This window comes from Paroedura picta, chromosome 2, assembly GCF_049243985.1.
Source record: "Paroedura picta isolate Pp20150507F chromosome 2, Ppicta_v3.0, whole genome shotgun sequence".
NCBI lineage: Eukaryota > Metazoa > Chordata > Lepidosauria > Squamata > Gekkonidae > Paroedura > Paroedura picta.
In genome coordinates this window covers 16,055,070-16,199,248 of record NC_135370.1, presented here as the reverse complement: position 1 = coordinate 16,199,248, position 144,179 = coordinate 16,055,070, and positions in this window count along the sequence as shown.

Here is a 144,179-nt window from a genome sequence, read left to right as displayed (position 1 = left end):
GTTGGGAAAGGCCATGGGATGTAGAAATATTTTTTTCACATTTTACTTCCTTGTAAAAACAGGAAAATCAATAGGGATTTTCGTACGGATATGTACCCAGTGAACGGTTCGTTTAGCTTTATATATTGTTCCGGGTGGGCGTTGTATTGGTTTTTCGGATGTGTTAGACCTGTAAGTGAAGAATTTAAATGGTTGGGAAAGGCCATGGGATGTAGAAATATTTTTTTCACATTTTATTTCCTTGTAAAAACAGGTAAATCAATAGGGATTTTCGTACGGATAAGTGCCCAGTTAACGGTTCGTTTAGCTTTATATATTGTTCCGGGTGGGCGTTGTTTTGGTTTTTCGGAAGTGTTAGACCTGTAAGAGAAAAATTTAAATGGTTGGGAAAGGCCATGGGATGTAGAAATGTTTTTTTCACATTTTATTTCCTTGTAAAAACAGGAAAATCGATAGGGATTTTCGTACGGATAAGTACCCAGTGAACGGTTCGTTTAGCTTTATATATTGTTCCGGGTGGGCGTTGTATTGGTTTTTCGGAAGTGTTAGACCTGTAAGAGAAAAATTTAAATGGTTGGGAAAGGCCATGAGATATAGAAATATTTTTTTCACATTTTATTTCCGTTTAAAAACAGGTAAATCAATAGTGATTTTCGTACGGATAAGTACCCAGTGAACGGTTCGTTTAGCTTTATATATTGTTCCGGGTGGGCGTTGTATTGGTTTTTCGGAAGTGTTAGACCTGTAAGAGAAAAATATAAAAGGTTGGGAAAGGCCATGGTATGTAGAAATATTTTTTTCACATTTTATTTCCTTGTAAATACAGGTAAAACGATAGGGATTATCGTACGGATAAGTGCCCAGTTAACGGTTCGTTTAGCTTTATATATTGTTCCGGGTGGGCGTTGTTTTGGTTTTTCGGAAGTGTTAGACGTGTAAGAGAAAAATTTCAATGGTTGGGAAAGGCCATGGGATGTAGAAATATTTTTTTCACATTTTACTTCCTTGTAAAAACAGGAAAATCGATAGGGATTTTCGTACGGATAAGTAGCTAGTGAACGGTTCCTTTATCTTTATATATTCTTCGGGGTGGCGTTGTATTGGATTTTCGGAAGTGTTAGACCTGTAAGAGAAAAATTTAAATGGTTGGGAAAGGCCATGGGATGTAGAAATATTTTTTTCACATTTACTTTTTGTAAAAACAGGTAAATCAATAGGGTTTTTCGTACGGATAAGTACCCGGTGAACGGTTCGTTTAGCTTTATATATTGTTCCGGGTGGGCGTTGTTTTGGTTTTTCGGAAGTGTTAGACCTGTAAGAGAAAAATTTAAATGGTTGGAAAAGGCCATGGGATGTAGAAATATTTTTTTCACATTTTACTTCCTTGTAAAAACAGGAAAATCGATAGGGATTTTCGTACGGATAAGTACCCAGTGAACGGTTCGTTTATCTTAATATATTCTTCCGGGTGGGCGTTGTATTGGTTTTTCTGAAGTGTTAGACCTGTAAGAGAAAAATTTAAATGTTTGGGAAAGGCCATGGGATGTAGAAATATTTTTTTCACATTTACTTTTTGTAAAAACAGGTAAATCAATAGGGTTTTTCGTATGGATAAGTACCCAGTGAACCGTTCGTTTAGCTTTATATATTGTTCCGGGTGGGCGTTGTATTGGTTTTTTGGAAGTGTTAGACCTGTAAGAGAAAAATCTAAATGGTTGGGAAAGGCCTTGGGATATAGAATTATTTTTTTCACATTTTACTTCCTTGTAAAAACAGGAAAATCAATAGGGATTTTCGTACGGATATGTACCCAGTGAACGATTCATTAAGCTTTATATATTGTTCCGGGTCGGCGTTGTATTGGTTTATCGCAAGTGTTAGACCTGTAAGAGAAAAATTTAAATGGTTGGGAAAGGCCATGGGATGTAGAAATATTTTTTTCACATTTTATTTCCTTTTAAAAACAGGTAAATCGATAGGGATTTTCGTACGGATAAGTACCCAGTGAACGGTTCGTTTAGCTTTATATATTGTTCCGGGTGGGCGTTGTATTGTTTTTTCGGAAGTGTTAGACCTGTAAGAGAAAAATTTAAATGGTTGGGAAAGGCCATGGGATGTAGAAATATTTTTTCACATTTTACTTCCTTGTAAAAACAGGAAAATCGATAGGGATTTTCATACGGATAAGTACCCAGTGAACGGTTCGTTTATCTTTATATATTCTTCCGGGTGGGCGTTGTATTGGTTTTTCAGAAGTGTTAGACCTGTAAGAGAAAAATTTAAATGGTTGGGAAAGGCCATGGGATGTAGAAATATTTTTTTCACATTTACTTCCTTGTAAAAACAGGAAAATCAATAGGGTTTTTCGTACGGATAAGTACCCAGAGAACGGTTCGTTTAGCTTTATATATTGTTCCGGGTGGGCGTTGTATTGGTTTTTCGGAAGTGTTAGACCTGTAAGAGAAAAATTTAAATGGTTGGGAAAGGCCATGGGATGTAGAAATATTTTTTTCACATTTTATTTCCTTTTAAAAACAGGTAAATCAATAGGGATTTTCGTACGGATAAGTACCCAGTGAACGGTTCGTTTAGCTTTATATATTGTTCCGGGTGGGCGTGGTATTGGTTTTTCGGAAGTGTTAGACCTGTAAGAGAAAAATTTAAATGGTTGGGAAAGGCCATGGGATGTAGAAATATTTTTTTCACATTTTACTTCCTTGTAAAAACAGGAAAATCTATAGGGATTTTCGTACGGATATGTACCCAGTGAACGGTTCGTTTAGCTTTATATATTGTTCCGGGTGGGCGTTGTATTGGTTTTTCGGATGTGTTAGACCTGTATGAGAAGAATTTAAATGGTTGGGAAAGGCCATGGGATGTAGAAATATTTTTTTCACATTTTATTTCCTTGTAAAAACAGGTAAATCAATAGGGTTTTTCGTACGGATAAGTGCCCAGTGAACGGTTCGTTTAGCTTTATATATTGTTCCGGGTGGGCGTTGTATTGGTTTTTCGGAAGTGTTAGACCTGTAAGAGAAAAATTTAAATGGTTGAGAAAGGCCATGGGATGTAGAAATATTTTTTTCACATTTTATTTCCTTGTAAAAACAGGAAAATCGATAGGGATTTTCGTACGGATAAGTACCCAGTGAACGGTTCGTTTAGCTTTATATATTGTTCCGGGTGGGCGTTGTATTGGTTTTTCGGAAGTGTTAGACCTGTAAGAGAAAAATTGAAATGGTTGGGAAAGGCCATGAGATATAGAAATATTTTTTTCACATTTTAGTTCCGTTTAAAAACAGGTAAATCAATAGGGTTTTTCGTACGTATAAGTACCCAGTGAACGGTTCGTTTAGCTTTATATATTGTTCCGGGTGGGCGTTGTATTGGTTTTTCGGAAGTGTTAGACATGTAAGAGAAAAATTTAAATGGTTGGGAAAGGGCATGGGATGTAGAAATATTTTTTTCACATTTTATTTCCTTTTAAAAACAGGTAAATCAATAGGGATTTTCGTACGGATAAGTACCCAGTGAACGGTTCGTTTAGCTTTATATATTGTTCCGGGTGGGCGTTGTATTGGTTTTTCGGAAGTGTTAGACATGTAAGAGAAAAATTTAAATGGTTGGGAAAGGCCATGGGATGTAGAAATATTTTTTTCACATTTTATTTCCTTGTAAAAACAGGTAAATCAATAGGGTTTTTCGTACGGATAAGTGCCCAGTGAACGGTTCGTTTAGCTTTATATATTGTTCCGGGTGGGCGTTGTTTTGGTTTTTCGGAAGTGTTAGACCTGTAAGAGAAAAATTTAAATGGTTGGGAAAGGCCATGGGATGTAGAAATATTTTTTTCACATTTTATTTCCTTGTAAAAACAAGAAAATCGATAGGGATTTTCGTACGGATAAGTACCCAGTGAACGGTTCGTTTAGCTTTATATATTGTTCCGGGTGGGCGTTGTATTGGTTTTTCAGAAGTGTTAGACCTGTAAGAGAAAAATTTAAATGGTTGGGAAAGGCCATGAGATATAGAAATATTTTTTTCACATTTTAGTTCCGTTTAAAAACAGGTAAATCAATAGTGATTTTCGTACGGATAAGTACCCAGTGAACGGTTCGTTTAGCTTTATATATTGTTCCGGGTGGGCGTTGTATTGGTTTTTCGGAAGTGTTAGACCTGTAAGAGAAAAATTTAAATGGTTGGGAAAGGCCATGGGATGTAGAAATATTTTTTTCACATTTTACTTCCTTGTAAAAACAGGAAAATCGATAGGGATTTTCGGACGGATAAGTACCTAGTGAACGGTTCGTTTATCTTTATATATTCTTCCGGGTGGGCGTTGTATTGGATTTTCGGAAGTGTTAGACCTGTAAGAGAAAAATTTAAATGGTTGGGAAAGGCCATGGGATGTAGAAATATTTTTTTCACATTTTATTTCCTTTTTAAAACAGGAAAATCAATAGGGATTTTCGTACGGATAAGTACCCAGTGAACGGTTCGTTTAGCTTTATATATTGTTCCGGGTGGGCGTGGTATTGGTTTTTCGGAAGTGTTAGACCTGTAAGAGAAAAATTTAAATGGTTGGGAAAGGCCATGGGATGTAGAAATATTTTTTTCACATTTTACTTCCTTGTAAAAACAGGAAAATCAATAGGGATTTTCGTACGGATATGTACCCAGTGAACGGTTCATTTAGCTTTGTATATTGTTCCGGGTGGGCGTTGTATTGGTTTTTCGGATGTGTTTGACCTGTAAGAGAAGAATTTAAATGGTTGGGAAAGGCCATGGGATGTAGAAATATTTTTTTCACATTTTACTTCCTTGTAAAAACAGGAAAATCGATAGGGATTTTCGTACGGATAAGTAGCTAGTGAACGGTTCGTTTATCTTTATATATTCTTCCGGGTGGGCGTTGTATTGGATTTTCGGAAGTGTTAGACCTGTAAGAGAAAAATTTAAATGGTTGGGAAAGGCCATGGGATGTAGAAATATTTTTTTCACATTTACTTCCTTGTAAAAACAGGTAAATCAATAGGGTTTTTCGTACGGATAAGTACCCAGTGAACGGTTCGTTTAGCTTTATATATTGTTCCGGGTGGGCGTTGTATTGGTTTTTCGGAAGTGTTAGACCTGTAAGAGAAAAATTTAAATGGATGGGAAAGGCCATGGGATGTAGAAATATTTTTTTCACATTTTATTTCCTTTTAAAAACAGGAAAATCAATAGGGATTTTCGTACGGATAAGTACCCAGTGAACGGTTCGTTTAGCTTTATATATTGTTCCGGGTGGGCGTGGTATTGGTTTTTCGGAAGTGTTAGACCTGTAAGAGAAAAATTTAAATGGTTGGGAAAGGCCATGGGATGTAGAAATATTTTTTTCACATTTTACTTCCTTGTAAAAACAGGAAAATCAATAGGGATTTTCGTACGGATATGTACCCAGTGAACGGTTCATTTAGCTTCATATATTGTTCCGGGTGGGCGTTGTATTGGTTTTTCGGATGTGTTTGACCTGTAAGAGAAGAATTTAAATGGTTGGGAAAGGCCATGGGATGTAGAAATATTTTTTTCACAATTTATTTCCTTGTAAAAACAGGTAAATCAATAGGGTTTTTCGTACGGATAAGTGCCCAATGAACGTTCGTTTAGCTTTATATATTGTTCCGGGTGGGCATTGTTTTGGTTTTTCGGAAGTGTTAGACCTGCAAGAGAAAAATTTAAATGGTTGGGAAAGGCCATGGGATGTAGAAATATTTTTTTCACATTTTATTTCCTTGTAAAAACAGGTAAATCAGTAGGGTTTTTCGTACGGATAAGTGCCCAGTGAACGGTTCGTTTAGCTTTATATATTGTTCCGGGTGGGCGTTGTTTTGGTTTTTCAGAAGTGTTAGACCTGTAAGAGAAAAATTTAAATGGTTGGGAAAGGCCATGGGATGTAGAAATATTTTTTTCACATTTTATTTCCTTGTAAAAACGGGTAAATCAATAGGGTTTTTCGTACGGATAAGTGCCCAGTGAACGGTTCGTTTAGCTTTATATATTGTTCTGGGTGGGCGTTGTATTGGTTTTTCGGATGTGTTTGACCTGTAAGAGAAGAATTTAAATGGTTGGGAAAGGCCATGGGATGTAGAAATATTTTTTTCACATTTTATTTCCTTGTAAAAACAGGTAAATCAATAGGGTTTTTCCTACGGATAAGTGCCCAATGAACGTTCGTTTAGCTTTATATATTGTTCCGGGTGGGCATTGTTTTGGTTTTTCGGAAGTGTTAGACCTGCAAGAGAAAAATTTAAATGGTTGGGAAAGGCCATGGGATGTAGAAATATTTTTTTCACATTTTATTTCCTTGTAAAAACAGGTAAATCAATAGGGTTTTTCGTACGGATAAGTGCCCAGTGAACGGTTCGTTTAGCTTTATATATTGTTCCGGGTGGGCGTTGTTTTGGTTTTTCAGAAGTGTTAGACCTGTAAGAGAAAAATTTAAATGGTTGGGAAAGGCCATGGGATGTAGAAATATTTTTTTCACATTTTATTTCCTTGTAAAAACAGGTAAATCAATAGGGTTTTTCGTACGGATAAGTGCCCAGTGAACGGTTCGTTTAGCTTTATATATTGTTCTGGGTGGGCGTTGTTTTGGTTTTTCGGAAGTGTTAGACCTGTAAGAGAAAAATTTAAATGGTTGGGAAAGGCCATGGGATGTAGAAATATTTTTTTCACATTTTATTTCCTTGTAAAAACAGGAAAATCGATAGGGATTTTCGTACGGATAAGTACAAAGTGAACGGTTCGTTTAGCTTTATATATTGTTCCGGGTGGGCGTTGTATTGGTTTTTCGGAAGTGTTAGACCTGTAAGAGAAAAATTTAAATGGTTGGGAAAGGCCATGAGATATAGAAATATTTTTTTCACATTTTAGTTCCGTTTAAAAACAGGTAAATCAATAGGGTTTTTCGTACGTATAAGTACCCAGTGAACGGTTCGTTTAGCTTTATATATTGTTCCGGGTGGGCGTTGTATTGGTTTTTCGGAAGTGTTAGACCTGTAAGAGAAAAATTTAAATGGTTGGGAAAGGCCATGGGATGTAGAAATATTTTTTTCACATTTTATTTCCTTTTAAAAACAGGTAAATCAATAGGGATTTTCGTACGGATAAGTACCCAGTGAACGGTTCGTTTAGCTTTATATATTGTTCCGGGTGGGCGTTGTATTGGTTTTTCGGATGTGTTAGACCTGTAAGAGAAGAATTTAAATGGTTGGGAATGGCCATGGGATGTAGAAATATTTTTTTCACATTTTATTTCCTTGTAAAAACAGGTAAATCAATAGGGTTTTTCGTACGGATAAGTGCCCAGTGAACGGTTCGTTTAGCTTTATATATTGTTCCGGGTGGGCGTTGTATTGGTTTTTCGGAAGTGTTAGACCTGTAAGAGAAACATTTAAATGGTTGGGAAAGGCCATGGGATGTAGAAATATTTTTTTCACATTTTATTTCCTTGTAAAAACAGGTAAATCAATAGGGTTTTTCGTACGGATAAGTGCCCAGTGAACGGTTCGTTTAGCTTTATATATTGTTCCGGGTGGGCGTTGTTTTGGTTTTTCGGAAGTGTTAGACCTGTAAGAGAAAAATTTAAATGGTTGGGAAAGGCCATGGGATGTAGAAATATTTTTTTCACATTTTATTTCCTTGTAAAAACAAGAAAATCGATAGGGATTTTCGTACGGATAAGTACCCAGTGAACGGTTCGTTTAGCTTTATATATTGTTCCGGGTGGGCGTTGTATTGGTTTTTCAGAAGTGTTAGACCTGTAAGAGAAAAATTTAAATGGTTGGGAAAGGCCATGAGATATAGAAATATTTTTTTCACAATTTAGTTCCGTTTAAAAACAGGTAAATCAATAGTGATTTTCGTACGGATAAGTACCCAGTGAACGGTTCGTTTAGCTTTATATATTGTTCCGGGTGGGCGTTGTATTGGTTTTTCGGAAGTGTTAGACCTGTAAGAGAAAAATTTAAATGGTTGGGAAAGGCCATGGGATGTAGAAATATTTTTTTCACATTTTACTTCCTTGTAAAAACAGGAAAATCGATAGGGATTTTCGGACGGATAAGTACCTAGTGAACGGTTCGTTTATCTTTATATATTCTTCCGGTTGGGCGTTGTATTGGATTTTCGGAAGTGTTAGACCTGTAAGAGAAAAATTTAAATGGTTGGGAAAGGCCATGGGATGTAGAAATATTTTTTTCACATTTACTTCCTTGTAAAAACAGGTAAATCAATAGGGTTTTTCGTACGGATAAGTACCCAGTGAACGGTTTGTTGAGCTTTATATATTGTTCCGGGTGGGCGTTGTATTGGTTTTTCGGAAGTGTTAGACCTGTAAGAGAAAAATTTAAATGGATGGGAAAGGCCATGGGATGTAGAAATATTTTTTTCACATTTTATTTCCTTTTTAAAACAGGAAAATCAATAGGGATTTTCGTACGGATAAGTACCCAGTGAACGGTTCGTTTAGCTTTATATATTGTTCCGGGTGGGCGTGGTATTGGTTTTTCGGAAGTGTTAGACCTGTAAGAGAAAAATTTAAATGGTTGGGAAAGGCCATGGGATGTAGAAATATTTTTTTCACATTTTACTTCCTTGTAAAAACAGGAAAATCAATAGGGATTTTCGTACGGATATGTACCCAGTGAACGGTTCATTTAGCTTTATATATTGTTCCGGGTGGGCGTTGTATTGGTTTTTCGGATGTGTTTGACCTGTAAGAGAAGAATTTAAATGGTTGGGAAAGGCCATGGGATGTAGAAATATTTTTTTCACATTTTACTTCCTTGTAAAAACAGGAAAATCGATAGGGATTTTCGTACGGATAAGTAGCTAGTGAACGGTTCGTTTATCTTTATATATTCTTCCGGGTGGGCGTTGTATTGGATTTTCGGAAGTGTTAGACCTGTAAGAGAAAAATTTAAATGGTTGGGAAAGGCCATGGGATGTAGAAATATTTTTTTCACATTTACTTCCTTGTAAAAACAGGTAAATCAATAGGGTTTTTCGTACGGATAAGTACCCAGTGAACGGTTCGTTTAGCTTTATATATTGTTCCGGGTGGGCGTTGTATTGGTTTTTCGGAAGTGTTAGACCTGTAAGAGAAAAATTTAAATGGATGGGAAAGGCCATGGGATGTAGAAATATTTTTTTCACATTTTATTTCCTTTTAAAAACAGGAAAATCAATAGGGATTTTCGTACGGATAAGTACCCAGTGAACGGTTCGTTTAGCTTTATATATTGTTCCGGGTGGGCGTGGTATTGGTTTTTCGGAAGTGTTAGACCTGTAAGAGAAAAATTTAAATGGTTGGGAAAGGCCATGGGATGTAGAAATATTTTTTTCACATTTTACTTCCTTGTAAAAACAGGAAAATCAATAAGGATTTTCGTACGGATATGTACCCAGTGAACGGTTCATTTAGCTTTATATATTGTTCCGGGTGGGCGTTGTATTGGTTTTTCGGATGTGTTTGACCTGTAAGAGAAGAATTTAAATGGTTGGGAAAGGCCATGGGATGTAGAAATATTTTTTTCACATTTTATTTCCTTGTAAAAACAGGTAAATCAATAGGGTTTTTCGTACGGATAAGTGCCCAATGAACGTTCGTTTAGCTTTATATATTGTTCCGGGTGGGCATTGTTTTGGTTTTTCGGAAGTGTTAGACCTGCAAGAGAAAAATTTAAATGGTTGGGAAAGGCCATGGGATGTAGAAATATTTTTTTCACATTTTATTTCCTTGTAAAAACAGGTAAATCAATAGGGTTTTTCGTACGGATAAGTGCCCAGTGAACGGTTCGTTTAGCTTTATATATTGTTCCGGGTGGGCGTTGTTTTGGTTTTTCAGAAGTGTTAGACCTGTAAGAGAAAAATTTAAATGGTTGGGAAAGGCCATGGGATGTAGAAATATTTTTTTCACATTTTATTTCCTTGTAAAAACAGGTAAATCAATAGGGTTTTTCGTACGGATAAGTGCCCAGTGAACGGTTCGTTTAGCTTTATATATTGTTCTGGGTGGGCGTTGTTTTGGTTTTTCGGAAGTGTTAGACCTGTAAGAGAAAAATTTAAATGGTTGGGAAAGGCCATGGGATGTAGAAATATTTTTTTCACATTTTATTTCCTTGTAAAAACAGGAAAATCGATAGGGATTTTTGTACGGATAAGTACAAAGTGAACGGTTCGTTTAGCTTTATATATTGTTCCGGGTGGGCGTTGTATTGGTTTTTCAGAAGTGTTAGACTTGTAAGAGAAAAATTTAAATGGTTGGGAAAGGCCATGAGATATAGAAATATTTTTTTCACATTTTATTTCCGTTTAAAAACAGGTAAATCAATAGTGATTTTCGTACGGATAAGTACCCAGTGAACGGTTCGTTTAGCTTTATATATTCTTCCGGGTGGGCGTTGTATTGGTTTTTCGGAAGTGTTAGACCTGTAAGAGAAAAATTTAAATGGTTGGGAAAGGCCATGGGATGTAGAAATATTTTTTTCACATTTACTTCCTTGTAAAAACAGGTAAATCAAAAGGGTTTTTCGTACGGATAAGTACCCAGTGAACGGTTCGTTTAGCTTTATATATTGTTCCGGGTGGGCGTTGTATTGGTTTTTCGGAAGTGTTAGACCTGTAAGAGAAAAATTTAAATGGATGGGAAAGGCCATGGGATGTAGAAATATTTTTTTCACATTTTATTTCCTTTTAAAAACAGGAAAATCAATAGGGATTTTCGTACGGATAAGTACCCAGTGAACGGTTCGTTTATCTTTATATATTCTTCCGGGTGGGCGTTGTATTCGATTTTCGGAAGTGTTAGACTTGTAAGAGAAAAATTTAAATGGTTGGGAAAGGCCATGGGATGTAGAAATATTTTTTTCACATTTACTTCCTTGTAAAAACAGGTAAATCAATAGGGTTTTTCGTACGGATAAGTACCCAGTGAACGGTTCGTTTAGCTTTATATATTGTTCCGGGTGGGCGTTGTATTGGTTTTTCGGAAGTGTTAGACCTGTAAGAGAAAAATTTAAATGGTTGGGAAAGGCCATGGGATGTAGAAATATTTTTTTCACATTTTATTTCCTTTTAAAAACAGGTAAATCAATAGGGATTTTCGTACGGATAAGTACCCAGTGAACGGTTCGTTTAGCTTTATATATTGTTCCGGGTGGGCGTGGTACTGGTTTTTCGGAAGTGTTAGACCTGTAAGAGAAAAATTTAAATGGTTGGGAAAGGCCATGGGATGTAGAAATATTTTTTTCACATTTTATTTCCTTGTAAAAACAGGTAAATCAATAGGGTTTTTCGTACGGATAAGTGCCCAGTGAACGGTTCGTTTAGCTTTATATATTGTTCCGGGTGGGCGTTGTATTGGTTTTTCGGAAGTGTTAGACCTGTAAGAGAAAAATTTAAATGGTTGGGAAAGGCCATGGGATGTAGAAATATTTTTTTCACATTTTATTTCCTTGTAAAAACAGGTAAATCAATAGGGTTTTTCGTACGGATAAGTGCCCAGTGAACGGTTCGTTTAGCTTTATATATTGTTCCGGGTGGGCGTTGTTTTGGTTTTTCGGAAGTGTTAGACCTGTAAGAGAAAAATTTAAATGGTTGGGAAAGGCCATGGGATGTAGAAATATTTTTTTCACATTTTATTTCCTTGTAAAAACAAGAAAATCGATAGGGATTTTCGTACGGATAAGTACCCAGTGAACGGTTCGTTTAGCTTTATATATTGTTCCGGGTGGGCGTTGTATTGGTTTTTCGGAAGTGTTAGACCTGTAAGAAAAAAATTTAAATGGTTGGGAAAGGCCATGAGATATAGAAATATTTTTTTCACATTTTAGTTCCGTTTAAAAACAGGTAAATCAATAGTGATTTTCGTACGGATAAGTACCCAGTGAACGGTTCGTTTAGCTTTATATATTGTTCCGGGTGGGCGTTGTATTGGTTTTTCGGAAGTGTTAGACCTGTAAGAGAAAAATTTAAATGGTTGGGAAAGGCCATGGGATGTAGAAATATTTTTTTCACATTTTACTTCCTTGTAAAAACAGGAAAATCGATCGGGATTTTCGGACGGATAAGTACCTAGTGAACGGTTCGTTTATCTTTATATATTCTTCCGGGTGGGCGTTGTATTGGATTTTCGGAAGTGTTAGACCTGTAAGAGAAAAATTTAAATGGATGGGAAAGGCCATGGGATGTAGAAATATTTTTTTCACATTTTATTTCCTTTTAAAAACAGGTAAATCAATAGGGATTTTCGTACGGATAAGTACCCAGTGAACGGTTCGTTTAGCTTTATATATTGTTCCGGGTGGGCGTTGTTTTGGTTTTTCGGAAGTGTTAGACCTGTAAGAGAAAAATTTAAATGGTTGGGAAAGGCCATGGTATGTAGAAATATTTTTTTCACATTTTATTTCCTTGTAAATACAGGTAAAACGATAGGGATTTTCGTACGGATAAGTGCCCAGTTAACGGTTCGTTTAGCTTTATATATTGTTCCGGGTGGGCGTTGTTTTGGTTTTTCGGAAGTGTTAGACCTGTAAGAGAAAAATTTCAATGGTTGGGAAAGGCCATGGGATGTAGAAATATTTTTTTCACATTTTACTTCCTTGTAAAAACAGGAAAATCGATAGGGATTTTCGTACGGATAAGTAGCTAGTGAACGGTTCGTTTATCTTTATATATTCTTCCGGGTGGGCGTTGTATTCGATTTTCGGAAGTGTTAGACTTGTAAGAGAAAAATTTAAATGGTTGGGAAAGGCCATGGGATGTAGAAATATTTTTTCACATTTACTTCCTTGTAAAAACAGGTAAATCAATAGGGTTTTTCGTACGGATAAGTACCCAGTGAACGGTTCGTTTAGCTTTATATATTGTTCCGGGTGGGCGTTGTATTGGTTTTTCGGAAGTGTTAGACCTGTAAGAGAAAAATTTAAATGGTTGGGAAAGGCCATGGGATGTAGAAATATTTTTTTCACATTTTATTTCCTTTTAAAAACAGGTAAATCAATAGGGATTTTCGTAAGGATAAGTAACCAGTGAACGGTTCGTTTAGCTTTATATATTGTTCCGGGTGGGCGTGGTATTGGTTTTTCGGAAGTGTTAGACCTGTAAGAGAAAAATTTAAATGGTTGGGAAAGGCCATGGGATGTAGAAATATTTTTTTCACATTTTACTTCCTTGTAAAAACAGGAAAATCAATAGGGATTTTCGTACGGATATGTACCCAGTGAACGGTTCGTTTAGCTTTATATATTGTTCCGGGTGGGCGTTGTATTGGTTTTTCGGAAGTGTTAGACCTGTAAGAGAAAAATTTAAATGGTTGGGAAAGGCCATGAGATATAGAAATATTTTTTTCACATTTTAGTTCCGTTTAAAAACAGGTAAATCAATAGTGATTTTCGTACGGATAAGTACCCAGTGAACGGTTCGTTTAGCTTTATATATTGTTCCGGGTGGGCGTTGTATTGGTTTTTCGGAAGAGTTAGACCTGTAAGAGAAAAATTTAAATGGTTGGGAAAGGCCATGGGATGTAGAAATATTTTTTCACATTTTACTTCCTTGTAAAAACAGGAAAATCAATAGGGATTTTCGTACGGATATGTACCCAGTGAACGGTTCGTTTAGCTTTATATATTGTTCCGGGTGGGCGTTGTATTGGTTTTTCGGAAGCGTTAGACCTGTAAGAGAAGAATTTAAATGGTTGGGAAAGGCCATGGGATGTAGAAATATTTTTTTCACATTTTATTTCCTTGTAAAAACAGGTAAATCAATAGGGTTTTTCGTACGGATAAGTGCCCAGTGAACGGTTCGTTTACCTTTATATATTGTTCCGGGTGGGCGTTGTTTTGGTTTTTCGGAAGTGTTAGACCTGTAAGAGAAAAATTTAAATGGTTGGGAAAGGCCATGGGATGTAGAAATATTTTTTTCACATTTTATTTCCTTGTAAAAACAGGAAAATCGATAGGGATTTTCGTACGGATAAGTACCCAGTGAACGGTTCGTTTAGCTTTATATATTGTTCCGGGTGGGCGTTGTATTGGTTTTTCGGAAGTGTTAGACCTGCAAGAGAAAAATTTAAATGGTTGGGATAGGCCATGAGATATAGAAATATTTTTTTCACATTTTAGTTCCGTTTAAAAACAGGTAAATCAATAGGGTTTTTCGTACGGATAAGTACCCAGTGAACGGTTCGTTTAGCTTTATATATTGTTCTGGGTGGGCGTTGTATTGGTTTTTCGGAAGTGTTAGACCTGTAAGAGAAAAATTTAAATGGTTGGGAAAGGCCATGGGATGTAGAAATATTTTTTTCACATTTTATTTCCTTTTAAAAACAGGTAAATCAATAAGGATTTTCGTACGGATAAGTACCCAGTGAACGGTTCGTTTAGCTTTATATATTGTTCCGGGTGGGCGTTGTATTGGTTTTTCGGATGTGTTAGACCTGTAAGAGAAGAATTTAAATGGTTGGGAAAGGCCATGGGATGTAGAAATATTTTTTTCACATTTTATTTCCTTGTAAAAACAGGTAAATCAATAGGGTTTTTCGTACGGATAAGTGCCCAGTGAACGGTTCGTTTAGCTTTATATATTGTTCCGGGTGGGCATTGTATTGGTTTTTCGGAAGTGTTAGACCTGTAAGAGAAAAATTTAAATGGTTGGGAAAGGCCATGGGATGTAGAAATATTTTTTCACATTTTATTATCTTGTAAAAACAGGTAAATCAATAGTGTTTTTCGTACGGATAAGTGCCCAGTGAACGGTTCGTTTAGCTTTATATATTGTTCCGGGTGGGCGTTGTATTGGTTTTTCGGATGTGTTAGACCTGTAAGAGAAGAATTTAAATGGTTGGGAAAGGCCATGGGATGTAGAAATATTTTTTTCACATTTTATTTCCTTGTAAAAACAGGTAAATCAATAGGGTTTTTCGTACGGATAAGTGCCCAGTGAACGGTTCGTTTAGCTTTATATATTGTTCCGGGTGGGCGTTGTTTTGGTTTTTCAGAAGTGTTAGACCTGTAAGAGAAAAATTTAAATGGTTGGGAAAGGCCATGGGATGTAGAAATATTTTTTTCACATTTTATTTCCTTGTAAAAACAGGTAAATCAATAGGGTTTTTCGTACGGATAAGTGCCCAGTGAACGGTTCGTTTAGCTTTATATATTGTTCCGGGTGGGCGTTGTATTGGTTTTTCGGAAGTGTTAGACCTGTAAGAGAAAAATTTAAATGGTTGGGAAAGGCCATGGGATGTAGAAATATTTTTTTCACATTTTACTTCCTTCTAAAAACAGGAAAATCAATAGGGTTTTTCGTACGGATAAGTACCTAGTGAACGGTTCGTTTATCTTTATATATTCTTCTGGGTGGGCGTTGTATTGGATTTTCGGAAGTGTTAGACCTGTAAGAGAAAAATTTAAACGGTTGGGAAAGGCCATGGGATGTAGAAATATTTTTTTCACATTTTACTTCCTTGTAAAAACAGGAAAATCAATAGGGTTTTTCGTACGGATATGTACCCAGTGAACGTTTCGTTTTGTTTTATATATTGTTCCGGGTGGGCGTTGTATTGGTTTTTCGGATGTGTTAGACCTGTAAGAGAAGAATTTAAACGGTTGGGAAAGGCCATGGGATGTAGAAATATTTTTTTCACATTTTATTTCCTTGTAAAAACAGGTAAATCAATAGGGTTTTTCGTACGGATAAGTGCCCAGTGAACGGTTCGTTTAGCTTTATATATTGTTCCGGGTGGGCGTTGTTTTGGTTTTTCAGAAGTGTTAGACCTGTAAGAGAAAAATTTAAATGGTTGGGAAAGGCCATGGGATGTAGAAATATTTTTTTCACATTTTATTTCCTTGTAAAAACAAGTAAATCAATAGGGTTTTTCGTACAGATAAGTGCCCAGTGAACGGTTCGTTTAGCTTTATATATTGTTCCGGGTGGGCGTTGTTTTGGTTTTTCGGAAGTGTTAGACATGTAAGAGAAAAATTTAAATGGTTGGGAAAGGCCATGGGATGTAGAAATATTTTTTTCACATTTTATTTCCTTGTAAAAACAGGAAAATCGATAGGGATTTTCGTACGGATAAGTACAAAGTGAACGGTTCGTTTAGCTTTATATATTGTTCCGGGTGGGCGTTGTATTGGTTTTTCGGAAGTGTTAGACCTGTAAGAGAAAAATTTAAATGGTTGGGAAAGGCCATGAGATATAGAAATGTTTTTTTCACATTTTATTTCCGTTTAAAAACAGGTAAATCAATAGTGATTTTCGTACGGATAAGTACCCAGTGAACGGTTCGTTTAGCTTTATATATTGTTCCGGGTGGGCGTTGTTTTGGTTTTTCGGAAGTGTTAGACATGTAAGAGAAAAATTTATATGGTTGGGAAAGGCCATGGGATGTAGAAATATTTTTTTCACATTTTATTTCCTTGTAAAAACAGGAAAATCGATAGGGATTTTCGTACGGATAAGTACAAAGTGAACGGTTCGTTTAGCTTTATATATTGTTCCGGGTGGGCGTTGTATTGGTTTTTCGGAAGTGTTAGACCTGTAAGAGAAAAATTTAAATGGTTGGGAAAGGCCATGAGATATAGAAATATTTTTTTCACATTTTATTTCCGTTTAAAAACAGGTAAATCAATAGTGATTTTCGTACGGATAAGTACCCAGTGAACGGTTCGTTTAGCTTTATATATTGTTCCGGGTGGGCATTGTATTGGTTTTTCGGAAGTGTTAGACCTGTAAGAGAAAAATTTAAATGGTTGGGAAAGGCCATGGTATGTAGAAATATTTTTTTCACATTTTATTTCCTTGTAAATACAGGTAAAACGATAGGGATTTTCGTACGGATAAGTGCCCAGTTAACGGTTCGTTTAGCTTTATATATTGTTCCGGGTGGGCGTTGTTTTGGTTTTTCGGAAGTGTTAGACCTGTAAGAGAAAAATTTAAATGGTTGGGAAAGGCCATGAGATATAGAAATATTTTTTTCACATTTTAGTTCCGTTTAAAAACAGGTAAATCAATAGTGATTTTCGTACGGATAAGTACCCAGTGAACGGTTCGTTTAGCTTTATATATTGTTCCGGGTGGGCGTTGTATTGGTTTTTCGGAAGAGTTAGACCTGTAAGAGAAAAATTTAAATGGTTGGGAAAGGCCATGGGATGTAGAAATATTTTTTCACATTTTACTTCCTTGTAAAAACAGGAAAATCAATAGGGATTTTCGTACGGATATGTACCCAGTGAACGGTTCGTTTAGCTTTATATATTGTTCCGGGTGGGCGTTGTATTGGTTTTTCGGAAGCGTTAGACCTGTAAGAGAAGAATTTAAATGGTTGGGAAAGGCCATGGGATGTAGAAATATTTTTTTCACATTTTATTTCCTTGTAAAAACAGGTAAATCAATAGGGTTTTTCGTACGGATAAGTGCCCAGTGAACGGTTCGTTTACCTTTATATATTGTTCCGGGTGGGCGTTGTTTTGGTTTTTCGGAAGTGTTAGACCTGTAAGAGAAAAATTTAAATGGTTGGGAAAGGCCATGGGATGTAGAAATATTTTTTTCACATTTTATTTCCTTGTAAAAACAGGAAAATCGATAGGGATTTTCGTACGGATAAGTACCCAGTGAACGGTTCGTTTAGCTTTATATATTGTTCCGGGTGGGCGTTGTATTGGTTTTTCGGAAGTGTTAGACCTGCAAGAGAAAAATTTAAATGGTTGGGATAGGCCATGAGATATAGAAATATTTTTTTCACATTTTAGTTCCGTTTAAAAACAGGTAAATCAATAGGGTTTTTCGTACGGATAAGTACCCAGTGAACGGTTCGTTTAGCTTTATATATTGTTCTGGGTGGGCGTTGTATTGGTTTTTCGGAAGTGTTAGACCTGTAAGAGAAAAATTTAAATGGTTGGGAAAGGCCATGGGATGTAGAAATATTTTTTTCACATTTTATTTCCTTTTAAAAACAGGTAAATCAATAAGGATTTTCGTACGGATAAGTACCCAGTGAACGGTTCGTTTAGCTTTATATATTGTTCCGGGTGGGCGTTGTATTGGTTTTTCGGATGTGTTAGACCTGTAAGAGAAGAATTTAAATGGTTGGGAAAGGCCATGGGATGTAGAAATATTTTTTTCACATTTTATTTCCTTGTAAAAACAGGTAAATCAATAGGGTTTTTCGTACGGATAAGTGCCCAGTGAACGGTTCGTTTAGCTTTATATATTGTTCCGGGTGGGCATTGTATTGGTTTTTCGGAAGTGTTAGACCTGTAAGAGAAAAATTTAAATGGTTGGGAAAGGCCATGGGATGTAGAAATATTTTTTCACATTTTATTATCTTGTAAAAACAGGTAAATCAATAGTGTTTTTCGTACGGATAAGTGCCCAGTGAACGGTTCGTTTAGCTTTATATATTGTTCCGGGTGGGCGTTGTATTGGTTTTTCGGATGTGTTAGACCTGTAAGAGAAGAATTTAAATGGTTGGGAAAGGCCATGGGATGTAGAAATATTTTTTTCACATTTTATTTCCTTGTAAAAACAGGTAAATCAATAGGGTTATTCGTACGGATAAGTGCCCAGTGAACGGTTCGTTTAGCTTTATATATTGTTCCGGGTGGGCGTTGTTTTGGTTTTTCAGAAGTGTTAGACCTGTAAGAGAAAAATTTAAATGGTTGGGAAAGGCCATGGGATGTAGAAATATTTTTTTCACATTTTATTTCCTTGTAAAAACAGGTAAATCAATAGGGTTTTTCGTACGGATAAGTGCCCAGTGAACGGTTCGTTTAGCTTTATATATTGTTCCGGGTGGGCGTTGTATTGGTTTTTCGGAAGTGTTAGACCTGTAAGAGAAAAATTTAAATGGTTGGGAAAGGCCATGGGATGTAGAAATATTTTTTTCACATTTTACTTCCTTCTAAAAACAGGAAAATCAATAGGGTTTTTCGTACGGATAAGTACCTAGTGAACGGTTCGTTTATCTTTATATATTCTTCTGGGTGGGCGTTGTATTGGATTTTCGGAAGTGTTAGACCTGTAAGAGAAAAATTTAAACGGTTGGGAAAGGCCATGGGATGTAGAAATATTTTTTTCACATTTTACTTCCTTGTAAAAACAGGAAAATCAATAGGGTTTTTCGTACGGATATGTACCCAGTGAACGTTTCGTTTTGTTTTATATATTGTTCCGGGTGGGCGTTGTATTGGTTTTTCGGATGTGTTAGACCTGTAAGAGAAGAATTTAAACGGTTGGGAAAGGCCATGGGATGTAGAAATATTTTTTTCACATTTTATTTCCTTGTAAAAACAGGTAAATCAATAGGGTTTTTCGTACGGATAAGTGCCCAGTGAACGGTTCGTTTAGCTTTATATATTGTTCCGGGTGGGCGTTGTTTTGGTTTTTCAGAAGTGTTAGACCTGTAAGAGAAAAATTTAAATGGTTGGGAAAGGCCATGGGATGTAGAAATATTTTTTTCACATTTTATTTCCTTGTAAAAACAAGTAAATCAATAGGGTTTTTCGTACAGATAAGTGCCCAGTGAACGGTTCGTTTAGCTTTATATATTGTTCCGGGTGGGCGTTGTTTTGGTTTTTCGGAAGTGTTAGACATGTAAGAGAAAAATTTAAATGGTTGGGAAAGGCCATGGGATGTAGAAATATTTTTTTCACATTTTATTTCCTTGTAAAAACAGGAAAATCGATAGGGATTTTCGTACGGATAAGTACAAAGTGAACGGTTCGTTTAGCTTTATATATTGTTCCGGGTGGGCGTTGTATTGGTTTTTCGGAAGTGTTAGACCTGTAAGAGAAAAATTTAAATGGTTGGGAAAGGCCATGAGATATAGAAATATTTTTTTCACATTTTATTTCCGTTTAAAAACAGGTAAATCAATAGTGATTTTCGTACGGATAAGTACCCAGTGAACGGTTCGTTTAGCTTTATATATTGTTCCGGGTGGGCGTTGTTTTGGTTTTTCGGAAGTGTTAGACATGTAAGAGAAAAATTTATATGGTTGGGAAAGGCCATGGGATGTAGAAACATTTTTTTCACATTTTATTTCCTTGTAAAAACAGGAAAATCGATAGGGATTTTCGTACGGATAAGTACAAAGTGAACGGTTCGTTTAGCTTTATATATTGTTCCGGGTGGGCGTTGTATTGGTTTTTCGGAAGTGTTAGACCTGTAAGAGAAAAATTTAAATGGTTGGGAAAGGCCATGAGATATAGAAATATTTTTTTCACATTTTATTTCCGTTTAAAAACAGGTAAATCAATAGTGATTTTCGTACGGATAAGTACCCAGTGAACGGTTCGTTTAGCTTTATATATTGTTCCGGGTGGGCATTGTATTGGTTTTTCGGAAGTGTTAGACCTGTAAGAGAAAAATTTAAATGGTTGGGAAAGGCCATGGTATGTAGAAATATTTTTTTCACATTTTATTTCCTTGTAAATACAGGTAAAACGATAGGGATTTTCGTACGGATAAGTGCCCAGTTAACGGTTCGTTTAGCTTTATATATTGTTCCGGGTGGGCGTTGTTTTGGTTTTTCGGAAGTGTTAGACCTGTAAGAGAAAAATTTCAATGGTTGGGAAAGGCCATGGGATGTAGAAATATTTTTTTCACATTTTACTTCCTTGTAAAAACAGGAAAATCTATAGGGATTTTCGTACGGATAAGTAGCTAGTGAACGGTTCGTTTATCTTTATATATTCTTCCGGGTGGGCGTTGTATTCGATTTTCGGAAGTGTTAGACTTGTAAGAGAAAAATTTAAAGGGTTGGGAAAGGCCATGGGATGTAGAAATATTTTTTTCACATTTACTTCCTTGTAAAAACAGGTAAATCAATAGGGTTTTTCATACGGATAAGTACCCAGTGAACGGTTCGTTTAGCTTTATATATTGTTCCGGGAGGGTGTTGTATTGGTTTTTCGGAAGTGTTAGACCTGTAAGAGAAAAATTTAAATGGTTGGGAAAGGCCATGGGATGTAGAAATATTTTTTTCACATTTTATTTCCTTTTAAAAACAGGTAAATCAATAGGGATTTTCGTACGGATAAGTACCCAATGAACGGTTCGTTTAGCTTTATATATTGTTCCGGGTGGGCGTTGTATTGGTTTTTCGCAAGTGTTAGACCTGTAAGAGAAAAATTTAAATGGTTGGGAAAGGCCATGGGATGTAGAAATATTTTTTTCACATTTTACTTCCTTGTAAAAACAGGAAAATCGATAGGGATTTTCGGACGGATAAGTACCTAGTGAACGGTTCGTTTATCTTTATATATTCTTCCGGGTGGGCGTTGTATTGGATTTTCGGAAGTGTTAGACCTGTAAGAGAAAAATTTAAATGGTTGGGAAAGGCCATGGGATGTAGAAATATTTTTTTCACATTTACTTCCTTGTAAAAACAGGTAAATCAATAGGGTTTTTCGTACGGATAAGTATCCAGTGAACGGTTCGTTTAGCTTTATATATTGTTCCGGGTGGGCGTTGTTTTGGTTTTTCGGAAGTGTTAGACCTGTAAGAGAAAAATTTAAATGGTTGGAAAAGGCCATGGGATGTAGAAATATTTTTTTCACATTTTACTTCCGTTTAAAAACAGGTAAATCAATAGGGATTTTCGTATGGATAAGTACATAGTGAACGGTTCGTTTATCTTTATATATTCTTCCGGGTGGGCGTTGTATTGGTTTTTCGGAAGTGTTAGACCTGTAAGAGAAAAATTTAAATGGTTGGGAAAGGCCATGGGATGTAGAAATATTTTTTTCACATTTACTTCCTTGTAAAAACAGGTAAATCAATAGGGTTTTTCGTACGGATAAGTACCCAGTGAACCGTTCGTTTAGCTTTATATATTGTTCCGGGTGGGCGTTGTATTGGTTTTTCGGAAGTGTTAGACCTATAAGAGAAAAATTTCAATGGTTGGGAAAGGCCATGGGATGTAGAAATATTTTTTTCACATTTTACTTCCTTGTAAAAACAGGAAAATCTATAGGGATTTTCGTACGGATAAGTAGCTAGTGAACGGTTCGTTTATCTTTATATATTCTTCCGGGTGGGCGTTGTATTCGATTTTCGGAAGTGTTAGACTTGTAAGAGAAAAATTTAAAGGGTTGGGAAAGGCCATGGGATGTAGAAATATTTTTTTCACATTTACTTCCTTGTAAAAACAGGTAAATCAATAGGGTTTTTCATACGGATAAGTACCCAGTGAACGGTTCGTTTAGCTTTATATATTGTTCCGGGTGGGTGTTGTATTGGTTTTTCGGAAGTGTTAGACCTGTAAGAGAAAAATTTAAATGGTTGGGAAAGGCCATGGGATGTAGAAATATTTTTTTCACATTTTATTTCCTTTTAAAAACAGGTAAATCAATAGGGATTTTCGTACGGATAAGTACCCAATGAACGGTTCGTTTAGCTTTATATATTGTTCCGGGTGGGCGTTGTATTGGTTTTTCGCAAGTGTTAGACCTGTAAGAGAAAAATTTAAATGGTTGGGAAAGGCCATGGGATGTAGAAATATTTTTTTCACATTTTACTTCCTTGTAAAAACAGGAAAATCGATAGGGATTTTCGGACGGATAAGTACCTAGTGAACGGTTCGTTTATCTTTATATATTCTTCTGGGTGGGCGTTGTATTGGATTTTCGGAAGTGTTAGACCTGTAAGAGAAAAATTTAAACGGTTGGGAAAGGCCATGGGATGTAGAAATATTTTTTTCACATTTTACTTCCTTGTAAAAACAGGAAAATCAATAGGGTTTTTCGTACGGATATGTACCCAGTGAACGTTTCGTTTTGTTTTATATATTGTTCCGGGTGGGCGTTGTATTGGTTTTTCGGATGTGTTAGACCTGTAAGAGAAGAATTTAAATGGTTGGGAAAGGCCATGGGATGTAGAAATATTTTTTTCACATTTTATTTCCTTGTAAAAACAGGTAAATCAATAGGGTTTTTCGTACGGATAAGTTCCCAGTGAACGGTTCGTTTAGCTTTATATATTGTTCCGGGTGGGCGTTGTTTTGGTTTTTCAGAAGTGTTAGACCTGTAAGAGAAAAATTTAAATGGTTGGGAAAGGCCATGGGATGTAGAAATATTTTTTTCACATTTTATTTCCTTGTAAAAACAGGTAAATCAATAGGGTTTTTCGTACAGATAAGTGCCCAGTGAACGGTTCGTTTAGCTTTATATATTGTTCCGGGTGGGCGTTGTTTTGGTTTTTCGGAAGTGTTAGACATGTAAGAGAAAAATTTAAATGGTTGGGAAAGGCCATGGGATGTAGAAATATTTTTTTCACATTTTATTTCCTTGTAAAAACAGGAAAATCGATAGGGATTTTCGTACGGATAAGTACAAAGTGAACGGTTCGTTTAGCTTTATATATTGTTCCGGGTGGGCGTTGTATTGGTTTTTCGGAAGTGTTAGACCTGTAAGAGAAAAATTTAAATGGTTGGGAAAGGCCATGAGATATAGAAATATTTTTTTCACATTTTATTTCCGTTTAAAAACAGGTAAATCAATAGTGATTTTCGTACGGATAAGTACCCAGTGAACGGTTCGTTTAGCTTTATATATTGTTCCGGGTGGGCGTTGTTTTGGTTTTTCGGAAGTGTTAGACATGTAAGAGAAAAATTTATATGGTTGGGAAAGGCCATGGGATGTAGAAATATTTTTTTCACATTTTATTTCCTTGTAAAAACAGGAAAATCGATAGGGATTTTCGTACGGATAAGTACAAAGTGAACGGTTCGTTTAGCTTTATATATTGTTCCGGGTGGGCGTTGTATTGGTTTTTCGGAAGTGTTAGACCTGTAAGAGAAAAATTTAAATGGTTGGGAAAGGCCATGAGATATAGAAATATTTTTTTCACATTTTATTTCCGTTTAAAAACAGGTAAATCAATATTGATTTTCGTACGGATAAGTACCCAGTGAACGGTTCGTTTAGCTTTATATATTGTTCAGGGTGGGCATTGTATTGGTTTTTCGGAAGTGTTAGACCTGTAAGAGAAAAATTTAAATGGTTGGGAAAGGCCATGGTATGTAGAAATATTTTTTTCACATTTTATTTCCTTGTAAATACAGGTAAAACGATAGGGATTTTCGTACGGATAAGTGCCCAGTTAACGGTTCGTTTAGCTTTATATATTGTTCCGGGTGGGCGTTGTTTTGGTTTTTCGGAAGTGTTAGACCTGTAAGAGAAAAATTTCAATGGTTGGGAAAGGCCATGGGATGTAGAAATATTTTTTTCACATTTTACTTCCTTGTAAAAACAGGAAAATCTATAGGGATTTTCGTACGGATAAGTAGCTAGTGAACGGTTCGTTTATCTTTATATATTCTTCTGGGTGGGCGTTGTATTGGATTTTCGGAAGTGTTAGACCTGTAAGAGAAAAATTTAAACGGTTGGGAAAGGCCATGGGATGTAGAAATATTTTTTTCACATTTTACTTCCTTGTAAAAACAGGAAAATCAATAGGGTTTTTCGTACGGATATGTACCCAGTGAACGTTTCGTTTTGTTTTATATATTGTTCCGGGTGGGCGTTGTATTGGTTTTTCGGATGTGTTAGACCTGTAAGAGAAGAATTTAAATGGTTGGGAAAGGCCATGGGATGTAGAAATATTTTTTTCACATTTTATTTCCTTGTAAAAACAGGTAAATCAATAGGGTTTTTCGTACGGATAAGTGCCCAGTGAACGGTTCGTTTAGCTTTATATATTGTTCCGGGTGGGCGTTGTTTTGGTTTTTCAGAAGTGTTAGACCTGTAAGAGAAAAATTTAAATGGTTGGGAAAGGCCATGGGATGTAGAAATATTTTTTTCACATTTTATTTCCTTGTAAAAACAGGTAAATCAATAGGGTTTTTCGTACAGATAAGTGCCCAGTGAACGGTTCGTTTAGCTTTATATATTGTTCCGGGTGGGCGTTGTTTTGGTTTTTCGGAAGTGTTAGACATGTAAGAGAAAAATTTAAATGGTTGGGAAAGGCCATGGGATGTAGAAATATTTTTTTCACATTTTATTTCCTTGTAAAAACAGGAAAATCGATAGGGATTTTCGTACGGATAAGTACAAAGTGAACGGTTCGTTTAGCTTTATATATTGTTCCGGGTGGGCGTTGTATTGGTTTTTCGGAAGTGTTAGACCTGTAAGAGAAAAATTTAAATGGTTGGGAAAGGCCATGAGATATAGAAATATTTTTTTCACATTTTATTTCCGTTTAAAAACAGGTAAATCAATAGTGATTTTCGTACGGATAAGTACCCAGTGAACGGTTCGTTTAGCTTTATATATTGTTCCGGGTGGGCGTTGTTTTGGTTTTTCGGAAGTGTTAGACATGTAAGAGAAAAATCTATATGGTTGGGAAAGGCCATGGGATGTAGAAATATTTTTTTCACATTTTATTTCCTTGTAAAAACAGGAAAATCGATAGGGATTTTCGTACGGATAAGTACAAAGTGAACGGTTCGTTTAGCTTTATATATTGTTCCGGGTGGGCGTTGTATTGGTTTTTCGGAAGTGTTAGACCTGTAAGAGAAAAATTTAAATGGTTGGGAAAGGCCATGAGATATAGAAATATTTTTTTCACATTTTATTTCCGTTTAAAAACAGGTAAATCAATATTGATTTTCGTACGGATAAGTACCCAGTGAACGGTTCGTTTAGCTTTATATATTGTTCCGGGTGGGCATTGTATTGGTTTTTCGGAAGTGTTAGACCTGTAAGAGAAAAATTTAAATGGTTGGGAAAGGCCATGGTATGTAGAAATATTTTTTTCACATTTTATTTCCTTGTAAATACAGGTAAAACGATAGGGATTTTCGTACGGATAAGTGCCCAGTTAACGGTTCGTTTAGCTTTATATATTGTTCCGGGTGGGCGTTGTTTTGGTTTTTCGGAAGTGTTAGACCTGTAAGAGAAAAATTTCAATGGTTGGGAAAGGCCATGGGATGTAGAAATATTTTTTTCACATTTTACTTCCTTGTAAAAACAGGAAAATCTATAGGGATTTTCGTACGGATAAGTAGCTAGTGAACGGTTCGTTTATCTTTATATATTCTTCCGGGTGGGCGTTGTATTCGATTTTCGGAAGTGTTAGACTTGTAAGAGAAAAATTTAAAGGGTTGGGAAAGGCCATGGGATGTAGAAATATTTTTTTCACATTTACTTCCTTGTAAAAACAGGTAAATCAATAGGGTTTTTCATACGGATAAGTACCCAGTGAACGGTTCGTTTAGCTTTATATATTGTTCCGGGAGGGTGTTGTATTGGTTTTTCGGAAGTGTTAGACCTGTAAGAGAAAAATTTAAATGGTTGGGAAAGGCCATGGGATGTAGAAATATTTTTTTCACATTTTATTTCCTTTTAAAAACAGGTAAATCAATAGGGATTTTCGTACGGATAAGTACCCAATGAACGGTTCGTTTAGCTTTATATATTGTTCCGGGTGGGCGTTGTATTGGTTTTTCGCAAGTGTTAGACCTGTAAGAGAAAAATTTAAATGGTTGGGAAAGGCCATGGGATGTAGAAATATTTTTTTCACATTTTACTTCCTTGTAAAAACAGGAAAATCGATAGGGATTTTCGGACGGATAAGTACCTAGTGAACGGTTCGTTTATCTTTATATATTCTTCCGGGTGGGCGTTGTATTGGATTTTCGGAAGTGTTAGACCTGTAAGAGAAAAATTTAAATGGTTGGGAAAGGCCATGGGATGTAGAAATATTTTTTTCACATTTACTTCCTTGTAAAAACAGGTAAATCAATAGGGTTTTTCGTACGGATAAGTACCCAGTGAACGGTTCGTTTAGCTTTATATATTGTTCCGGGTGGGCGTTGTATTGGTTTTTCAGAAGTGTTAGACCTGTAAGAGAAAAATTTAAATGGTTGGGAAAGGCCATGGGATGTAGAAATATTTTTTTCACATTTTATTTCCTTTTAAAAACAGGTAAATCAATAGGGATTTTCGTACGGATAAGTGCCCAGTGAACGGTTCATATAGCTTTATATATTGTTCCGGGTGGGCGTTGTTTTGGTTTTTCGGAAGTGTTAGACCTGTAAGAGAAAAATTTAAATGGTTGGAAAAGGCCATGGGATGTAGAAATATTTTTTTCACATTTTACTTCCGTTTAAAAACAGGTAAATCAATAGGGATTTTCGTATGGATAAGTACATAGTGAACGGTTCGTTTATCTTTATATATTCTTCCGGGTGGGCGTTGTATTGGTTTTTCGGAAGTGTTAGACCTGTAAGAGAAAAATTTAAATGGTTGGGAAAGGCCATGGGATGTAGAAATATTTTTTTCACATTTACTTCCTTGTAAAAACAGGTAAATCAATAGGGTTTTTCGTACGGATAAGTACCCAGTGAACCGTTCGTTTAGCTTTATATATTGTTCCGGGTGGGCGTTGTATTGGTTTTTCGGAAGTGTTAGACCTGTAAGAGAAAAATTTCAATGGTTGGGAAAGGCCATGGGATGTAGAAATATTTTTTTCACATTTTACTTCCTTGTAAAAACAGGAAAATCTATAGGGATTTTCGTACGGATAAGTAGCTAGTGAACGGTTCGTTTATCTTTATATATTCTTCCGGGTGGGCGTTGTATTCGATTTTCGGAAGTGTTAGACTTGTAAGAGAAAAATTTAAAGGGTTGGGAAAGGCCATGGGATGTAGAAATATTTTTTTCACATTTACTTCCTTGTAAAAACAGGTAAATCAATAGGGTTTTTCATACGGATAAGTACCCAGTGAACGGTTCGTTTAGCTTTATATATTGTTCCGGGTGGGTGTTGTATTGGTTTTTCGGAAGTGTTAGACCTGTAAGAGAAAAATTTAAATGGTTGGGAAAGGCCATGGGATGTAGAAATATTTTTTTCACATTTTATTTCCTTTTAAAAACAGGTAAATCAATAGGGATTTTCGTACGGATAAGTACCCAATGAACGGTTCGTTTAGCTTTATATATTGTTCCGGGTGGGCGTTGTATTGGTTTTTCGCAAGTGTTAGACCTGTAAGAGAAAAATTTAAATGGTTGGGAAAGGCCATGGGATGTAGAAATATTTTTTTCACATTTTACTTCCTTGTAAAAACAGGAAAATCGATAGGGATTTTCGGACGGATAAGTACCTAGTGAACGGTTCGTTTATCTTTATATATTCTTCCGGGTGGGCGTTGTATTGGATTTTCGGAAGTGTTAGACCTGTAAGAGAAAAATTTAAATGGTTGGGAAAGGCCATGGGATGTAGAAATATTTTTTTCACATTTACTTCCTTGTAAAAACTGGTAAATCAATAGGGTTTTTCGTACGGATAAGTACCCAGTGAACGGTTCGTTTAGCTTTATATATTGTTCCGGGTGGGCGTTGTATTGGTTTTTCAGAAGTGTTAGACCTGTAAGAGAAAAATTTAAATGGTTGGGAAAGGCCATGGGATGTAGAAATATTTTTTTCACATTTTATTTCCTTTTAAAAACAGGTAAATCAATAGGGATTTTCGTACGGATAAGTACCCAATGAACGGTTCGTTTATCTTTATATATTCTTCCGGGTGGGCGTTGTATTGGATTTTCGGAAGTGTTAGACCTGTAAGAGAAAAATTTAAATGGTTGGGAAAGGCCATGGGATGTAGAAATATTTTTTTCACATTTACTTCCTTGTAAAAACAGGTAAATCAATAGGGTTTTTCGTACGGATAAGTACCCAGTGAACGGTTCGTTTAGCTTTATATATTGTTCCGGGTGGGCGTTGTATTGGTTTTTCAGAAGTGTTAGACCTGTAAGAGAAAAATTTAAATGGTTGGGAAAGGCCATGGGATGTAGAAATATTTTTTTCACATTTTATTTCCTTTTAAAAACAGGTAAATCAATAGGGATTTTCGTACGGATAAGTACCCAGTGAACGGTTCGTTTAGCTTTATATATTGTTCCGGGTGGGCATTGTATTGGTTTTTCGGAAGTGTTAGACCTGTAAGAGAAAAATTTAAATGGTTGGGAAAGGCCATGGGATGTAGAAATATTTTTTTCAAATTTTACTTCCTTGTAAAAACAGGAAAATCAATAGGGATTTTCGTACGGATATGTACCCAGTGAACCGTTCGTTTAGCTTTATATATTGTTCCGGGTGGGCGTTGTATTGGTTTTTCGGAAGTGTTAGACCTGTAAGAGAAAAATTTAAATGGTTGGGAAAGGCCATGGGATGTAGAAATATTTTTTTCACATTTTATTTCCTTTTAAAAACAGGTAAATCAATAGGGATTTTCGTACGGATAAGTGCCCAGTGAACGGTTCATATAGCTTTATATATTGTTCCGGGTGGGCGTTGTTTTGGTTTTTCGGAAGTGTTAGACCTGTAAGAGAAAAATTTAAATGGTTGGAAAAGGCCATGGGATGTAGAAATATTTTTTTCACATTTTACTTCCGTTTAAAAACAGGTAAATCAATAGGGATTTTCGTATGGATAAGAACATAGTGAACGGTTCGTTTATCTTTATATATTCTTCCGGGTGGGCGTTGTATTGGATTTTCGGAAGTGTTAGACCTGTAAGAGAAAAATTTAAATGGTTGGGAAAGGCCATGGGATGTAGAAATATTTTTTTCACATTTACTTCCTTGTAAAAACTGGTAAATCAATAGGGTTTTTCGTACGGATAAGTACCCAGTGAACGGTTCGTTTAGCTTTATATATTGTTCCGGGTGGGCGTTGTATTGGTTTTTCAGAAGTGTTAGACCTGTAAGAGAAAAATTTAAATGGTTGGGAAAGGCCATGGGATGTAGAAATATTTTTTTCACATTTTATTTCCTTTTAAAAACAGGTAAATCAATAGGGATTTTCGTACGGATAAGTACCCAATGAACGGTTCGTTTATCTTTATATATTCTTCCGGGTGGGCGTTGTATTGGATTTTCGGAAGTGTTAGACCTGTAAGAGAAAAATTTAAATGGTTGGGAAAGGCCATGGGATGTAGAAATATTTTTTTCACATTTACTTCCTTGTAAAAACAGGTAAATCAATAGGGTTTTTCGTACGGATAAGTACCCAGTGAACGGTTCGTTTAGCTTTATATATTGTTCCGGGTGGGCGTTGTATTGGTTTTTCAGAAGTGTTAGACCTGTAAGAGAAAAATTTAAATGGTTGGGAAAGGCCATGGGATGTAGAAATATTTTTTTCACATTTTATTTCCTTTTAAAAACAGGTAAATCAATAGGGATTTTCGTACGGATAAGTACCCAGTGAACGGTTCGTTTAGCTTTATATATTGTTCCGGGTGGGCATTGTATTGGTTTTTCGGAAGTGTTAGACCTGTAAGAGAAAAATTTAAATGGTTGGGAAAGGCCATGGGATGTAGAAATATTTTTTTCAAATTTTACTTCCTTGTAAAAACAGGAAAATCAATAGGGATTTTCGTACGGATATGTACCCAGTGAACCGTTCGTTTAGCTTTATATATTGTTCCGGGTGGGCGTTGTATTGGTTTTTCGGAAGTGTTAGACCTGTAAGAGAAAAATTTAAATGGTTGGGAAAGGCCATGGGATGTAGAAATATTTTTTTCACATTTTATTTCCTTTTAAAAACAGGTAAATCAATAGGGATTTTCGTACGGATAAGTGCCCAGTGAACGGTTCATATAGCTTTATATATTGTTCCGGGTGGGCGTTGTTTTGGTTTTTCGGAAGTGTTAGACCTGTAAGAGAAAAATTTAAATGGTTGGAAAAGGCCATGGGATGTAGAAATATTTTTTTCACATTTTACTTCCGTTTAAAAACAGGTAAATCAATAGGGATTTTCGTATGGATAAGAACATAGTGAACGGTTCGTTTATCTTTATATATTCTTCCGGGTGGGCGTTGTATTGGTTTTTCGGAAGTGTTAGACCTGTAAGAGAAAAATTTAAATGGTTGGGAAAGGCCATGGGATGTAGAAATATTTTTTTCACAATTACTTCCTTGTAAAAACAGGTAAATCAATAGGGTTTTTCGTACGGATAAGTACCCAGTGAACCGTTCGTTTAGCTTTATATACTGTTCCGGGTGGGCGTTGTATTGGTTTTTCGGAAGTGTTAGACCTGTAAGAGAAAAATTTAAAAGGTTGGGAAAGGCCATGGGATGTAGAAATATTTTTTTCACATTTTACTTCCTTTTAAAAACAGGTAAATCAATAGGGATTTTCGTACGGATAAGTACCCAGTGAACGGTTCGCTTAGCTTTATATATTGTTCCGGGTGGGCGTTGTATTGGTTTTTCGGAAGTGTTAGACCTGTAAGAGAAAAATTTAAATGGTTGGGAAAGGCCATGGGATGTAGAAATATTTTTTTCACATTTACTTCCTTGTAAAAACAGGTAAATCAATAGGGTTTTTCGTACGGATAAGTACCCAGTGAACGGTTCGTTTAGCTTTATATATTGTTCCGGGTGGGCGTTGTATTGGTTTTTCAGAAGTGTTAGACCTGTAAGAGAAAAATTTAAATGGTTGGGAAAGGCCATGGGATGTAGAAATATTTTTTTCACATTTTATTTCCTTTTAAAAACAGGTAAATCAATAGGGATTTTCGTACGGATAAGTACCCAGTGGACGGTTCGTTTAGCTTTATATATTGTTCCGGGTGGGCATTGTATTGGTTTTTCGGAAGTGTTAGACCTGTAAGAGAAAAATTTAAATGGTTGGGAAAGGCCATGGGATGTAGAAATATTTTTTTCACATTTTACTTTCTTGTAAAAACAGGAAAATCAATAGGGATTTTCGTACGGATATGTACCCAGTGAACCGTTCGTTTAGCTTTATATATTGTTCCGGGTGGGCGTTGTATTGGTTTTTCGGAAGTGTTAGACCTGTAAGAGAAAAATTTAAATGGTTGGGAAAGGCCATGGGATGTAGAAATATTTTTTTCACATTTTATTTCCTTTTAAAAACAGGTAAATCAATAGGGATTTTCGTACGGATAAGTGCCCAGTGAACGGTTCATATAGCTTTATATATTGTTCCGGGTGGGCGTTGTTTTGGTTTTTCGGAAGTGTTAGACCTGTAAGAGAAAAATTTAAATGGTTGGAAAAGGCCATGGGATGTAGAAATATTTTTTTCACATTTTACTTCCGTTTAAAAACAGGTAAATCAATAGGGATTTTCGTATGGATAAGTACATAGTGAACGGTTCGTTTATCTTTATATATTCTTCCGGGTGGGCGTTGTATTGGTTTTTCGGAAGTGTTAGACCTGTAAGAGAAAAATTTAAATGGTTGGGAAAGGCCATGGGATGTAGAAATATTTTTTTCACATTTACTTCCTTGTAAAAACAGGTAAATCAATAGGGTTTTTCGTACGGATAAGTACCCAGTGAACCGTTCGTTTAGCTTTATATACTGTTCCGGGTGGGCGTTGTATTGGTTTTTCGGAAGTGTTAGACCTGTAAGAGAAAAATTTAAAAGGTTGGGAAAGGCCATGGGATGTAGAAATATTTTTTTCACATTTTACTTCCTTTTAAAAACAGGTAAATCAATAGGGATTTTCGTACGGATAAGTACCCAGTGAACGGTTCGCTTAGCTTTATATATTGTTCCGGGTGGGCGTTGTATTGGTTTTTCGGAAGTGTTAGACCTGTAAGAGAAAAATTTAAATGGTTGGGAAAGGCCATGGGATGTAGAAATATTTTTTTCACATTTTACTTCCTTGTAAAAACAGGAAAATCAATAGGGATTTTCGTACGGATATGTACCCAGTGAACGGTTCATTTAGCTTTATATATTGTTCCGGGTGGGCGTTGTATTGGTTTTTCGGAAGCGTTAGACCTGTAAGAGAAAAATTTAAATGGTTGGGAAAGGCCATGGGATGTAGAAATATTTTTTTCACATTTTATTTCCTTGTAAAAACAGGTAAATCAATAGGGTTTTTCGTACGGATAAGTGCCCAGTGAACGGTTCGTTTAGCTTTATATATTGTTCCGGGTGGGCGTTGTTTTGGTTTTTCGGAAGTGTTAGACCTGTAAGAGAAAAATTTAAATGGTTGGAAAAGGCCATGGGATGTAGAAATATTTTTTCACATTTTACTTCCGTTTAAAAACAGGTAAATCAATAGGGATTTTCGTATGGATAAGTAGCTAGTGAACGGTTCGTTTATCTTTATATATTCTTCCGGGTGGGCGTTGTATTCGATTTTCGGAAGTGTTAGACTTGTAAGAGAAAAATTTAAAGGGTTGGGAAAGGCCATGGGATGTAGAAATATTTTTTTCACATTTACTTCCTTGTAAAAACAGGTAAATCAATAGGGTTTTTCATACGGATAAGTACCCAGTGAACGGTTCGTTTAGCTTTATATATTGTTCCGGGTGGGTGTTGTATTGGTTTTTCGGAAGTGTTAGACCTGTAAGAGAAAAATTTAAATGGTTGGGAAAGGCCATGGGATGTAGAAATATTTTTTTCACATTTTATTTCCTTTTAAAAACAGGTAAATCAATAGGGATTTTCGTACGGATAAGTACCCAATGAACGGTTCGTTTAGCTTTATATATTGTTCCGGGTGGGCGTTGTATTGGTTTTTCGCAAGTGTTAGACGTGTAAGAGAAAAATTTAAATGGTTGGGAAAGGCCATGGGATGTAGAAATATTTTTTTCACATTTACTTCCTTGTAAAAACAGGTAAATCAATAGGGTTTTTCGTACGGATAAGTACCCAGTGAACCGTTCGTTTAGCTTTATATACTGTTCCGGGTGGGCGTTGTATTGGTTTTTCGGAAGTGTTAGACCTGTAAGAGAAAAATTTAAAAGGTTGGGAAAGGCCATGGGATGTAGAAATATTTTTTTCACATTTTACTTCCTTTTAAAAACAGGTAAATCAATAGGGATTTTCGTACGGATAAGTACCCAGTGAACGGTTCGCTTAGCTTTATATATTGTTCCGGGTGGGCGTTGTATTGGTTTTTCGGAAGTGTTAGACCTGTAAGAGAAAAATTTAAATGGTTGGGAAAGGCCATGGGATGTAGAAATATTTTTTTCACATTTTACTTCCTTGTAAAAACAGGAAAATCAATAGGGATTTTCGTACGGATATGTACCCAGTGAACGGTTCATTTAGCTTTATATATTGTTCCGGGTGGGCGTTGTATTGGTTTTTCGGAAGCGTTAGACCTGTAAGAGAAAAATTTAAATGGTTGGGAAAGGCCATGGGATGTAGAAATATTTTTTTCACATTTTATTTCCTTGTAAAAACAGGTAAATCAATAGGGTTTTTCGTACGGATAAGTGCCCAGTGAACGGTTCGTTTAGCTTTATATATTGTTCCGGGTGGGCGTTGTTTTGGTTTTTCGGAAGTGTTAGACCTGTAAGAGAAAAATTTAAATGGTTGGAAAAGGCCATGGGATGTAGAAATATTTTTTCACATTTTACTTCCGTTTAAAAACAGGTAAATCAATAGGGATTTTCGTATGGATAAGTAGCTAGTGAACGGTTCGTTTATCTTTATATATTCTTCCGGGTGGGCGTTGTATTCGATTTTCGGAAGTGTTAGACTTGTAAGAGAAAAATTTAAAGGGTTGGGAAAGGCCATGGGATGTAGAAATATTTTTTTCACATTTACTTCCTTGTAAAAACAGGTAAATCAATAGGGTTTTTCATACGGATAAGTACCCAGTGAACGGTTCGTTTAGCTTTATATATTGTTCCGGGTGGGTGTTGTATTGGTTTTTCGGAAGTGTTAGACCTGTAAGAGAAAAATTTAAATGGTTGGGAAAGGCCATGGGATGTAGAAATATTTTTTTCACATTTTATTTCCTTTTAAAAACAGGTAAATCAATAGGGATTTTCGTACGGATAAGTACCCAATGAACGGTTCGTTTAGCTTTATATATTGTTCCGGGTGGGCGTTGTATTGGTTTTTCGCAAGTGTTAGACCTGTAAGAGAAAAATTTAAATGGTTGGGAAAGGCCATGGGATGTAGAAATATTTTTTTCACATTTTACTTCCTTGTAAAAACAGGAAAATCGATAGGGATTTTCGGACGGATAAGTACCTAGTGAACGGTTCGTTTATCTTTATATATTCTTCCGGGTGGGCGTTGTATTGGATTTTCGGAAGTGTTAGACCTGTAAGAGAAAAATTTAAATGGTTGGGAAAGGCCATGGGATGTAGAAATATTTTTTTCACATTTACTTCCTTGTAAAAACTGGTAAATCAATAGGGTTTTTCGTACGGATAAGTACCCAGTGAACGGTTCGTTTAGCTTTATATATTGTTCCGGGTGGGCGTTGTATTGGTTTTTCAGAAGTGTTAGACCTGTAAGAGAAAAATTTAAATGGTTGGGAAAGGCCATGGGATGTAGAAATATTTTTTTCACATTTTATTTCCTTTTAAAAACAGGTAAATCAATAGGGATTTTCGTACGGATAAGTACCCAATGAACGGTTCGTTTATCTTTATATATTCTTCCGGGTGGGCGTTGTATTGGATTTTCGGAAGTGTTAGACCTGTAAGAGAAAAATTTAAATGGTTGGGAAAGGCCATGGGATGTAGAAATATTTTTTTCACATTTACTTCCTTGTAAAAACAGGTAAATCAATAGGGTTTTTCGTACGGATAAGTACCCAGTGAACGGTTCGTTTAGCTTTATATATTGTTCCGGGTGGGCGTTGTATTGGTTTTTCAGAAGTGTTAGACCTGTAAGAGAAAAATTTAAATGGTTGGGAAAGGCCATGGGATGTAGAAATATTTTTTTCACATTTTATTTCCTTTTAAAAACAGGTAAATCAATAGGGATTTTCGTACGGATAAGTACCCAGTGAACGGTTCGTTTAGCTTTATATATTGTTCCGGGTGGGCGTTGTATTGGTTTTTCGGAAGTGTTAGACCTGTAAGAGAAAAATTTAAATGGTTGGGAAAGGCCATGGGATGTAGAAATATTTTTTTCACATTTTACTTCCTTGTAAAAACAGGAAAATCAATAGGGATTTTCGTACGGATATGTACCCAGTGAACCGTTCGTTTAGCTTTATATATTGTTCCGGGTGAGCGTTGTATTGGTTTTTCGGAAGTGTTAGACCTGTAAGAGAAAAATTTAAATGGTTGGGAAAGGCCATGGGATGTAGAAATATTTTTTTCACATTTTATTTCCTTTTAAAAACAGGTAAATCAATAGGGATTTTCGTACGGATAAGTGCCCAGTGAACGGTTCATATAGCTTTATATATTGTTCCGGGTGGGCGTTGTTTTGGTTTTTCGGAAGTGTTAGACCTGTAAGAGAAAAATTTAAATGGTTGGAAAAGGCCATGGGATGTAGAAATATTTTTTTCACATTTTACTTCCGTTTAAAAACAGGTAAATCAATAGGGATTTTCGTATGGATAAGTACATAGTGAACGGTTCGTTTATCTTTATATATTCTTCCGGGTGGGCGTTGTATTGGTTTTTCGGAAGTGTTAGACCTGTAAGAGAAAAATTTAAATGGTTGGGAAAGGCCATGGGATGTAGAAATATTTTTTTCACAATTACTTCCTTGTAAAAACAGGTAAATCAATAGGGTTTTTCGTACGGATAAGTACCCAGTGAACCGTTCGTTTAGCTTTATATACTGTTCCGGGTGGGCGTTGTATTGGTTTTTCGGAAGTGTTAGACGTGTAAGAGAAAAATTTAAAAGGTTGGGAAAGGCCATGGGATGTAGAAATATTTTTTTCACATTTTACTTCCTTTTAAAAACAGGTAAATCAATAGGGATTTTCGTACGGATAAGTACCCAGTGAACGGTTCGCTTAGCTTTATATATTGTTCCGGGTGGGCGTTGTATTGGTTTTTCGGAAGTGTTAGACCTGTAAGAGAAAAATTTAAATGGTTGGGAAAGGCCATGGGATGTAGAAATATTTTTTTCACATTTACTTCCTTGTAAAAACAGGTAAATCAATAGGGTTTTTCGTACGGATAAGTACCCAGTGAACGGTTCGTTTAGCTTTATATATTGTTCCGGGTGGGCGTTGTATTGGTTTTTCAGAAGTGTTAGACCTGTAAGAGAAAAATTTAAATGGTTGGGAAAGGCCATGGGATGTAGAAATATTTTTTTCACATTTTATTTCCTTTTAAAAACAGGTAAATCAATAGGGATTTTCGTACGGATAAGTACCCAGTGAACGGTTCGTTTAGCTTTATATATTGTTCCGGGTGGGCATTGTATTGGTTTTTCGGAAGTGTTAGACCTGTAAGAGAAAAATTTAAATGGTTGGGAAAGGCCATGGGATGTAGAAATATTTTTTTCACATTTTACTTTCTTGTAAAAACAGGAAAATCAATAGGGATTTTCGTACGGATATGTACCCAGTGAACCGTTCGTTTAGCTTTATATATTGTTCCGGGTGGGCGTTGTATTGGTTTTTCGGAAGTGTTAGACCTGTAAGAGAAAAATTTAAATGGTTGGGAAAGGCCATGGGATGTAGAAATATTTTTTTCACATTTTATTTCCTTTTAAAAACAGGTAAATCAATAGGGATTTTCGTACGGATAAGTGCCCAGTGAACGGTTCATATAGCTTTATATATTGTTCCGGGTGGGCGTTGTTTTGGTTTTTCGGAAGTGTTAGACCTGTAAGAGAAAAATTTAAATGGTTGGAAAAGGCCATGGGATGTAGAAATATTTTTTCACATTTTACTTCCTTGTAAAAACAGGAAAATCAATAGGGATTTTCATACGGATAAGTACCCAGTGAACGGTTCGTTTATCTTTATATATTCTTCCGGGTGGGCGTTGTATTGGTTTTTCAGAAGTGTTAGACCTGTAAGAGAAAAATTTAAATGGTTGGGAAAGGCCATGGGATGTAGAAATATTTTTTTCACATTTACTTCCTTGTAAAAACAGGTAAATCAATAGGGTTTTTCGTACGGATAAGTACCCAGTGAACCGTTCGTTTAGCTTTATATATTGTTCCGGGTGGGCGTTGTTTTGGTTTTTCGGAAGTGTTAGACCTGTAAGAGAAAAATTTAAATGGTTGGGAAAGGCCATGGGATGTAGAAATATTTTTTTCACATTTTATTTGCTTGTAAAAACAGGTAAATCAATAGGGTTTTTCGTACGGATAAGTGCCCAGTGAACGGTTCGTTTAGCTTTATATATTGTTCCGGGTGGGCGTTGTTTTGGTTTTTCGGAAGTGTTAGACCTGTAAGAGAAAAATTTAAATGGTTGGGAAAGACCATGGGATGTAGAAATATTTTTTTCACATTTTATTTCCTTGTAAAAACAGGTAAATCAATAGGGTTTTTCGTACGGATAAGTGCCCAGTGAACGGTTCGTTTAGCTTTATATATTGTTCCGGGTGGGTGTTGTATTGGTTTTTTGGAAGTGTTAGACCTGTAAGAGAAAAATTTAAATGGTTGGGAAAGGCCATGGGATGTAGAATTATTTTTTTCACATTTTACTTCCTTGTAAAAACAGGAAAATCAATAGGGATTTTCGTACGGATATGTACCCAGTGAACGGTTCATTTAGCTTTATATATTGTTGCGGGTGGGCGTTGTATTGGTTTTTCGGAAGCGTTAGACCTGTAAGAGAAAAATTTAAATGGTTGGGAAAGGCCATGGGATGTAGAAATATTTTTTTCACATTTTATTTCCTTGTAAAAACAGGTAGATCAATAGGGTTTTTCGTACGGATAAGTGCCCAGTGAACGGTTCATATAGCTTTATATATTGTTCCGGGTGGGCGTTGTATTGTTTTTTCGGAAGTGTTAGACCTGTAAGAGAAAAATTTAAATGGTTGGGAAAGGCCATGGGATGTAGAAATATTTTTTCACATTTTACTTCCTTGTAAAAACAGGAAAATCGATAGGGATTTTCATACGGATAAGTACCCAGTGAACGGTTCGTTTAGCTTTATATATTGTTCCGGGTGGGCGTTGTATTGGTTTTTCAGAAGTGTTAGACCTGTAAGAGAAAAATTTAAATGGTTGGGAAAGGCCATGGGATGTAGAAATATTTTTTTCACATTTTATTTCCTTTTAAAAACAGGTAAATCAATAGGGATTTTCGTACGGATAAGTACCCAGTGAACGGTTCGTTTAGCTTTATATATTGTTCCGGGTGGGTGTTGTATTGGTTTTTTGGAAGTGTTAGACCTGTAAGAGAAAAATTTAAATGGTTGGGAAAGGCCATGGGATGTAGAATTATTTTTTTCACATTTTACTTCCTTGTAAAAACAGGAAAATCAATAGGGATTTTCGTACGGATATGTACCCAGTGAACGGTTCATTTAGCTTTATATATTGTTCCGGGTGGGCGTTGTATTGGTTTTTCGGAAGCGTTAGACCTGTAAGAGAAAAATTTAAATGGTTGGGAAAGGCCATGGGATGTAGAAATATTTTTTTCACATTTTATTTCCTTGTTAAAACAGGTAAATCAATAGGGATTTTCGTACGGATAAGTGCCCAGTGAACGGTTCATATAGCTTTATATATTGTTCCGGGTGGGCGTTGTATTGTTTTTTCGGAAGTGTTAGACCTGTAAGAGAAAAATTTAAAGGGTTGGGAAAGGCCATGGGATGTAGAAATATTTTTTCACATTTTACTTCCTTGTAAAAACAGGAAAATCGATAGGGATTTTCATACGGATAAGTACCCAGTGAACGGTTCGTTTATCTTTATATATTCTTCCGGGTGGGCGTTGTATTGGTTTTTCAGAAGTGTTAGACCTGTAAGAGAAAAATTTAAATGGTTGGGAAAGGCCATGGGATGTAGAAATATTTTTTTCACATTTACTTCCTTGTAAAAACAGGTAAATCAATAGGGTTTTTCGTACGGATAAGTACCCAGTGAACCGTTCGTTTAGCTTTATATATTGTTCCGGGTGGGCGTTGTTTTGGTTTTTCGGAAGTGTTAGACCTGTAAGAGAAAAATTTAAATGGTTGGGAAAGGCCATGGGATGTAGAAATATTTTTTTCACATTTTATTTGCTTGTAAAAACAGGTAAATCAATAGGGTTTTTCGTACGGATAAGTGCCCAGTGAACGGTTCGTTTAGCTTTATATATTGTTCCGGGTGGGCGTTGTTTTGGTTTTTCGGAAGTGTTAGACCTGTAAGAGAAAAATTTAAATGGTTGGGAAAGACCATGGGATGTAGAAATATTTTTTTCACATTTTATTTCCTTGTAAAAACAGGTAAATCAATAGGGTTTTTCGTACGGATAAGTGCCCAGTGAACGGTTCGTTTAGCTTTATATATTGTTCCGGGTGGGTGTTGTATTGGTTTTTTGGAAGTGTTAGACCTGTAAGAGAAAAATTTAAATGGTTGGGAAAGGCCATGGGATGTAGAATTATTTTTTTCACATTTTACTTCCTTGTAAAAACAGGAAAATCAATAGGGATTTTCGTACGGATATGTACCCAGTGAACGGTTCATTTAGCTTTATATATTGTTGCGGGTGGGCGTTGTATTGGTTTTTCGGAAGCGTTAGACCTGTAAGAGAAAAATTTAAATGGTTGGGAAAGGCCATGGGATGTAGAAATATTTTTTTCACATTTTATTTCCTTGTAAAAACAGGTAGATCAATAGGGTTTTTCGTACGGATAAGTGCCCAGTGAACGGTTCATATAGCTTTATATATTGTTCCGGGTGGGCGTTGTATTGTTTTTTCGGAAGTGTTAGACCTGTAAGAGAAAAATTTAAATGGTTGGGAAAGGCCATGGGATGTAGAAATATTTTTTCACATTTTACTTCCTTGTAAAAACAGGAAAATCGATAGGGATTTTCATACGGATAAGTACCCAGTGAACGGTTCGTTTATCTTTATATATTCTTCCGGGTGGGCGTTGTATTGGTTTTTCAGAAGTGTTAGACCTGTAAGAGAAAAATTTAAATGGTTGGGAAAGGCCATGGGATGTAGAAATATTTTTTTCACATTTACTTCCTTGTAAAAACAGGTAAATCAATAGGGTTTTTCGTACGGATAAGTACCCAGTGAACCGTTCGTTTAGCTTTATATATTGTTCCGGGTGGGCGTTGTTTTGGTTTTTCGGAAGTGTTAGACCTGTAAGAGAAAAATTTAAATGGTTGGGAAAGGCCATGGGATGTAGAAATATTTTTTTCACATTTTATTTCCTTGTAAAAACAGGTAAATCAATAGGGTTTTTCGTACGGATAAGTGCCCAGTGAACGGTTCGTTTAGCTTTATATATTGTTCCGGGTGGGCGTTGTTTTGGTTTTTCGGAAGTGTTAGACCTGTAAGAGAAAAATTTAAATGATTGGGAAAGGCCATGGGATGTAGAAATATTTTTTTGACATTTTACTTCCTTGTAAAAACAGGAAAATCGATAGGGATTTTCGGACGGATAAGTACCTAGTGAACGGTTCGTTTATCTTTATATATTCTTCCGGGTGGGCGTTGCATTGGATTTTCGGAAGTGTTAGACCTGTAAGAGAAGAATTTAAATGGTTGGGAAAGGCCATGGGATGTAGAAATATTTTTTTCACATTTACTTCCTTGTAAAAACAGGTAAATCAATAGGGTTTTTCGTACGGATATGTACCCAGTGAACGGTTCGTTTAGCTTTATATATTGTTCCGGGTGGGTGTTGTATTGGTTTTTCGGAAGTGTTAGACCTGTAAGAGAAAAATTTAAATGGTTGGGAAAGGCCATGGGATGTAGAAATATTTTTTTCACATTTTATTTCCTTGTAAAAACAGGTAAATCAATAGGGATTTTCGTACGGATAAGTACCCAGTGAACGGTTCGTTTAGCTTTATATATTGTTCCGGGTGGGCGTGGTATTGGTTTTTCGGAAGTGTTAGACCTGTAAGAGAAAAATTTAAATGGTTGGGAAAGGCCATGGGATGTAGAAATATTTTTTTCACATTTTACTTCCTTGTAAAAACAGGAAAATCAATAGGGATTTTCGTACGGATATGTACCCAGTGAACGGTACGTTTAGCTTTATATATTGTTCCGGGTGGGCGTTGTATTGGTTTTTCGGATGTGTTAGACCTGTAAGAGAAGAATTTAAATGGTTGGGAAAGGCCATGGGATGTAGAAATATTTTTTTCACATTTTATTTCCTTGTAAAAACAGGTAAATCAATAGGGTTTTTCGTACGGATAAGTGCCCAGTGAACGGTTCGTTTAGCTTTATATATTCTTCCGGGTGGGCATTGTTTTGGTTTTTCGGAAGCGTTAGACCTGTAAGAGAAAAATTTAAATGGTTGGGAAAGGCCATGGGATGTAGAAATATTTTTTTCACATTTTACTTCCTTGTAAAAACAGGAAAATCGATAGGGATTTTCGGACGGATAAGTACCTAGTGAACGGTTCGTTTATCTTTATATATTCTTCCGGGTGGGCGTTGCATTGGATTTTCGGAAGTGTTAGACCTGTAAGAGAAAAATTTAAATGGTTGGGAAAGGCCATGGGATGTAGAAATATTTTTTTCACATTTACTTCCTTGTAAAAACAGGTAAATCAATAGGGTTTTTCGTACGGATAAGTACCCAGTGAACGGTTCGTTTAGCTTTATATATTATTCCGGGTGGGCGTTGTATTGGTTTTTCGGAAGTGTTAGACCTGTAAGAGAAAAATTTAAATGGTTGGGAAAGGCCATGGGATGTAGAAATATTTTTTTCACATTTTATTTCCTTTTAAAAACAGGTAAATCAATAGGGATTTTCGTACGGATAAGTACCCAGTGAACGGTTCGTTTAGCTTTATATATTGTTCCGGGTGGGCGTTGTTTTGCTTTTTCGGAAGTGTTAGACCTGTAAGAGAAAAATTTAAATGGTTGGAAAAGGCCATGGGATGTAGAAATATTTTTTTCACATTTTACTTCCGTTTAAAAACAGGTAAATCAATAGGGATTTTCGTACGGATAAGTACATAGTGAACGGTTCGTTTATCTTTATATATTCTTCCGGGTGGGCGTTGTATTGGTTTTTCGGAAGTGTTAGACCTGTAAGAGAAAAATTTAAATGGTTGGGAAAGGCCATGGGATGTAGAAATATTTTTTTCACATTTACTTCCTTGTAAAAACAGGTAAATCAATAGGGTTTTTCGTACGGATAAGTACCCAGTGAACGGTTCGTTTAGCTTTATATATTGTTCCGGGTGGGCGTTGTATTGGTTTTTCGGAAGCGTTAGACCTGTAAGAGAAAAATTTAAATGGTTGGGAAAGGCCATGGGATGTAGAAATATTTTTTTCACATTTTATTTCCTTGTAAAAACAGGTAGATCAATAGGGTTTTTCGTACGGATAAGTGCCCAGTGAACGGTTCATATAGCTTTATATATTGTTCCGGGTGGGCGTTGTATTGTTTTTTCGGAAGTGTTAGACCTGTAAGAGAAAAATTTAAATGGTTGGGAAAGGCCATGGGATGTAGAAATATTTTTTCACATTTTACTTCCTTGTAAAAACAGGAAAATCGATAGGGATTTTCATACGGATAAGTACCCAGTGAACGGTTCGTTTATCTTTATATATTCTTCCGGGTGGGCGTTGTATTGGTTTTTCAGAAGTGTTAGACCTGTAAGAGAAAAATTTAAATGGTTGGGAAAGGCCATGGGATGTAGAAATATTTTTTTCACATTTACTTCCTTGTAAAAACAGGTAAATCAATAGGGTTTTTCGTACGGATAAGTACCCAGTGAACCGTTCGTTTAGCTTTATATATTGTTCCGGGTGGGCGTTGTTTTGGTTTTTCGGAAGTGTTAGACCTGTAAGAGAAAAATTTAAATGGTTGGGAAAGGCCATGGGATGTAGAAATATTTTTTTCACATTTTATTTCCTTGTAAAAACAGGTAAATCAATAGGGTTTTTCGTACGGATAAGTGCCCAGTGAACGGTTCGTTTAGCTTTATATATTGTTCCGGGTGGGCGTTGTTTTGGTTTTTCGGAAGTGTTAGACCTGTAAGAGAAAAATTTAAATGATTGGGAAAGGCCATGGGATGTAGAAATATTTTTTTGACATTTTACTTCCTTGTAAAAACAGGAAAATCGATAGGGATTTTCGGACGGATAAGTACCTAGTGAACGGTTCGTTTATCTTTATATATTCTTCCGGGTGGGCGTTGCATTGGATTTTCGGAAGTGTTAGACCTGTAAGAGAAGAATTTAAATGGTTGGGAAAGGCCATGGGATGTAGAAATATTTTTTTCACATTTACTTCCTTGTAAAAACAGGTAAATCAATAGGGTTTTTCGTACGGATATGTACCCAGTGAACGGTTCGTTTAGCTTTATATATTGTTCCGGGTGGGTGTTGTATTGGTTTTTCGGAAGTGTTAGACCTGTAAGAGAAAAATTTAAATGGTTGGGAAAGGCCATGGGATGTAGAAATATTTTTTTCACATTTTATTTCCTTGTAAAAACAGGTAAATCAATAGGGATTTTCGTACGGATAAGTACCCAGTGAACGGTTCGTTTAGCTTTATATATTGTTCCGGGTGGGCGTGGTATTGGTTTTTCGGAAGTGTTAGACCTGTAAGAGAAAAATTTAAATGGTTGGGAAAGGCCATGGGATGTAGAAATATTTTTTTCACATTTTACTTCCTTGTAAAAACAGGAAAATCAATAGGGATTTTCGTACGGATATGTACCCAGTGAACGGTACGTTTAGCTTTATATATTGTTCCGGGTGGGCGTTGTATTGGTTTTTCGGATGTGTTAGACCTGTAAGAGAAGAATTTAAATGGTTGGGAAAGGCCATGGGATGTAGAAATATTTTTTTCACATTTTATTTCCTTGTAAAAACAGGTAAATCAATAGGGTTTTTCGTACGGATAAGTGCCCAGTGAACGGTTCGTTTAGCTTTATATATTCTTCCGGGTGGGCATTGTTTTGGTTTTTCGGAAGCGTTAGACCTGTAAGAGAAAAATTTAAATGGTTGGGAAAGGCCATGGGATGTAGAAATATTTTTTTCACATTTTACTTCCTTGTAAAAACAGGAAAATCGATAGGGATTTTCGGACGGATAAGTACCTAGTGAACGGTTCGTTTATCTTTATATATTCTTCCGGGTGGGCGTTGCATTGGATTTTCGGAAGTGTTAGACCTGTAAGAGAAAAATTTAAATGGTTGGGAAAGGCCATGGGATGTAGAAATATTTTTTTCACATTTACTTCCTTGTAAAAACAGGTAAATCAATAGGGTTTTTCGTACGGATAAGTACCCAGTGAACGGTTCGTTTAGCTTTATATATTATTCCGGGTGGGCGTTGTATTGGTTTTTCGGAAGTGTTAGACCTGTAAGAGAAAAATTTAAATGGTTGGGAAAGGCCATGGGATGTAGAAATATTTTTTTCACATTTTATTTCCTTTTAAAAACAGGTAAATCAATAGGGATTTTCGTACGGATAAGTACCCAGTGAACGGTTCGTTTAGCTTTATATATTGTTCCGGGTGGGCGTTGTTTTGCTTTTTCGGAAGTGTTAGACCTGTAAGAGAAAAATTTAAATGGTTGGAAAAGGCCATGGGATGTAGAAATATTTTTTTCACATTTTACTTCCGTTTAAAAACAGGTAAATCAATAGGGATTTTCGTACGGATAAGTACATAGTGAACGGTTCGTTTATCTTTATATATTCTTCCGGGTGGGCGTTGTATTGGTTTTTCGGAAGTGTTAGACCTGTAAGAGAAAAATTTAAATGGTTGGGAAAGGCCATGGGATGTAGAAATATTTTTTTCACATTTACTTCCTTGTAAAAACAGGTAAATCAATAGGGTTTTTCGTACGGATAAGTACCCAGTGAACGGTTCGTTTAGCTTTATATATTGTTCCGGGTGGGCGTTGTATTGGTTTTTCGGAAGTGTTAGACCTGTAAGAGAAAAATTTAAATGGTTGGGAAAGGCCATGGGATGTAGAAATATTTTTTTCACATTTTATTTCCTTTTAAAAACAGGTAAATCAATAGGGATTTTCGTACGGATAAGTACCCAGTGAACGGTTCGTTTAGCTTTATATATTGTTCCGGGTGGGCGTGGTATTGGTTTTTTGGAAGTGTTAGACCTGTAAGAGAAAAATTTAAATGGTTGGGAAAGGCCATGGGATGTAGAAATATTTTTTTCACATTTTACTTCCTTGTAAAAACAGGAAAATCAATAGGGATTTTCGTACGGATATGTACCCAGTGAACGGTTCGTTTAGCTTTATATATTGTTCCGGGTGGGCGTTGTTTTGCTTTTTCGGAAGTGTTAGACCTGTAAGAGAAAAATTTAAATGGTTGGAAAAGGCCATGGGATGTAGAAATATTTTTTTCACATTTTACTTCCGTTTAAAAACAGGTAAATCAATAGGGATTTTCGTACGGATAAGTACATAGTGAACGGTTCGTTTATCTTTATATATTCTTCCGGGTGGGCGTTGTATTGGTTTTTCGGAAGTGTTAGACCTGTAAGAGAAAAATTTAAATGGTTGGGAAAGGCCATGGGATGTAGAAATATTTTTTTCACATTTACTTCCTTGTAAAAACAGGTAAATCAATAGGGTTTTTCGTACGGATAAGTACCCAGTGAACCTTTCGTTTAGCTTTATATATTGTTCCGGGTGGGCGTTGTATTGGTTTTTCGGAAGTGTTAGACCTGTAAGAGAAAAATTTAAAAGGTTGGGAAAGGCCATGGGATGTAGAAATATTTTTTTCACATTTTATTTCCTTGTAAAAACAGGTAAATCAATAGGGTTTTTCGTACGGATAAGTGCCCAGTGAACGGTTCGTTTAGCTTTATATATTGTTCCGGGTGGGCGTTGTTTTGGTTTTTCGGAAGTGTTAGACCTGTAAGAGAAAAATTTAAATGGTTGGGAAAGGCCATGGGATGTAGAAATATTTTTTCACATTTTATTTCCTTGTAAAAACAGGAAAATCAATTGTGATTTTCGTACGGATAAGTGCCCAGTGAACGGTTCGTTTAGCTTTATATATCGTTCCGGGTGGGCATTGTTTTGGTTTTTTGGAAGTGTTAGACCTGTAAGAGAAAAATTTAAATGGTTGGGAAAGGCCGTGGTTTGGAGAAATATTTTTTTCACATTTTATTTCCTTGTAAATACAGGTATATCGATAGGGATTTTCGTACGGATAAGTGCCCAGCGAAAGGTTCGTTTAGCTTTATATATTGTTCCGGGTGGGCGTTGTATTGGTTTTTCGGAAGTGTTAGACCTGTAAGAGAAAAATTTAAATGGTTGGGAAAGGCCATGGGATGTAGAAATATTTTTTTCACATTTTATTTCCTTGTAAAAGCAGGTAAATCAATAGGGTTTTTCGTACGGATAAGTGCCCAGTGAACGGTTCGTTTAGCTTTATATATTGTTCCGGGTGGGCGTTGTTTTGCTTTTTCGGAAGTGTTAGACCTGTAAGAGAAAAATTTAAATGGTTGGAAAAGGCCATGGGATGTAGAAATATTTTTTTCACATTTTACTTCCGTTTAAAAACAGGTAAATCAATAGGGATTTTCGTACGGATAAGTACATAGTGAACGGTTCGTTTATCTTTATATATTCTTCCGGGTGGGCGTTGTATTGGTTTTTCGGAAGTGTTAGACCTGTAAGAGAAAAATTTAAATGGTTGGGAAAGGCCATGGGATGTAGAAATATTTTTTTCACATTTACTTCCTTGTAAAAACAGGTAAATCAATAGGGTTTTTCGTACGGATAAGTACCCAGTGAACCTTTCGTTTAGCTTTATATATTGTTCCGGGTGGGCGTTGTATTGGTTTTTCGGAAGTGTTAGACCTGTAAGAGAAAAATTTAAAAGGTTGGGAAAGGCCATGGGATGTAGAAATATTTTTTTCACATTTTATTTCCTTGTAAAAACAGGTAAATCAATAGGGTTTTTCGTACGGATAAGTGCCCAGTGAACGGTTCGTTTAGCTTTATATATTGTTCCGGGTGGGCGTTGTTTTGGTTTTTCGGAAGTGTTAGACCTGTAAGAGAAAAATTTAAATGGTTGGGAAAGGCCATGGGATGTAGAAATATTTTTTTCACATTTTATTTCCTTGTAAAAACAGGAAAATCAATTGTGATTTTCGTACGGATAAGTGCCCAGTGAACGGTTCGTTTAGCTTTATATATCGTTCCGGGTGGGCATTGTTTTGGTTTTTTGGAAGTGTTAGACCTGTAAGAGAAAAATTTAAATGGTTGGGAAAAGCCGTGGTTTGGAGAAATATTTTTTTCACATTTTATTTCCTTGTAAATACAGGTATATCGATAGGGATTTTCGTACGGATAAGTGCCCAGCGAAAGGTTCGTTTAGCTTTATATATTGTTCCGGGTGGTCGTTGTATTGGTTTTTCGGAAGTGTTAGACCTGTAAGAGAAAAATTTAAATGGTTGGGAAAGGCCATGGGATGTAGAAATATTTTTTTCACATTTTATTTCCTTGTAAAAGCAGGTAAATCAATAGGGTTTTTCGTACGGATAAGTGCCCAGTGAACGGTTCGTTTAGCTTTATATATTGTTCCGGGTGGGCGTTGTTTTGCTTTTTTGGAAGTGTTAGACCTGTAAGAGAAAAATTTAAATGGTTGGGAAAGGCCATGGGATGTAGAAATATTTTTTTCACATTTACTTCCTTGTAAAAACAGGTAAATCAATAGGGTTTTTCGTACGGATAAGTACCCAGTGAACCGTTCGTTTAGCTTTATATATTGTTCCGGGTGGGCGTTGTATTGGTTTTTCGGAAGTGTTAGACCTGTAAGAGAAAAATTTAAAAGGTTGGGAAAGGCCATGGGATGTAGAAATATTTTTTTCACATTTTATTTCCTTGTAAAAACAGGTAAATCAATAGGGTTTTTCGTACGGATAAGTGCCCAGTGAACGGTTCGTTTAGCTTTATATATTGTTCCGGGTGGGCGTTGTTTTGGTTTTTCGGAAGTGTTAGACCTGTAAGAGAAAAATTTAAATGGTTGGGAAAGGCCATGGGATGTAGAAATATTTTTTTCACATTTTATTTCCTTGTAAAAACAGGTAAATCAATAGGCTTTTTCGTACGGATAATTGCCCAGTGAACGGTTCGTTTAGCTTTATATATTGTTCCGGGTGGGCGTTGTATTGGTTTTTCGGAAGTGTTAGACCTGTAAGAGAAAAATTTAAATGGTTGGGAAAGGCCATGGGATGTAGAAATATTTTTTTCACATTTTATTTCCTTGTAAAAACAGGTAAATCAATAGGGTTTTTCGTACAGATAAGTGCCCAGTGAACGGTTCGTTTAGCTTTATATATTGTTCCGGGTGGGCATTGTTTTGGTTTTTCGGAAGTGTTAGACCTGTAAGAGAAAAATTTAAATGGTTGGGAAAGGCCATGGGATGTAGAAATATTTTTTTCACATTTTACTTCCTTGTAAAAACAGGAAAATCGATAGGGATTTTCGGACGGATAAGTACCTAGTGAACGGTTCGTTTATCTTTATATATTCTTCAGGGTGGGCGTTGTATTGGATTTTCGGAAGTGTTAGACCTGTAAGAGAAAAATTTAAATGGTTGGGAAAGGCCATGGGATGTAGAAATATTTTTTTCACATTTTACTTCCTTGTAAAAACAGGAAAATCAATAGGGATTTTCGTACGGATATGTACCCAGTGAACGGTTCGTTTAGCTTTATATATTGTTCCGGGTGGGCGTTGTATTGGTTTTTCGGATGTGTTAGACCTGTAAGAGAAGAATTTAAATGGTTGGGAAAGGCCATGGGATGTAGAAATATTTTTTTCACATTTTATTTCCTTGTAAAAACAGGTAAATCAATAGGGTTTTTCGTACGGATAAGTGCCCAGTGAACGGTTCGTTTAGCTTTATATATTGTTCCGGGTGGGCATTGTTTTGGTTTTTCGGAAGTGTTAGACCTGTAAGAGAAAAATTTAAATGGTTGGGAAAGGCCATGGGATGTAGAAATATTTTTTTCACATTTTACTTCCTTGTAAAAACAGGAAAATCGATAGGGATTTTCGGACGGATAAGTACCTAGTGAACGGTTCGTTTATCTTTATATATTCTTCAGGGTGGGCGTTGTATTGGATTTTCGGAAGTGTTAGACCTGTAAGAGAAAAATTTAAATGGTTGGGAAAGGCCATGGGATGTAGAAATATTTTTTTCACATTTTACTTCCTTGTAAAAACAGGAAAATCAATAGGGATTTTCGTACGGATATGTACCCAGTGAACGGTTCGTTTAGCTTTATATATTGTTCCGGGTGGGCGTTGTATTGGTTTTTCGGATGTGTTAGACCTGTAAGAGAAGAATTTAAATGGTTGGGAAAGGCCATGGGATGTAGAAATATTTTTTTCACATTTTATTTCCTTGTAAAAACAGGTAAATCAATAGGGTTTTTCGTACGGATAAGTGCCCAGTGAACGGTTCGTTTAGCTTTATATATTGTTCCGGGTGGGCGTTGTTTTGGTTTTTCGGAAGTGTTAGACCTGCAAGAGAAAAATTTAAATGGTTGGGAAAGGCCATGGGATGTAGAAATATTTTTTTCACATTTTATTTCCTTGTAAAAACAGGTAAATCAATAGGGTTTTTCGTACGGATAAGTCCCCAGTGAACGGTTCGTTTAGCTTTATATATTGTTCCGGGTGGGCGTTGTTTTGGTTTTTCGGAAGCGTTAGACCTGTAAGAGAAAAATTTAAAGGGTTGGGAAAGGCCATGGGATGTAGAAATATTTTTTTCACATTTTACTTCCTTGTAAAAACAGGAAAATCGATAGGGATTTTCGGACGGATAAGTACCTAGTGAACGGTTCGTTTATCTTTATATATTCTTCCGGGTGGGCGTTGCATTGGATTTTCGGAAGTGTTAGACCTGTAAGAGAAAAATTTAATTGGTTGGGAAAGGCCATGGGATGTAGAAATATTTTTTTCACATTTACTTCCTTGTAAAAACAGGTAAATCAATAGGGTTTTTCGTACGGATAAGTACCCAGTGAACGGTTCGTTTAGCTTTATATATTGTTCCGGGTGGGCGTTGTATTGGTTTTTCGGAAGTGTTAGATCTGTAAGAGAAAAATTTAAATGGTTGGGAAAGGCCATGGGATGTAGAAATATTTTTTTCACATTTTATTTCCTTTTAAAAACAGGTAAATCAATAGGGATTTTCGTACGGATAAGTACCCAGTGAACGGTTCGTTTAGCTTTATATATTGTTCCGGGTGGGCGTGGTATTGGTTTTTCGGAAGTGTTAGACCTGTAAGAGAAAAATTTAAATGGTTGGGAAAGGCCATGGAATGTAGAAATATTTTTTTCATATTTTACTTCCTTGTAAAAACAGGAAAATCAATAGGGATTTTCGTACGGATATGTACCCAGTGAACGGTTCGTTTAGCTTTATATATTGTTCCGGGTGGGCGTTGTATTGGTTTTTCGGATGTGTTAGACCTGCAAGAGAAGAATTTAAATGGTTGGGAAAGGCCATGGGATGTAGAAATATTTTTTTCACATTTTATTTCCTTGTAAAAACAGGTAAATCAATAGGGTTTTTCGTACGGATAAGTGCCCAGTGAACGGTTTGTTTAGCTTTATATATTGTTCCGGGTGGGCATTGTTTTGCTTTTTCGGAAGTGTTAGACCTGTAAGAGAAAAATTTAAATGGTTGGGAAAGGCCATGGGATGTAGAAATATTTTTTTCACATTTTATTTCCTTGTAAAAACAGGTAAATCAATAGGGTTTTTCGTACGGATAAGTCCCCAGTGAACGGTTCGTTTAGCTTTATATATTGTTCCGGGTGGGCGTTGTTTTGGTTTTTCGGAAGTGTTAGACCTGTAAGAGAAAAATTTAAATGGTTGGGAAAGGCCATGGGATGTAGAAATATTTTTTTCACATTTTATTTCCTTGTAAAAACAGGAAAATCGATAGAGATTTTCGTACGGATAAGTACCCAGTGAACGGTTCGTTTAGCTTTATATATTGTTCCGGGTGGGCGTTGTATTGGTTTTTCGGAAGTGTTAGACCTGTAAGAGAAAAATTTAAATGGTTGGGAAAGGCCATGAGATATAGAAATATTTTTTTCACATTTTAGTTCCGTTTAAAAACAGGTAAATCAATAGGGTTTTTCGTACGGATAAGTACCCAGTGAACGGTTCGTTTAGCTTTATATATTGTTCCGGGTGGGCGTTGTATTGGTTTTTCGGAAGTGTTAGACCTGCAAGAGAAAAATTTAAATGGTTGGGAAAGGCCATGGGATGTAGAAATATTTTTTTCACATTTTATTTCCTTGTAAAAACAGGTAAATCAATAGGGTTTTTCGTACGCATAAGTGCCCAGTGAACGGTTCGTTTAGCTTTATATATTGTTCCGGGTGGGCGTTGTTTTGGTTTTTCGGAAGTGTTAGACCTGTAAGAGAAAAATTTAAATGGTTGGGAAAGGCCATGGGATGTAGAAATATTTTTTTCACATCTTACTTCCTTGTAAAAACAGGAAAATCGATAGGGATTTTCGTACAGATAAGTACCCAGTGAACGGTTCGTTTATCTTTATATATTCTTCCGGGTGGGCGTTGTATTCGTTTTTCGGAAGTGTTAGACCTGTAAGAGAAATATTTAAATGGTTGGGAAAGGCCATGGGATGTAGAAATATTTTTTTCACATTTACTTCCTTGTAAAAACAGGTAAATCAATAGGGATTTTCGTACGGATAAGTACCCAGTGAACGGTTCGTTTAGCTTTATATATTGTTCCGGGTGGGCGTTGTATTGGTTTTTCGGAAGTGTTAGACCTGTAAGAGAAAAATTTAAATGGTTGGGAAAGGCCATGGGATGTAGAAATATTTTTTTCACATTTTATTTCCTTTTAAAAACAGGTAAATCAATAGGGATTTTCGTACGGATAAGTACCCAGTGAACGGTTCGTTTAGCTTTATATATTGTTCCGGGTGGGCGTGGTATTGGTTTTTCGGAAGTGTTAGACCTGTAAGAGAAAAATTTAAATGGTTGGGAAAGGCTATGGGATGTAGAAATATTTTTTTCACATTTTACTTCCTTGTAAAAACAGGAAAATCAATAGGGATTTTCGTACGGATATGTACCCAGTGAACGGTTCGTTTAGCTTTATATATTGTTCCGGGTGGGCATTGTATTGGTTTTTCGGATGTGTTAGACCTGTAAGAGAAGAATTTAAATGGTTGGGAAAGGCCATGGGATGTAGAAATATTTTTTTCACATTTTATTTCCTTGTAAAAACAGGTAAATCAATAGTGGTTTTCGTACGGATAAGTGCCCAGTGAACGGTTCGTTTAGCTTTATATATTGTTCCGGGTGGGCATTGTTTTGGTTTTTCGGAAGTGTTAGACCTGTAAGAGAAAAATTTAAATGGTTGGGAAAGGCCATGGGATGTAGAAATATTTTTTTCACATTTTATTTCCTTGTAAAAACAGGTAAATCAATAGGGTTTTTCGTACGGATAAGTGCCCAGTGAACGGTTCGTTTAGCTTTATATATTGTTCCGGGTGGGCGTTGTTTTGGTTTTTCGGAAGTGTTAGACCTGTAAGAGAAAAATTTAAATGGTTGGGAAAGGCCATGGGATGTAGAAATATTTTTTTCACATTTTATTTCCTTGTAAAAACAGGAAAATCGATAGGGATTTTCGTACGGATAAGTACCCAGTGAACGGTTCGTTTAGCTTTATATATTGTTCCGGGTGGGCGTTGTATTGGTTTTTCGGAAGTGTTAGACCTGTAAGAGAAAAATTTAAATGGTTGGGAAAGGCCATGAGATATAGAAATATTTTTTTCACATTTTAGTTCCGTTTAAAAACAGGTAAATCAATAGGGTTTTTCGTACGGATAAGTGCCCAGTGAACGGTTCGTTTAGCTTTATATATTGTTCCGGGTGGGCGTTGTATTGGTTTTTCGGAAGTGTTAGACCTGCAAGAGAAAAATTTAAATGGTTGGGAAAGGCCATGGGATGTAGAAATATTTTTTTCACATTTTATTTCCTTGTAAAAACAGGTAAATCAATAGGGTTTTTCGTACGGATAAGTGCCCAGTGAACGGTTCGTTTAGCTTTATATATCGATCCGGGTGGGCATTGTTTTGGTTTTTCGGAAGTGTTAGACCTGTAAGAGAAAAATTTAAATGGTTGGGAAAGGCCGTGGTTTGGAGAAATATTTTTTTCACATTTTATTTCGTTGTAAATACAGGTATATCGATAGGGATTTTCGTACGGATAAGTGCCCAGCGAACGGTTCGTTTAGCTTTATATATTTTTCCGGGTGGTCGTTGTATTGGTTTTTCGGAAGTGTTAGACCTGTAAGAGAAAAATTTAAATGGTTGGGAAAGGCCATGGGATGTAGAAATATTTTTTTCACATTTTATTTCCTTGTAAAAGCAGGTAAATCAACAGGGTTTTTCGTACGGATAAGTGCCCAGTGAACGGTTCGTTTAGCTTTATATATCGATCCGGGTGGGCATTGTTTTGGTTTTTCGGAAGTGTTAGACCTGTAAGAGAAAAATTTAAATGGTTGGGAAAGGCCGTGGTTTGGAGAAATATTTTTTTCACATTTTATTTCGTTGTAAATACAGGTATATCGATAGGGATTTTCGTACGGATAAGTGCCCAGCGAACGGTTCGTTTAGCTTTATATATTGTTCCGGGTGGTCGTTGTATTGGTTTTTCGGAAGTGTTAGACCTGTAAGAGAAAAATTTAAATGGTTGGGAAAGGCCATGGGATGTAGAAATATTTTTTTCACATTTTATTTCCTTGTAAAAGCAGGTAAATCAACAGGGTTTTTCGTACGGATAAGTGCCCAGTGAACGGTTCGTTTAGCTTTATATATTGTTCCGGGTGGGCGTTGTTTTGCTTTTTCGGAAGTGTTAGACCTGTAAGAGAAAAATTTAAATGGTTGGAAAAGGCCATGGGATGTAGAAATATTTTTTTCACATTTTACTTCCGTTTAAAAACAGGTAAATCAATAGGGATTTTCGTACGGATAAGTACATAGTGAACGGTTCGTTTATCTTTATATATTCTTCCGGGTGGGCGTTGTATTGGTTTTTCGGAAGTGTTAGACCTGTAAGAGAAAAATTTAAATGGTTGGGAAAGGCCATGGGATGTAGAAATATTTTTTTCACATTTACTTCCTTGTAAAAACAGGTAAATCAATAGGGTTTTTCGTACGGATAAGTACCCAGTGAACCTTTCGTTTAGCTTTATATATTGTTCCGGGTGGGCGTTGTATTGGTTTTTCGGAAGTGTTAGACCTGTAAGAGAAAAATTTAAAAGGTTGGGAAAGGCCATGGGATGTAGAAATATTTTTTTCACATTTTATTTCCTTGTAAAAACAGGTAAATCAATAGGGTTTTTCGTACGGATAAGTGCCCAGTGAACGGTTCGTTTAGCTTTATATATTGTTCCGGGTGGGCGTTGTTTTGGTTTTTCGGAAGTGTTAGACCTGTAAGAGAAAAATTTAAATGGTTGGGAAAGGCCATGGGATGTAGAAATATTTTTTTCACATTTTATTTCCTTGTAAAAACAGGAAAATCAATTGTGATTTTCGTACGGATAAGTGCCCAGTGAACGGTTCGTTTAGCTTTATATATCGTTCCGGGTGGGCATTGTTTTGTTTTTTTGGAAGTGTTAGACCTGTAAGAAAAAAATTTAAATGGTTAGGAAAGGCCGTGGTTTGGAGAAATATTTTTTTCACATTTTATTTCCTTGTAAATACAGGTATATCGATAGGGATTTTCGTACGGATAAGTGCCCAGCGAAAGGTTCGTTTAGCTTTATATATTGTTCCGGGTGGTCGTTGTATTGGTTTTTCGGAAGTGTTAGACCTGTAAGAGAAAAATTTAAATGGTTGGGAAAGGCCATGGGATGTAGAAATATTTTTTTCACATTTTATTTCCTTGTAAAAGCAGGTAAATCAATAGGGTTTTTCGTACGGATAAGTGCCCAGTGAACGGTTCGTTTAGCTTTATATATTGTTCCGGGTGGGCGTTGTTTTGCTTTTTTGGAAGTGTTAGACCTGTAAGAGAAAAATTTAAATGGTTGGGAAAGGCCATGGGATGTAGAAATATTTTTTTCACATTTACTTCCTTGTAAAAACAGGTAAATCAATAGGGTTTTTCGTACGGATAAGTACCCAGTGAACCGTTCGTTTAGCTTTATATATTGTTCCGGGTGGGCGTTGTATTGGTTTTTCGGAAGTGTTAGACCTGTAAGAGAAAAATTTAAAAGGTTGGGAAAGGCCATGGGATGTAGAAATATTTTTTTCACATTTTATTTCCTTGTAAAAACAGGTAAATCAATAGGGTTTTTCGTACGGATAAGTGCCCAGTGAACGGTTCGTTTAGCTTTATATATTGTTCCGGGTGGGCGTTGTTTTGGTTTTTCGGAAGCGTTAGACCTGTAAGAGAAAAATTTAAATGGTTGGGAAAGGCCATGGGATGTAGAAATATTTTTTTTCACATTTTATTTCCTTGTAAAAACAGGTAAATCAATAGGCTTTTTCGTACGGATAATTGCCCAGTGAACGGTTCGTTTAGCTTTATATATTGTTCCGGGTGGGCGTTGTATTGGTTTTTCGGAAGTGTTAGTCCTGTAAGAGAAAAATTTAAATGGTTGGGAAAGGCCATGGGATGTAGAAATATTTTTTTCACATTTTATTTCCTTGTAAAAACAGGTAAATCAATAGGGTTTTTCGTACGGATAAGTGCCCAGTGAACGGTTCGTTTAGCTTTATATATTGTTCCGGGTGGGCATTGTTTTGGTTTTTCGGAAGTGTTAGACCTGTAAGAAAAAAATTTAAATGGTTGGGAAAGGCCATGGGATGTAGAAATATTTTTTCACATTTTACTTCCTTGTAAAAACAGGAAAATCGATAGGGATTTTCATACGGATAAGTACCCAGTGAACGGTTCGTTTATCTTTATATATTCTTCCGGGTGGGCGTTGTATTGGTTTTTCAGAAGTGTTAGACCTGTAAGAGAAAAATTTAAATGGTTGGGAAAGTCCATGGGATGTAGAAATATTTTTTTCACATTTACTTCCTTGTAAAAACAGGTAAATCAATAGGGTTTTTCGTACGGATAAGTACCCAGTGAACCGTTCGTTTAGCTTTATATATTGTTCCGGGTGGGCGTTGTTTTGGTTTTTCGGAAGTGTTAGACCTGTAAGAGAAAAATTTAAATGGTTGGGAAAGGCCATGGGATGTAGAAATATTTTTTTCACATTTTATTTCCTTGTAAAAACAGGTAAATCAATAGGGTTTTTCGTACGGATAAGTGCCCAGTGAACGGTTCGTTTAGCTTTATATATTGTTCCGGGTGGGCGTTGTTTTGGTTTTTCGGAAGTGTTAGACCTGTAAGAGAAAAATTTAAATGGTTGGGAAAGGCCATGGGATGTAGAAATATTTTTTTCACATTTTACTTCCTTGTAAAAACAGGAAAATCGATAGGGATTTTCGGACGGATAAGTACCTAGTGAACGGTTCGTTTATCTTTATATATTCTTCCGGGTGGGCGTTGTATTGGATTTTCGGAAGTGTTAGACCTGTAAGAGAAAAATTTAAATGGTTGGGAAAGGCCATGGGATGTAGAAATATTTTTTTCACATTTTACTTCCTTGTAAAAACAGGAAAATCAATAGGGATTTTCGTACGGATATGTACCCAGTGAACGGTTCGTTTAGCTTAATATATTGTGCCGGGTGGGCGTGGTATTGGTTTTTCGGAAGTGTTAGACCTGTAAGAGAAAAATTTAAATGGTTGGGAAAGGCCATGGGATGTAGAAATATTTTTTTCACATTTTACTTCCTTGTAAAAACAGGAAAATCAATAGGGTTTTTCGTACGGATAAGTGCCCAGTGAACGGTTCGTTTAGCTTTATATATTGTTCCGGGTGGGCGTTGTTTTGGTTTTTCGGAAGCGTTAGACCTGTAAGAGAAAAATTTAAATGGTTGGGAAAGGCCATGGGATGTAGAAATATTTTTTTTCACATTTTATTTCCTTGTAAAAACAGGTAAATCAATAGGCTTTTTCGTACGGATAATTGCCCAGTGAACGGTTCGTTTAGCTTTATATATTGTTCCGGGTGGGCGTTGTATTGGTTTTTCGGAAGTGTTAGTCCTGTAAGAGAAAAATTTAAATGGTTGGGAAAGGCCATGGGATGTAGAAATATTTTTTTCACATTTTATTTCCTTGTAAAAACAGGTAAATCAATAGGGTTTTTCGTACGGATAAGTGCCCAGTGAACGGTTCGTTTAGCTTTATATATTGTTCCGGGTGGGCATTGTTTTGGTTTTTCGGAAGTGTTAGACCTGTAAGAAAAAAATTTAAATGGTTGGGAAAGGCCATGGGATGTAGAAATATTTTTTCACATTTTACTTCCTTGTAAAAACAGGAAAATCGATAGGGATTTTCATACGGATAAGTACCCAGTGAACGGTTCGTTTATCTTTATATATTCTTCCGGGTGGGCGTTGTATTGGTTTTTCAGAAGTGTTAGACCTGTAAGAGAAAAATTTAAATGGTTGGGAAAGTCCATGGGATGTAGAAATATTTTTTTCACATTTACTTCCTTGTAAAAACAGGTAAATCAATAGGGTTTTTCGTACGGATAAGTACCCAGTGAACCGTTCGTTTAGCTTTATATATTGTTCCGGGTGGGCGTTGTTTTGGTTTTTCGGAAGTGTTAGACCTGTAAGAGAAAAATTTAAATGGTTGGGAAAGGCCATGGGATGTAGAAATATTTTTTTCACATTTTATTTCCTTGTAAAAACAGGTAAATCAATAGGGTTTTTCGTACGGATAAGTGCCCAGTGAACGGTTCGTTTAGCTTTATATATTGTTCCGGGTGGGCGTTGTTTTGGTTTTTCGGAAGTGTTAGACCTGTAAGAGAAAAATTTAAATGGTTGGGAAAGGCCATGGGATGTAGAAATATTTTTTTCACATTTTACTTCCTTGTAAAAACAGGAAAATCGATAGGGATTTTCGGACGGATAAGTACCTAGTGAACGGTTCGTTTATCTTTATATATTCTTCCGGGTGGGCGTTGTATTGGATTTTCGGAAGTGTTAGACCTGTAAGAGAAAAATTTAAATGGTTGGGAAAGGCCATGGGATGTAGAAATATTTTTTTCACATTTTACTTCCTTGTAAAAACAGGAAAATCAATAGGGATTTTCGGACGGATATGTACCCAGTGAACGGTTCGTTTAGCTTAATATATTGTGCCGGGTGGGCGTGGTATTGGTTTTTCGGAAGTGTTAGACCTGTAAGAGAAAAATTTAAATGGTTGGGAAAGGCCATGGGATGTAGAAATATTTTTTTCACATTTTACTTCCTTGTAAAAACAGGAAAATCAATAGGGTTTTTCGTACGGATAAGTGCCCAGTGAACGGTTCGTTTAGCTTTATATATTGTTCCGGGTGGGCATTGTTTTGGTTTTTCGGAAGTGTTAGACCTGCAAGAGAAAAATTTAAATGGTTGGGAAAGGCCATGGGATGTAGAAATATTTTTTTCACATTTTATTTCCTTGTAAAAACAGGTAAATCAATAGGGTTTTTCGTACGGATAAGTCCCCAGTGAACGGTTTGTTTAGCTTTATATATTGTTCCGGGTGGGCGTTGTTTTGGTTTTTCGGAAGCGTTAGACCTGTAAGAGAAAAATTTAAATGGTTGGGAAAGGCCATGGGATGTAGAAATATTTTTTTCACATTTTACTTCCTTGTAAAAACAGGAAAATCGATAGGGATTTTCGGACGGATAAGTACCTAGTGAACGGTTCGTTTATCTTTATATATTCTTCCGGGTGGGCGTTGCATTGGATTTTCGGAAGTGTTAGACCTGTAAGAGAAAAATTTAATTGGTTGGGAAAGGCCATGGGATGTAGAAATATTTTTTTCACATTTACTTCCTTGTAAAAACAGGTAAATCAATAGGGTTTTTCGTACGGATAAGTACCCAGTGAACGGTTCGTTTAGCTTTATATATTGTTCCGGGTGGGCGTTGTATTGGTTTTTCGGAAGTGTTAGACCTGTAAGAGAAAAATTTAAATGGTTGGGAAAGGCCATGGGATGTAGAAATATTTTTTTCACATTTTATTTCCTTTTAAAAACAGGTAAATCAATAGGGATTTTCGTACGGATAAGTACCCAGTGAACGGTACGTTTAGCTTTATATATTGTTCCGGGTGGGCGTGGTATTGGTTTTTCGGAAGTGTTAGACCTGTAAGAGAAAAATTTAAATGGTTGGGAAAGGCCATGGAATGTAGAAATATTTTTTTCACATTTTAATTCCTTGTAAAAACAGGAAAATCAATAGGGATTTTCGTACGGATATGTACCCAGTGAACGGTTCGTTTAGCTTTATATATTGTTCCAGGTGGGCGTTGTATTGGTTTTTCGGATGTGTTAGACCTGCAAGAGAAGAATTTAAATGGTTGGGAAAGGCCATGGGATGTAGAAATATTTTTTTCACATTTTATTTCCTTGTAAAAACAGGTAAATCAATAGGGTTTTTCGTACGGATAAGTGCCCAGTGAACGGTTTGTTTAGCTTTATATATTGTTCCGGGTGGGCATTGTTTTGGTTTTTCGGAAGTGTTAGACCTGTAAGAGAAAAATTTAAATGGTTGGGAAAGGCCATGGGATGTAGAAATATTTTTTTCACATTTTACTTCCTTGTAAAAACAGGAAAATCAATAGGGATTTTCGTACGGATATGTACCCAGTGAACGGTTCGTTTAGCTTAATATATTGTGCCGGGTGGGCGTGGTATTGGTTTTTCGGAAGTGTTAGACCTGTAAGAGAAAAATTTAAATGGTTGGGAAAGGCCATGGGATGTAGAAATATTTTTTTCACATTTTACTTCCTTGTAAAAACAGGAAAATCAATAGGGTTTTTCGTACGGATAAGTGCCCAGTGAACGGTTCGTTTAGCTTTATATATTGTTCCGGGTGGGCATTGTTTTGGTTTTTCGGAAGTGTTAGACCTGCAAGAGAAAAATTTAAATGGTTGGGAAAGGCCATGGGATGTAGAAATATTTTTTTCACATTTTATTTCCTTGTAAAAACAGGTAAATCAATAGGGTTTTTCGTACGGATAAGTCCCCAGTGAACGGTTTGTTTAGCTTTATATATTGTTCCGGGTGGGCGTTGTTTTGGTTTTTCGGAAGCGTTAGACCTGTAAGAGAAAAATTTAAATGGTTGGGAAAGGCCATGGGATGTAGAAATATTTTTTTCACATTTTACTTCCTTGTAAAAACAGGAAAATCGATAGGGATTTTCGGACGGATAAGTACCTAGTGAACGGTTCGTTTATCTTTATATATTCTTCCGGGTGGGCGTTGCATTGGATTTTCGGAAGTGTTAGACCTGTAAGAGAAAAATTTAATTGGTTGGGAAAGGCCATGGGATGTAGAAATATTTTTTTCACATTTACTTCCTTGTAAAAACAGGTAAATCAATAGGGTTTTTCGTACGGATAAGTACCCAGTGAACGGTTCGTTTAGCTTTATATATTGTTCCGGGTGGGCGTGGTATTGGTTTTTCGGAAGTGTTAGACCTGTAAGAGAAAAATTTAAATGGTTGGGAAAGGCCATGGAATGTAGAAATATTTTTTTCACATTTTAATTCCTTGTAAAAACAGGAAAATCAATAGGGATTTTCGTACGGATATGTACCCAGTGAACGGTTCGTTTAGCTTTATATATTGTTCCAGGTGGGCGTTGTATTGGTTTTTCGGATGTGTTAGACCTGCAAGAGAAGAATTTAAATGGTTGGGAAAGGCCATGGGATGTAGAAATATTTTTTTCACATTTTATTTCCTTGTAAAAACAGGTAAATCAATAGGGTTTTTCGTACGGATAAGTGCCCAGTGAACGGTTTGTTTAGCTTTATATATTGTTCCGGGTGGGCATTGTTTTGGTTTTTCGGAAGTGTTAGACCTGTAAGAGAAAAATTTAAATGGTTGGGAAAGGCCATGGGATGTAGAAATATTTTTTTCACATTTTATTTCCTTGTAAAAACAGGTAAATCAATAGGGTTTTTCGTACGGATAAGTCCCCAGTGAACGGTTCGTTTAGCTTTATATATTGTTCCGGGTGGGCGTTGTTTTGGTTTTTCGGAAGTGTTAGACCTGTAAGAGAAAAATTTAAATGGTTGGGAAAGGCCATGGGATGTAGAAATATTTTTTTCACATTTTATTTCCTTGTAAAAACAGGAAAATCGATAGGGATTTTCGTACGGATAAGTACCCAGTGAACGGTTCGTTTAGCTTTATATATTGTTCCGGGTGGGCGTTGTATTGGTTTTTCGGAAGTGTTAGACCTGTAAGAGAAAAATTTAAATGGTTGGGAAAGGCCATGAGATATAGAAATATTTTTTTCACATTTAATTCCGTTTAAAAACAGGTAAATCAAAAGGGTTTTTCGTACGGATAAGTACCCAGTGAACGGTTCGTTTAGCTTTATATATTGTTCCGGGTGGGCGTTGTATTGGTTTTTCGGAAGTGTTAGACCTGCAAGAGAAAAATTTAAATGGTTGGGAAAGGCCATGGGATGTAGAAATATTTTTTTCACATTTTATTTCCTTGTAAAAACAGGTAAATCAATAGGGTTTTTCGTACGCATAAGTGCCCAGTGAACGGTTCGTTTAGCTTTATATATTGTTCCGGGTGGGCGTTGTTTTGGTTTTTCGGAAGTGTTAGACCTGTAAGAGAAAAATTTAAATGGTTGGGAAAGGCCATGGGATGTAGAAATATTTTTTTCACATCTTACTTCCTTGTAAAAACAGGAAAATCGATAGGGATTTTCGTACAGATAAGTACCCAGTGAACGGTTCGTTTATCTTTATATATTCTTCCGGGTGGGCGTTGTATTCGTTTTTCGGAAGTGTTAGACCTGTAAGAGAAATATTTAAATGGTTGGGAAAGGCCATGGGATGTAGAAATATTTTTTTCACATTTACTTCCTTGTAAAAACAGGTAAATCAATAGGGATTTTCGTACGGATAAGTACCCAGTGAACGGTTCGTTTAGCTTTATATATTGTTCCGGGTGGGCGTTGTTTTGGTTTTTCGGAAGTGTTAGACCTGTAAGAGAAAAATTTAAATGGTTGGGAAAGGCCATGGGATGTAGAAATATTTTTTTCACATCTTACTTCCTTGTAAAAACAGGAAAATCGATAGGGATTTTCGTACAGATAAGTACCCAGTGAACGGTTCGTTTATCTTTATATATTCTTCCGGGAGGGCGTTGTATTGGTTTTTCGGAAGTGTTAGACCTGTAAGAGAAATATTTAAATGGTTGGGAAAGGCCATGGGATGTAGAAATATTTTTTTTCACATTTACTTCCTTGTAAAAACAGGTAAATCAATAGGGTTTTTCGTACGGATAAGTACCCAGTGAACGGTTCGTTTAGCTTTATATATTGTTCCGGGTGGGCGTTGTATTGGTTTTTCGGAAGTGTTAGACCTGTAAGAGAAAAATTTAAATGGTTGGGAAAGGCCATGGGATGTAGAAATATTTTTTTCACATTTTATTTCCTTTTAAAAACAGGTAAATCAATAGGGATTTTCGTACGGATAAGTACCCAGTGAACGGTTCGTTTAGCTTTATATATTGTTCCGGGTGGGCGTGGTATTGGTTTTTCGGAAGTGTTAGACCTGTAAGAGAAAAATTTAAATGGTTGGGAAAGGCCATGGGATGTAGAAATATTTTTTTCACATTTTACTTCCTTGTAAAAACAGGAAAATCAATAGGGATTTTCGTACGGATATGTACCCAGTGAACGGTTCGTTTAGCTTTATATATTGTTCCGGGTGGGCATTGTTTTGGTTTTTCGGAAGTGTTAGACCTGTAAGAGAAAAATTTAAATGGTTGGGAAAGGCCATGGGATGTAGAAATATTTTTTTCACATTTTATTTCCTTGTAAAAACAGGAAAATCGATAGGGATTTTCGTACGGATAAGTACCCAGTGAACGGTTCGTTTAGCTTTATATATTGTTCCGGGTGGGCGTTGTATTGGTTTTTCGGAAGTGTTAGACCTGTAAGAGAAAAATTTAAATGGTTGGGAAAGGCCATGAGATATAGAAATATTTTTTTCACATTTTAGTTCCGTTTAAAAACAGGTAAATCAATAGGGTTTTTCGTACGGATAAGTACCCAGCGAACGGTTCGTTTAGCTTTATATATTGTTCAGGGTGGGCGTTGTATTGGTTTTTCGGAAGTGTTAGACCTGCAAGAGAAAAATTTAAATGGTTGGGAAAGGCCATGGGATGTAGAAATATTTTTTTCACATTTTATTTCCTTGTAAAAACAGGGAAATCAATAGGGTTTTTCGTACGGATAAGTGCCCAGTGAACGGTTCGTTTAGCTTTATATATCGATCCGGGTGGGCATTGTTTTGGTTTTTCGGAAGTGTTAGACCTGTAAGAGAAAAATTTAAATGGTTGGGAAAGGCCGTGGTTTGGAGAAATATTTTTTTCACATTTTATTTCGTTGTAAATACAGGTATATCGATAGGGATTTTCGTACGGATAAGTGCCCAGCGAACGGTTCGTTTAGCTTTATATATTGTTCCGGGTGGTCGTTGTATTGGTTTTTCGGAAGTGTTAGACCTGTAAGAGAAAAATTTAAATGGTTGGGAAAGGCCGTGGTTTGGAGAAATATTTTTTTCACATTTTATTTCCTTGTAAATACAGGTATATCGATAGGGATTTTCGTACGGATAAGTGCCCAGCGAACGGTTCGTTTAGCTTTATATATTGTTCCGGGTGGTCGTTGTATTGGTTTTTCGGAAGTGTTAGACCTGTAAGAGAAAAATTTAAATGGTTGGTAAAGGCCATGGGATGTAGAAATATTTTTTTCACATTTTATTTCCTTGTAAAAGCAGGTAAATCAATAGGGTTTTTCGTACGGATAAGTGCCCAGTGAACGGTTCGTTTAGCTTTATATATTGTTCCGGGTGGGCGTTGTTTTGCTTTTTTGGAAGTGTTAGACCTGTAAGAGAAAAATTTAAATGGTTGGGAAAGGCCATGGGATGTAGAAATATTTTTTTCACATTTACTTCCTTGTAAAAACAGGTAAATCGATAGGGTTTTTCGTACGGATAAGTACCCAGTGAACCATTCGTTTAGCTTTATATATTGTTCCGGGTGGGCGTTGTATTGGTTTTTCGGAAGTGTTAGATCTGTAAGAGAAAAATTTAAAAGGTTGGGAAAGGCCATGGGATGTAGAAATATTTTTTTCACATTTTATTTCCTTGTAAAAACAGGTAAATCAATAGGGTTTTTCGTACGGATAAGTGCCCAGTGAACGGTTCGTTTAGCTTTATATATTGTTCCGGGTGGGCGTTGTTTTGGTTTTTCGGAAGTGTTAGACCTGTAAGAGAAAAATTTAAATGGTTGGGAAAGGCCATGGGATGTAGAAATATTTTTTTCACATTTTATTTCCTTGTAAAAACAGGTAAATCAATAGGCTTTTTCGTACGGATAATTGCCCAGTGAACGGTTCGTTTAGCTTTATATATTGTTCCGGGTGGGCGTTGTATTGGTTTTTCGGAAGTGTTAGACCTGTAAGAGAAAAATTTAAATGGTTGGGAAAGGCCATGGGATGTAGAAATATTTTTTTCACATTTTATTTCCTTGTAAAAACCGGTAAATCAATAGGGTTTTTCGTACGGATAAGTGCCCAGTGAACGGTTCGTTTAGCTTTATATATTGTTCCGGGTGGGCATTGTTTTGGTTTTTCAGAAGTGTTAGACCTGTAAGAGAAAAATTTAAATGGTTGGGAAAGGCCATGGGATGTAGAAATATTTTTTCACATTTTACTTCCTTGTAAAAACAGGAAAATCGATAGGGATTTTCATACGGATAAGTACCCAGTGAACGGTTCGTTTATCTTTATATATTCTTCCGGGTGGGCGTTGTATTGGTTTTTCGGAAGTGTTAGACCTGTAAGAGAAAAATTTAAATGGTTGGGAAAGGCCATGGGATGTAGAAATATTTTTTTCACATTTACTTCCTTGTAAAAACAGGTAAATCAATAGGGTTTTTCGTACGGATAAGTACCCAGTGAACGGTTCGTTTAGCTTTATATATTGTTCCGGGTGGGCGTTGTATTGGTTTTTCGGAAGTGTTAGACCTGTAAGAGAAAAATTTAAATGGTTGGGAAAGGCCATGAGATATAGAAATATTTTTTTCACATTTTAGTTCCGTTTAAAAACAGGTAAATCAATAGGGTTTTTCGTACGGATAAGTACCCAGCGAACGGTTCGTTTAGCTTTATATATTGTTCAGGGTGGGCGTTGTATTGGTTTTTCGGAAGTGTTAGACCTGCAAGAGAAAAATTTAAATGGTTGGGAAAGGCCATGGGATGTAGAAATATTTTTTTCACATTTTATTTCCTTGTAAAAACAGGTATATCGATAGGGATTTTCGTACGGATAAGTGCCCAGCGAACGGTTCGTTTAGCTTTATATATTGTTCCGGGTGGTCGTTGTATTGGTTTTTCGGAAGTGTTAGACCTGTAAGAGAAAAATTTAAATGGTTGGGAAAGGCCGTGGTTTGGAGAAATATTTTTTTCACATTTTATTTCCTTGTAAATACAGGTATATCGATAGGGATTTTCGTACGGATAAGTGCCCAGCGAACGGTTCGTTTAGCTTTATATATTGTTCCGGGTGGTCGTTGTATTGGTTTTTCGGAAGTGTTAGACCTGTAAGAGAAAAATTTAAATGGTTGGGAAAGGCCATGGGATGTAGAAATATTTTTTTCACATTTTATTTCCTTGTAAAAGCAGGTAAATCAATAGGGTTTTTCGTACGGATAAGTGCCCAGTGAACGGTTCGTTTAGCTTTATATATTGTTCCGGGTGGGCGTTGTTTTGCTTTTTTGGAAGTGTTAGACCTGTAAGAGAAAAATTTAAATGGTTGGGAAAGGCCATGGGATGTAGAAATATTTTTTTCACATTTACTTCCTTGTAAAAACAGGTAAATCGATAGGGTTTTTCGTACGGATAAGTACCCAGCGAACCATTCGTTTAGCTTTATATATTGTACCGGGTGGTCGTTGTATTGGTTTTTCGGAAGTGTTAGACCTGTAAGAGAAAAATTTAAATGGTTGGGAAAGGCCGTGGTTTGGAGAAATATTTTTTTCACATTTTATTTCCTTGTAAATACAGGTATATCGATAGGGATTTTCGTACGGATAAGTGCCCAGCGAACGGTTCGTTTAGCTTTATATATTGTTCCGGGTGGTCGTTGTATTGGTTTTTCGGAAGTGTTAGACCTGTAAGAGAAAAATTTAAATGGTTGGGAAAGGCCATGGGATGTAGAAATATTTTTTTCACATTTTATTTCTTTGTAAAAGCAGGTAAATCAATAGGGTTTTTCGTACGGATAAGTGCCCAGTGAACGGTTCGTTTAGCTTTATATATTGTTCCGGGTGGGCGTTGTTTTGCTTTTTTGGAAGTGTTAGACCTGTAAGAGAAAAATTTAAATGGTTGGGAAAGGCCATGGGATGTAGAAATATTTTTTTCACATTTACTTCCTTGTAAAAACAGGTAAATCGATAGGGTTTTTCGTACGGATAAGTACCCAGTGAACCATTCGTTTAGCTTTATATATTGTTCCGGGTGGGCGTTGTATTGGTTTTTCGGAAGTGTTAGACCTGTAAGAGAAAAATTTAAAAGGTTGGGAAAGGCCATGGGATGTAGAAATATTTTTTTCACATTTTATTTCCTTGTAAAAACAGGTAAATCAATAGGGTTTTTCGTACGGATAAGTGCCCAGTGAACGGTTCGTTTAGCTTTATATATTGTTCCGGGTGGGCGTTGTTTTGGTTTTTCGGAAGTGTTAGACCTGTAAGAGAAAAATTTAAATGGTTGGGAAAGGCCATGGGATGTAGAAATATTTTTTTCACATTTTATTTCCTTGTAAAAACAGGTAAATCAATAGGCTTTTTCGTACGGATAATTGCCCAGTGAACGGTTCGTTTAGCTTTATATATTGTTCCGGGTGGGCGTTGTATTGGTTTTTCGGAAGCGTTAGACCTGTAAGAGAAAAATTTAAATGGTTGGGAAAGGCCATGGGATGTAGAAATATTTTTTTCACATTTTATTTCCTTGTAAAAACCGGTAAATCAATAGGGTTTTTCGTACGGATAAGTGCCCAGTGAACGGTTCGTTTAGCTTTATATATTGTTCCGGGTGGGCATTGTTTTGGTTTTTCAGAAGTGTTAGACCTGTAAGAGAAAAATTTAAATGGTTGGGAAAGGCCATGGGATGTAGAAATATTTTGTCACATTTTACTTCCTTGTAAAAACAGGAAAATCGATAGGGATTTTCATACGGATAAGTACCCAGTGAACGGTTCGTTTATCTTTATATATTCTTCCGGGTGGGCGTTGTATTGGTTTTTCGGAAGTGTTAGACCTGTAAGAGAAAAATTTAAATGGTTGGGAAAGGCCATGGGATGTAGAAATATTTTTTTCACATTTACTTCCTTGTAAAAACTGGTAAATCAATGGGGTTTTTCGTACGGATAAGTACCCAGTGAACCGTTCGTTTAGCTTTATATATTGATCCGGGTGGGCGTTGTTTTGGTTTTTCGGAAGTGTTAGACCTGTAAGAGAAAAATTTAAATGGTTGGGAAAGGCCATGGGATGTAGAAATATTTTTTTCACATTTACTTCCTTGTAAAAACAGGTAAATCAATAGGGTTTTTCGTACGGATAAGTGCCCAGTGAACGGTTCGTTTAGCTTTATATATTGTTCCGGGTGGGCGTTGTTTTGGTTTTTCGGAAGTGTTAGACCTGTAAGAGAAAAATTTAAATGGTTGGGAAAGGCCATGGGATGTAGAAATATTTTTTTCACATTTTATTTCCTTGTAAAAACAGGTAAATCAATAGGCTTTTTCGTACGGATAATTGCCCAGTGAACGGTTCGTTTAGCTTTATATATTGTTCCGGGTGGGCGTTGTATTGGTTTTTCGGAAGTGTTAGACCTGTAAGAGAAAAATTTAAATGGTTGGGAAAGGCCATGGGATGTAGAAATATTTTTTTCACATTTTATTTCCTTGTAAAAACCGGTAAATCAATAGGGTTTTTCGTACGGATAAGTGCCCAGTGAACGGTTCGTTTAGCTTTATATATTGTTCCGGGTGGGCATTGTTTTGGTTTTTCAGAAGTGTTAGACCTGTAAGAGAAAAATTTAAATGGTTGGGAAAGGCCATGGGATGTAGAAATATTTTTTCACATTTTACTTCCTTGTAAAAACAGGAAAATCGAAAGGGATTTTCATACGGATAAGTACCCAGTGAACGGTTCGTTTATCTTTATATATTCTTCCGGGTGGGCGTTGTATTGGTTTTTCGGAAGTGTTAGACCTGTAAGAGAAAAATTTAAATGGTTGGGAAAGGCCATGGGATGTAGAAATATTTTTTTCACATTTACTTCCTTGTAAAAACAGGTAAATCAATAGGGTTTTTCGTACGGATAAGTACCCAGTGAACGGTTCGTTTAGCTTTATATATTGTTCCGGGTGGGCGTTGTATTGGTTTTTCGGAAGTGTTAGACCTGTAAGAGAAAAATTTAAATGGTTGGGAAAGGCCATGAGATATAGAAATATTTTTTTCACATTTTAGTTCCGTTTAAAAACAGGTAAATCAATAGGGTTTTTCGTACGGATAAGTACCCAGCGAACGGTTCGTTTAGCTTTATATATTGTTCAGGGTGGGCGTTGTATTGGTTTTTCGGAAGTGTTAGACCTGCAAGAGAAAAATTTAAATGGTTGGGAAAGGCCATGGGATGTAGAAATATTTTTTTCACATTTTATTTCCTTGTAAAAACAGGTAAATCAATAGGGTTTTTCGTACGGATAAGTGCCCAGTGAACGGTTCGTTTAGCTTTATATATCGATCCGGGTGGGCATTGTTTTGGTTTTTCGGAAGTGTTAGACCTGTAAGAGAAAAATTTAAATGGTTGGGAAAGGCCGTGGTTTGGAGAAATATTTTTTTCACATTTTATTTCGTTGTAAATACAGGTATATCGATAGGGATTTTCGTACGGATAAGTGCCCAGCGAACGGTTCGTTTAGCTTTATATATTGTTCCGGGTGGTCGTTGTATTGGTTTTTCAGAAGTGTTAGACCTGTAAGAGAAAAATTTAAATGGTTGGGAAAGGCCGTGGTTTGGAGAAATATTTTTTTCACATTTTATTTCCTTGTAAATACAGGTATATCGATAGGGATTTTCGTACGGATAAGTGCCCAGCGAACGGTTCGTTTAGCTTTATATATTGTTCCGGGTGGTCGTTGTATTGGTTTTTCGGAAGTGTTAGACCTGTAAGAGAAAAATTTAAATGGTTGGGAAAGGCCATGGGATGTAGAAATATTTTTTTCACATTTTATTTCCTTGTAAAAGCAGGTAAATCAATAGGGTTTTTCGTACGGATAAGTGCCCAGTGAACGGTTCGTTTAGCTTTATATATTGTTCCGGGTGGGCGTTGTTTTGCTTTTTTGGAAGTGTTAGACCTGTAAGAGAAAAATTTAAATGGTTGGGAAAGGCCATGGGATGTAGAAATATTTTTTTCACATTTACTTCCTTGTAAAAACAGGTAAATCGATAGGGTTTTTCGTACGGATAAGTACCCAGCGAACCATTCGTTTAGCTTTATATATTGTTCCGGGTGGTCGTTGTATTGGTTTTTCGGAAGTGTTAGACCTGTAAGAGAAAAATTTAAATGGTTGGGAAAGGCCGTGGTTTGGAGAAATATTTTTTTCACATTTTATTTCCTTGTAAATACAGGTATATCGATAGGGATTTTCGTACGGATAAGTGCCCAGCGAACGGTTCGTTTAGCTTTATATATTGTTCCGGGTGGTCGTTGTATTGGTTTTTCGGAAGTGTTAGACCTGTAAGAGAAAAATTTAAATGGTTGGGAAAGGCCATGGGATGTAGAAATATTTTTTTCACATTTTATTTCCTTGTAAAAGCAGGTAAATCAATAGGGTTTTTCGTACGGATAAGTGCCCAGTGAACGGTTCGTTTAGCTTTATATATTGTTCCGGGTGGGCGTTGTTTTGCTTTTTTGGAAGTGTTAGACCTGTAAGAGAAAAATTTAAATGGTTGGGAAAGGCCATGGGATGTAGAAATATTTTTTTCACATTTACTTCCTTGTAAAAACAGGTAAATCGATAGGGTTTTTCGTACGGATAAGTACCCAGCGAACCATTCGTTTAGCTTTATATATTGTTCCGGGTGGTCGTTGTATTGGTTTTTCGGAAGTGTTAGACCTGTAAGAGAAAAATTTAAATGGTTGGGAAAGGCCGTGGTTTGGAGAAATATTTTTTTCACATTTTATTTCCTTGTAAATACAGGTATATCGATAGGGATTTTCGTACGGATAAGTGCCCAGCGAACGGTTCGTTTAGCTTTATATATTGTTCCGGGTGGTCGTTGTATTGGTTTTTCGGAAGTGTTAGACCTGTAAGAGAAAAATTTAAATGGTTGGGAAAGGCCATGGGATGTAGAAATATTTTTTTCACATTTTATTTCCTTGTAAAAGCAGGTAAATCAATAGGGTTTTTCGTACGGATAAGTGCCCAGTGAACGGTTCGTTTAGCTTTATATATTGTTCCGGGTGGGCGTTGTTTTGCTTTTTTGGAAGTGTTAGACCTGTAAGAGAAAAATTTAAATGGTTGGGAAAGGCCATGGGATGTAGAAATATTTTTTTCACATTTACTTCCTTGTAAAAACAGGTAAATCGATAGGGTTTTTCGTACGGATAAGTACCCAGTGAACCATTCGTTTAGCTTTATATATTGTTCCGGGTGGGCGTTGTATTGGTTTTTCGGAAGTGTTAGACCTGTAAGAGAAAAATTTAAAAGGTTGGGAAAGGCCATGGGATGTAGAAATATTTTTTTCACATTTTATTTCCTTGTAAAAACAGGTAAATCAATAGGGTTTTTCGTACGGATAAGTGCCCAGTGAACGGTTCGTTTAGCTTTATATATTGTTCCGGGTGGGCGTTGTTTTGGTTTTTCGGAAGTGTTAGACCTGTAAGAGAAAAATTTAAATGGTTGGGAAAGGCCATGGGATGTAGAAATATTTTTTTCACATTTTATTTCCTTGTAAAAACAGGTAAATCAATAGGCTTTTTCGTACGGATAATTGCCCAGTGAACGGTTCGTTTAGCTTTATATATTGTTCCGGGTGGGCGTTGTATTGGTTTTTCGGAAGTGTTAGACCTGTAAGAGAAAAATTTAAATGGTTGGGAAAGGCCATGGGATGTAGAAATATTTTTTTCACATTTTATTTCCTTGTAAAAACCGGTAAATCAATAGGGTTTTTCGTACGGATAAGTGCCCAGTGAACGGTTCGTTTAGCTTTATATATTGTTCCGGGTGGGCATTGTTTTGGTTTTTCAGAAGTGTTAGACCTGTAAGAGAAAAATTTAAATGGTTGGGAAAGGCCATGGGATGTAGAAATATTTTTTCACATTTTACTTCCTTGTAAAAACAGGAAAATCGATAGGGATTTTCATACGGATAAGTACCCAGTGAACGGTTCGTTTATCTTTATATATTCTTCCGGGTGGGCGTTGTATTGGTTTTTCGGAAGTGTTAGACCTGTAAGAGAAAAATTTAAATGGTTGGGAAAGTCCATGGGATGTAGAAATATTTTTTTCACATTTACTTCCTTGTAAAAACTGGTAAATCAATGGGGTTTTTCGTACGGATAAGTACCCAGTGAACCGTTCGTTTAGCTTTATATATTGATCCGGGTGGGCGTTGTTTTGGTTTTTCGGAAGTGTTAGACCTGTAAGAGAAAAATTTAAATGGTTGGGAAAGGCCATGGGATGTAGAAATATTTTTTTCACATTTACTTCCTTGTAAAAACAGGTAAATCAATAGGGTTTTTCGTACGGATAAGTGCCCAGTGAACGGTTCGTTTAGCTTTATATATTGTTCCGGGTGGTCGTTGTATTGGTTTTTCGGAAGTGTTAGACCTGTAAGAGAAAAATTTAAAAGGTTGGGAAAGGCCATGGGATGTAGAAATATTTTTTTCACATTTTATTTCCTTGTAAAAACAGGTAAATCAATAGGGTTTTTCGTCCGGATAAGTGCCCAGTGAACGGTTCGTTTAGCTTTATATATTGTTCCGGGTGGGCGTTGTTTTGGTTTTTCGGAAGTGTTAGACCTGTAAGAGAAAAATTTAAATGGTTGGGAAAGGCCATGGGATGTAGAAATATTTTTTTCACATTTTATTTCCTTGTAAAAACAGGTAAATCAATAGGCTTTTTCGTACGGATAAGTACATAGTGAACGGTTCGTTTAGCTTTATATATTGTTCCGGGTGGGCGTTGTATTGGTTTTTCGGAAGTGTTAGACCTGTAAGAGAAAAATTTAAATGGTTGGGAAAGGCCATGGGATGTAGAAATATTTTTTTCACATTTACTTCCTTGTAAAAACAGGTAAATCAATAGGGTTTTTCGTACGGATAAGTGCCCAGTGAACGGTTCGTTTAGCTTTATATATTGTTCCGGGTGGGCGTTGTTTTGGTTTTTCGGAAGTGTTAGACCTGTAAGAGAAAAATTTAAATGGTTGGGAAAGGCCATGGGATGTAGAAATATTTTTTTCACATTTTATTTCCTTGTAAAAACAGGTAAATCAATAGGCTTTTTCGTACGGATAATTGCCCAGTGAACGGTTCGTTTAGCTTTATATATTGTTCCGGGTGGGCGTTGTATTGGTTTTTCGGAAGTGTTAGACCTGTAAGAGAAAAATTTAAATGGTTGGGAAAGGCCATGGCATGTAGAAATATTTTTTTCACATTTTATTTCCTTGTAAAAACCGGTAAATCAATAGGGTTTTTCGTACGGATAAGTGCCCAGTGAACGGTTCGTTTAGCTTTATATATTGTTCCGGGTGGGCATTGTTTTGGTTTTTCAGAAGTGTTAGACCTGTAAGAGAAAAATTTAAATGGTTGGGAAAGGCCATGGGATGTAGAAATATTTTTTCACATTTTACTTCCTTGTAAAAACAGGAAAATCGATAGGGATTTTCATACGGATAAGTACCCAGTGAACGGTTCGTTTATCTTTATATATTCTTCCGGGTGGGCGTTGTATTGGTTTTTCGGAAGTGTTAGACCTGTAAGAGAAAAATTTAAATGGTTGGGAAAGTCCATGGGATGTAGAAATATTTTTTTCACATTTACTTCCTTGTAAAAACTGGTAAATCAATGGGGTTTTTCGTACGGATAAGTACCCAGTGAACCGTTCGTTTAGCTTTATATATTGATCCGGGTGGGCGTTGTTTTGGTTTTTCGGAAGTGTTAGACCTGTAAGAGAAAAATTTAAATGGTTGGGAAAGGCCATGGGATGTAGAAATATTTTTTTCACATTTACTTCCTTGTAAAAACAGGTAAATCAATAGGGTTTTTCGTACGGATAAGTGCCCAGTGAACGGTTCGTTTAGCTTTATATATTGTTCCGGGTGGTCGTTGTATTGGTTTTTCGGAAGTGTTAGACCTGTAAGAGAAAAATTTAAAAGGTTGGGAAAGGCCATGGGATGTAGAAATATTTTTTTCACATTTTATTTCCTTGTAAAAACAGGTAAATCAATAGGGTTTTTCGTCCGGATAAGTGCCCAGTGAACGGTTCGTTTAGCTTTATATATTGTTCCGGGTGGGCGTTGTTTGGTTTTTCGGAAGTGTTAGACCTGTAAGAGAAAAATTTAAATGGTTGGGAAAGGCCATGGGATGTAGAAATATTTTTTTCACATTTTATTTCCTTGTAAAAACAGGTAAATCAATAGGCTTTTTCGTACGGATAAGTACATAGTGAACGGTTCGTTTAGCTTTATATATTGTTCCGGGTGGGCGTTGTATTGGTTTTTCGGAAGTGTTAGACCTGTAAGAGAAAAATTTAAATGGTTGGGAAAGGCCATGGGATGTAGAAATATTTTTTTCACATTTACTTCCTTGTAAAAACAGGTAAATCAATAGGGTTTTTCGTACGGATAAGTGCCCAGTGAACGGTTCGTTTAGCTTTATATATTGTTCCGGGTGGTCGTTGTATTGGTTTTTCGGAAGTGTTAGACCTGTAAGAGAAAAATTTAAAAGGTTGGGAAAGGCCATGGGATGTAGAAATATTTTTTTCACATTTTATTTCCTTGTAAAAACAGGTAAATCAATAGGGTTTTTCGTCCGGATAAGTGCCCAGTGAACGGTTCGTTTAGCTTTATATATTGTTCCGGGTGGGCGTTGTTTTGGTTTTTCGGAAGTGTTAGACCTGTAAGAGAAAAATTTAAATGGTTGGGAAAGGCCATGGGATGTAGAAATATTTTTTTCACATTTTATTTCCTTGTAAAAACAGGTAAATCAATAGGCTTTTTCGTACGGATAAGTACATAGTGAACGGTTCGTTTAGCTTTATATATTGTTCCGGGTGGGCGTTGTATTGGTTTTTCGGAAGTGTTAGACCTGTAAGAGAAAAATTTAAATGGTTGGGAAAGGCCATGGGATGTAGAAATATTTTTTTCACATTTTATTTCCTTGTAAAAACAGGTAAATCAATAGGGTTTTTCGTACGGATAAGTGCCCAGTGAACGGTTCGTTTAGCTTTATATATTGTTCCGGGTGGTCGTTGTATTGGTTTTTCGGAAGTGTTAGACCTGTAAGAGAAAAATTTAAAAGGTTGGGAAAGGCCATGGGATGTAGAAATATTTTTTTCACATTTTATTTCCTTGTAAAAACAGGTAAATCAATAGGGTTTTTCGTCCGGATAAGTGCCCAGTGAACGGTTCGTTTAGCTTTATATATTGTTCCGGGTGGGCGTTGTTTTGGTTTTTCGGAAGTGTTAGACCTGCAAGAGAAAAATTTAAATGGTTGGGAAAGGCCATGGGATGTAGAAATATTTTTTTCACATTTTATTTCCTTGTAAAAACAGGTAAATCAATAGGCTTTTTCGTACGGATAAGTACATAGTGAACGGTTCGTTTAGCTTTATATATTGTTCCGGGTGGGCGTTGTATTGGTTTTTCGGAAGTGTTAGACCTGTAAGAGAAAAATTTAAATGGTTGGGAAAGGCCATGGGATGTAGAAATATTTTTTTCACATTTTATTTCCTTGTAAAAACAGGTAAATCAATAGGGTTTTTCGTACGGATAAGTACCCAGTGAACCTTTCGTTTAGCTTTATATATTGTTCCGGGTGGGCGTTGTATTGGTTTTTCGGAAGTGTTAGACCTGTAAGAGAAAAATTTAAAAGGTTGGGAAAGGCCATGGGATGTAGAAATATTTTTTTCACATTTTATTTCCTTGTAAAAACAGGTAAATCAATAGGGTTTTTCGTACGGATAAGTGCCCAGTGAACGGTTCGTTTAGCTTTATATATTGTTCCGGGTGGGCGTTGTTTTGGTTTTTCAGAAGTGTTAGACCTGTAAGAGAAAAATTTAAATGGTTGGGAAAGGCCATGGGATGTAGAAATATTTTTTTCACATTTTATTTCCTTGTAAAAACAGGAAAATCAATTGTGATTTTCGTACGGATAAGTGCCCAGTGAACGGTTCGTTTAGCTTTATATATCGTTCCGGGTGGGCATTGTTTTGGTTTTTTGGAAGTGTTAGACCTGTAAGAGAAAAATTTAAATGGTTGGGAAAGGCCGTGGTTTGGAGAAATATTTTTTTCACATTTTATTTCCTTGTAAATACAGGTATATCGATAGGGATTTTCGTACGGATAAGTGCCCAGCGAACTGTTCGTTTAGCTTTATATATTGTTCCGGGTGGTCGTTGTATTGGTTTTTCGGAAGTGTTAGACCTGTAAGAGAAAAATTTAAATGGTTGGGAAAGGCCATGGGATGTAGAAATATTTTTTTCACATTTTATTTCCTTGTAAAAGCAGGTAAATCAATAGGGTTTTTCGTACGGATAAGTGCCCAGTGAACGGTTCGTTTAGCTTTATATATTGTTCCGGGTGGGCGTTGTTTTGCTTTTTTGGAAGTGTTAGACCTGTAAGAGAAAAATTTAAATGGTTGGGAAAGGCCATGGGATGTAGAAATATTTTTTTCACATTTACTTCCTTGTAAAAACAGGTAAATCAATAGGGTTTTTCGTACGGATAAGTACCCAGTGAACGGTTCGTTTAGCTTTATATATTGTTCCGGGTGGGCGTTGTATTGGTTTTTCGGAAGTGTTAGACCTGTAAGAGAAAAATTTAAAAGGTTGGGAAAGGCCATGGGATGTAGAAATATTTTTTTCACATTTTATTTCCTTGTAAAAACAGGTAAATCAATAGGCTTTTTCGTACGGATAATTGCCCAGTGAACGGTTCGTTTAGCTTTATATATTGTTCCGGGTGGGCGTTGTATTGGTTTTTCGGAAGTGTTAGACCTGTAAGAGAAAAATTTAAATGGTTGGGAAAGGCCATGGGATGTAGAAATATTTTTTTCACATTTTATTTCCTTGTAAAAACAGGTAAATCAATAGGGTTTTTCGTACGGATAAGTGCCCAGTGAACGGTTCGTTTAGCTTTATATATTGTTCCGGGTGGGCATTGTTTTGGTTTTTCGGAAGTGTTAGACCTGTAAGAGAAAAATTTAAATGGTTGGGAAAGGCCATGGGATGTAGAAATATTTTTTCACATTTTACTTCCTTGTAAAAACAGGAAAATCGATAGGGATTTTCATACGGATAAGTACCCAGTGAACGGTTCGTTTATCTTTATATATTCTTCCGGGTGGGCGTTGTATTGGTTTTTCAGAAGTGTTAGACCTGTAAGAGAAAAATTTAAATGGTTGGGAAAGTCCATGGGATGTAGAAATATTTTTTTCACATTTACTTCCTTGTAAAAACCGGTAAATCAATAGGGTTTTTCGTACGGATAAGTACCCAGTGAACCGTTCGTTTAGCTTTATATATTGTTCCGGGTGGGCGTTGTTTTGGTTTTTCGGAAGTGTTAGACCTGTAAGAGAAAAATTTAAATGGTTGGGAAAGGCCATGGGATGTAGAAATATTTTTTTCACATTTTATTTCCTTGTAAAATCAGGTAAATCAATAGGGTTTTTCGTACGGATAAGTGCCCAGTGAACGGTTCGTTTAGCTTTATATATTGTTCCGGGTGGGCGTTGTTTTGGTTTTTCGGAAGTGTTAGACCTGTAAGAGAAAAATTTAAATGGTTGGGAAAGGCCATGGGATGTAGAAATATTTTTTTCACATTTTACTTCCTTGTAAAAACAGGAAAATCGATAGGGATTTTCGGACGGATAAGTACCTAGTGAACGGTTCGTTTATCTTTATATATTCTTCCGGGTGGGCGTTGTATTGGATTTTCGGAAGTGTTAGACCTGTAAGAGAAAAATTTAAATGGTTGGGAAAGGCCATGGGATGTAGAAATATTTTTTTCACATTTTACTTCCTTGTAAAAACAGGAAAATCAATAGGGATTTTCGTACGGATATGTACCCAGTGAACGGTTCGTTTAGCTTTATATATTGTTCCGGGTGGGCGTTGTATTGGTTTTTCGGATGTGTTAGACCTGTAAGAGAAAAATTTAAATGGTTGGGAAAGGCCATGGGATGTAGAAATATTTTTTTCACATTTTACTTCCTTGTAAAAACAGGTAAATCAATAGGGTTTTTCGTACGGATAAGTGCCCAGTGAACGGTTCGTTTAGCTTTATATATTGTTCCGGGTGGGCGTTGTATTGGTTTTTCGGAAGTGTTAGACCTGTAAGAGAAAAATTTAAATGGTTGGGAAAGGCCATGGGATGTAGAAATATTTTTTTCACATTTTATTTCCTTTTAAAAACAGGTAAATCAATAGGGATTTTCGTACGGATAAGTACCCAGTGAACGGTTCGTTTAGCTTTATATATTGTTCCGGGTGGGGGTGGTATTGGTTTTTCGGAAGTGTTAGACCTGTAAGAGAAAAATTTAAATGGTTGGGAAAGGCCATGGGATGTAGAAATATTTTTTTCACATTTTACTTCCTTGTAAAAACAGGAAAATCAATAGGGATTTTCGTACGGATATGTACCCAGTGAACGGTTCGTTTAGCTTTATATATTGTTCCGGGTGGGCGTTGTATTGGTTTTTCGGATGTGTTAGACCTGTAAGAGAAAAATTTAAATGGTTGGGAAAGGCCATGGGATGTAGAAATTTTTTTTCACATTTTACTTCCTTGTAAAAACAGGTAAATCAATAGGGTTTTTCGTACGGATAAGTACCCAGTGAACGGTTCGTTTAGCTTTATATATTGTTCCGGGTGGGCGTTGTATTGGTTTTTCGGAAGTGTTAGACCTGTAAGAGAAAAATTTAAATGGTTGGGAAAGGCCATGGGATGTAGAAATATTTTTTTCACATTTTATTTCCTTTTAAAAACAGGTAAATCAATAGGGATTTTCGTACGGATAAGTACCCAGTGAACGGTTCGTTTAGCTTTATATATTGTTCCGGGTGGGGGTGGTATTGGTTTTTCGGAAGTGTTAGACCTGTAAGAGAAAAATTTAAATGGTTGGGAAAGGCCATGGGATGTAGAAATATTTTTTTCACATTTTATTTCCTTTTAAAAACAGGAAAATCAATAGGGATTTTCGTACGGATATGTACCCAGTGAACGGTTCGTTTAGCTTTATATATCGTTCCGGGTGGGCGTTGTATTGGTTTTTCGGATGTGTTAGACCTGTAAGAGAAGAATTTAAATGGTTGGGAAAGGCCATGGGATGTAGAAATATTTTTTTCACATTTTATTTCCTTGTAAAAACAGGTAAATCAATAGGGTTTTTCGTACGGATAAGTGCCCAGTGAACGGTTCGTTTAGCTTTATATATTGTTCCGGGTGGGCATTGTTTTGGTTTTTCGGAAGTGTTAGACCTGTAAGAGAAAAATTTAAATGGTTGGGAAAGGCCATGGGATGTAGAAATATTTTTTTCACATTTTATTTCCTTGTAAAAACAGGTAAATCAATAGGGTTTTTCGTACGGATAAGTGCCCAGTGAACGGTTCGTTTAGCTTTATATATTGTTCCGGGTGGGCGTTGTTTTGGTTTTTCGGAAGTGTTAGACCTGTAAGAGAAAAATTTAAATGGTTGGGAAAGGCCATGGGATGTAGAAATATTTTTTTCACATTTTATTTCCTTGTAAAAACAGGAAAATCGATAGGGATTTTCGTACGGATAAGTACCCAGTGAACGGTTCGTTTAGCTTTATATATTGTTCCGGGTGGGCGTTGTATTGGTTTTTCGGAAGTGTTAGACCTGTAAGAGAAAAATTTAAATGGTTGGGAAAGGCCATGAGATATAGAAATATTTTTTTCACATTTTAGTTCCGTTTAAAAACAGGTAAATCAATAGGGTTTTTCGTACGGATAAGTACCCAGTGAACGGTTCGTTTAGCTTTATATATTGTTCCGGGTGGGCGTTATTGGTTTTTCGGAAGTGTTAGACCTGCAAGAGAAAAATTTAAATGGTTGGGAAAGGCCATGGGATGTAGAAATATTTTTTTCACATTTTATTTCCTTGTAAAAACAGGTAAATCAATAGGGTTCTTCGTACGGATAAGTGCCCAGTGAACGGTTCGTTTAGCTTTATATATTGTTCCGGGTGGGCGTTGTTTTGGTTTTTCGGAAGTGTTAGACTTGTAAGAGAAAAATTTAAATGGTTGGGAAAGGCCATGGGATGTAGAAATATTTTTTTCACATTTTACTTCATTGTAAAAACAGGAAAATCGATAGGGATTTTCGGACGGATAAGTACCTAGTGAACGGTTCGTTTATCTTTATATATTCTTCCGGGTGGGCGTTGTATTGGATTTTCGGAAGTGTTAGACCGGTAAGAGAAAAATTTAAATGGTTGGGAAAGGCCATGGGATGTAGAAATATTTTTTTCACATTTACTTCCTTGTAAAAACAGGTAAATCAATAGGGTTTTTCGTACGGATAAGTACCCAGTGAACGGTTCGTTTAGCTTTATATATTGTTCCGGGTGGGCGTTGTATTGGTTTTTCGGAAGTGTTAGACCTGTAAGAGAAAAATTTAAATGGTTGGGATAGGCCATGGGATGTAGAAATATTTTTTCACATTTTATTTCCTTTTAAAAACAGGAAAATCGATAGGGATTTTCGTACGGATAAGTACCCAGTGAACGGTTCGTTTAGCTTTATATATTGTTCCGGGTGGGCGTTGTATTGGTTTTTCGGAAGTGTTAGACCTGTAAGAGAAAAATTTAAATGGTTGGGAAAGGCCATGAGATATAGAAATATTTTTTTTCACATTTTATTTCCTTTTAAAAACAGGAAAATCGATAGGGATTTTCGTACGGATAAGTGCCCAGTGAACGGTTCGTTTAGCTTTATATATTGTTCCGGGTGGGCGTTGTTTTGGTTTTTCGGAAGTGTTAGACGTGCAAGAGAAATATTTAAATGGTTGGGAAAGGCCATGGGATGTAGAAATATTTTTTTCACATTTTACTTCCTTGTAAAAACAGGAAAATCGATAGGGATTTTCGGACGGATAAGTACCTAGTGAACGGTTCGTTTATCTTTATATATTCTTCCGGGTGGGCGTTGTATTGGATTTTCGGAAGTGTTAGACCGGTAAGAGAAAAATTTAAATGGTTGGGAAAGGCCATGGGATGTAGAAATATTTTTTTCACATTTACTTCCTTGTAAAAACAGGTAAATCAATAGGGTTTTTCGTACGGATAAGTACCCAGTGAACGGTTCATTTAGCTTTATATATTGTTCCGGGTGGGCGTTGTATTGGTTTTTCGGAAGTGTTAGACCTGTAAGAGAAAAATTTAAATGGTTGGGAAAGGCCATGGGATGTAGAAATATTTTTTCACATTTTATTTCCTTTTAAAAACAGGAAAATCGATAGGGATTTTCGTACGGATAAGTACCAAGTGAACGGTTCGTTTAGCTTTATATATTGTTCCGGGTGGGCGTTGTATTGGTTTTTCGGAAGTGTTAGACCTGTAAGAGAAAAATTTAAATGGTTGGGAAAGGCCATGAGATATAGAAATATTTTTTTCACATTTTATTTCCTTTTAAAAACAGGAAAATCGATAGGGATTTTCGTACGGATAAGTACCCAGTGAACGGTTCGTTTAGCTTTATATATTGTTCCGGGTGGGCGTTGTATTGGTTTTTCGGAAGTGTTAGACGTGTAAGAGAAATATTTAAATGGTTGGGAAAGGCCATGGGATGTAGAAATATTTTTTTCACATTTTATTTCCTTGTAAAAACAGGTAAATCAATAGGGTTTTTCGTACGGATAAGTGCCCAGTGTACGGTTCGTTTAGCTTTATATATTGTTCCGGGTGGGCGTTGTTTTGGTTTTTCGGAAGTGTTAGACCTGTAAGAGAAAAATTTAAATGGTTGGGAAAGGCCATGGGATGTAGAAATATTTTTTTCACATTTACTTCCTTGTAAAAACAGGTAAATCAATAGGGTTTTTCGTACGGATAAGTACCCAGTGAACGGTTCGTTTAGCTTTATATATTGTTCCGGGTGGGCGTTGTATTGGTTTTTCGGAAGTGTTAGACCTGTAAGAGAAAAATTTAAATGGTTGGGAAAGGCCATGGGATGTAGAAATATTTTTTCACATTTTATTTCCTTTTAAAAACAGGAAAATCGATAGGGATTTTCGTACGGATAAGTACCCAGTGAACGGTTCGTTTAGCTTTATATATTGTTCCGGGTGGGCGTTGTATTGGTTTTTCGGAAGTGTTAGACCTGTAAGAGAAAAATTTAAATGGTTGGGAAAGGCCATGAGATATAGAAATATTTTTTTCACATTTTATTTCCTTTTAAAAACAGGAAAATCGATAGGGATTTTCGTACGGATAAGTGCCCAGTGAACGGTTCGTTTAGCTTTATATATTGTTCCGGGTGGGCGTTGTTTTGGTTTTTCGGAAGTGTTAGACGTGCAAGAGAAATATTTAAATGGTTGGGAAAGGCCATGGGATGTAGAAATATTTTTTTCACATTTTACTTCCTTGTAAAAACAGGAAAATCGATAGGGATTTTCGGACGGATAAGTACCTAGTGAACGGTTCGTTTATCTTTATATATTCTTCCGGGTGGGCGTTGTATTGGATTTTCGGAAGTGTTAGACCGGTAAGAGAAAAATTTAAATGGTTGGGAAAGGCCATGGGATGTAGAAATATTTTTTTCACATTTACTTCCTTGTAAAAACAGGTAAATCAATAGGGTTTTTCGTACGGATAAGTACCCAGTGAACGGTTCGTTTAGCTTTATATATTGTTCCGGGTGGGCGTTGTATTGGTTTTTCGGAAGTGTTAGACCTGTAAGAGAAAAATTTAAATGGTTGGGAAAGGCCATGGGATGTAGAAATATTTTTTCACATTTTATTTCCTTTTAAAAACAGGAAAATCGATAGGGATTTTCGTACGGATAAGTACCAAGTGAACGGTTCGTTTAGCTTTATATATTGTTCCGGGTGGGCGTTGTATTGGTTTTTCGGAAGTGTTAGACCTGTAAGAGAAAAATTTAAATGGTTGGGAAAGGCCATGAGATATAGAAATATTTTTTTCACATTTTATTTCCTTTTAAAAACAGGAAAATCGATAGGGATTTTCGTACGGATAAGTACCCAGTGAACGGTTCGTTTAGCTTTATATATTGTTCCGGGTGGGCGTTGTATTGGTTTTTCGGAAGTGTTAGACGTGTAAGAGAAATATTTAAATGGTTGGGAAAGGCCATGGGATGTAGAAATATTTTTTTCACATTTTATTTCCTTGTAAAAACAGGTAAATCAATAGGGTTTTTCGTACGGATAAGTGCCCAGTGTACGGTTCGTTTAGCTTTATATATTGTTCCGGGTGGGCGTTGTTTTGGTTTTTCGGAAGTGTTAGACCTGTAAGAGAAAAATTTAAATGGTTGGGAAAGGCCATGGGATGTAGAAATATTTTTTTCACATTTTATTTCCTTGTAAAAACAGGTAAATCAATAGGGTTTTTCGTACGGATAAGTGCCCTGTGAATGGTTCGTTTAGCTTTATATATTGTTCCGGGTGGGCGTTGTTTTGGTTTTTCGGAAGTGTTAGACCTGTAAGAGAAAAATTTAAATGGTTGGGAAAGGCCATGGGATGTAGAAATATTTTTTTCACATTTTATTTCCTTGTAAAAACAGGTAAATCAATAGGGTTTTTCGTACGGATAAGTGCCCAGTGAACGGTTCGTTTAGCTTTATATATTGTTCCGGGTGGGCGTTGTTTTGGTTTTTCGGAAGTGTTAGACCTGTAAGAGAAAAATTTAAATGGTTGGGAAAGGCCATGGGATGTAGAAATATTTTTTTCACATTTTATTTCCTTGTAAAAACAGGAAAATCGATAGGGATTTTCGTACGGATAAGTACCCAGTGAACGGTTCGTTTAGCTTTATATATTGTTCCGGGTGGGCGTTGTATTGGTTTTTCGGAAGTGTTAGACCTGTAAGAGAAAAATTTAAATGGTTGGGAAAGGCCATGAGATATAGAAATATTTTTTTCACATTTTAGTTCCGTTTAAAAACAGGTAAATCAATAGGGTTTTTCGTACGGATAAGTACCCAGTGAACGGTTCGTTTAGCTTTATATATTGTTCCGGGTGGGCGTTTTATTGGTTTTTCGGAAGTGTTAGACCTGCAAGAGAAAAATTTAAATGGTTGGGAAAGGCCATGGGATGTAGAAATATTTTTTTCACATTTTATTTCCTTGTAAAAACAGGTAAATCAATAGGGTTCTTCGTACGGATAAGTGCCCAGTGAACGGTTCGTTTAGCTTTATATATTGTTCCGGGTGGGCGTTGTTTTGGTTTTTCGGAAGTGTTAGACTTGTAAGAGAAAAATTTAAATGGTTGGGAAAGGCCATGGGATGTAGAAATATTTTTTTCACATTTTACTTCCTTGTAAAAACAGGAAAATCGATAGGGATTTTCGGACGGATAAGTACCTAGTGAACGGTTCGTTTATCTTTATATATTCTTCCGGGTGGGCGTTGTATTGGATTTTCGGAAGTGTTAGACCGGTAAGAGAAAAATTTAAATGGTTGGGAAAGGCCATGGGATGTAGAAATATTTTTTTCACATTTACTTCCTTGTAAAAACAGGTAAATCAATAGGGTTTTTCGTACGGATAAGTACCCAGTGAACGGTTCGTTTAGCTTTATATATTGTTCCGGGTGGGCGTTGTATTGGTTTTTCGGAAGTGTTAGACCTGTAAGAGAAAAATTTAAATGGTTGGGAAAGGCCATGGGATGTAGAAATATTTTTTCACATTTTATTTCCTTTTAAAAACAGGAAAATCGATAGGGATTTTCGTACGGATAAGTACCCAGTGAACGGTTCGTTTAGCTTTATATATTGTTCCGGGTGGGCGTTGTATTGGTTTTTCGGAAGTGTTAGACCTGTAAGAGAAAAATTTAAATGGTTGGGAAAGGCCATGAGATATAGAAATATTTTTTTCACATTTTATTTCCTTTTAAAAACAGGAAAATCGATAGGGATTTTCGTACGGATAAGTGCCCAGTGAACGGTTCGTTTAGCTTTATATATTGTTCCGGGTGGGCGTTGTTTTGGTTTTTCGGAAGTGTTAGACGTGCAAGAGAAATATTTAAATGGTTGGGAAAGGCCATGGGATGTAGAAATATTTTTTTCACATTTTACTTCCTTGTAAAAACAGGAAAATCGATAGGGATTTTCGGACGGATAAGTACCTAGTGAACGGTTCGTTTATCTTTATATATTCTTCCGGGTGGGCGTTGTATTGGATTTTCGGAAGTGTTAGACCGGTAAGAGAAAAATTTAAATGGTTGGGAAAGGCCATGGGATGTAGAAATATTTTTTTCACATTTACTTCCTTGTAAAACAGGTAAATCAATAGGGTTTTTCGTACGGATAAGTACCCAGTGAACGGTTCGTTTAGCTTTATATATTGTTCCGGGTGGGCGTTGTATTGGTTTTTCGGAAGTTTTAGACCTGTAAGAGAAAAATTTAAATGGTTGGGAAAGGCCATGGGATGTAGAAATATTTTTTTCACATTTTATTTCCTTTTAAAAACAGGAAAATCGATAGGGATTTTCGTACGGATAAGTACCCAGTGAACGGTTCGTTTAGCTTTATATATTGTTCCGGGTGGGCGTTGTATTGGTTTTTCGGAAGTGTTAGACCTGTAAGAGAAAAATTTAAATGGTTGGGAAAGGCCATGAGATATAGAAATATTTTTTTCACATTTTATTTCCTTTTAAAAACAGGAAAATCGATAGGGATTTTCGTACGGATAAGTACCCAGTGAACGGTTCGTTTAGCTTTATATATTGTTCCGGGTGGGCGTTGTATTGGTTTTTCGGAAGTGTTAGACGTGCAAGAGAAATATTTAAATGGTTGGGAAAGGCCATGGATGTAGAAATATTTTTTTCACATTTTATTTCCTTGTAAAAACAGGTAAATCAATAGGGTTTTTCGTACGGATAAGTGCCCAGTGTACGGTTCGTTTAGCTTTATATATTGTTCCGGGGTGGGCGTTGTTTTGGTTTTTCGGAAGTGTTAGACCTGTAAGAGAAAAATTTAAATGGTTGGGAAAGGCCATGGGATGTAGAAATATTTTTTTCACATTTTATTTCCTTGTAAAAACAGGTAAATCAATAGGGTTTTTCGTACGGATAAGTGCCCAGTGAACGGTTCGTTTAGCTTTATATATTGTTCCGGGTGGGCGTTGTTTTGGTTTTTCGGAAGTGTTAGACCTGTAAGAGAAAAATTTAAATGGTTGGGAAAGGCCATGGGATGTAGAAATATTTTTTTCACATTTTATTTCCTTGTAAAAACAGGAAAATCGATAGGGATTTTCGTACGGATAAGTACCCAGTGAACGGTTCGTTTAGCTTTATATATTGTTCCGGGTGGGCGTTGTATTGGTTTTTCGGAAGTGTTAGACCTGTAAGAGAAAAATTTAAATGGTTGGGAAAGGCCATGAGATATAGAAATATTTTTTTCACATTTTAGTTCCGTTTAAAAACAGGTAAATCAATAGGGTTTTTCGTACGGATAAGTACCCAGTGAACGGTTCGTTTAGCTTTATATATTGTTCCGTGTGGGCGTTGTATTGGTTTTTCGGAAGTGTTAGACCTGCAAGAGAAAAATTTAAATGGTTGGGAAAGGCCATGGGATGTAGAAATATTTTTTTCACATTTTATTTCCTTGTAAAAACAGGTAAATCAATAGGGTTTTTCGTACGGATAAGTGCCCAGTGAACGGTTCGTTTAGCTTTATATATTGTTCCGGGTGGGCGTTGTATTGGTTTTTCGGAAGTGTTAGACCTGTAAGAGAAAAATTTAAATGGTTGGGAAAGGCCATGGGATGTAGAAATATTTTTTTCACATTTTATTTCCTTGTAAAAACAGGTAAATCAATAGGGTTTTTCGTACGGATAAGTGCCCAGTGAACGGTTCGTTTAGCTTTATATATTGTTCCGGGTGGGCATTGTTTTGGTTTTTCGGAAGTGTTAGACCTGTAAGAGAAAAATTTAAATGGTTGGGAAAGGCCGTGGTTTGGAGAAATATTTTTTTCACATTTTATTTCCTTGTAAATACAGGTAAATCGATAGGGATTTTCGTACGGATAAGTGCCCAGTGAACAGTTCGTTTAGCTTTATATATTGTTCCGGGTGGGCGTTGTATTGGTTTTTCGGAAGTGTTAGACCTGTAAGAGAAAAATTTAAATGGTTGGGAAAGGCCATGGGATGTAGAAATATTTTTTTCACATTTTATTTCCTTGTAAAAACAGGTAAATCAATAGGGTTTTTCGTACGGATAAGTGCCCAGTGAACGGTTCGTTTAGCTTTATATATTGTTCCGGGTGGGCGTTGTTTTGGTTTTTCGGAAGTGTTAGACCTGTAAGAGAAAAATTTAAATGGTTGGGAAAGGCCATGGGATGTAGAAATATTTTTTTCACATTTTACTTCCTTGTAAAAACAGGTAAATCGATAGGGATTTTCGTACGGATAAGTACCTAGTGAACGGTTCGTTTAGCTTTATATATTGTTCCGGGTGGGAGTTGTATTGGTTTTTCGGAAGTGTTAGACCTGTAACAGAAAAATTTAAATGGTTGGGAAAGGCCATGGGATGTAGAAATATTTTTTTCACATTTTACTTCCTTGTAAAAACAGGTAAATCAATAGGGTTTTTCGTACGGATAAGTGCCCAGTGAACGGTTCGTTTAGCTTTATATATTGTTCCGGGTGGGCATTGTTTAGGTTTTTCGGAAGTGTTAGACCTGTAAAAGAAAAATTTAAATGGTTGGGAAAGGCCATGGGATGTAGAAATATTTTTTTCACATTTACTTCCTTGTAAAAACAGGTAAATCAATAGGGTTTTTCGTACGGATAAGTACCCAGTGAACGGTTCGTTTAGCTTTATATATTGTTCTGGGTGGGCGTTGTATTGGTTTTTCGGAAGTGTTAGACCTGTAAGAGAAAAATTTAAATGGTTGGGAAAGGCCATGTTATGTAGAAATATTTTTTTCACATTTTATTTCCTTTTAAAAACAGGTAAATCAATAGGGATTTTCGTACGGATAAGTACCAAGTGAACGGTTCGTTTAGCTTTATATATTGTTCCGGGTGGGCGTTGTATTGGTTTTTCGGTAGTGTTAGACCTGTAAGAGAAAAATTTAAATGGTTGGGAAAGGCCATGGCATGTAGAAATATTTTTTTCACATTTTACTTCCTTGTAAAAACAGGAAAATCAATAGGAATTTTCATACGGATATGTACCCAGTGAACGGTTCGTTTAGCTTTATATATTGTTCCGGGTGGGCGTTGTATTGGTTTTTCGGAAGTGTTAGACCTGTAAGAGAAAAATTTAAATGGTTGGGAAAGGCCATGGGATGTAGAAATATCTTTTTCACATTTTATTTCCTTGTAAAAACAGGTAAATCAATAGGGTTTTTCGTACGGATAAGTGCCCAGTGAACGGTTCGTTTAGCTTTATATATTGTTCCGGGTGGGCGTTGTATTGGTTTTTCGGAAGTGTTAGACCTGTAAGAGAAAAATTTAAATGGTTGGGAAAGGCCATGGGATGTAGAAATATTTTTTTCACATTTTACTTCCTTGTAAAAACAGGAAAATTGATAGGGATTTTCGTACGGATAAGTACCCAGTGAACGGTTCGTTTATCTTTATATATTCTTCCGGGTGGGCGTTGTATTGGTTTTTCGGAAGTGTTAGACCTGTAAGAGAAAAATTTAAATGGTTGGGAAAGGCCATGGGATGTAGAAATATCTTTTTCACATTTTACTTCCTTGTAAAAACAGGTAAATCAATAGGGTTTTTCGTACGGATATGTGCCCAGTGAACGGTTCGTTTAGCTTTATATATTGTTCCGGGTGGGCATTGTTTAGGTTTTTCGGAAGTGTTAGACCTGTAAGAGAAAAATTTAAATGGTTGGGAAAGGCCATGGGATGTAGAAATATATTTTTCACATTTTACTTCCTTGTAAAAACAGGAAAATCGATAGGGATTTTCGTACGGATAAGTACCCAGTGAACGGTTCGTTTATCATTATATATTCTTCCGGGTGGGCGTTGTATTGGTTTTTCGGAAGTGTTAGACCTGTAAGAGAAAAATTTAAATGGTTGGGAAAGGCCATGGGATGTAGAAATATTTTTTTCACATTTACTTCCTTGTAAAAACAGGTAAATCAATAGGGTTTTTCGTACGGATAAGTACCCAGTGAACGGTTCGTTTAGCTTTATATATTGTTTCGGGTGGGCGTTGTATTGTTTTTTCGGAAGTGTTAGACCTGTAAGAGAAAAATTTAAATGGTTGGGAAAGGCCATGGGATGTAGAAATATTTTTTTCACATTTTACTTCCTTGTAAAAACAGGAAAATCAATAGGGATATTCGTACGGATAAGTACCCAGTGAACCGTTCGTTTACCTTTATATATTGTTCCGGGTGGGCGTTGTATTGGTTTTTCGGAAGTGTTAGACCTGTAAGAGAAAAATTTAAATGGTTGGGAAAGGCCATGGGATGTAGAAATATTTTTTTCACATTTTACTTCCTTGTAAATACAGGAAAAAAAATAGGGATTTTTGTACCGATAAGTACCCAGTGAACGGTTCGTTTAGCTTTATATATTGTTCCGGGTGGGAGTTGTATTGGTTTTTCGCAAGTGTTAGACCTGTAAGAGAAAAATTTAAATCATTGGGAAAGGCCACGGGATGTAGAAATATTTTTTTCACATTTTATTTCCTTGTAAAAAAAAGGTAAATCGATAGGGTTTTTCGTACGGATAAGTGCCCAGTGAACGGTTCGTTTAGCTTTATATATTGTTCCGGGTGGGCGTTGTTTTGGATTTTCGGAAGTGTTAGACCTGTAAGAGAAAAATTTAAATGGTTGGGAAAGGCCATGGGATGTAGAAATATTTTTTTCACATTTTACTTCCTTGTAAAAACAGGAAAATCGATAGGGATTTTCGTACGGATAAGTACCCAGTGAACGGTTCGTTTATCTTTATATATTCTTCCGGGTGGGCGTTGTATTGGTTTTTCGGAAATGTTGGACCTGTAAGAGAAAAATTTAAATGGTTGGGAAAGGCCATGGGATGTAGAAATATTTTTTTCACATTTTACTTCCTTGTAAAAACAGGAAAAAAATAGGGTTTTTCGTACGGATAAGTACCCAGTGAACGGTTCGTTTAGCTTTATATATTTTTCCGGGTGGGCGTTGTATTGGTTTTTCGCAAGTGTTAGACCTGTAAGAGAAAAATTTAAATGGTTGGGAAAGGCCATGGGATGTAGAAATATTTTTTTCACATTTACTTCCTTGTAAAAACAGGTAAATCAATAGGGTTTTTCGTACGGATAAGTACCCAGTGAACGGTTCGTTTAGCTTTATATATTGTTCCGGGTGGGCGTTGTATTGGTTTTTCGGAAGTGTTAGACCTGTAAGAGAAAAATTTAAATGGTTGGGAAAGGCCATGGTATGTAGAAATATTTTTTTCACATTTTATTTCCTTTTAAAAACAGGTAAATCAATAGGGATTTTCGTACGGATAAGTACCAAGTGAACGGTTCGTTTAGCTTTATATATTGTTCCGGGTGGGCGTTGTATTGGTTTTTCGGAAGTGTTAGACCTGTAAGAGAAAAATTTAAATGGTTGGGAAAGGCCATGGCATGTAGAAATATTTTTTTCACATTTTACTTCCTTGTAAAAACAGGAAAATCAATAGGAATTTTCATACGGATATGTACCCAGTGAACGGTTCGTTTAGCTTTATATATTGTTCCGGGTGGGCGTTGTATTGGTTTTTCGGAAGTGTTAGACCTGTAAGAGAAAAATTTAAATGGTTGGGAAAGGCCATGGGATGTAGAAATATCTTTTTCACATTTTATTTCCTTGTAAAAACAGGTAAATCAATAGGGTTTTTCGTACGGATAAGTGCCCAGTGAACGGTTCGTTTAGCTTTATATATTGTTCCGGGTGGGCGTTGTATTGGTTTTTCGGAAGTGTTAAACCTGTAAGAGAAAAATTTAAAAGGTTGGGAAAGGCCATGGGATGTAGAAATATTTTTTTCACATTTTATTTCCTTGTTAAAACAGGTAAATCAATAGGGTTTTTCGTACGGATAAGTGCCCAGTGAACGGTTCGTTTAGCTTTATATATTGTTCCGGGTGGGCGTTGTTTTGGTTTTTCGGAAGTGTTAGACCTGTAAGAGAAAAATTTAAATGGTTGGGAAAGGCCATGGGATGTAGAAATATTTTTTTCACATTTTACTTCCTTGTAAAAACAGGAAAATTGATAGGGATTTTCGTACGGATAAGTACCCAGTGAACGGTTCGTTTATCTTTATATATTCTTCCGGGTGGGCGTTGTATTGGTTTTTCGGAAGTGTTAGACCTGTAAAAGAAAAATTTAAATGGTTGGGAAAGGCCATGGGATGTAGAAATATTTTTTTCACATTTTACTTCCTTGTAAAAACAGGAAAATTGATAGGGATTTTCGTACGGATAAGTACCCAGTGAACGGTTCGTTTATCTTTATATATTCTTCCGGGTGGGCGTTGTATTGGTTTTTCGGAAGTGTTAGACCTGTAAGAGAAAAATTTAAATGGTTGGGAAAGGCCATGGGATGTAGAAATATTTTTTTCACATTTTACTTCCTTGTAAAAACAGGAAAATCGATAGGGATTTTCGTACGGATAAGTACCCAGTGAACGGTTCGTTTATCTTTATATATTCTTCCGGGTGGGCGTTGTATTGGTTTTTCGGAAGTGTTAGACCTGTAAGAGAAAAATTTAAATGGTTGGGAAAGGCCATGGGATGTAGAAATATTTTTTTCACATTTTACTTCCTTGTAAAAACAGGTAAATCAATAGGGTTTTTCGTACGGATAAGTGCCCAGTGAACGGTTCGTTTAGCTTTATATATTGTTCCGGGTGGGCATTGTTTAGGTTTTTCGGAAGTGTTAGACCTGTAAGAGAAAAATTTAAATGGTTGGGAAAGGCCATGGGATGTAGAAATATATTTTTCACATTTTACTTCCTTGTAAAAACAGGAAAATCGATAGGGATTTTCGTACGGATAAGTACCCAGTGAACGGTTCGTTTATCATTATATATTCTTCCGGGTGGGCGTTGTATTGGTTTTTCGGAAGTGTTAGACCTGTAAGAGAAAAATTTAAATGGTTGGGAAAGGCCATGGGATGTAGAAATATTTTTTTCACATTTTACTTCCTTGTAAAAACAGGAAAATCGATAGGGATTTTCGTACGGATAAGTACCCAGTGAACGGTTCGTTTATCTTTATATATTCTTCCGGGTGGGCGTTGTATTGGTTTTTCGGAAGTGTTAGACCTATAAGAGAAAAATTTAAATGGTTGGGAAAGGCCATGGGATGTAGAAATATTTTTTTCACATTTTACTTCCTTGTAAAAACAGGTAAATCAATAGGGTTTTTCGTACGGATAAGTGCCCAGTGAACGGTTCGTTTAGCTTTATATATTGTTCCGGGTGGGCATTGTTTAGGTTTTTCGGAAGTGTTAGACCTGTAAGAGAAAAATTTAAATGGTTGGGAAAGGCCATGGGATGTAGAAATATATTTTTCACATTTTACTTCCTTGTAAAAACAGGAAAATCGATAGGGATTTTCGTACGGATAAGTACCCAGTGAACGGTTCGTTTATCATTATATATTCTTCCGGGTGGGCGTTGTATTGGTTTTTCGGAAGTGTTAGACCTGTAAGAGAAAAATTTAAATGGTTGGGAAAGGCCATGGGATGTAGAAATATTTTTTTCACATTTACTTCCTTGTAAAAACAGGTAAATGAATAGGGTTTTTCGTACGGATAAGTACCCAGTGAACGGTTCGTTTAGCTTTATATATTGTTTCGGGTGGGCGTTGTATTGTTTTTTCGGAAGTGTTAGACCTGTAAGAGAAAAATTTAAATGGTTGGGAAAGGCCATGGGATGTAGAAATATTTTTTTCACATTTTACTTCCTTGTAAAAACAGGAAAATCAATAGGGATTTTCGTACGGATAAGTACCCAGTGAACCGTTCGTTTACCTTTATATATTGTTCCGGGTGGGCGTTGTATTGGTTTTTCGGAAGTGTTAGACCTGTAAGAGAAAAATTTAAATGGTTGGGAAAGGCCATGGGATGTAGAAATATTTTTTTCACATTTTACTTCCTTGTAAATACAGGAAAAAAAATAGGGATTTTTGTACCGATAAGTACCCAGTGAACGGTTCGTTTAGCTTTATATATTGTTCCGGGTGGGAGTTGTATTGGTTTTTCGCAAGTGTTAGACCTGTAAGAGAAAAATTTAAATCGTTGGGAAAGGCCATGGGATGTAGAAATATTTTTTTCACATTTTATTTCCTTGTAAAAAAAAGGTAAATCGATAGGGTTTTTCGTACGGATAAGTGCCCAGTGAACGGTTCGTTTAGCTTTATATATTGTTCCGGGTGGGCATTGTTTTGGTTTTTCGGAAGTGTTAGACCTGTAAGAGAAAAATTTAAATGGTTGGGAAAGGCCATGGGATGTAGAAATATTTTTTTCACATTTTATTTCCTTGTAAAAACAGGTAAATCAATAGGGTTTTTCATACGGATAAGTGCCCAGTGAACGGTTCGTTTAGCTTTATATATTGGTCCGGGTGGGCGTTGTTTTGGATTTTCGGAAGTGTTAGACCTGTAAGAGAAAAATTTAAATGGTTGGGAAAGGCCATGGGATGTAGAAATATTTTTTTCACATTTTACTTCCTTGTAAAAACAGGAAAATCGATAGGGATTTTCGTACGGATAAGTACCCAGTGAACGGTTCGTTTATCTTTATATATTCTTCCGGGTGGGCGTTGTATTGGTTTTTCGGAAATGTTAGACCTGTAAGAGAAAAATTTAAATGGTTGGGAAAGGCCATGGGATGTAGAAATATTTTTTTCACATTTTACTTCCTTGTAAAAACAGGAAAAAAATAGGGTTTTTCGTACGGATAAGTACCCAGTGAACGGTTCGTTTAGCTTTATATATTTTTCCGGGTGGGCGTTGTATTGGTTTTTCGCAAGTGTTAGACCTGTAAGAGAAAAATTTAAATGGTTGGGAAAGGCCATGGGATGTAGAAATATTTTTTTCACATTTACTTCCTTGTAAAAACAGGTAAATCAATAGGGTTTTTCGTACGGATAAGTACCCAGTGAACGGTTCGTTTAGCTTTATATATTGTTCCGGGTGGGCATTGTTTAGGTTTTTCGGAAGTGTTAGACCTGTAAGAGAAAAATTTAAATGGTTGGGAAAGGCCATGGGATGTAGAAATATATTTTTCACATTTTACTTCCTTGTAAAAACAGGAAAATCGATAGGGATTTTCGTACGGATAAGTACCCAGTGAACGGTTCGTTTATCATTATATATTCTTCCGGGTGGGCGTTGTATTGGTTTTTCGGAAGTGTTAGACCTGTAAGAGAAAAATTTAAATGGTTGGGAAAGGCCATGGGATGTAGAAATATTTTTTTCACATTTTACTTCCTTGTAAAAACAGGAAAATCGATAGGGATTTATGTACGGATAAGTACCCAGTGAACGGTTCGTTTATCTTTATATATTCTTCCGGGTGGGCGTTGTATTGGTTTTTCGGAAGTGTTAGACCTGTAAGAGAAAAATTTAAATGGTTGGGAAAGGCCATGGGATGTAGAAATATTTTTTTCACATTTTACTTCCTTGTAAAAACAGGTAAATCAATAGGGTTTTTCGTACGGATAAGTGCCCAGTGAACGGTTCGTTTAGCTTTATATATTGTTCCGGGTGGGCATTGTTAAGGTTTTTCGGAAGTGTTAGACCTGTAAGAGAAAAATTTAAATGGTTGGGAAAGGCCATGGGATGTAGAAATATATTTTTCACATTTTACTTCCTTGTAAAAACAGGAAAATCGATAGGGATTTTCGTACGGATAAGTACCCAGTGAACGGTTCGTTTATCATTATATATTCTTCCGGGTGGGCGTTGTATTGGTTTTTCGGAAGTGTTAGACCTGTAAGAGAAAAATTTAAATGGTTGGGAAAGGCCATGGGATGTAGAAATATTTTTTTCACATTTTACTTCCTTGTAAAAACAGGAAAATCAATAGGGATTTTCGTACGGATAAGTACCCAGTGAACCGTTCGTTTACCTTTATATATTGTTCCGGGTGGGCGTTGTATTGGTTTTTCGGAAGTGTTAGACCTGTAAGAGAAAAATTTAAATGGTTGGGAAAGGCCATGGGATGTAGAAATATTTTTTTCACATTTTACTTCCTTGTAAATACAGGAAAATCGATAGGGATTTTCGTACGGATAAGTACCCAGTGAACGGTTCGTTTATCTTTATATATTCTTCCGGGTGGGCGTTGTATTGGTTTTTCGGAAGTGTTAGACCTGTAAGAGAAAAATTTAAATGGTTGGGAAAGGCCATGGGATGTAGAAATATTTTTTTCACATTTTACTTCCTTGTAAAAACAGGTAAATCAATAGGGTTTTTCGTACGGATAAGTGCCCAGTGAACGGTTCGTTTAGCTTTATATATTGTTCCGGGTGGGCATTGTTTAGGTTTTTCGGAAGTGTTAGACCTGTAAGAGAAAAATTTAAATGGTTGGGAAAGGCCATGGGATGTAGAAATATATTTTTCACATTTTACTTCCTTGTAAAAACAGGAAAATCGATAGGGATTTTCGTACGGATAAGTACCCAGTGAACGGTTCGTTTATCATTATATATTCTTCCGGGTGGGCGTTGTATTGGTTTTTCGGAAGTGTTAGACCTGTAAGAGAAAAATTTAAATGGTTGGGAAAGGCCATGGGATGTAGAAATATTTTTTTCACATTTTACTTCCTTGTAAAAACAGGAAAATCGATAGGGATTTTCGTACGGATAAGTACCCAGTGAACGGTTCGTTTATCTTTATATATTCTTCCGGGTGGGCGTTGTATTGGTTTTTCGGAAGTGTTAGACCTGTAAGAGAAAAATTTAAATGGTTGGGAAAGGCCATGGGATGTAGAAATATTTTTTTCACATTTTACTTCCTTGTAAAAACAGGTAAATCAATAGGGTTTTTCGTACGGATAAGTGCCCAGTGAACGGTTCGTTTAGCTTTATATATTGTTCCGGGTGGGCATTGTTTAGGTTTTTCGGAAGTGTTAGACCTGTAAGAGAAAAATTTAAATGGTTGGGAAAGGCCATGGGATGTAGAAATATATTTTTCACATTTTATTTCCTTGTAAAAACAGGAAAATCGATAGGGATTTTCGTACGGATAAGTACCCAGTGAACGGTTCGTTTATCATTATATATTCTTCCGGGTGGGCGTTGTATTGGTTTTTCGGAAGTGTTAGACCTGTAAGAGAAAAATTTAAATGGTTGGGAAAGGCCATGGGATGTAGAAATATTTTTTTCACATTTACTTCCTTGTAAAAACAGGTAAATGAATAGGGTTTTTCGTACGGATAAGTACCCAGTGAACGGTTCGTTTAGCTTTATATATTGTTTCGGGTGGGCGTTGTATTGTTTTTTCGGAAGTGTTAGACCTGTAAGAGAAAAATTTAAATGGTTGGGAAAGGCCATGGGATGTAGAAATATTTTTTTCACATTTTACTTCCTTGTAAAAACAGGAAAATCAATAGGGATTTTCGTACGGATAAGTACCCAGTGAACCGTTCGTTTACCTTTATATATTGTTCCGGGTGGGCGTTGTATTGGTTTTTCGGAAGTGTTAGACCTGTAAGAGAAAAATTTAAATGGTTGGGAAAGGCCATGGGATGTAGAAATATTTTTTTCACATTTTACTTCCTTGTAAATACAGGAAAAAAAATAGGGATTTTTGTACCGATAAGTACCCAGTGAACGGTTCGTTTAGCTTTATATATTGTTCCGGGTGGGAGTTGTATTGGTTTTTCGCAAGTGTTAGACCTGTAAGAGAAAAATTTAAATCGTTGGGAAAGGCCATGGGATGTAGAAATATTTTTTTCACATTTTATTTCCTTGTAAAAAAAAGGTAAATCAATAGGGTTTTTCATACGGATAAGTGCCCAGTGAACGGTTCGTTTAGCTTTATATATTGTTCCGGGTGGGCGTTGTTTTGGATTTTCGGAAGTGTTAGACCTGTAAGAGAAAAATTTAAATGGTTGGGAAAGGCCATGGGATGTAGAAATATTTTTTTCACATTTTACTTCCTTGTAAAAACAGGAAAATCGATAGGGATTTTCGTACGGATAAGTACCCAGTGAACGGTTCGTTTATCTTTATATATTCTTCCGGGTGGGCGTTGTATTGGTTTTTCGGAAATGTTAGACCTGTAAGAGAAAAATTTAAATGGTTGGGAAAGGCCATGGGATGTAGAAATATTTTTTTCACATTTTACTTCCTTGTAAAAACAGGAAAAAAATAGGGTTTTTCGTACGGATAAGTACCCAGTGAACGGTTCGTTTAGCTTTATATATTTTTCCGGGTGGGCGTTGTATTGGTTTTTCGCAAGTGTTAGACCTGTAAGAGAAAAATTTAAATGGTTGGGAAAGGCCATGGGATGTAGAAATATTTTTTTCACATTTACTTCCTTGTAAAAACAGGTAAATCAATAGGGTTTTTCGTACGGATAAGTACCCAGTGAACGGTTCGTTTAGCTTTATATATTGTTCCGGGTGGGCGTTGTATTGTTTTTTCGGAAGTGTTAGACCTGTAAGAGAAAAATTTAAATGGTTGGGAAAGACCATGGGATGTAGAAATATTTTTTTCACATTTTACTTCCTTGTAAAAACATGAAAATCAATAGGGATTTTCGTACGGATAAGTACCCAGTGAACGGTTCGTTTAGCTTTATATATTGTTCCGGGTGGGAGTTGTATTGGTTTTTCGCAAGTGTTAGACCTGTAAAAGAAAAATTTAAATGGTTGGGAAAGGCCATGGGATGTAAAAATATTTTTTTCACATTTTATTTCCTTGTAAAAAAGGTAAATCAATAGGGTTTTTCGTACGGATAAGTGCCCAGTGAACGGTTCGTTTAGCTTTATATATTGTTCCGGGTGGGCATTGTTTAGGTTTTTCGGAAGTGTTAGACCTGTAAGAGAAAAATTTAAATGGTTGGGAAAGGCCATGGGATGTAGAAATATATTTTTCACATTTTACTTCCTTGTAAAAACAGGAAAATCGATAGGGATTTTCGTACGGATAAGTACCCAGTGAACGGTTCGTTTATCATTATATATTCTTCCGGGTGGGCGTTGTATTGGTTTTTCGGAAGTGTTAGACCTGTAAGAGAAAAATTTAAATGGTTGGGAAAGGCCATGGGATGTAGAAATATTTTTTTCACATTTTACTTCCTTGTAAAAACAGGAAAATCGATAGGGATTTATGTACGGATAAGTACCCAGGGAACGGTTCGTTTATCTTTATATATTCTTCCGGGTGGGCGTTGTATTGGTTTTTCGGAAGTGTTAGACCTGTAAGAGAAAAATTTAAATGGTTGGGAAAGGCCATGGGATGTAGAAATATTTTTTTCACATTTTACTTCCTTGTAAAAACAGGTAAATCAATAGGGTTTTTCGTACGGATAAGTGCCCAGTGAACGGTTCGTTTAGCTTTATATATTGTTCCGGGTGGGCATTGTTTAGGTTTTTCGGAAGTGTTAGACCTGTAAGAGAAAATTTTAAATGGTTGGGAAAGGCCATGGGATGTAGAAATATATTTTTCACATTTTACTTCCTTGTAAAAACAGGAAAATCGATAGGGATTTTCGTACGGATAAGTACCCAGTGAACGGTTCGTTTATCATTATATATTCTTCCGGGTGGGCGTTGTATTGGTTTTTCGGAAGTGTTAGACCTGTAAGAGAAAAATTTAAATGGTTGGGAAAGGCCATGGGATGTAGAAATATTTTTTTCACATTTACTTCCTTGTAAAAACAGGTAAATCAATAGGGTTTTTCGTACGGATAAGTACCCAGTGAACGGTTCGTTTAGCTTTATATATTGTTTCGGGTGGGCGTTGTATTGTTTTTTCGGAAGTGTTAGACCTGTAAGAGAAAAATTTAAATGGTTGGGAAAGGCCATGGGATGTAGAAATATTTTTTTCACATTTTACTTCCTTGTAAAAACAGGAAAATCAATAGGGATTTTCGTACGGATAAGTACCCAGTGAACCGTTCGTTTACCTTTATATATTGTTCCGGGTGGGCGTTGTATTGGTTTTTCGGAAGTGTTAGACCTGTAAGAGAAAAATTTAAATGGTTGGGAAAGGCCATGGGATGTAGAAATATTTTTTTCACATTTTACTTCCTTGTAAATACAGGAAAAAAAATAGGGATTTTTGTACCGATAAGTACCCAGTGAACGGTTCGTTTAGCTTTATATATTGTTCCGGGTGGGAGTTGTATTGGTTTTTCGCAAGTGTTAGACCTGTAAGAGAAAAATTTAAATTGTTGGGAAAGGCCATGGGATGTAGAAATATTTTTTTCACATTTTATTTCCTTGTAAAAAAAAGGTAAATCGATAGGGTTTTTCGTACGGATAAGTGCCCAGTGAACGGTTCGTTTAGCTTTATATATTGTTCCGGGTGGGCATTGTTTTGGTTTTTCGGAAGTGTTAGACCTGTAAGAGAAAAATTTAAATGGTTGGGAAAGGCCATGGGATGTAGAAATATTTTTTTCACATTTTATTTCCTTGTAAAAACAGGTAAATCAATAGGGTTTTTCATACGGATAAGTGCCCAGTGAACGGTTCGTTTAGCTTTATATATTGTTCCGGGTGGGCGTTGTTTTGGATTTTCGGAAGTGTTAGACCTGTAAGAGAAAAATTTAAATGGTTGGGAAAGGCCATGGGATGTAGAAATATTTTTTTCACATTTTACTTCCTTGTAAAAACAGGAAAATCAATAGGGATTTTCGTACGGATAAGTACCCAGTGAACCGTTAGTTTACCTTTATATATTGTTCCGGGTGGGCGTTGTATTGGTTTTTCGGAAGTGTTAGACCTGTAAGAGAAAAATTTAAATGGTTGGGAAAGGCCATGGGATGTAGAAATATTTTTTTCACATTTTACTTCCTTGTAAATACAGGAAAAAAAATAGGGATTTTTGTACCGATAAGTACCCAGTGAACGGTTCGTTTAGCTTTATATATTGTTCCGGGTGGGAGTTGTATTGGTTTTTCGCAAGTGTTAGACCTGTAAGAGAAAAATTTAAATCGTTGGGAAAGGCCATGGGATGTAGAAATATTTTTTTCACATTTACTTCCTTGTAAAAACAGGTAAATCAATAGGGTTTTTCGTACGGATAAGTACCCAGTGAACGGTTCGTTTAGCTTTATATATTGTTCCGGGTGGGCGTTGTATTGTTTATTCGGAAGTGTTAGACCTGTAAGAGAAAAATTTAAATGGTTGGGAAAGACCATGGGATGTAGAAATATTTTTTTCACATTTTACTTCCTTGTAAAAACATGAAAATCAATAGGGATTTTCGTACGGATAAGTACCCAGTGAACGGTTCGTTTAGCTTTATATATTGTTCCGGGTGGGAGTTGTATTGGTTTTTCGCAAGTGTTAGACCTGTAAAAGAAAAATTTAAATGGTTGGGAAAGGCCATGGGATGTAAAAATATTTTTTTCACATTTTATTTCCTTGTAAAAAAGGTAAATCAATAGGGTTTTTCGTACGGATAAGTGCCCAGTGAACGGTTCGTTTATCTTTATATATTCTTCCGGGTGGGCGTTGTATTGGTTTTTCGGAAGTGTTAGACCTGTAAGAGAAAAATTTAAATGGTTGGGAAAGGCCATGGGATGTAGAAATATTTTTTTCACATTTTATTTCCTTGTAAAAACAGGTAAATCGATAGGGTTTTTCGTACGGATAAGTGCCCAGTGAACGGTTCGTTTAGCTTTATATATTGTTCCGGGTGGGCGTTGTATTGGTTTTTCGGAAGTGTTAGACCTGTAAGAGAAAAATTTAAATGGTTGGGAAAGGCCATGGGATGTAGAAATATTTTTTTCACATTTACTTCCTTGTAAAAACAGGTAAATCAATAGGGTTTTTCGTACGGATAAGTACCCAGTGAACGGTTCGTTTAGCTTTATATATTGTTTCGGGTGGGCGTTGTATTGGTTTTTCAGAAGTGTTAGACCTGTTAAAGAAAAATTTAAATGGTTGGGAAAGGCCATGGGATGTAGAAATATTTTTTTCACATTTTATTTCCTTTTAAAAACAGGTAAATCAATAGGGATTTTCGTACGGATAAGTACCCAGTGAACGGTTCATTTAGCTTTATATATTGTTCCGGGTGGGCATTGTATTGGTTTTTTGGAAGTGTTAGACCTGTAAGAGAAAAATTTAAATGGTTGGGAAAGGCCATGGGATGTAGAAATATTTTTTTCACATTTACTTCCTTGTAAAAACAGGTAAATCAATAGGGTTTTTCGTACGGATAAGTACCCAGTGAACGGTTCGTTTAGCTTTATATATTGTTCCGGGTGGGCGTTGTATTGGTTTTTCAGAAGTGTTAGACCTGTAAGAGAAAAATTTAAATGGTTGGGAAAGGCCATGGGATGTAGAAATATTTTTTTCACATTTTACTTCCTTATAAAAACAGGAAAATCAATAGGGATTTTCGTACGGATATGTACCCAGTGAACCGTTCGTTTAGCTTTATATATTGTTCTGGGTTGGCGTTGTATTGGTTTTTCGGAAGCGTTAGACCTGTAAGAAAAAAATTTAAATGGTTGGGAAAGGCCATGGGATGTAGAAATATTTTTTTCACATTTTACTTCCTTGTAAAAACAGGAAAATCAATAGGGATTTTCGTACGGATAAGTACCCAGTGAACGGTTCGTTTAGCTTTATATATTGTTCCGGGTGGGCGTTGTATTGGTTTTTCAGAAGTGTTAGACCTGTAAGAGAAAAATTTAAATGGTTGGGAAAGGCCATGGGATGTAGAAATATTTTTTTCACATTTTACTTCCTTATAAAAACAGGAAAATCAATAGGGATTTTCGTACGGATATGTACCCAGTGAACCGTTCGTTTAGCTTTATATATTGTTCTGGGTTGGCGTTGTATTGGTTTTTCGGAAGCGTTAGACCTGTAAGAAAAAAATTTAAATGGTTGGGAAAGGCCATGGGATGTAGAAATATTTTTTTCACATTTTACTTCCTTGTAAAAACAGGAAAATCAATAGGGATTTTCGTACGGATAAGTACCCAGTGAACCGTTCGTTTAGCTTTATATATTGTTCCGGGTGGTCTTTGTTTTGGTTTTTCGGAAGTGTTAGATCTGTAAGAGAAAAATTTAAATGGTTGGGAAAGGCCATGGGATGTAGAAATATTTTTTTCACATTTACTTCCTTGTAAAAACTGGTAAATCAATAGGGTTTTTCGTACGGATAAGTACCCAGTGAACGGTTCGTTTAGCTTTATATATTGTTCCGGGTGGGCGTTGTATTGGTTTTTCAGAAGTGTTAGACCTGTAAAAGAAATATTTAAATGGTTGGGAAAGGCCATGGGATGTAGAAATATTTTTTTCACATTTTACTTCCTTGTAAAAACAGGAAAATCGATAGGTATTTTCATACGGATAAGTACCCAGTGAACCGTTCGTTTAGCTTTATATATTGTTCCGGGTGGGCGTTGTATTGGTTTTTCGGAAGTGTTAGACCTGTAAGAGAAAAATTTAAATGGTTGGGAAAGGCCATGGGATGTAGAAATATTTTTTTCACATTTTATTTCCTTGTAAAAACAGGTAAATCAATAGGGTTTTTCGTACGGATAAGTGCCCAGTGAACGGTTCGTTTAGCTTTATATATTGTTCCGGGTGGGCGTTGTATTGGTTTTTCGGAAGTGTTAGACCTGTAAGAGAAAAATTTAAATGGTTGGGAAAGGCCATGGGATGTAGAAATATTTTTTTCACATTTTATTTCCTTGTAAAAACAGGTAAATCAATAGGGTTTTTCGTACGGATAAGTGCCCAGTGAACGGTTCGTTTAGCTTTATATATTGTTCCGGGTGGGCGTTGTATTGGTTTTTCGGAAGTGTTAGACCTGTAAGAGAAAAATTTAAATGGTTGGGAAAGGCCATGGGATGTAGAAATATTTTTTTCACATTTTATTTCCTTGTAAAAACAGGTAAATCAATAGGGTTTTTCGTACGGATAAGTGCCCAGTGAACGGTTCGTTTAGCTTTATATATTGTTCCGGGTGGGCGTTGTATTGGTTTTTCAGAAGTGTTAGACCTGTAAGAGAAAAATTTAAATGGTTGGGAAAGGCCATGGGATGTAGAAATATTTTTTTCACATTTTACTTCCTTATAAAAACAGGAAAATCAATAGGGATTTTCGTACGGATATGTACCCAGTGAACGGTTCGTTTAGCTTTATATATTGTTCTGGGTGGGCGTTGTATTGGTTTTTCAGAAGCGTTAGACCTGTAAGAAAAAAATTTAAATGGTTGGGAAAGGCCATGGGATGTAGAAATATTTTTTTCACATTTTACTTCCTTGTAAAAACAGGAAAATCAATAGGGATTTTCGTACGGATAAGTACCCAGTGAACCGTTCGTTTAGCTTTATATATTGTTCCGGGTGGTCGTTGTTTTGGTTTTTCGGAAGTGTTAGATCTGTAAGAGAAAAATTTAAATGCTTGGGAAAGGCCATGGGATGTAGAAATATTTTTTTCACATTTACTTCCTTGTAAAAACAGGTAAATCAATAGGGTTTTTCGTACGGATAAGTACCCAGTGAACGGTTCGTTTAGCTTTATATATTGTTCCGGGTGGGCGTTGTATTGGTTTTTCAGAAGTGTTAGACCTGTAAAAGAAATTTTTAAATGGTTGGGAAAGGCCATGGGATGTAGAAATATTTTTTTCACATTTTACTTCCTTGTAAAAACAGGAAAATCGATAGGTATTTTCATACGGATAAGTACCCAGTGAACCGTTCGTTTAGCTTTATATATTGTTCCGGGTGGGCGTTGTATTGGTTTTTCGGAAGTGTTAGACCTGTAAGAGAAAAATTTAAATGGTTGGGAAAGGCCATGGGATGTAGAAATATTTTTTTCACATTTTATTTCCTTGTAAAAACAGGTAAATCAATAGGGTTTTTCGTACGGATAAGTGCCCAGTGAACGGTTCATTTAGCATTATATATTGTTCCGGGTGGGCGTTGTATTGGTTTTTCGGAAGTGTTAGACCTGTAAGAGAAAAATTTAAATGGTTGGGAAAGGCCATGGGATGTAGAAATATTTTTTTCACATTTACTTCCTTGTAAAAACAGGTAAATCAATAGGGTTTTTCGTACGGATAAGTACCCAGTGAACGGTTCGTTTAGCTTTATATATTGTTTCGGGTGGGCGTTGTATTGGTTTTTCAGAAGTGTTAGACCTGTAAAAGAAAAATTTAAATTGTTGGGAAAGGCCATGGGATGTAGAAATATTTTTTTCACATTTTATTTCCTTTTAAAAACAGGTAAATCAATAGGGATTTTCGTACGGATAAGTACCCAGTGAACGGTTCATTTAGCTTTATATATTGTTCCGGGTGGGCATTGTATTGGTTTTTTGGAAGTGTTAGACCTGTAAGAGAAAAATTTAAATGGTTGGGAAAGGCCATGGGATGTAGAAATATTTTTTTCACATTTACTTCCTTGTAAAAACAGGTAAATCAATAGGGTTTTTCGTACGGATAAGTACCCAGTGAACGGTTCGTTTAGCTTTATATATTGTTCCGGGTGGGCGTTGTATTGGTTTTTCAGAAGTGTTAGACCTGTAAGAGAAAAATTTAAATGGTTGGGAAAGGCCATGGGATGTAGAAATATTTTTTTCACATTTTACTTCCTTGTAAAAACAGGAAAATCAATAGGGATTTTCGTACGGATATGTACCCAGTGAACGGTTCGTTTAGCTTTATATATTGTTCTGGGTGGGCGTTGTATTGGTTTTTCGGAAGCGTTAGACCTGTAAGAAAATAATTTAAATGGTTGGGAAAGGCCATGGGATGTAGAAATATTTTTTTCACATTTTACTTCCTTGTAAAAACAGGAAAATCAATAGGGATTTTCGTACGGATAAGTACCCAGTGAACCGTTCGTTTAGCTTTATATATTGTTCCGGGTGGTCGTTGTTTTGGTTTTTCGGAAGTGTTAGACCTGTAAGAGAAAAATTTAAATGGTTGGGAAAGGCCATGGGATGTAGAAATATTTTTTTCACATTTTACTTCCTTGTAAAAACAGGAAAATCAATAGGGATTTTCGTACGGATAAGTACCCAGTGAACCGTTCGTTTAGCTTTATATATTGTTCCGGGTGGTCGTTGTTTTGGTTTTTCGGAAGTGTTAGATCTGTAAGAGAAAAATTTAAATGGTTGGGAAAGGCCATGGGATGTAGAAATATTTTTTTCACATTTACTTCCTTGTAAAAACAGGTAAATCAATAGGGTTTTTCGTACGGATAAGTACCCAGTGAACGGTTCGTTTAGCTTTATATATTGTTCCGGGTGGGCGTTGTATTGGTTTTTCAGAAGTGTTAGACCTGTAAAAGAAATATTTAAATGGTTGGGAAAGGCCATGGGATGTAGAAATATTTTTTTCACATTTTATTTCCTTTTAAAAACAGGTAAATCAATAGGGATTTTCGTACGGATAAGTACCCAGTGAACGGTTCATTTAGCTTTATATATTGTTCCGGGTGGTCGTTGTTTTGGTTTTTCAGAAGTGTTAGATCTGTAAGAGAAAAATTTAAATGGTTGGGAAAGGCCATGGGATGTAGAAATATTTTTTTCACATTTACTTCCTTGTAAAAACAGGTAAATCAATAGGGTTTTTCGTACGGATAAGTACCCAGTGAACGGTTCGTTTAGCTTTATATATTGTTCCGGGTGGGCGTTGTATTGGTTTTTCAGAAGTGTTAGACCTGTAAAAGAAATATTTAAATGGTTGGGAAAGGCCATGGGATGTAGAAATATTTTTTTCACATTTTACTTCCTTGTAAAAACAGGAAAATCGATAGGTATTTTCATACGGATAAGTACCCAGTGAACCGTTCGTTTAGCTTTATATATTGTTCCGGGTGGGCGTTGTATTGGTTTTTCGGAAGTGTTACACCTGTAAGAGAAAAATTTAAATGGTTGGGAAAGGCCATGGGATGTAGAAATATTTTTTTCACATTTACTTCCTTGTAAAAACAGGTAAATCAATAGGGTTTTTCGTACGGATAAGTACCCAGTGAACGGTTCGTTTAGCTTTATATATTGTTCCGGGTGGGCGTTGTATTGGTTTTTCAGAAGTGTTAGACCTGTAAAAGAAAAATTTAAATGGTTGGGAAAGGCCATGGGATGTAGAAATATTTTTTTCACATTTTATTTCCTTTTAAAAACAGGTAAATCAATAGGGATTTTCGTACGGATAAGTACCCAGTGAACGGTTCGTTTAGCTTTATATATTGTTCCGGGTGGGCGTTGTATTGGTTTTTTGGAAGTGTTAGACCTGTAAGAGAAAAATTTAAATGGCTGGGAAAGGCCATGGGATGTAGAAATATTTTTTTCACATTTACTTCCTTGTAAAAACAGGAAAATCAATAGTGTTTTTCGTACGGATATGTACCCAGTGAACGGTTCGTTTAGCTTTATATATTGTTCTGGGTGGGCGTTGTATTGGTTTTTCGGAAGCGTTAGACCTGTAAGAAAAAAATTTAAATGGTTGGGAAAGGCCATGGGATGTAGAAATATTTTTTTCACATTTTACTTCCTTGTAAAAACAGGAAAATCAATAGGGATTTTCGTACGGATAAGTACCCAGTGAACCGTTCGTTTAGCTTTATATATTGTTCCGGGTGGTCGTTGTTTTGGTTTTTCGGAAGTGTTAGACCTGTAAGAGAAAAATTTAAATGGTTGGGAAAGGCCATGGGATGTAGAAATATTTTTTTCACATTTTACTTCCTTGTAAAAACAGGAAAATCAATAGGGATTTTCGTACGGATAAGTACTCAGTGAACCGTTCGTTTAGCTTTATATATTGTTCCGGGTGGTCGTTGTTTTGGTTTTTCGGAAGTGTTAGATCTGTAAGAGAAAAATTTAAATGGTTGGGAAAGGCCATGGGATGTAGAAATATTTTTTTCACATTTACTTCCTTGTAAAAACAGGTAAATCAATAGGGTTTTTCGTACGGATAAGTACCCAGTGAACGGTTCGTTTAGCTTTATATATTGTTCCGGGTGGGCGTTGTATTGGTTTTTCAGAAGTGTTAGACCTGTAAAAGAAATATTTAAATGGTTGGGAAAGGCCATGGGATGTAGAAATATTTTTTTCACATTTTATTTCCTTTTAAAAACAGGTAAATCAATAGGGATTTTTGTACGGATAAGTACCCAGTGAACGGTTCATTTAGCTTTATATATTGTTCCGGGTGGTCGTTGTTTTGGTTTTTCAGAAGTGTTAGATCTGTAAGAGAAAAATTTAAATGGTTGGGAAAGGCCATGGGATGTAGAAATATTTTTTTCACATTTACTTCCTTGTAAAAACAGGTAAATCAATAGGGTTTTTCGTACGGATAAGTACCCAGTGAACGGTTCGTTTAGCTTTATATATTGTTCCGGGTGGGCGTTGTATTGGTTTTTCAGAAGTGTTAGACCTGTAAAAGAAATATTTAAATGGTTGGGAAAGGCCATGGGATGTAGAAATATTTTTTTCACATTTTACTTCCTTGTAAAAACAGGAAAATCGATAGGTATTTTCATACGGATAAGTACCCAGTGAACCGTTCGTTTAGCTTTATATATTGTTCCGGGTGGGCGTTGTATTGGTTTTTCGGAAGTGTTAGACCTGTAAGAGAAAAATTTAAATGGTTGGGAAAGGCCATGGGATGTAGAAATATTTTTTTCACATTTACTTCCTTGTAAAAACAGGTAAATCAATAGGGTTTTTCGTACGGATAAGTACCCAGTGAACGGTTCGTTTAGCTTTATATATTGTTCCGGGTGGGCGTTGTATTGGTTTTTCAGAAGTGTTAGACCTGTAAAAGAAAAATTTAAATGGTTGGGAAAGGCCATGGGATGTAGAAATATTTTTTTCACATTTTATTTCCTTTTAAAAACAGGTAAATCAATAGGGATTTTCGTACGGATAAGTACCCAGTGAACGGTTCGTTTAGCTTTATATATTGTTCCGGGTGGGCGTTGTATTGGTTTTTTGGAAGTGTTAGACCTGTAAGAGAAAAATTTAAATGGCTGGGAAAGGCCATGGGATGTAGAAATATTTTTTTCACATTTACTTCCTTGTAAAAACAGGTAAATCAATAGTGTTTTTCGTACGGATAAGTACCCAGTGAACGGTTCGTTTAGCTTTATATATTGTTCCGGGTGGGCGTTGTATTGGTTTTTCAGAAGTGTTAGACCTGTAAGAGAAAAATTTAAATAGTTGGGAAAGGCCATGGGATGTAGAAATATTTTTTTCACATTTTATTTCCTTTTAAAAACAGGTAAATCAATAGGGATTTTCGTACGGATTATTACCCAGTGAACGGTTCGTTTAGCTTTATATATTGTTCCGGGTGGGCGTTGTATTGGTTTTTTGGAAGTGTTAGACCTGTAAGAGAAAAATTTAAATGGTTGGGAAAGGCCATGGGATGTAGAAATATTTTTTCACATTTTACTTCCTTATAAAAACAGGAAAATCAATAGGGATTTTCGTACGGATATGGACCCAGTGAACGGTTCGTTGCGTAGTTCAGTGAAGCTATGAGCTATACCGTGCAGGGCCACCCAAGACGGACAGGTCATAGCTGTGAGCTCTGACAAAAGGTGATCCACTGGAGAAGGAAATGGCAAACCACTCCAGTATCTTTGCCATGAAAACTCTATGGACAGTTCCAATAGGCATAACGATATGACGCTGGAAGATGAGCCCCTCAGGTCGGAAGGTGTCCAATATGCTACTGGGGATGAGCAGACGGCTAGTACGAGTAGCGCCAGAATGAATGAAGCGGCTGGGCCAAAGCCGAAAGGACGCTCAGTTGTGGAAGTAACTGGTGGCGAAAAGACAGTCCGATGCTGTAAAGATTTTTATTCCATAGGAACCTGGAACGTCAGATCCATGAATCAAGGCAAGCTGGACGTGGTTAAACAAGAAATGAGAAGACTGAACATCGACATTTTAGGAATCAGTGAACTAAAATGGACAGGAATGGGTGAATTTAATTCAGATGACCATCAGGTATACTACTGTGGACAAGAATCTCGCAGAAGAAATGGAGTAGCCTTCATAATCAATAAGAGAGTAGGAAAAGCAGTCTTGGGATACAATCCCCAAAATGACAGAATGATCTCAGTTCGAATCCAAGGCAAACCATTCAACATCACAGTGATCCAGGTCTACGCCCCAACCACTGCTGCGGAAGAGGATGAAGTTGATCAGTTCTATGAAGCCCTACAACACCTTCTAGAAGCAACGCCCAAAAATGATGTGCTTATCATCATGGGGGATTGGAATGCTAAAGTAGGAAGCCAAAAGATAACCGGGATAACAGGCAAGTTTGGCCTTGGAGTACAAAATGAAGCAGGGCACAGGCTGGTAGAATTTTGTCAAGAGAATACAATGGTCATAGCAAACACTCTTTTCCAGCAACCCAAGAGACGACTCTACACATGGACATCACCAGACGGTCAACACAGAAATCAGATTGACTATGTGCTCTGCAGCCAAAGATGGAAAAGTTCTATCCAGTCAATAAAAACAAGACCAGGAGCTGATTGTGGTTCAGATCATGAGCTTCTTGTTGCAAAATTTAGGCTTAAATTGAAGAAAGTAGGGAAAAGCACTAGGCCACTCAGGTATGAACTAAATCATATCCCCGACGAATACACAGTGGAGGTGACAAATAGATTTAAGGAATTAGATCTGATAGACAGAGTGCCTGAAGAACTATGGACGGAGGTTCGCAACATTGTACAAGAGGTAGCAACTAAAACCATCCCAAAGAAAAAGAAATGCAAGAAATCAAAATGGCTGTCTGAGGAAGCTTTACAAATAGCTAAGGAGAGAAGGGAAGTGAAAGGCAAGGGAGAAAGAGAAAGATACACCCAATTGAATGCAGAATTCCAGAGAAAAGCTAGAAGAGATAAGAATGCCTTCTTAAATGAACAGTGCAAACAAATAGAAGAAAACAATAGAATGGGGAGGACCGGAGATCTTTTCAAGAAAATTGGAGATATGAAGAGAACGTTTCATGCAAAGGTGGGTATGATAAGGGACCAAAATGGTAGGGACCTCACAGAAGCAGAAGAGATTAAACAAAGGTGGCAAAATTATACAGAAGAACTATACAAGAGCGAGCTTAACATCCCTGATGACCACAATGGGGTAGTTACTGACCTGGAGCCAGACATCCTGGAATGTGAAGTCAAATGGGCCTTAGGAAGTCTGAGCAACAATAAAGCTAGTGGTAGTGACAGCATTCCAGTTGAACTATTCAAAATCTTAAAGGACGATGCAGTAAAAGTGCTACACTCAATATGCCAGCAAATTTGGAAAAATCAACAATGGCCACAGGATTGGAAAAGGTCAGTTTACATTCCAATCCCAAAGAAGGGCAATGCCAAAGAATGTTCAAACTACCGCACCATTGCACTAATTTCTCATGCTAGCAAAGTTATGCTCAAAATCCTACAAGCTAGGCTCCAGCAATATGTGGACCGAGAACTTCCAGAAGTACAGGCAGGATTTCGAAGAGGCAGAGGAACTAGAGATCAAATTGCCAACATACGCTGGATCATGGAGAAAGCTAGGGAGTACCAGAAGAACGTCTACTTCTGCTTCATTGACTATGCTAAAGCCTTTGATTGTGTGGAGCACAACAAATTGTGGCAAGTTCTTAAAGAGATGGGAATACCAGAGCATCTTATTTGTCTCTTGAGAAATTTATATGCAGGTCAAGAAGCAACAGTGAGAACTGAACATGGAATCACTGACTGGTTCAAAATTGAGAAAGGAGTTCGGCAAGGCTGTATACTGTCGCCTTGCCTATTTAACTTGTATGCAGAGCACATCATGAGAAATGCGGGATTAGAGGAGTCACAAATTGGGATCAAGATTGCAGGGAGAAATATCAACAACCTCAGATATGCAGATGATACCACTCTAATGGCAGAAAGTGAAGAGGAACTAAAGAGCCTGTTGATGCGGGTGAAGGAGGAGAGTGCAAAAGTTGGCTTGAAACTCAACATCAAGAAAACAAAGATCATGGCATCCGGCCCTCTCAATTCCTGGCAAATAGAAGGGGAAGAAATGGAGATAGTGACAGATTTTATTTTCCTGGGCTCCAAGATCACTGCAGATGGGGACTGCAGCAAAGAAATTAAAAGACGCTTGCTCCTGGGGAGGAAAGCTATGGCAAATCTAGACAGCATCCTAAAAAGCAGAGACATCACCCTGCCAACAAAAGTGCGTTTAGTCAAGGCTATGGTCTTCCCAGTTGCAATGTATGGCTGCGAAAGTTGGACCATAAGGAAGGCCGAGCGTCAAAGAATTGAGGCTTTTGAACTCTGGTGCTGGAGAAGACTCTTGCGAGTCCCTTGGACTGCAAGGCGAACAAACCGGTCAGTCCTAGAGGAGATCAGCCCTGACTGCTCTTTAGAAGGCCAGATCCTGAAGATGAAACTCAAATATTTTGGCCACCTCATGAGAAGGAAGGACTCCCTGGAGAAGAGCCTAATGCTGGGAGCGATCGAGGGCAAAAGAAGAAGGGGACGACAGAGAATGAGGTGGCTGGATGGAGTCACTGAAGCAGTAGGTGCAAACTTAAATGGACTCCGGGGAATGGTAGAGGACAGGAAGGCCTGGAGGATCATTGTCCATGGGGTCGCGATGGGTCGGACACGACTTCGCACATAACAACAACAAAATCAATAGGGATTTTCGTACGGATAAGTACCCAGTGAACGGTTCGTTTAGCTTTATATATTGTTCCGGGTGGGCATTGTATTGGTTTTTTGGAAGTGTTAGACCTGTAAGAGAAAATCTTAAATGGTTGGGAAAGGCCATGGGATGTAGAAATATTTTTTCACATTTACTTCCTTGTAAAAACAGGTAAATCAATAGGGTTTTTCGTACGGATAAGTACCCAGTGAACCGTTCGTTTAGCTTTATATATTGTTCCGGGTGGGCGTTGTATTGGTTTTTCGGAAGTGTTAGACCTGTAAGAGAAAAATTTAAATGGTTGGGAAAGGCCATGGGATGTAGAAATATTTTTTTCACATTTACTTCCTTGTAAAAACAGGTAAATCAATAGGGTTTTTCGTACGGATAAGTACCCAGTGAACCGTTCGTTTAGCTTTATATATTGTTACGGGTGGGCGTTGTATTGTTTTTTCGGAAGTGTTAGACCTGTAAGAGAAAAATTTAAATGGTTGGGAACGGCCATGGGATGTAGAAATATTTTTTTCACATTTTACTTCCTTGTAAAAACAGGAAAATCAATAGGGATTTTCGTACGGATAAGTACCCAGTGAACGGTTCGTTTAGCTTTATATATTGTTCCGGGTGGGCGTTGTATTGGTTTTTTGGAAGTGTTAGACCTGTAAGAGAAAAATTTAAATGGTTGGGAAAGGCCATGGGATGTAGAAATATTTTTTTCACATTTTATTTCCTTTTAAAAACAGGTAAATCAATAGGGATTTTCGTACGGATAAGTACCCAGTGAACGGTTCGTTTAGCTTTATATATTGTTCCGGGTGGGCGTTGTATTGGTTTTTTGGAAGTGTTAGACCTGTAAGAGAAAAATTTAAATGGTTGAGAAAGGCCATGGGATGTAGAAATATTTTTTTCACATTTTATTTCCTTTTAAAAACAGGTAAATCAATAGGGATTTTCGTACGGATAAGTACCCAGTGAACGGTTCGTTTAGCTTTATATATTGTTCCGGGTGGGCGTTGTATTGGTTTTTTGGAAGTGTTAGAACTGTAAGAGAAAAATTTAAATGGTTGAGAAAGGCCATGGGATGTAGAAATATTTTTTTCACATTTTACTTCCTTATAAAAACAGGAAAATCAATAGGGATTTTCGTACGGATATGTACCCAGTGAACGGTTCGTTTAGCTTTATATATTGTTCCGGGTGGGCGTTATATTGGTTTTTCGGAAGCGTTAGACCTGTAAGAAAAAAATTTAAACGGTTGGGAAAGGCCATGGGATGTAGAAATATTTTTTTCACATTTTACTTCCTTGTAAAAACAGGAAAACCAATAGGGATTTTCGTACGGATAAGTACCCAGTGAACCGTTCGTTTAGCTTTATATATTGTTCCGGGTGGGCGTTGTTTTGGTTTTTCGGAAGTGTTAGACCTGTAAGAGAAAAATTTTAAATGGTTGGGAAAGACCATGGGATGTAGAAATATTTTTTTCACATTTTACTTCCTTATAAAAACAGGAAAATCAATAGGGATTTTCGTATGGATAAGTACCCAGTGAACGGTTCGTTTAGCTTTATATATTGTTCCGGGTGGGCGTTGTATTGGTTTTTCGGAAGTGTTAGACCTGTAAGAGAAAAATTTAAATGGTTGGGAAAGGCCATGGGATGTAGAAATATTTTTTTCACATTTACTTCCTTGTAAAAACAGGTAAATCAATAGGGTTTTTCGTACGGATAAGTACCCAGTGAACGGTTCGTTTAGCTTTATATATTGTTCCGGGTGGGCGTTGTATTGGTTTTTCAGAAGTGTTAGACCTGTAAAAGAAAAATTTAAATGGTTGGGAAAGGCCATGGGATGTAGAAATATTTTTTTCACATTTAATTCCTTTTAAAAACAGGTAAATCAATAGGGATTTTCGTACGGATAAGTACCCAGTGAACGGTTCGTTTAGCTTTATATATTGTTCCGGGTGGGCGTTGTATTGGTTTTTTGGAAGTGTTAGACCTGTAAGAGAAAAATTTAAATGGTTGGGAAAGGCCATGGGATGTAGAAATATTTTTTTCACATTTTATTTCCTTTTAAAAACAGGTAAATCAATAGGGATTTTCGTACGGATAAGTACCCAGTGAACGGTACGTTTAGCTTTATATATTGTTCCGGGTGGGCGTTGTATTGGTTTTTTGGAAGTGTTAGAACTGTAAGAGAAAAATTTAAATGGTTGAGAAAAGCCATGGGATGTAGAAATATTTTTTTCACATTTTACTTCCTTATAAAAACAGGAAAATCAATAGGGATTTTCGTACGGATATGTACCCAGTGAACGGTTCGTTTAGCTTTATATATTGTTCCGGGTGGGCGTTATATTGGTTTTTCGGAAGCGTTAGACCTGTAAGAAAAAAATTTAAATGGTTGGGAAAGGCCATGGGATGTAGAAATATTTTTTTCACATTTTACTTCCTTGTAAAAACAGGAAAACCAATAGGGATTTTCGTACGGATAAGTACCCAGTGAACGGTTCGTTTAGCTTTATATATTGTTCCGGGTGGGCGTTGTATTGGTTTTTTGGAAGTGTTAGAACTGTAAGAGAAAAATTTAAATGGTTGAGAAAGGCCATGGGATGTAGAAATATTTTTTTCACATTTTACTTCCTTATAAAAACAGGAAAATCAATAGGGATTTTCGTACGGATATGTACCCAGTGAACGGTTCGTTTAGCTTTATATATTGTTCCGGGTGGGCGTTATATTGGTTTTTCGGAAGCGTTAGACCTGTAAGAAAAAAATTTAAATGGTTGGGAAAGGCCATGGGATGTAGAAATATTTTTTTCACATTTTACTTCCTTGTAAAAACAGGAAAACCAATAGGGATTTTCGTACGGATAAGTACCCAGTGAACCGTTCGTTTAGCTTTATATATTGTTCCGGGTGGGCGTTGTTTTGGTTTTTCGGAAGTGTTAGACCTGTAAGAGAAAAATTTTAAATGGTTGGGAAAGACCATGGGATGTAGAAATATTTTTTTCACATTTTACTTCCTTATAAAAACAGGAAAATCAATAGGGATTTTCGTATGGATAAGTACCCAGTGAACGGTTCGTTTAGCTTTATATATTGTTCCGGGTGGGCGTTGTATTGGTTTTTCGGAAGTGTTAGACCTGTAAGAGAAAAATTTAAATGGTTGGGAAAGGCCATGGGATGTAGAAATATTTTTTTCACATTTACTTCCTTGTAAAAACAGGTAAATCAATAGGGTTTTTCGTACGGATAAGTACCCAGTGAACGGTTCGTTTAGCTTTATATATTGTTCCGGGTGGGCGTTGTATTGGTTTTTCAGAAGTGTTAGACCTGTAAAAGAAAAATTTATATGGTTGGGAAAGGCCATGGGATGTAGAAATATTTTTTTCACATTTAATTCCTTTTAAAAACAGGTAAATCAATAGGGATTTTCGTACGGATAAGTACCCAGTGAACGGTTCGTTTAGCTTTATATATTGTTCCGGGTGGGCGTTGTATTGGTTTTTTGGAAGTGTTAGACCTGTAAGAGAAAAATTTAAATGGTTGGGAAAGGCCATGGGATGTAGAAATATTTTTTTCACATTTTATTTCCTTTTAAAAACAGGTAAATCAATAGGGATTTTCGTACGGATAAGTACCCAGTGAACGGTTCGTTTAGCTTTATATATTGTTCCAGGTGGGCGTTGTATTGGTTTTTTGGAAGTGTTAGACCTGTAAGAGAAAAATTTAAATGGTTGAGAAAGGCCATGGGATGTAGAAATATTTTTTTCACATTTTATTTCCTTTTAAAAACAGGTAAATCAATAGGGATTTTCGTACGGATAAGTACCCAGTGAACGGTACGTTTAGCTTTATATATTGTTCCGGGTGGGCGTTGTATTGGTTTTTTGGAAGTGTTAGAACTGTAAGAGAAAAATTTAAATGGTTGAGAAAAGCCATGGGATGTAGAAATATTTTTTTCACATTTTACTTCCTTATAAAAACAGGAAAATCAATAGGGATTTTCGTACGGATATGTACCCAGTGAACGGTTCGTTTAGCTTTATATATTGTTCCGGGTGGGCGTTATATTGGTTTTTCGGAAGCGTTAGACCTGTAAGAAAAAAATTTAAATGGTTGGGAAAGGCCATGGGATGTAGAAATATTTTTTTCACATTTTACTTCCTTGTAAAAACAGGAAAACCAATAGGGATTTTCGTACGGATAAGTACCCAGTGAACCGTTCGTTTAGCTTTATATATTGTTCCGGGTGGGCGTTGTTTTGGTTTTTCGGAAGTGTTAGACCTGTAAGAGAAAAATTTTAAATGGTTGGGAAAGACCATGGGATGTAGAAATATTTTTTTCACATTTTACTTCCTTATAAAAACAGGAAAATCAATAGGGATTTTCGTATGGATAAGTACCCAGTGAACGGTTCGTTTAGCTTTATATATTGTTCCGGGTGGGCGTTGTATTGGTTTTTCGGAAGTGTTAGACCTGTAAGAGAAAAATTTAAATGGTTGGGAAAGGCCATGGGATGTAGAAATATTTTTTTCACATTTACTTCCTTGTAAAAACAGGTAAATCAATAGGGTTTTTCGTACGGATAAGTACCCAGTGAACGGTTCGTTTAGCTTTATATATTGTTCCGGGTGGGCGTTGTATTGGTTTTTCAGAAGTGTTAGACCTGTAAAAGAAAAATTTAAATGGTTGGGAAAGGCCATGGGATGTAGAAATATTTTTTTCACATTTAATTCCTTTTAAAAACAGGTAAATCAATAGGGATTTTCGTACGGATAAGTACCCAGTGAACGGTTCGTTTAGCTTTATATATTGTTCCGGGTGGGCGTTGTATTGGTTTTTTGGAAGTGTTAGACCTGTAAGAGAAAAATTTAAATGGCTGGGAAAGGCCATGGGATGTAGAAATATTTTTTTCACATATACTTCCTTGTAAAAACAGGTAAATCAATAGGGTTTTTCGTACGGATAAGTACCCAGTGAACCGTTCGTTTAGCTTTATATATTGTTCCGGGTGGGCGTTGTATTGTTTTTTCGGAAGTGTTAGACCTGTAAGAGAAAAAATTAAATGGTTGGGAAAGGCCATGGGATGTAGAAATATTTTTTTCACATTTTACTTCCTTGTAAAAACAGGAAAATCAATAGGGATTTTCGTACGGATAAGTACCCAGTGAACCGTTCGTTTAGCTTTATATATTGTTCCGGGTGGGCGTTGTTTTGGTTTTTCGGAAGTGTTAGACCTGTAAGAGAAAAATTTAAATGGTTGGGAAAGGCCATGGGATGTAGAAATATTTTTTTCACATTTTATTTCCTTGTAAAAACAGGTAAATCAATAGGGTTTTTCGTACGGATAAGTGCCCAGTGAACGGTTCGTTTAGCTTTATATATTGTTCTGGGTGGGCGTTGTATTGGTTTTTCGGAAGTGTTAGACCTGTAAGAGAAAAATTTAAATGGTTGGGAAAGGCCATGGGTTGTAGAAATATTTTTTTCACATTTACTTCCTTGTAAAAACAGGTAAATCAATAGGGTTTTTCGTACGGATAAGTACCCAGTGAACGGTTCGTTTAGCTTTATATATTGTTTCGGGTGGGCGTTGTATTGGTTTTTCAGAAGTGTTAGACCTGTAAAAGAAAAATTTAAATGGTTGGGAAAGGCCATGGGATGTAGAAATATTTTTTTCACATTTTATTTCCTTTTAAAAACAGGTAAATCAATAGGGATTTTCGTACGGATAAGTACCCAGTGAACGGTTCGTTTAGCTTTATATATTGTTCCGGGTGGGCATTGTATTGGTTTTTTGGAAGTGTTAGACCTGTAAGAGAAAATCTTAAATGGTTGGGAAAGGCCATGGGATGTAGAAATATTTTTTTCACATTTACTTCCTTGTAAAAACAGGTAAATCAATAGGGTTTTTCGTACGGATAAGTACCCAGTGAACGGTTCGTTTAGCTTTATATATTGTTCCGGGTGGGCGTTGTATTGGTTTTTCAGAAGCGTTAGACCTGTAAGAGAAAAATTTAAATGGTTGGGAAAGGCCATGGGATGTAGAAATATTTTTTTCACATTTTACTTCCTTATAAAAACAGGAAAATCAATAGGGATTTTCGTACGGATATGTACCCAGTGAACGGTTCGTTTTGCTTTATATATTGTTCCGGGTGGGCGTTGTATTGGTTTTTCGTAAGCGTTAGACCTGTAAGAAAAAAATTTAAATGGTTGGGAAAGGCCATGGGATGTAGAAATATTTTTTTCACATTTACTTCCTTGTAAAAACAGGTAAATCAATAGGGTTTTTCGTACGGATAAGTACCCAGTGAACCGTTCGTTTAGCTTTATATATTGTTCCGGGTGGGCGTTGTATTGTTTTTTCGGAAGTGTTAGACCTGTAAGAGAAAAATTTAAATGGTTGGGAAAGGCCATGGGATGTAGAAATATTATTTTTCACATTTTACTTCCTTGTAAATCAGGAAAATCAATAGGGATTTTCGTACGGATAAATACCCAGTGAACCGTTCGTTTAGCTTTATATATTAATCCGGGTGGGCGGTGTTTTGGTTTTTCGGAAGTGTTAGACCTGTAAGAGAAAAATTTAAATGGTTGGGAAAGGCCATGGGATGTAGAAATATTTTTTTCACATTTTATTTCCTTGTAAAAACAGGTAAATCAATAGGGTTTTTCGTACGGATAAGTGCCCAGTGAACGGTTCGTTTAGCTTTATATATTGTTCCGGGTGGGCGTTGTTTTGGTTTTTCAGAAGTGTTAGACCTGTAAGAGAAAAATTTAAATGGTTGGGAAAGGCCATGTGATGTAGAAATATTTTTTTCACATTTACTTCCTTGTAAAAACAGGTAAATCAATAGGGTTTTTCGTACGGATAAGTACCCAGTGAACGGTTCGTTTAGCTTTATATATTGTTCCGGGTGGGCGTTGTATTGGTTTTTCAGAAGCGTTAGACCTGTAAGAGAAAAATTTAAATGGTTGGGAAAGGCCATGGGATGTAGAAATATTTTTTTCACATTTTACTTCCTTATAAAAACAGGAAAATCAATAGGGATTTTCGTACGGATATGTACCCAGTGAACGGTTCGTTTTGCTTTATATATTGTTCCGGGTGGGCGTTGTATTGGTTTTTCGGAAGCGTTAGACCTGTAAGAAAAAAATTTAAATGGTTGGGAAAGGCCATGGGATGTAGAAATATTTTTTTCACATTTACTTCCTTGTAAAAACAGGTAAATCAATAGGGTTTTTCGTACGGATAAGTACCCAGTGAACCGTTCGTTTAGCTTTATATATTGTTCCGGGTGGGCGTTGTATTGTTTTTTCGGAAGTGTTAGACCTGTAAGAGAAAAATTTAAATGGTTGGGAAAGGCCATGGGATGTAGAAATATTATTTTTCACATTTTACTTCCTTGTAAATCAGGAAAATCAATAGGGATTTTCGTACGGATAAGTACCCAGTGAACGGTTCGTTTAGCTTTATATATTGTTCCGGGTGGGCGTTGTATTGGTTTTTTGGAAGTGTTAGACCTGTAAGAGAAAAATTTAAATGGTTGAGAAAGGCCATGGGATGTAGAAATATTTTTTTCACATTTTACTTCCTTATAAAAACTGGAAAATCAATAGGGATTTTCGTACGTATATGTACCCAGTGAACGGTTCGTTTAGCTTTATATATTGTTCCGGGTGGGCGTTGTATTGGTTTTTCGGAAGCGTTAGACCTGTAAGAAAAAAATTTAAATGGTTGGGAAAGGCCATGGGATGTAGAAATATTTTTTTCACATTTTACTTCCTTGTAAAAACAGGAAAATCAATAGGGATTTTCGTACGGATAACTACCCAGTGAACCGTTCGTTTAGCTTTATATATTGTTCCGGGTGGGCGTTGTATTGGTTTTTCGGAAGTGTTAGACCTGTAAGAGAAAAATTTAAATGGTTGGGAAAGGCCATGGGATGTAGAAATATTTTTTTCACATTTACTTCCTTGTAAAAACAGGTAAATCAATAGGGTTTTTCGTACGGATAAGTACCCAGTGAACGGTTCGTTTAGCTTTATATATTGTTCCGGGTGGGCGTTGTATTGGTTTTTCGGAAGTGTTAGACCTGTAAGAGAAAAATTTAAATGGTTGGGAAAGGCCATGGGATGTAGAAATATTTTTTTCACATTTACTTCCTTGTAAAAACAGGTAAATCAATAGGGTTTTTCGTACGGATAAGTACCGAGTGAACGGTTCGTTTAGCTTTATATATTGTTCCGGGTGGGCGTTGTATTGGTTTTTCAGAAGTGTTAGACCTGTAAAAGAAAAATTTAAATGGTTGGGAAAGGCCATGGGATGTAGAAATATTTTTTTCACATTTTATTTCCTTTTAAAAACAGGTAAATCAATAGGGATTTTCGTACGGATAAGTACCCAGTGAACGGTTCGTTTAGCTTTATATATTGTTCCGGGTGGGCGTTGTATTGTTTTTTTGGAAGTGTTAGACCTGTAAGAGAAAAATTTAAATGGTTGAGAAAGGCCATGGGATGTAGAAATATTTTTTTCACATTTTACTTCCTTATAAAAACAGGAAAATCAATAGGGATTTTCGTACGGATATGTACCCAGTGAACGGTTCGTTTAGCTTTATATATTGTTCCGGGTGGGCGTTGTATTGGTTTTTCGGAAGCGTTAGACCTGTAAGAAAAAAATTTAAATGGTTGGGAAAGGCCATGGGATGTAGAAATATTTTTTTCACATTTTACTTCCTTGTAAAAACAGGAAAATCAATAGGGATTTTCGTACGGATAAGTACCCAGTGAACCGTTCGTTTAGCTTTATATATTGTTCCGGGTGGGCGTTGTATTGGTTTTTCGGAAGTGTTAGACCTGTAAGAGAAAAATTTAAATGGTTGGGAAAGGCCATGGGATGTAGAAATATTATTTTTCACATTTTACTTCCTTGTAAATCAGGAAAATCAATAGGGTTTTTCGTACGGATAAGTACCCAGTGAACCGTTCGTTTAGCTTTATATATTGTTCCGGGTGGGCGTTGTATTGGTTTTTTGGAAGTGTTAGACCTGTAAGAGAAAAATTTAAATGGTTGAGAAAGGCCATGGGATGTAGAAATATTTTTTTCACATTTTACTTCCTTATAAAAACTGGAAAACCAATAGGGATTTTCGTACGGATATGTACCCAGTGAACGGTTCGTTTAGCTTTATATATTGTTCCGGGTGGGCGTTGTATTGGTTATTCGGAAGCGTTAGACCTGTAAGAAAAAAATTTAAATGGTTGGGAAAGGCCATGGGATGTAGAAATATTTTTTTCACATTTTACTTCCTTGTAAAAACAGGAAAATCAATAGGGATTTTCGTACGGAAAACTACCCAGTGAACCGTTCGTTTAGCTTTATATATTGTTCCGGGTGGGCGTTGTATTGGTTTTTCGGAAGTGTTAGACCTGTAAGAGAAAAATTTAAATGGTTGGGAAAGGCCATGGGATGTAGAAATATTTTTTTCACATTTACTTCCTTGTAAAAACAGGTAAATCAATAGGGTTTTTCGTACGGATAAGTACCCAGTGAACGGTTCGTTTAGCTTTATATATTGTTCCGGGTGGGCGTTGTATTGGTTTTTCGGAAGTGTTAGACCTGTAAGAGAAAAATTTAAATGGTTGGGAAAGGCCATGGGATGTAGAAATATTTTTTTCACATTTACTTCCTTGTAAAAACAGGTAAATCAATAGGGTTTTTCGTACGGATAAGTACCCAGTGAACGGTTCGTTTAGCTTTATATATTGTTCCGGGTGGGCGTTGTATTGGTTTTTCAGAAGTGTTAGACCTGTAAAAGAAAAATTTAAATGGTTGGGAAAGGCCATGGGATGTAGAAATATTTTTTTCACATTTTATTTCCTTTTAAAAACAGGTAAATCAATAGGGATTTTCGTACGGATAAGTACCCAGTGAACGGTTCGTTTAGCTTTATATATTGTTCCGGGTGGGCGTTGTATTGTTTTTTTGGAAGTGTTAGACCTGTAAGAGAAAAATTTAAATGGTTGAGAAAGGCCATGGGATGTAGAAATATTTTTTTCACATTTTACTTCCTTATAAAAACAGGAAAATCAATAGGGATTTTCGTACGGATATGTACCCAGTGAACGGTTCGTTTAGCTTTATATATTGTTCCGGGTGGGCGTTGTATTGGTTTTTCGGAAGCGTTAGACCTGTAAGAAAAAAATTTAAATGGTTGGGAAAGGCCATGGGATGTAGAAATATTTTTTTCACATTTTACTTCCTTGTAAAAACAGGAAAATCAATAGGGATTTTCGTACGGATAAGTACCCAGTGAACCGTTCGTTTAGCTTTATATATTGTTCCGGGTGGGCGTTGTATTGGTTTTTCGGAAGTGTTAGACCTGTAAGAGAAAAATTTAAATGGTTGGGAAAGGCCATGGGATGTAGAAATATTTTTTTCACATTTACTTCCTTGTAAAAACAGGTAAATCAATAGGGTTTTTCGTACGGATAAGTACCCAGTGAACGGTTCGTTTAGCTTTATATATTGTTCCGGGTGGGCGTTGTATTGGTTTTTCGGAAGTGTTAGACCTGTAAGAGAAAAATTTAAATGGTTGGGAAAGGCCATGGGATGTAGAAATATTTTTTTCACATTTACTTCCTTGGAAAAACAGGTAAATCAATAGGGTTTTTCGTACGGATAACTACCCAGTGAACCGTTCGTTTAGCTTTATATATTGTTCCGGGTGGGCGTTGTATTGGTTTTTCGGAAGTGTTAGACCTGTAAGAAAAAAATTTAAATGGTTGGGAAAGGCCATGGGATGTAGAAATATTTTTTTCACATTTTACTTCCTTGTAAAAACAGGAAAATCAATAGGGATTTTCGTACGGATAAGTACCCAGTGAACCGTTCGTTTAGCTTTATATATTGTTCCGGGTGGGCGTTGTATTGGTTTTTCGGAAGTGTTAGACCTGTAAGAGAAAAATTTAAATGGTTGGGAAAGGCCATGGGATGTAGAAATATTTTTTTCACATTTACTTCCTTGTAAAAACAGGTAAATCAATAGGGTTTTTCGTACGGATAAGTACCCAGTGAACGGTTCGTTTAGCTTTATATATTGTTCCGGGTGGGCGTTGTATTGGTTTTTCGGAAGTGTTAGACCTGTAAGAGAAAAATTTAAATGGTTGGGAAAGGCCATGGGATGTAGAAATATTTTTTTCACATTTACTTCCTTGGAAAAACAGGTAAATCAATAGGGTTTTTCGTACGGATAACTACCCAGTGAACCGTTCGTTTAGCTTTATATATTGTTCCGGGTGGGCGTTGTATTGGTTTTTCGGAAGTGTTAGACCTGTAAGAGAAAAATTTAAATGGTTGGGAAAGGCCATGGGATGTAGAAATATTTTTTTCACATTTACTTCCTTGTAAAAACAGGTAAATCAATAGGGTTTTTCGTACGGATAAGTACCCAGTGAACGGTTCGTTTAGCTTTATATATTGTTCCGGGTGGGCGTTGTATTGGTTTTTCGGAAGTGTTAGACCTGTAAGAGAAAAATTTAAATGGTTGGGAAAGGCCATGGGATGTAGAAATATTTTTTTCACATTTACTTCCTTGTAAAAACAGGTAAATCAATAGGGTTTTTCGTACGGATAAGTACCCAGTGAACGGTTCGTTTAGCTTTATATATTGTTCCGGGTGGGCGTTGTATTGGTTTTTCAGAAGTGTTAGACCTGTAAAAGAAAAATTTAAATGGTTGGGAAAGGCCATGGGATGTAGAAATATTTTTTTCACATTTTATTTCCTTTTAAAAACAGGTAAATCAATAGGGATTTTCGTACGGATAAGTACCCAGTGAACGGTTCGTTTAGCTTTATATATTGTTCCGGGTGGGCGTTGTATTGTTTTTTTGGAAGTGTTAGACCTGTAAGAGAAAAATTTAAATGGTTGAGAAAGGCCATGGGATGTAGAAATATTTTTTTCACATTTTACTTCCTTATAAAAACAGGAAAATCAATAGGGATTTTCGTACGGATATGTACCCAGTGAACGGTTCGTTTAGCTTTATATATTGTTCCGGGTGGGCGTTGTATTGGTTTTTCGGAAGCGTTAGACCTGTAAGAAAAAAATTTAAATGGTTGGGAAAGGCCATGGGATGTAGAAATATTTTTTTCACATTTTACTTCCTTGTAAAAACAGGAAAATCAATAGGGATTTTCGTACGGATAAGTACCCAGTGAACCGTTCGTTTAGCTTTATATATTGTTCCGGGTGGGCGTTGTATTGGTTTTTCGGAAGTGTTAGACCTGTAAGAGAAAAATTTAAATGGTTGGGAAAGGCCATGGGATGTAGAAATATTTTTTTCACATTTACTTCCTTGTAAAAACAAGTAAATCAATAGGGTTTTTCGTACGGATAAGTACCCAGTGAACGGTTCGTTTAGCTTTATATATTGTTCCGGGTGGGCGTTGTATTGGTTTTTCGGAAGTGTTAGACCTGTAAGAGAAAAATTTAAATGGTTGGGAAAGGCCATGGGATGTAGAAATATTTTTTTCACATTTACTTCCTTGTAAAAACAGGTAAATCAATAGGGTTTTTCGTACGGATAAGTACCCAGTGAACGGTTCGTTTAGCTTTATATATTGTTCCGGGTGGGCGTTGTATTGGTTTTTCAGAAGTGTTAGACCTGTAAAAGAAAAATTTAAATGGTTGGGAAAGGCCATGGGATGTAGAAATATTTTTTTCACATTTTATTTCCTTTTAAAAACAGGTAAATCAATAGGGATTTTCGTACGGATAAGTACCCAGTGAACGGTTCGTTTAGCTTTATATATTGTTCCGGGTGGGCGTTGTATTGGTTTTTCAGAAGTGTTAGACCTGTAAAAGAAAAATTTAAATGGTTGGGAAAGGCCATGGGATGTAGAAATATTTTTTTCACATTTTATTTCCTTTTAAAAACAGGTAAATCAATAGGGATTTTCGTACGGATAAGTACCCAGTGAACGGTTCGTTTAGCTTTATATATTGTTCCGGGTGGGCGTTGTATTGGTTTTTTGGAAGTGTTAGACCTGTAATAGAAAAATTTAAATGGTTGGGAAAGGCCATGGGATGTAGAAATATTTTTTTCACATTTTATTTCCTTTTAAAAACAGGTAAATCAATAGGGATTTTCGTACGGATAAGTACCCAGTGAACGGTTCGTTTAGCTTTATATATTGTTCCGGGTGGGCGTTGTATTGGTTTTTCGGAAGCGTTAGACCTGTAAGAAAAAAATTTAAATGGTTGGGAAAGGCCATGGGATGTAGAAATATTTTTTTCACATTTTACTTCCTTGTAAAAACAGGAAAATCGATAGGGATTTTCGTACGGAGAAGTACCCAGTGAACCGTTCGTTTAGCTTTATATATTGTTCCGGGTGGGCGTTGTTTTGGTTTTTCGGAAGTGTTAGACCTGTAAGAGAAAAATTTAAATGGTTGGGAAAGGCCATGGGATGTAGAAATATTTTTTTCACATTTTATTTCCTTGTAAAAACAGGTAAATCAATAGGGTTTTTCGTACGGATAAGTGCCCAGTGAACGGTTCGTTTAGCTTTATATATTGTTCCGGGCGGGCGTTGTATTGGTTTTTCGGAAGTGTTAGACCTGTAAGAGAAAAATTTAAATGGTTGGGAAAGGCCATGGGATGTAGAAATATTTTTTTCACATTTACTTCCTTGTAAAAACAGGTAAATCAATAGGGTTTTTCGTACGGATAAGTAGCCAGTGAACGGTTCGTTTAGCTTTATATATTGTTTCGGGTGGGCGTTGTATTGGTTTTTCAGAAGTGTTAGACCTGTAAAAGAAAAATTTAAATGGTTGGGAAAGGCCATGGGATGTAGAAATATTTTTTTCACATTTTATTTCCTTTTAAAAACAGGTAAATCAATAGGGATTTTCGTACGGATAAGTACCCAGTGAACGGTTCGTTTAGCTTTATATATTGTTCCGGGTGGGCGTTGTATTGGTTTTTTGGTAGTGTTAGACCTGTAAGAGAAAAATTTAAATGTCTGGGAAAGGCCATGGGATGTAGAAATATTTTTTTCACATTTACTTCCTTGTAAAAACAGGTAAATCAATAGGGTTTTTCGTACGGATAAGTACCCAGTGAACGGTTCGTTTAGCTTTATATATTGTTCCGGGTGGGCGTTGTATTGGTTTTTCAGAAGTGTTAGACCTGTAAGAGAAAAATTTAAATGGTTGGGAAAGGCCATGGGATGTAGAAATATTTTTTTCACATTTTATTTCCTTTTAAAAACAGGTAAATCAATAGGGATTTTCGTACGGATAATTACCCAGTGAACGGTTCGTTTAGCTTTATATATTGTTCCGGGTGGGCGTTGTATTGGTTTTTTGGAAGTGTTAGACCTGTAAGAGAAAAATTTAAATGGTTGGGAAAGGCCATGGGATGTAGAAATATTTTTTCACATTTTACTTCCTTATAAAAACAGGAAAATCAATAGGGATTTTCGTCCGGATATGTACCCAGTGAACGGTTCGTTTAGCTTTATATATTGTTCCGGGTGGGCGTTGTATTGGTTTTTCGGAAGTGTTAGACCTGTAAGAGAAAAATTTAAATGGTTGGGAAAGGCCATGGGATGTAGAAATATTTTTTTCACATTTACTTCCTTGTAAAAACAGGTAAATCAATAGGGTTTTTCGTACGGATAAGTACCCAGTGAACCGTTCGTTTAGCTTTATATATTGTTCCGGGTGGGCGTTGTATTTTTTTTTCGGAAGTGTTAGACCTGTAAGAGAAAAATTTAAATGGTTGGGAATGGCCATGGGATGTAGAAATATTTTTTTCACATTTTACTTCCTTGTAAAAACAGGAAAATCAATAGGGATTTTCGTACGGATAAGTACCCAGTGAACGGTTCGTTTAGCTTTATATATTGTTCCGGGTGGGCGTTGTATTGGTTTTTTGGAAGTGTTAGACCTGTAAGAGAAAAATTTAAATGGTTGGGAAAGGCCATGGGATGTAGAAATATTTTTTTCACATTTTATTTCCTTTTAAAAACAGGTAAATCAATAGGGATTTTCGTACGGATAAGTACCCAGTGAACGGTTCGTTTAGCTTTATATATTGTTCCGGGTGGGCGTTGTATTGGTTTTTCGGAAGCGTTAGACCTGTAAGAAAAAATTTAAATGGTTGGGAAAGGCCATGGGATGTAGAAATATTTTTTTCACATTTTACTTCCTTGTAAAAACAGGAAAATCGATAGGGATTTTCGTACGGAGAAGTACCCAGTGAACCGTTCGTTTAGCTTTATATATTGTTCCGGGTGGGCGTTGTTTTGGTTTTTCGGAAGTGTTAGACCTGTAAGAGAAAAATTTTAAATGGTTGGGAAAGGCCATGGGATGTAGAAATATTTTTTTCACATTTTACTTCCTTGTAAAAACAGGAAAATCGATAGGGATTTTCATATGGATAAGTACCCAGTGAACGGTTCGTTTATCTTTATATATTTTTCCGGGTGGGCGTTGTATTGGTTTTTCGGAAGTGTTAGACCTGTAAGAGAAAAATTTAAATGGTTGGGAAAGGCCATGGGATGTAGAAATATTTTTTTCACATTTACTTCCTTGTAAAAACAGGTAAATCAATATGGTTTTTCGTACGGATAAGTACCCAGTGAACCGTTCGTTTAGCTTTATATATTGTTCCGGGTGGGCGTTGTATTGTTTTTTCGGAAGTGTTAGACCTGTAAGAGAAAAAATTAAATGGTTGGGAAAGGCCATGGGATGTAGAAATATTTTTTTCACATTTTACTTCCTTGTAAAAACAGGAAAATCAATAGGGATTTTCGTACGGATAAGTACCCAGTGAACCGTTCGTTTAGCTTTATATATTGTTCCGGGTGGGCGTTGTTTTGGTTTTTCGGAAGTGTTAGACCTGTAAGAGAAAAATTTAAATGGTTGGGAAAGGCCATGGGATGTAGAAATATTTTTTTCACATTTTATTTCCTTGTAAAAACAGGTAAATCAATAGGGTTTTTCGTACGGATAAGTGCCCAGTGAACGGTTCGTTTAGCTTTATATATTGTTCCGGGTGGGCGTTGTATTGGTTTTTCGGAAGCGTTAGACCTGTAAGAAAAAAATTTAAATGGTTGGGAAAGGCCATGGGATGTAGAAATATTTTTTTCACATTTTACTTCCTTGTAAAAACAGGAAAATCGATAGGTATTTTCATACGGATAAGTACCCAGTGAACGGTTCGTTTATCTTTATATATTCTTCCGGGTGGGCGTTGTATTGGTTTTTCGGAAGTGTTAGACCTGTAAGAGAAAAATTTAAATGGTTGAGAAAGGCCATGGGATGTAGAAATATTTTTTTCACATTTTACTTCCTTATAAAAACAGGAAAATCAATAGGGATTTTCGTACGGATATGTACCCAGTGAACGGTTCGTTTAGCTTTATATATTGTTCCGGGTGGGCATTGTATTGGTTTTTCGGAAGCGTTAGACCTGTAAGAGAAAAATTTAAATGGTTGGGAAAGGCCATGGGATGTAGAAATATTTTTTTCACATTTACTTCCTTGTAAAAACAGGTAAATCAATAGGGTTTTTCGTACGGATAAGTACCCAGTGAACGGTTCGTTTAGCTTTATATATTGTTCCGGGTGGGCGTTGTATTGGTTTTTCAGAAGTGTTAGACCTGTAAAAGAAAAATTTAAATGTTTGGGAAAGGCCATGGGATGTAGAAATATTTTTTTCACATTTTACTTCCTTATAAAAACAGGAAAATCAATAGGGATTTTCGTACGGATATGTACCCAGTGAACGGTTCGTTTAGCTTTATATATTGTTCCGGGTGGGCGTTGTATTGGTTTTTCGGAAGCGTTAGACCTGTAAGAAAAAAATTTAAATGGTTGGGAAAGGCCATGGGATGTAGAAATATTTTTTTCACATTTTACTTCCTTGTAAAAACAGGAAAAATCAATAGGGATTTTCGTACGGATAAGTACCCCGTGAACCGTTCGTTTAGCTTTATATATTGTTCCGGGTGGGCGTTGTATTGGTTTTTCGGAAGTGTTAGACCTGTAAGAGAAAAATTTAAATGGTTGGGAACGGCCATGGGATGTAGAAATATTTTTTTCACATTTTACTTCCTTGTAAAAACAGGAAAATCAATAGGGATTTTCGTACAGATAAGTACCCAGTGAACGGTTCGTTTAGCTTTATATATTGTTCCGGGTGGGCGTTGTATTGGTTTTTTGGAAGTGTTAGACCTGTAAGAGAAAAATTTAAATGGTTGGGAAAGGCCATGGGATGTAGAAATATTTTTTTCACATTTTATTTCCTTTTAAAAACAGGTAAATCAATAGGGATTTTCGTACGGATAAGTACCCAGTGAACGGTTCGTTTAGCTTTATATATTGTTCCGGGTGGGCGTTGTATTGGTTTTTCGGAAGCGTTAGACCTGTAAGAAAAAAATTTAAATGGTTGGGAAAGGCCATGGGATGTAGAAATATTTTTTTCACATTTTACTTCCTTGTAAAAAGAGGAAAATCGATAGGGATTTTCGTACGGAGAAGTACCCAGTGAACCGTTCGTTTAGCTTTATATATTGTTCCGGGTGGGCGTTGTTTTGGTTTTTCGGAAGTGTTAGACCTGTAAGAGAAAAATTTTAAATGGTTGGGAAAGGCCATGGGATGTAGAAATATTTTTTTCACATTTTACTTCCTTGTAAAAACAGGAAAATCGATAGGGATTTTCATAGGGATAAGTACCCAGTGAACGGTTCGTTTATCTTTATATATTCTTCCGGGTGGGCGTTGTATTGGTTTTTCGGAAGTGTTAGACCTGTAAGAGAAAAATTTAAATGGTTGGGAAAGGCCATGGGATGTAGAAATATTTTTTTCACATTTACTTCCTTGTAAAAACAGGTAAATCAATATGGTTTTTCGTACGGATAAGTACCCAGTGAACCGTTCGTTTAGCTTTATATATTGTTCCGGGTGGGCGTTGTATTGTTTTTTCGGAAGTGTTAGACCTGTAAGAGAAAAAATTAAATGGTTGGGAAAGGCCATGGGATGTAGAAATATTTTTTTCACATTTTACTTCCTTGTAAAAACAGGAAAATCAATAGGGATTTTCGTACGGATAAGTACCCAGTGAACCGTTCGTTTAGCTTTATATATTGTTCCGGGTGGGCGTTGTTTTGGTTTTTCGGAAGTGTTAGACCTGTAAGAGAAAAATTTAAATGGTTGGGAAAGGCCATGGGATGTAGAAATATTTTTTTCACATTTTATTTCCTTGTAAAAACAGGTAAATCAATAGGGTTTTTCGTACGGATAAGTGCCCAGTGAACGGTTCGTTTAGCTTTATATATTGTTCCGGGCGGGCGTTGTATTGGTTTTTCGGAAGTGTTAGACCTGTAAGAGAAAAATTTAAATGGTTGGGAAAGGCCATGGGATGTAGAAATATTTTTTTCACATTTACTTCCTTGTAAAAACAGGTAAATCAATAGGGTTTTTCGTACGGATAAGTAGCCAGTGAACGGTTCGTTTAGCTTTATATATTGTTTCGGGTGGGCGTTGTATTGGTTTTTCAGAAGTGTTAGACCTGTAAAAGAAAAATTTAAATGGTTGGGAAAGGCCATGGGATGTAGAAATATTTTTTCACATTTTATTTCCTTTTAAAAACAGGTAAATCAATAGGGATTTTCGTACGGATAAGTACCCAGTGAACGGTTCGTTTAGCTTTATATATTGTTCCGGGTGGGCGTTGTATTGGTTTTTCGGAAGCGTTAGACCTGTAAGAAAAAAATTTAAATGGTTGGGAAAGGCCATGGGATGTAGAAATATTTTTTTCACATTTTACTTCCTTGTAAAAACAGGAAAAATCAATAGGGATTTTCGTACGGATAAGTACCCCGTGAACCGTTCGTTTAGCTTTATATATTGTTCCGGGTGGGCGTTGTATTGGTTTTTCGGAAGTGTTAGACCTGTAAGAGAAAAATTTAAATGGTTGGGAACGGCCATGGGATGTAGAAATATTTTTTTCACATTTTACTTCCTTGTAAAAACAGGAAAATCAATAGGGATTTTCGTACGGATAAGTACCCAGTGAACGGTTCGTTTAGCTTTATATATTGTTCCGGGTGGGCGTTGTATTGGTTTTTTGGAAGTGTTAGACCTGTAAGAGAAAAATTTAAATGGTTGGGAAAGGCCATGGGATGTAGAAATATTTTTTTCACATTTTATTTCCTTTTAAAAACAGGTAAATCAATAGGGATTTTCGTACGGATAAGTACCCAGTGAACGGTTCGTTTAGCTTTATATATTGTTCCGGGTGGGCGTTGTATTGGTTTTTCGGAAGCGTTAGACCTGTAAGAAAAAAATTTAAATGGTTGGGAAAGGCCATGGGATGTAGAAATATTTTTTTCACATTTTACTTCCTTGTAAAAAGAGGAAAATCGATAGGGATTTTCGTACGGAGAAGTACCCAGTGAACCGTTCGTTTAGCTTTATATATTGTTCCGGGTGGGCGTTGTTTTGGTTTTTCGGAAGTGTTAGACCTGTAAGAGAAAAATTTTAAATGGTTGGGAAAGGCCATGGGATGTAGAAATATTTTTTTCACATTTTACTTCCTTGTAAAAACAGGAAAATCGATAGGGATTTTCATAGGGATAAGTACCCAGTGAACGGTTCGTTTATCTTTATATATTCTTCCGGGTGGGCGTTGTATTGGTTTTTCGGAAGTGTTAGACCTGTAAGAGAAAAATTTAAATGGTTGGGAAAGGCCATGGGATGTAGAAATATTTTTTTCACATTTACTTCCTTGTAAAAACAGGTAAATCAATATGGTTTTTCGTACGGATAAGTACCCAGTGAACCGTTCGTTTAGCTTTATATATTGTTCCGGGTGGGCGTTGTATTGTTTTTTCGGAAGTGTTAGACCTGTAAGAGAAAAAATTAAATGGTTGGGAAAGGCCATGGGATGTAGAAATATTTTTTTCACATTTTACTTCCTTGTAAAAACAGGAAAATCAATAGGGATTTTCGTACGGATAAGTACCCAGTGAACCGTTCGTTTAGCTTTATATATTGTTCCGGGTGGGCGTTGTTTTGGTTTTTCGGAAGTGTTAGACCTGTAAGAGAAAAATTTAAATGGTTGGGAAAGGCCATGGGATGTAGAAATATTTTTTTCACATGTTATTTCCTTGTAAAAACAGGTAAATCAATAGGGTTTTTCGTACGGATAAGTGCCCAGTGAACGGTTCGTTTAGCTTTATATATTGTTCCGGGCGCGCGTTGTATTGGTTTTTCGGAAGTGTTAGACCTGTAAGAGAAAAATTTAAATGGTTGGGAAAGGCCATGGGATGTAGAAATATTTTTTTCACATTTACTTCCTTGTAAAAACAGGAAAATCGATAGGGATTTTCATAGGGATAAGTACCCAGTGAACGGTTCGTTTATCTTTATATATTCTTCCGGGTGGGCGTTGTATTGGTTTTTCGGAAGTGTTAGACCTGTAAGAGAAAAATTTAAATGGTTGGGAAAGGCCATGGGATGTAGAAATATTTTTTTCACATTTACTTCCTTGTAAAAACAGGTAAATCAATATGGTTTTTCGTACGGATAAGTACCCAGTGAACCGTTCGTTTAGCTTTATATATTGTTCCGGGTGGGTGTTGTATTGTTTTTTCGGAAGTGTTAGACCTGTAAGAGAAAAAATTAAATGGTTGGGAAAGGCCATGGGATGTAGAAATATTTTTTTCACATTTTACTTCCTTGTAAAAACAGGAAAATCAATAGGGATTTTCGTACGGATAAGTACCCAGTGAACCGTTCGTTTAGCTTTATATATTGTTCCGGGTGGGCGTTGTTTTGGTTTTTCGGAAGTGTTAGACCTGTAAGAGAAAAAATTAAATGGTTGGGAAAGGCCATGGGATGTAGAAATATTTTTTTCACATTTTACTTCCTTGTAAAAACAGGAAAATCAATAGGGATTTTCGTACGGATAAGTACCCAGTGAACCGTTCGTTTAGCTTTATATATTGTTCCGGGTGGGCGTTGTTTTGGTTTTTCGGAAGTGTTAGACCTGTAAGAGAAAAATTTAAATGGTTGGGAAAGGCCATGGGATGTAGAAATATTTTTTTCACATTTTATTTCCTTGTAAAAACAGGTAAATCAATAGGGTTTTTCGTACGGATAAGTGCCCAGTGAACGGTTCGTTTAGCTTTATATATTGTTCCGGGCGGGCGTTGTATTGGTTTTTCGGAAGTGTTAGACCTGTAAGAGAAAAATTTAAATGGTTGGGAAAGGCCATGGGATGTAGAAATATTTTTTTCACATTTACTTCCTTGTAAAAACAGGTAAATCAATAGGGTTTTTCGTACGGATAAGTAGCCAGTGAACGGTTCGTTTAGCTTTATATATTGTTTCGGGTGGGCGTTGTATTGGTTTTTCAGAAGTGTTAGACCTGTAAAAGAAAAATTTAAATGGTTGGGAAAGGCCATGGGATGTAGAAATATTTTTTCACATTTTATTTCCTTTTAAAAACAGGTAAATCAATAGGGATTTTCGTACGGATAAGTACCCAGTGAACGGTTCGTTTAGCTTTATATATTGTTCCGGGTGGGCATTGTATTGGTTTTTTGGAAGTGTTAGACCTGTAAGAGAAAATCTTAAATGGTTGGGAAAGGCCATGGGATGTAGAAATATTTTTTTCACATTTACTTCCTTGTAAAAACAGGTAAATCAATAGGGATTTTCGTACGGATATGTACCCAGTGAACGGTTCGTTTAGCTTTATATATTGTTCCGGGTGGGCGTTGTATTGGTTTTTCAGAAGTGTTAGACCTGTAAGAGAAAAATTTAAATGGTTGGGAAAGGCCATGGGATGTAGAAATATTTTTTTCACATTTTACTTCCTTATAAAAACAGGAAAATCAATAGGGATTTTCGTACGGATATGTACCCAGTGAACGGTTCGTTTAGCTTTATATATTGTTCCGGGTGGGCGTTGTATTGGTTTTTCGGAAGCGTTATACCTGTAAGAAAACAATTTAAATGGTTGGGAAAGGCCATGGGATGTAGAAATATTTTTTTCACATTTACTTCCTTGTAAAAACAGGTAAATCAATATGGTTTTTCGTACGGATAAGTACCCAGTGAACCGTTCGTTTAGCTTTATATATTGTTCCGGGTGGGCGTTGTATTGTTTTTTCGGAAGTGTTAGACCTGTAAGAGAAAAAATTAAATGGTTGGGAAAGGCCATGGGATGTAGAAATATTTTTTTCACATTTTACTTCCTTGTAAAAACAGGAAAATCAATAGGGATTTTTGTACGGATAAGTACCCAGTGAACCGTTCGTTTAGCTTTATATATTGTTCCGGGTGGGCGTTGTTTTGGTTTTTCAGAAGTGTTAGACCTGTAAGAGAAAAATTTAAATGGTTGGGAAAGGCCATGGGATGTAGAAATATTTTTTTCACATTTTATTTCCTTGTAAAAACAGGTAAATCAATAGGGTTTTTCGTACGGATAAGTGCCCAGTGAACGGTTCGTTTAGCTTTATATATTGTTCCGGGCGGGCGTTGTATTGGTTTTTCGGAAGTGTTAGACCTGTAAGAGAAAAATTTAAATGGTTGGGAAAGGCCATGGGATGTAGAAATATTTTTTTCACATTTACTTCCTTGTAAAAACAGGTAAATCAATAGGGTTTTTCGTACGGATAAGTAGCCTGTGAACGGTTCGTTTAGCTTTATATATTGTTTCGGGTGGGCGTTGTATTGGTTTTTCAGAAGTGTTAGACCTGTAAAAGAAAAATTTAAATGGTTGGGAAAGGCCATGGGATGTAGAAATATTTTTTTCACATTTTATTTCCTTTTAAAAACAGGTAAATCAATAGGGATTTTCGTACGGATAAGTACCCAGTGAACGGTTCGTTTAGCTTTATATATTGTTCCGGGTGGGCATTGTATTGGTTTTTTGGAAGTGTTAGACCTGTAAGAGAAAATCTTAAATGGTTGGGAAAGGCCATGGGATGTAGAAATATTTTTTTCACATTTACTTCCTTGTAAAAACAGGTAAATCAATAGGGATTTTCGTACGGATATGTACCCAGTGAACGGTTCGTTTAGCTTTATATATTGTTCCGGGTGGGCGTTGTATTGGTTTTTCGGAAGCGTTAGACCTGTAAGAGAAAAATTTAAATGGTTGGGAAAGGCCATGGGATGTAGAAATATTTTTTTCACATTTACTTCCTTGTAAAAACAGGTAAATCAATAGGGTTTTTCGTACGGATAAGTACCCAGTGAACGGTTCGTTTAGCTTTATATATTGTTCCGGGTGGGCGTTGTATTGGTTTTTCGGTAGTGTTAGACCTGTAAGAGAAAAATTTAAATGGTTGGGAAAGGCCATGGGATGTAGAAATATTTTTTTCACATTTACTTCCTTGTAAAAACAGGTAAATCAATAGGGTTTTTCGTACGGATAAGTACCCAGTGAACGGTTCGTTTAGCTTTATATATTGTTCCGGGTGGGCGTTGTATTGGTTTTTCAGAAGTGTTAGACCTGTAAAAGAAAAATTTAAATGTTTGGGAAAGGCCATGGGATGTAGAAATATTTTTTTCACATTTTATTTCCTTTTAAATACAGGTAAATCAATAGGGATTTTTGTACGGATAAGTACCCAGTGAACGGTTCGTTTAGCTTTATATATTGTTCCGGGTGGGCGTTGTATTGGTTTTTTGGAAGTGTTAGACCTGTAAGAGAAAAATTTAAATGGTTGAGAAAGGCCATGGGATGTAGAAATATTTTTTTCACATTTTACTTCCTTATAAAAACAGGAAAATCAATAGGGATTTTCGTACGGATATGTACCCAGTGAACGGTTCGTTTAGCTTTATATATTGTTCCGGGTGGGCGTTGTATTGGTTTTTCGGAAGCGTTAGACCTGTAAGAAAAAAATTTAAATGGTTGGGAAAGGCCATGGGATGTAGAAATATTTTTTTCACATTTTACTTCCTTGTAAAAACAGGAAAATCAATAGGGATTTTCGTACGGATAAGTACCCAGTGAACCGTTCGTTTAGCTTTATATATTGTTCCGGGTGGGCGTTGTATTGGTTTTTCGGAAGTGTTAGACCTGTAAGAGAAAAATTTAAATGGTTGGGAAAGGCCATGGGATGTAGAAATATTTTTTTCACATTTACTTCCTTGTAAAAACAGGTAAATCAATAGGGTTTTTCGTACGGATAAGTACCCAGTGAACGGTTCGTTTAGCTTTATATATTGTTCCGGGTGGGCGTTGTATTGGTTTTTCGGAAGTGTTAGACCTGTAAGAGAAAAATTTAAATGGTTGGGAAAGGCCATGGGATGTAGAAATATTTTTTTCACATTTACTTCCTTGTAAAAACAGGTAAATCAATAGGGTTTTTCGTACGAATAAGTACCCAGTGAACGGTTCGTTTAGCTTTATATATTGTTCCGGGTGGGCGTTGTATTGGTTTTTCAGAAGTGTTAGACCTGTAAAAGAAAAATTTAAATGGTTGGGAAAGGCCATGGGATGTAGAAATATTTTTTTCACATTTTATTTCCTTTTAAAAACAGGTAAATCAATAGGGATTTTCGTACGGATAAGTACCCAGTGAACGGTTCGTTTAGCTTTATATATTGTTCCGGGTGGGCGTTGTATTGGTTTTTTGGAAGTGTTAGACCTGTAAGAGAAAAATTTAAATGGCTGGGAAAGGCCATGGGATGTAGAAATATTTTTTTCACATTTACTTCCTTGTAAAAACAGGTAAATCAATAGGGTTTTTCGTACGGATAAGTACCCAGTGAACGGTTCGTTTAGCTTTATATATTGTTCCGGGTGGGCGTTGTATTGGTTTTTCAGAAGTGTTAGACCTGTAAGAGAAAAATTTAAATGGTTGGGAAAGGCCATGGGATGTAGAAATATTTTTTTCACATTTTATTTCCTTTTAAAAACAGGTAAATCAATAGGGATTTTCGTACGGATAATTACCCAGTGAACGGTTCGTTTAGCTTTATATATTGTTCCGGGTGGGCGTTGTATTGGTTTTTCGGAAGTGTTAGACCTGTAAGAGAAAAATTTAAATGGTTGGGAAAGGCCATGGGATGTAGAAATATTTTTTTCACATTTACTTCCTTGTAAAAACAGGTAAATCAATAGGGTTTTTCGTACGGATAAGTACCCAGTGAACGGTTCGTTTAGCTTTATATATTGTTCCGGGTGGGCGTTGTATTGGTTTTTCGGAAGTGTTAGACCTGTAAGAGAAAAATTTAAATGGTTGGGAAAGGCCATGGGATGTAGAAATATTTTTTTCACATTTACTTCCTTGTAAAAACAGGTAAATCAATAGGGTTTTTCGTACGAAAAAGTACCCAGTGAACGGTTCGTTTAGCTTTATATATTGTTCCGGGTGGGCGTTGTATTGGTTTTTCAGAAGTGTTAGACCTGTAAAAGAAAAATTTAAATGGTTGGGAAAGGCCATGGGATGTAGAAATATTTTTTTCACATTTTATTTCCTTTTAAAAACAGGTAAATCAATAGGGATTTTCGTACGGATAAGTACCCAGTGAACGGTTCGTTTAGCTTTATATATTGTTCCGGGTGGGCGTTGTATTGGTTTTTTGGAAGTGTTAGACCTGTAAGAGAAAAATTTAAATGGCTGGGAAAGGCCATGGGATGTAGAAATATTTTTTTCACATTTACTTCCTTGTAAAAACAGGTAAATCAATAGGGTTTTTCGTACGGATAAGTACCCAGTGAACGGTTCGTTTAGCTTTATATATTGTTCCGGGTGGGCGTTGTATTGGTTTTTCAGAAGTGTTAGACCTGTAAGAGAAAAATTTAAATGGTTGGGAAAGGCCATGGGATGTAGAAATATTTTTTTCACATTTTATTTCCTTTTAAAAACAGGTAAATCAATAGGGATTTTCGTACGGATAATTACCCAGTGAACGGTTCGTTTAGCTTTATATATTGTTCCGGGTGGGCGTTGTATTGGTTTTTTGGAACTGTTAGACCTGTAAGAGAAAAATTTAAATGGTTGGGAAAGGCCATGGGATGTAGAAATATTTTTTCACATTTTACTTCCTTATAAAAACAGGAAAATCAATAGGGATTTTCGTCCGGATATGTACCCAGTGAACGGTTCGTTTAGCTTTATATATTGTTCCGGGTGGGCGTTGTATTGGTTTTTCGGAAGTGTTAGACCTGTAAGAGAAAAATTTAAATGGTTGGGAAAGGCCATGGGATGTAGAAATATTTTTTTCACATTTTACTTCCTTGTAAAAACAGGAAAATCGATAGGGATTTTCGTACGGATAAGTACCCAGTGAACCGTTCGTTTAGCTTTATATATTGTTCCGGGTGGGCGTTGTTTTGGTTTTTCGGAAGTGTTAGACCTGTACGAGAAAAATTTTAAATGGTTGGGAAAGGCCATGGGATGTAGAAATATTTTTTTCACATTTTACTTCCTTGTAAAAACAGGAAAATCGATAGGGATTTTCATATGGATAAGTACCCAGTGAACGGTTCGTTTATCTTTATATATTCTTCCGGGTGGGCGTTGTATTGGTTTTTCGGAAGTGTTAAACCTGTAAGAGAAAAATTTAAATGGTTGGGAAAGGCCATGGGATGTAGAAATGTTTTTTTCACATTTTACTTCCTTGTAAAAACAGGTAAATCAATAGGGTGTTTCGTACGTATAAGTGCCCAGTGAACGGTTCGTTTAGCTTTATATATTGTTCCGGGTGGGCGTTGTATTGGTTTTTCGGAAGTGTTAGACCTGTAAGAGAAAAATTTAAATGGTTGGGAAAGGCCATGGTTTGTAGAAATATTTTTTTCACATTTTATTTCCTTGTAAATACAGGTAAATCGATAGGGATTTTCGTACGGATAAGTGCCCAGTGAACGGTTCGTTTAGCTTTATATATTGTTCCGGGTGGGCGTTGTATTGGTTTTTCGGAAGTGTTAGACCTGTAAGAGAAATATTTAAATGGTTGGGAAAGGCCATGGGATGTAGAAATATTTTTTTCACATTTTACTTCCTTGTAAAAACAGGAAAATGGATAGGGATTTTCGTACAGATAAGTACGCAGTGAACGGTTCGTTTAGCTTTATATATTGTTCCGGGTGGGCGTTGTATTGGTTTTTCGGTAGTGTTAGACCTGTAAGAGAAATATTTAAATGGTTGGGAAAGGCCATGGGATGTAGAAATATTTTTTTCACATTTACTTCCTTGTAAAAACAGGTAAATCAATAGGGTTTTTCGTATGGAGAAGTGCCAAGTGAACGGTTCGTTTAGCTTTATATATTGTTCCGGGTGGGCGTTGTATTGGTTTTTCGGAAGTGTTAAACCTATAAGACAAAAATTTAAATGGTTGGGAAAGGCCATGGGATGTAGAAATATTTTTTTCACATTTTACTTCCTTGTAAAAACAGGAAAATCAATAGGGATTTTCGTACGGATATGTACCCAGTGAACGGTTCGTTTAGCTTTATATATTGTTCCGGGTGGGCGTTGTATTGGTTTTTCGGAAGTGTTAGACCTGTAAGAGAAAAATTTAAATGGTTGGGAAAGGCCATGGGATGTAGAAATATTTTTTTCACATTTTATTTCCTTGTAAAAACAGGTAAATCAATAGGGTTTTTCGTACGGATAAGTGCCCAGTGAACGGTTCGTTTAGCTTTATATATTGTTCCGGGTGGGCATTGTTTAGGTTTTTCGGAAGTGTTAGACCTGTAAGAGAAAAAATTAAATGGTTGGGAAAGGCCATGGGATGTAGAAATATTTTTTTCACATTTTATTTCCTTGTAAAAACAGGTAAATCAATAGGGTTTTTCGTACGGATAAGTGCCCAGTGAACGGTTCGTTTAGCTTTATATATTGTTCCGGGTTGGCGTTGTATTGTTTTTCAGAAGTGTTAAACCTGTAAGAGAAAAATTAAAATGGTTGGGAAAGGCCATGGGATGTAGAAATATTTTTTTCATATTTTATTTCCTTGTAAAAACAGGTAAATCAATAGGGTTTTTCGTACGGATAAGTGCCCAGTGAACGGTTCGTTTAGCTTTATATATTCTTCCGGGTGGGCATTGTTTAGGTTTTTCGGAAGTGTTAGACCTGTAAGAGAAAAAATTAAATGGTTGGGAAAGGCCATGGGATGTAGAAATATTTTTTTCACATTTTATTTCCTTGTAAAAACAGGTAAATCAATAGGGTTTTTCGTACGGATAAGTGCCCAGTGAACGGTTCGTTTAGCTTTATATATTGTTCCGGGTGGGCGTTGTATTGTTTTTCAGAAGTGTTAGACCTGTAAGAGAAAAATTTAAATGGTTGGGAAAGGCCATGGGATGTAGAAATATTTTTTTCACATTTTATTTCCATGTTAAATCAGGTAAATCAATAGGGTTTTTCGTACGGATAAGTGCCCAGTGAACGGTTCGTTTACCTTTATATATGGTTCCGGTTGGGCGTTGTTTTGGTTTTTCGGAAGTGTTAGACCTGTAAGAGAAAAATTTAAATGGTTGGGAAAGGCCATGGGATGTAGAAATATTTTTTTCCCATTTTACTTCCTTGTAAAAACAGGAAAATCGATAGGGATTTTCGTACGGATAAGTGCCCAGTGAACGGTTCGTTTAGCTTTATATATTGTTCCGGGTGGGCGTTGTATTGTTTTTCAGAAGTGTTAAACCTGTAAGAGAAAAATTTAAATGGTTGGGAAAGGCCATGGGATGTAGAAATATTTTTTTCACATTTACTTCCTTGTAAAAACAGGAAAATTGATAGGGATTTTCGTACGGATAAGTGCCCAGTGAACGGTTCGTTTACCTTTATATATTGTTCCGGGTGGGCGTTGTTTTGGTTTTTCGGAAGTGTTAGACCTGTAAGAGAAAAATTTAAATGGTTGGGAAAGGCCATGGGATGTAGAAATTTTTTTCCCATTTTACTTCCTTGTAAAAACAGGAAAATCGATAGGGATTTTCGTACGGATAAGTACCCAGTGAACGGTTCGTTTATCTTTATATATTCTTCCGGGTGGGCGTTGTATTGGTTTTTCGGAAGTGTTAGACCTATAAGAGCAAAATTTAAATGGTTGGGAAAGGCCATGGGATGTAGAAATATTTTTTTCACATTTTACTTCCTTGTAAGAACAGGAAAATCAATAGGGATTTTCGTACGGATATGTACCCAGTGAACGGTTCGTTTAGCTTTATATATTGTTCCGGGTGGGTGTTGTTTTGGTTTTTCGGAAGTGTTAGACCTGTAAGAGAAAAATTTAAATGGTTGGGAAAGGCCATGGGATGTAGAAATGTTTTTTTCACATTTTACTTCCTTGTAAAAACAGGAAAATCAATAGGGTTTTTCGTACGGATAAGTACCCAGTGAAGGGATTCGTTTATCTTTATATATTCTTCCGGGTGGGCGTTGTATTGGTTTTCTGGAAGTGTTAGAACTATAAGAGAAAAATTTAAATGGTTGGGAAAGGCCATGGGATGTAGAAATATTTTTTTCACATTTTACTTCCTTGTAAGAACAGGAAAATCAATAGGGATTTTCGTACGGATATGTACCCAGTGAACGGTTCGTTTAGCTTTATATATTGTTCCGGGTGGGCGTTGTATTGGTTTTTCGGAAGTGTTAGACCTGTAAGAGAAAAATTTAAATGGTTGGGAAAGGCCATGGGATGTAGAAATATTTTTTGAACATTTTATTTCCTTGTAAAAACAGCTAAATCAATAGGGTTTTTCGTACGGAGAAGTGCCAAGTGAACGGTTCGTTTAGCTTTATATATTGTTCCGGGTGGGCGTTGTATTGGTTTTTCGGAAGTGTTAGACCTGTAAGAGAAAAATTTAAATGGTTGGGAAAGGCCATGGGATGTAGAAATATTTTTTTCACATTTTATTTCCTTGTAAAAACAGGTAAATCAATAGGGTTTTTCGTACGGAGAAGTGCCCAGTGAACGGCTCGTTTAGCTTTATATATTGTTCCGGGTGGGCGTTGTATTGGTTTTTCGGAAGTGTTAGACCTGTAAGAGAAAAATTTAAATGGTTGGGAAAGGCCATGGGATGTAGAAATATTTTTTTCACATTTTATTTCCTTGTAAAAACAGGTAAATCAATAGGGTTTTTCGTACGGATAAGTGCCCAGTGAACGGTTCATTTAGCTTTATATATTGTTCCGGGTGGGCATTGTTTAGGTTTTTCGGAAGTGTTAGACCTGTAAGAGCAAAATTTAAATGGTTGGGAAAGGCCATGGGATGTAGAAATATTTTTTTCACATTTTATTTCCTTGTAAAAACAGGTAAATCAATAGGGTTTTTCGTATGGAGAAGTGCCAAGTGAACGGTTCGTTTAGCTTTATATATTGTTCCGGGTGGGCGTTGTATTGGTTTTTCGGAAGTGTTAAACCTATAAGAGAAAAATTTAAATGGTTGGGAAAGGCCATGGGATGTAGAAATATTTTTTTCACATTTTACTTCCTTGTAAAAACAGGAAGAGCCTCTTGTGGCGGAAGAGCCTCTTGTGGCGCAGAGTGGTAAGGCAGCCGTCTGAAAGCTTTGCCCATGAGCTTGGGAGTTCGATCCCAGCAGCCGGCTCAAGGTTGACTCAGCCTTCCATCCTTCCGAGGTCGGTAAAATGAGTACCCAGCTTGCTGGGGGGTAATTGGTAATGACTGGGAAAGGCACTGGCAAACCACCCCGTATTGAGTCTGCCATGAAAACGCTGGAGGGCGTCACCCCAAGGGTCAGACATGACTCGGTGCTTCCACAGGGGATACCTTTACCTTTACCTTTAAAAACAGGAAAATCGATAGGGATTTTCGTACGGATAAGTACCCAGTGAACGGTTCGTTTATCTTTATATATTCTTCCGGGTGGGCGTTGTATTGGTTTTTCGGAAGTGTTAGACCTATAAGAGAAAAATTTAAATGGTTGGGAAAGGCCATGGGATGTAGAAATATTTTTTTCACATTTTACTTCCTTGTAAGAACAGGAAAATCAATAGGGTTTTTCGTACGGATAAGTACCCAGTGAACTGTTCGTTTAGCTTTATATGTTGTTCTGGGTGGGCATTGTTTAGGTTTTTCGGAAGTGTTAGACCTGTAAGAGAAAAATTTAAATGGTTGGGAAAGGCCATGGGATGTAGAAATATTTTTTTCACATTTACTTCCTTGTAAAAACAGGTAAATCAATAGGGTTTTTCGTACGAATAAGTACCCAGTGAACGGTTCGTTTAGCTTTATATATTGTTCCGGGTGGGCGTTGTATTGGTTTTTCAGAAGTGTTAGACCTGTAAAAGAAAAATTTAAATGGTTGGGAAAGGCCATGGGATGTAGAAATATTTTTTTCACATTTTATTTCCTTTTAAAAACAGGTAAATCAATAGGGATTTTCGTACGGATAAGTACCCAGTGAACGGTTCGTTTAGCTTTATATATTGTTCCGGGTGGGCGTTGTATTGGTTTTTTGGAAGTGTTAGACCTGTAAGAGAAAAATTTAAATGGCTGGGAAAGGCCATGGGATGTAGAAATATTTTTTTCACATTTACTTCCTTGTAAAAACAGGTAAATCAATAGGGTTTTTCGTACGGATAAGTACCCAGTGAACGGTTCGTTTAGCTTTATATATTGTTCCGGGTGGGCGTTGTATTGGTTTTTCAGAAGTGTTAGACCTGTAAGAGAAAAATTTAAATGGTTGGGAAAGGCCATGGGATGTAGAAATATTTTTTTCACATTTTATTTCCTTTTAAAAACAGGTAAATCAATAGGGATTTTCGTACGGATAATTACCCAGTGAACGGTTCGTTTAGCTTTATATATTGTTCCGGGTGGGCGTTGTATTGGTTTTTCGGAAGTGTTAGACCTGTAAGAGAAAAATTTAAATGGTTGGGAAAGGCCATGGGATGTAGAAATATTTTTTTCACATTTACTTCCTTGTAAAAACAGGTAAATC